General features: G+C 50.1%; 10 protein-coding genes and 1 non-coding gene across 20 annotated transcripts in view; 3 read left to right on the top strand and 8 right to left on the bottom strand.

The window, feature by feature from the left end:
- The window catches only part of LOC107526549 (uncharacterized), a 17,888-nt gene extending 17,227 nt beyond the window's left edge, over positions 1 to 661 (bottom strand). The window contains exon 1 of the mRNA XM_087815198.1: positions 601 to 661. Coding sequence (XP_087671324.1) covers positions 601 to 661 — 61 coding nt within the window. The remainder of the gene's footprint in view (positions 1 to 600) is intronic.
- Positions 662 to 18,184: 17,523 nt separating this feature from the next.
- Positions 18,185 to 22,237, top strand: ACHE (acetylcholinesterase (Yt blood group)). The gene is made up of 4 exons (XM_016217743.2): positions 18,185 to 19,274; positions 19,620 to 20,104; positions 20,853 to 21,022; positions 21,892 to 22,237. The coding sequence occupies exons 1-4, from the start codon at positions 18,207 to 18,209 to the stop codon at positions 22,011 to 22,013; spliced, it is 1,845 nt and encodes a 614-aa protein (XP_016073229.1). The 5' UTR covers positions 18,185 to 18,206; the 3' UTR covers positions 22,014 to 22,237.
- Positions 22,238 to 22,771: 534 nt separating this feature from the next.
- Positions 22,772 to 23,449, top strand: UFSP1 (UFM1 specific peptidase 1). Its single transcript, XM_016217836.2, has one exon. The coding sequence runs from the start codon at positions 22,849 to 22,851 to the stop codon at positions 23,302 to 23,304; it is 456 nt and encodes a 151-aa protein (XP_016073322.1). The 5' UTR covers positions 22,772 to 22,848; the 3' UTR covers positions 23,305 to 23,449.
- A 63-nt stretch (positions 23,450 to 23,512) lies between these two features.
- Positions 23,513 to 36,018, bottom strand: SRRT (serrate, RNA effector molecule). Of its 4 annotated transcripts, none has more exons than XM_087815575.1 (20): positions 35,704 to 36,018; positions 35,305 to 35,464; positions 31,233 to 31,361; positions 30,872 to 31,018; positions 30,422 to 30,610; positions 28,440 to 28,609; positions 28,122 to 28,306; positions 27,809 to 27,907; positions 27,607 to 27,724; positions 27,263 to 27,417; positions 26,389 to 26,450; positions 26,193 to 26,271; positions 25,721 to 25,909; positions 25,272 to 25,445; positions 25,026 to 25,179; positions 24,667 to 24,860; positions 24,296 to 24,452; positions 24,014 to 24,115; positions 23,799 to 23,925; positions 23,513 to 23,706 (listed from the first exon to the last, which is right to left on the bottom strand). In XM_087815575.1, exons 2-20 carry the CDS (start codon positions 35,424 to 35,426, stop codon positions 23,631 to 23,633), a joined length of 2,628 nt encoding a protein of 875 aa, XP_087671701.1. In that variant the 5' UTR covers positions 35,427 to 35,464; positions 35,704 to 36,018; the 3' UTR covers positions 23,513 to 23,630. The 4 variants fall into 4 exon arrangements, with proteins under 4 accessions (XP_087671701.1, XP_087671700.1, XP_087671703.1 ...); XM_087815574.1 differs by having other exon boundaries at positions 35,305 to 35,444; XM_087815577.1 differs by having other exon boundaries at positions 23,513 to 23,650; positions 35,305 to 35,444.
- A 1,234-nt stretch (positions 36,019 to 37,252) lies between these two features.
- TRIP6 (thyroid hormone receptor interactor 6) lies at positions 37,253 to 41,190 on the bottom strand. Of its 3 annotated transcripts, XM_016217794.2 has the most exons (9): positions 40,701 to 41,190; positions 40,294 to 40,421; positions 40,077 to 40,202; positions 39,392 to 39,781; positions 38,967 to 39,060; positions 38,687 to 38,856; positions 38,017 to 38,195; positions 37,633 to 37,753; positions 37,253 to 37,521 (listed from the first exon to the last, which is right to left on the bottom strand). In XM_016217794.2, exons 1-9 carry the CDS (start codon positions 40,807 to 40,809, stop codon positions 37,390 to 37,392), a joined length of 1,449 nt encoding a protein of 482 aa, XP_016073280.1. In that variant the 5' UTR covers positions 40,810 to 41,190; the 3' UTR covers positions 37,253 to 37,389. The 3 variants fall into 3 exon arrangements, with proteins under 3 accessions (XP_016073280.1, XP_087671698.1, XP_087671699.1); XM_087815572.1 differs by lacking the exon at positions 40,701 to 41,190 and having other exon boundaries at positions 40,294 to 40,669; XM_087815573.1 differs by lacking the exons at positions 40,077 to 40,202; positions 40,701 to 41,190 and having other exon boundaries at positions 40,294 to 40,669.
- A 118-nt stretch (positions 41,191 to 41,308) lies between these two features.
- On the bottom strand, positions 41,309 to 56,200 carry SLC12A9 (solute carrier family 12 member 9). Of its 2 annotated transcripts, XM_016217789.2 has the most exons (14): positions 55,998 to 56,200; positions 49,777 to 49,998; positions 49,482 to 49,616; positions 48,890 to 49,021; positions 48,179 to 48,487; positions 47,418 to 47,525; positions 47,177 to 47,288; positions 46,468 to 46,625; positions 46,278 to 46,360; positions 45,992 to 46,116; positions 45,661 to 45,853; positions 45,316 to 45,490; positions 44,961 to 45,107; positions 41,309 to 42,593 (listed from the first exon to the last, which is right to left on the bottom strand). In XM_016217789.2, the coding sequence occupies exons 1-14, from the start codon at positions 56,086 to 56,088 to the stop codon at positions 41,704 to 41,706; spliced, it is 2,880 nt and encodes a 959-aa protein (XP_016073275.1). In that variant the 5' UTR covers positions 56,089 to 56,200; the 3' UTR covers positions 41,309 to 41,703. The 2 variants fall into 2 exon arrangements, with proteins under 2 accessions (XP_016073275.1, XP_087671697.1); XM_087815571.1 differs by lacking the exon at positions 55,998 to 56,200 and having other exon boundaries at positions 49,777 to 50,812.
- On the bottom strand, positions 52,157 to 52,220 carry LOC148093521 (small nucleolar RNA SNORD43). Its single transcript, XR_015714301.1, has one exon. It is a non-coding gene; the product is annotated as a small nucleolar RNA SNORD43 (small nucleolar RNA).
- A 6,900-nt stretch (positions 56,201 to 63,100) lies between the features above and the next one.
- On the top strand, positions 63,101 to 79,776 carry EPHB4 (EPH receptor B4). The gene is made up of 17 exons (XM_016217788.2): positions 63,101 to 63,582; positions 66,309 to 66,379; positions 66,616 to 66,903; positions 67,607 to 68,003; positions 69,353 to 69,508; positions 69,683 to 70,015; positions 70,334 to 70,458; positions 70,836 to 71,001; positions 72,092 to 72,194; positions 72,400 to 72,464; positions 72,577 to 72,690; positions 72,792 to 73,039; positions 75,815 to 76,030; positions 76,333 to 76,482; positions 76,885 to 77,078; positions 77,270 to 77,425; positions 78,680 to 79,776. Exons 1-17 carry the CDS (start codon positions 63,531 to 63,533, stop codon positions 78,807 to 78,809), a joined length of 2,964 nt encoding a protein of 987 aa, XP_016073274.2. The 5' UTR covers positions 63,101 to 63,530; the 3' UTR covers positions 78,810 to 79,776.
- Positions 79,777 to 81,983: 2,207 nt separating this feature from the next.
- Positions 81,984 to 117,488, bottom strand: ZAN (zonadhesin). The gene is given in 48 exon segments (XM_087815197.1): positions 81,984 to 82,018; positions 82,100 to 82,143; positions 82,236 to 82,338; positions 83,110 to 83,250; positions 84,614 to 84,674; positions 84,677 to 84,761; positions 85,039 to 85,094; positions 85,096 to 85,213; positions 85,480 to 85,651; positions 85,857 to 85,986; positions 86,465 to 86,683; positions 86,685 to 86,713; positions 87,088 to 87,229; positions 87,735 to 87,829; positions 91,580 to 91,714; positions 92,884 to 93,194; positions 93,781 to 93,905; positions 94,114 to 94,278; positions 94,356 to 94,603; positions 95,030 to 95,171; positions 95,408 to 95,616; positions 96,623 to 96,799; positions 97,101 to 97,195; positions 97,571 to 97,682; positions 97,966 to 98,146; positions 98,385 to 98,629; positions 98,931 to 99,072; positions 100,212 to 100,414; positions 101,125 to 101,294; positions 101,409 to 101,513; positions 102,275 to 102,418; positions 103,274 to 103,419; positions 103,644 to 103,768; positions 105,830 to 105,946; positions 106,124 to 106,265; positions 108,255 to 108,439; positions 109,382 to 110,110; positions 110,598 to 110,682; positions 110,987 to 111,255; positions 111,815 to 111,943; positions 112,052 to 112,130; positions 112,310 to 112,401; positions 112,713 to 112,877; positions 114,168 to 114,320; positions 115,034 to 115,121; positions 115,298 to 115,569; positions 115,736 to 115,882; positions 117,476 to 117,488. Coding segments are annotated over 48 exon segments (7,275 nt in total).
- Positions 117,489 to 126,207: 8,719 nt separating this feature from the next.
- On the bottom strand, positions 126,208 to 128,049 carry EPO (erythropoietin). 2 transcript variants are annotated; one of them, XM_016217757.2, is made up of 5 exons: positions 128,027 to 128,049; positions 127,341 to 127,479; positions 126,991 to 127,077; positions 126,536 to 126,715; positions 126,208 to 126,366 (listed from the first exon to the last, which is right to left on the bottom strand). In XM_016217757.2, the coding sequence occupies exons 1-5, from the start codon at positions 128,047 to 128,049 to the stop codon at positions 126,208 to 126,210; spliced, it is 588 nt and encodes a 195-aa protein (XP_016073243.2). The 2 variants fall into 2 exon arrangements, with proteins under 2 accessions (XP_016073243.2, XP_016073242.2); XM_016217756.2 differs by having other exon boundaries at positions 127,341 to 127,483; positions 128,037 to 128,049.
- A 9,373-nt stretch (positions 128,050 to 137,422) lies between these two features.
- Positions 137,423 to 137,449, bottom strand: part of POP7 (POP7 ribonuclease P/MRP subunit) — a 10,225-nt gene continuing 10,198 nt past the window's right edge. For all 3 annotated transcript variants that reach the window (XM_016217746.2, XM_016217745.2, XM_087815092.1), the window contains one exon: positions 137,423 to 137,449. This exon is cut by the window's right edge and continues 659 nt beyond it. The gene's annotated coding sequence lies outside the window, so the exon portion shown is untranslated.

Genomic DNA, 137,449 nt, shown 5'->3' with positions numbered 1-137,449 from the left:
GGGAAGGTAATTGCAGAGGAATCGTGGGATTCCTGAGGGGTGGAAGAGAAAAGACTCAGGACACCACACCAGTGGGTCTCGGACCCACCCTTTGAGAACAGAACAGATTTCAGGATCCCTCACCCCAGCCCTGCCAATGACACCTGTGCCCAGAAACATAAGCCCATTGTGGCTGGGAGCGTTGGAGGCAGAGCTGAAGGAGAGGGCATCTGGGGCAAGGGGGGACTTACAAGAGGGTAATAGGGGTAGAAGTAAAGGGAAGGACAGAGTCCAGAGTGAATGAGGGATTGGGCCTGGGGGAGGGGTCAACAGAAGAGGAGAGGATCTCAGAAAACTGAATCAAAGTGGAAAAAGCACTTTTCCAGAAAGAGGTTATTCCCACCTTCCTAATTCAAGTGCAGACCCCCTACAACCTGCAGGTGGAGAGCAGTACCAGCAGGAACCAACCTCCCTCTCTTCCCCCTGCCTTAACTCCCTGCAGGTGAGCTCTGAGGGACCCATCCTCAACCTCCCCTTAGACCTCAGAGCCAACATTCCTGCCCCAGAACATCAGGAAGGTCTCCCCATCCCTCCCCCCCCACACATACCTCACCCCCTTACCTGTGGCCCCCCGGGAGGGCTTGAGCATCCATAGGAGGCTGAGGAGCCCAAGTAGCTGCATTGGTGGGGGCTGGGGGTAGAGCAGGCACCAACTCAGGGAACAGCAGCAGGGAGAAAGCCACAGTGCACACAGCAGCACCCCACTCAAACTGGAAGTCGTGGTTATCTGCCCTGCTGAGCATAGGGACTGAGCATATAGTCTCTTCCCTCACCTTTGCACTGTCCCACCTCACCCCATCTCTTCCTTCACCTTTGCACCACCCCACCTCACCCCACTTCCCTGTTCTCCCTGTATTTGACTTCATTATTGTGGGAGGGGACATGGAGAAGATAAGACAAGCCCAGGAGGTGTCAGACAAGAAGAGCTGCTGGTGGTCCAACACACACGCCCCTCTACCTACTCCTGGCGGGCCCACTCAGGGCAGTTCCTAGGACACTGCCTTTCTCCTCCCCTGCCCCCCACCAAGAACTAGCAAAATTGGATGGAGAAAACATTTGACCAAGACCTTGGACTTGAGGCTGGGGCCAGCTCTCACAGCCTCTCCTTAGTTTCAGTTCCAGCTGGGGAGGGGGGAGGGGGAAGGTGGAACCTCACTCTCCTTCACTCCCTCTGCCACTCCCTCTTCCCTCTCCATCCTGCCATTAACAGGACTCTGGAACTGTGACCCCACAGCCAAAGCAATGGGAGCAATACAGAATCCAACCAGAAGTCACTTTACTATCTGAGGATTCGGGCTTGGGTCCCAGAAAAGGAAATACAGATGGGCAGCAGGAAAAAAAAAAAAAAAAGACTAGTTTTGACCCAGCCAATTAGCAACTATCAGGAAGTTTGATTCAAGTCAGTGTTGAGAAAGGTGTGTAGAATATACACTCTTACCCAGTTGGTGGAAGTATAAGTGGGTTGGGCTGCTTTAAAAAGGCACCGTAATGGCATCTAATAAAATTTTAAATGCATACTCATGGACACAGTATTCTACCATTCCATCTCTATGTTCAAGAAACACTTCAGCCCTAGCCGGTTTTGGTCAGTGGTCAGAGCGTCAGCCTGCGGACTGAAGGGTCCTGGGTTCGAATCCCACTGAATCCAGCCAAGGGCCGATACCTGGGTTGCAGGCTCAACCCCCAGCCCCTGTTGGGGCGTGTGTGGGAGACAACCAATCAATGCGTCTCTCTTACGTAGGTGTTTCTCTCCCTCTCTCTCTTCCTTCCGCTCTCTCTGAAAGCAATGGGAAAAATATCCTCGGGTGAGGATTAAAAACAAAATAAACACTTCAAGGAGGCATTCATGAGGGTGTTTACTGCCGTCAGTTTAGTGCAATTCCAATAGAAATTGGAAACAATGCAGATAACACTCAGTGGGAAGCTGGAATGACTGTGGAATAATCACAACGTGCTGGAATCAAATAGAATGGTACCATCGTGGAAAGACTCTTGGATGTCTTATTCAATGAAACCAGTACACATAGTTTTATTAAAATACACGTATATATTTCCTATAAATACATACACGTGTGTGTGTGTGTGTGTGTGTGTGTGTGTGTGTGTGTGTGTGTGTGTGTGTGTAAGTGCATTCAAAATTTGGAAAGAGGGTCACCTACTCCAATAACAGGGGTAAAGTTAGTTCACAGAAGCATGAAGGAACTAAGGTTGGGAATGGTAGTCAGGGAACTTAGGCTCTATCTGTAGTTTTTACTTTGACAAAGATTCTCTCTTTGAACAAACTCTAACCAGGATCCTCTGAGCCCTCTTCTCAACTAAGCCTCAAACTTAGCCTATAAAGACTTGAACGAACACTAACATAGTTTCTAGCAGCTCAAGGCCCCATCCCTAGGGTGACCCTAGCCCTCCTTAAAGTGCCTGCCTAAGAAAACTTAAGGCTGCCACAATAACTGACTGTTTCAGCCAACAACTGATGGATGATGGGGCCCCTGTCACAGCCTCTAGAGAGAGTAGGAGCCTGAGTTTGATAAACATCACTTAGCAAACCCAGATGAGTTTTTACAAGGACCAATCCCCACTTTCCCTTTTGGTAAATTTTCACTTTCCCAACTCTATGGAGCCCCTGCTTGCCTATGTTCCTATTTCCTCACTCTCCCTTTAAAATGCTCGGTTACCTCTGTGTAAATAGAAGTGGAGTTCAGTTCATGCTGGATTATTTTCCCTATTGCAATGGTATATTACTGATTAAAAAATGTTCTTACCACTTTAACTAGTGTCAGGCTTTATCTTTAACAACTTGGAGGCTATATTATGTGTTTGAGGGTAATTAAAAAATAATTTAGAAGAGGATTCTAAGAAGATGGTGGGGTAAGGCACACAAGGAATTCATTTCCCCACCTCAACAACAATTGTACTGGCAGAATCTGTCTAATGTAACTCTTGGAATTCTAGAGTCTGTTGAAGGCTTGCAACTTCCCGGGGAAGACCTAGATAGTAAATTGCAGTTAATTTTGGTCAATTTCAGCTTTGAGCACAGTAGCAGCTACCCATGCCACACTCGGTCACAGGGCAGGCAGCTGTGCACCTGTTCCTGGAACAGCTTTCCCACAGTTTGTGGGAGCTAGGTAAGCAAAAAGGACCATGTATCTTGGATCTGCTCTCTAATCATTAATTGCTATTTCTGATCATAAAGGTGCAGGAAAAGAGGCAGATAGTCATTGTTGTTGCACCTCTTCCACTTCTTGTAAGCCTCCCCTCTCCCCCCCGGAAGTGACTTCCAGGGGATTTAAAAGGCAGGAGCCCTTTCTTCTCCCCTTTATTTTTTGCTTTTCCTCCTTTTAGGAGTCTGAAATTAAAGACTAGGACATTCAAAAACAACTGCATTCATGGGGAAAAATTAGAAAGTGACTGTGCATGTCCAGGGAAAGGATTAGAAAAAGCTTGGGAAGACTTTAGTTGTATATACCTCATGCTGATCCTTGAAACAGAGGGAGCCTATAATAAATAAATAAATAACACAATAAACAACAATAAAAAAACAGCAAACCCTGGGGCAGGATGAGAATCTGACTTCTAGAGTTACTATACTATGAAATTCAAATGTTCGGTGTTCAACAACAACAAAAAAATCACAAGACATACAAAGAAACAGGAAAGTATGGTCCATTCAAAGAAAAATATATAAATCAACAGAAACTGTCCCTGAAGAAGGAAGATGTAGAGAGTGGAGAAGATGATGCACGAACAAAATGAAAATAGCAATAAATAGAAAACATAAAAAGGATCCAAAAAGAAATTCTGAAGCTGAAAAGTACAATAATTGAAATGAAAAATTCACTAGTGGAATTCAAAAGTAGATTTGAGCAGGGAGAAGAATCAACAAACTTGAAGATATAATAATGGAAATCACTGAGTCTGAAAAACAGAAAAAAGAAAAAGAATGAAGAAAAGTGAAAAAAACTAAGGGACCTGTGGGACATCAAATATCTCATTGTGAGAGCCCCAGGAAAAAAGAGGGGCAGAGAGAATATATGAAGAAATACTGACTGAAAACTTCCCAAATTTGATGAAAGACATAAATATAAACATCCAAGAAGCACAACAAACTCCAAATAAAGTGAACTCAAAGAGACCCAAGACACATTATAATCAAAATTTCAAAAGACAAAGACAGAGTAAAAATCTTGAAAGCAGCAAGAAAGAAGCAAAATGTCACAAGAAATCTTCAATAAGATTACTAGCAGATTTCTCATCAGAAACTTTGGAAGCTAGAAAACAGTAGGCTCTTATATTCAAAGTGCTTAAAATACAAGAACTTTGGTGTCATATCCAATAATTTGCTAAAATTCATATGGAATCTAAAAGGATTCTGAATAGCCAAACCAATCTTGAAAATGAAGAACAAACCTGGGGGACTCACACTTCCTGATTTTAAAACTTACTACAAAGCTACAATAATCTTACGTGGTCAAGACAAAGTGGACAAAGGAATGAAAAGATAAAGCATCTAGAAAAGGTGGAGCCACAGCCAGACAACACCACCACAGATGCAGCCCAGGGGAGGGAGCTGACAGAGAGCCAGGCCATTCTTGGGGTCCTCCACTTTGATTTATTAACACATTTGACCAGTTTGTGAAACATTAAAATACTTGTTTTTGAAAAGTTTATTGTTATTGTTTTTCAGAGGAGTTTCTGTGGGACTAGGGCTATGTGGTCAAGCACCAGGGCTGACAAGATGTTGTAAACAAAGCAGAAAGTTTCAGCTACTGTGCCGAGGACACAGACATGAATGGAACCCTGTTGTAAGGAACACCAGGCTCCTGGGGAGATGGATCCTGGTCAAACTTCAGTCTCCCTGATTCCTTCCCATCCACCTTTTCAATTTCATTTCCCTCTGCTGCCCAAACTTCCTTTTTCTCCAATCAACAGGCCTCTTTGCCTCAGGCTTTCCTACTTCCAAGCTTTTGCCTGAGATAGTTCCTACACCAGGAATGCCCTTTTCATCTCTCTTTCTCCTTCTTTTTGTTATGAAACTCCTACCCATCATTTACCACTTTGCTCCTTTATCTCCTCCCAACAGGAAGCCATGTATGATCAGGAAGTGACCTCACCACTTCTGAAATTTAATGGTGTTTACAACCAATATCTCTCCCATGGTACTTAATTATCATTTTGTGGTGGGTACTATAGTCATTTGAATGCCTACCTATAAGGGGGAGAAGAAGGTTATACCTTTGCACTCTCAGCTGGATCAGTGGCCAGAGGAGCCCCCACCTAGCTAGGGAGGAGATGGTCACGATAAGACTGTTGTAGCCTGGCCAGTGTGACTCAGTAGCTGAGCATTGACCCAGAAACCAAGACATCACTATTCAATTCCTGGTCAGGGCACAGGCCTGGGTTGTGAGCTCAATGCCCAGTAGGGGGCATGCAGGAGGCAGCTGATCAATGATGTTTCTCTCTCATCAAGGTTCCTATCTTTCTATCCTTCTCCCTTCCCCTCTCTCTAAAAGTCAATAAAAACATATACAAAATTTAAAGAAGATAAGACTGTTGTAGTCTTCTTGCTGCTGTCCAAGAAAGACCTACCCCCATGTTGGGGTCCAGCCTTGCCTTTCTATAGGCTGTCCACATATAACCAAGACCCAGAGGTGGCTCCAGAAATAAATATGGTCCCAACCAAAGTTTGAGGTGGACAAAAGGACTGTGGTGAGGGGACAGGGGTAGAGGTGGGAATAGTGGGGGCTGAAAATGCTAAGATTGACCCAATCATTACTTATATCCACTACTGGGCCCCTTCACAGTACCTTACTCCACAGGAGAGGTAACATTACAGTGGGGTTCATGTGAGAACAGTGAGGGGTGCTGGGCTTTCTCCTAGGTCTCACCATCGTCACAGGTAACTGAAGGAAGATGTGAATCCAGGAAAGTACAGGCTGGGAACATCCCCCAAATATCAAGGACTCGGGACAAAGTGTTGAAATAAGGCCAGGATAGTCTCTCCTTTCCACAAGAGTGAGTCAGAGGTGATTGGGAATGTCGGTCAGTGTGCCCACCATCTTCTCCACTGTGTTATGATATGGATTGTGGTTGCAGTTCATTGATGGTGTGAGGAGGTGGGACTCGAGGCGCTGGTACTTGATTTTGAGACAAGTGGAAGTCAGTAGCAGTTGTATGTCAGTCAGGAGATGTCTACGCTGAGTTAATAAACAATCGTAAGGCTCAGTGGCTTATAACAGCAGAAGTATATTTCTCACTTTTAGTACTTACCCATTTCAACATCTGTGCTCAACATCTATGTCATCTTCATTTGAGTACCCAGGATGATGGAGAAGCCTCTATCTAGGACATTACCAGTCTTGTGACAGCAGGAAATGACAGATGGCAAAGCCACAAGCTGGTTGTTTAAGATTCTTTCCAGAGACGACATGCATTCCTTCCACCCACATTTTGTTGTCCAACACAAGTCACACATGGGTTGTACCTGACTTTGACAAGACAGGGATATAAAACCCTTTATCAGAGAGAGACACCACAGCTCTGATACCAAGCCTGATATCAGTGGGGAGAGAAGGTACAATATACTGGAGGGAGGGAAAGTAAATATGTTGAAAGATAATAAAACATACCACAGCTGGGATCCTGGCAGTGGTTATGGTTTATGCTAATCAAGATCCATCAATGACATTGGCAGACAGAATCAAATCCCTGGTGGGTCTTTATGTGCTTGTTAGACAAAGCTAGTGGAGATGGTCCCTCTGATGACAGAATTAGGATGATCAGATGGGGTGCTGGTTGTCTTAATCCCAAACCCAGTGGTCAAAGATATTGGAGAACTACCCACAGTGAAGGACGGAAACCCTTATACTGGAGAAACTAGACACTGCCGCTCTGTTAGAAAAGGGAGGGGGGTGTCCCAGAACTGAAGAGATTTGACAACATGCTCATATAAGTATTGGAAGTGATTACTTACAATGGGAAGGAGATACTTTCAACACTGGGTCCTACATCAATATACAGAGTGATGTGAGAAGCAAGAGATGGTAACAGCTGGTGTCATTTCTGGATACTTTGCAGAAGAAATAAGATAGTAATGTAGAGAATTTTGGTATTAGTGGGAGATATTAGAACATGATCACATCTAAAAATCAAGAAATAAGGTAATCACAGGGAATATATACAGTTCAACTCCATTTATATGATTTTTAAGGAATAATCTAAACAATATTTTGATTAAGATTCCATATATGTGTAGTAATGCCATAAAGAAAATCAAAGTACTTATTAATACAAAATTCAGGATAGCGGTTATCACAAAAGAAGGAGCTGTATGCAATTGATGAGAAGCATCTAGGGGCTCCTTAAGTATGCAATGTTCAATTTCCTAAACTGGGTAGTGGGTACATGGATGTTCTTTTATTAGTATTCTTTAATTGTGTGTGTGTTTTCCACACTTTTTATAAATAATATATTTCTCAAAAAATAGTTTAAGGGAATCGACAGTAACTTACATAACACATTCTAAATAATCCAATACTCAAGCAATTTTTTAAAAAGATTTTGTATTGATTTTTAGAGAGGGAGGAAGAGAGAGAGAGAAACATCAATGTGAGAGCCAAACATCTATTGGCTGCCTCCGGCATGCCCACATTTTCTTTATCCATTCATTCATTGATGGACACTTAGGTTGTTTTCATGCCATGGCTATTGTAAATAATGCTGCAATAAACATGTGAGTGCAGGCATCTTTTCAAGTTAGTGTTTTTGTTTCCTTTGATAAATACCCAGAAGTGGAATTGCTGGATTATATGATAGTTCTGCTTACTTTTTTGAGGGCGCTCCATATTGTTTTCCATAGTGGCTGCATCATTTACATTTCCACCAGTTATTACCATCCTTTTTCGCCATATCCTCGCCAATACTTGTTATCTCTTGTCTTTTTTATAATAGCCATTCTAACAGGTACTAAGTGGTATCTCATGATTTTGATTTGCATTTCCCTAATGATTAGTGATGTTGAGCACCTTTCCATGTACCTGTTGGCCATCTGTATGTCTCTTGTATGTTTATGATATAGAAATGTCAGGGGTAAAATGTTAATCAATTTTTGAAACTTCTGTTTCCATGTGAAGTTTGTTTTGTGTGAAATTTTTTCCAATGACCTAGCTAGCTAGCTAGCTAGCTATCCATCTATCTATCTATCTATCTCAATCTTTCTCCTTTGTTTTATGCATGCATAGGATTCCTAGGAACAATCAAGTACTTAGCTCACACTCTTCAGAAATCCAAAATCACTAAGTAGTATTTTAAGTAGTAGCCAGTTTTGTTTTTAACTTTCTTATTGGCAGTTTCATTTTATCACCAATGCTTTGGTACAGTTTCTATAAATTCATCATAGGCTTTATGATTTAATGCAAAAACTCTAGCTTGAGAAAGGAAATTGGGAGGAGGGAATGAGAGAGAGAGCTTGACAGCTTCTGTTTACAATATGACCTAATATGCTATTGTTTCTGATTCTAATGAGGACTAATACTCTAACAAATTTAAGTGTGGGGTTTATCCTCTTAGGAAGAATGCTCACATGAAGTTAGAAAAGTAAATGCCACCATTAATGGATTTATGGGTTGTTTTTTTTTAACTCAGAGAAAGCTTGTGCAAACATTTCCCACATGGTAATTGATTTCTAAGGATTGCATATAAGGAAGCTCAGGTTAGCTTGAGGATTTTCCTGAAGGTTCAACAAAGTGATAGCAAATTAGGAAACTGAGTCTTATCTTTGCCCTGGCAATTACTTCTCTCTTACCCAGTCTTCTTCTTGGAGTGTGGTGTATAAGGAAGTTTTGTTAACACTAGCCTATCCCATATAGTCAGTACAGGAACAATCTTTCTATAAATACTGAGGGTGCCATTGGCCTGCTACTTACAGTGCCAACAGAACTCTGAACAGTAAACACCTAAATCGTGAATGAAGCTTTGAACCAAAACTAATGAAACTAAAAAAACCATTTGCTGAGTGGCAGAGGCCAAAGCAGCCATTCAGTTTTTACTTCCTATTAGTTTTATAGTCATGTTGCTTCTGAACTCTTGGTTTTGGTATTTTGTTTTCTGGTTGGAAAAGTTACTTCTGTAAAAATATATATTAATAAGTACAAGTTTTCTCAGGGTGTTTGTCTGTTTAAGAAATTAATGCACAATTCATCTTTTGGCGTTGGAGAACCTCAATTTTTGCTGGGTTTGGGTTGTTTGGGGGGGGCGTTGGGGGGGGTGCTGATATCTAGATCAACCTCCAATTTGAACTACACTATTAAATGCTTTTGCCCCCAAACCTCAGAAATGTTTTAGAAAGTAAAACTGGCATTTCCCTGTTGGTGATCTCAAATACTGTGCTTAGGAGTTCGTTTTTAAGATTTTCTTATTGATTTTTAAAGAGAGAGGAAGGGAAAAGGAGAGAGAAACATCGACGTGAGAGCAGAACATCAATCAGCTGCCTCCTGCACACCCCCTACCGCCAAGCCCACAACCCAGTCATGTGCCCTGACCTGGAATCGAACCAGCAACTTTTGGTGCATAGGATGACACCTAACTGAATCACACTATTGCTCTTAGTGAATTTGTTGAAATATACATTTACTCAATAGTAAATTTTAAGATAAAAGATATACTATACACATAGATATCTACAAAAGTTGATTTGTAGTACACAATGTGGGATTACTAAACAATTATTATAGGTAGCATTTGTCTAACATATTTTACACTGGATATTGCTTTTACAATTTAGCTAAACCTATACAAAATATAAGAATAGACAGAAACGCACTGGTGATAGAAAACATTAATTCATCTCTCTCAGCCCATGATAAATCAAATGGGCCAAAAGATTCCAAGATGGCAGCAGATTGAGTGAAAGCCACACTGACACTCTTCCAGAACCAAACTGGAATTACAACTAAAATATAGAAAATCCATCCTGAATAATCAACTGCAACTGAAGACTAACTGGAGAGCACCCTCATAACCCAGGACAAAAAGTAAAGACTGCATAGAGGCTGATAGCAAGTGTGGAGGTGCTGGCTGGGCTCCCATAGGCAGCAGGTGTTGGTATGGAGGGATTCACACTGAGAACTCTGAGCTATGGGGGATTCACACTGAGAACTCTGGGGTCTAAACCCCAACCTGGGCTTCCCAATCCAGAGCACCAGACTGAGAAAGGTACCCACATAACATGTGGCTGTGTAAAGCAGCCAGGTTTCTGTCTGCCAAAGAGACATGGCTGGAAATGCAGACACCCTCTTAAAGAGCCAACGCACAAAGTTTTGTGTGCAGCCACTCACCTTGGGCTCCAGTGGAGGGAGGACAAAGTGAACTGGAGCTGTGTCAGGAGAATCAGGGGCTTCTGGCTTGGGGAATATATCTGAGAGGGCAGCCAGCTGAGCCATACCCCCATACGGCAGAGGACATCTTTCTCGGGCAGAAGTTTACCTTCCAAGCAGTTTTTGCCTGGGAGCAATTCCCCTATCCTGTTGGAAAATCTCTCACTCTGCCCTGTGGAGTTTCTACAGCCTGAATAGCAATCAGCCTCTGGGTGCTTTGAGTCTTTGCATGATTTGCTTCTGGGCCCAGGGCTTGGCAAAGCAGGCCTTTGTGTGAATCTTGGTCCTGTCCAAACACACCCAGCCACAGCAGAGGGAACAACAAGCTGTGTAATGTGTAAAACTTCAAACAGGTTTCTGAAGGCCAGTCACAAACAGCGTCTGACATTGGCCTGCAGCAGAAACATCCAAAAGACTTGGAGTCCTAGAAGATCTACCTAATACATAGAAACAAATCTAAACTGGCAGCCAAAATGGGGAGACAAAAAGAAAAAGAAAAGAAAAAAACAAGGTCCAAATGAAAGAACGAAAGAATTCTCCAGAAGAAGAGCTAAATGAACTAAAGATAAGCAGCCTCTCAGATATAGAATTCAGAATACCACTCATCAGGATGCTCAACAGCATGAGAAAAGATATGGAAACAATGAAGGAAATTAAGAATGACATAGTAGAAATAAATCAAAAAAATTGGAAGGGATAAACAGCAGATTAGAGGAAGCTGAGGATCACATCAGCGAATTAGAAGACAAATTAGAAAAAAAAAAAATCACTCAATCAGAGAACCAAAAGGAAAAAACAATTAAAAAACAGGAGGACAGTTTAAGGGAGCTATGGGACAACATGAAACGTAACAATATTCACATCATAGCAGTGCCAGAAGAGCTTGAAAATAAGCAAGGGTTAGAGAACCTATTTGAAGAAATAATGGCAGAAAACTTCCCTAACCTGGTGAAGAAAAAGTCACACAAATTCAGGAGGCACAGAGAGTCCCAAGCAAGAAGAACCCAAAAAGGCCCACACCCAGACATATCATAATTAAAATGCCAAAAATTCACGACAAAGAGAGAATCTTAAAGGCAGCAAGAGAAAAACAATCTGTTACCTACAAAGGAGCTCCCATAAGGCTGTCAGCTGATTTCTCATGAGGAACGCTACAGGCCAGAAGGAAATGGCATGAAGTATTCAAGGTAATGCAAAACAAGGGTTCTTGAAATCAAGACAACTCTATCCAGCAAGGCTACCATTCAAAATAGATGGTGAAAGAAAGAGCTTTCCAGACCAAAAAAGAAAAAAAGGCTAAAGGCTAAAGGAGTTTAGCCACCAAACCAGCATTGCAAGAAATGTTAAATGGACTGCTGTAATAAGAAGTTGAAATAGAATTAGAAACATAGGCATAAAAAAATAAAATGGCAATAGATAAGTACTTGTCGATAGTAACCTTAAATATAAGTGGATTAAATGTCCCAATCAAAAAACATAGAGTGGCTGAATGGATAAGAAAACAAGACCCAAATACATGCTGTCTACAAGAGACCCACCTCAGAACAAGACTCACACAGTCTGAAAAAAAACTTCTAGAGGACTTTAAGAGAGAGATCCATAGGAATACAGACTAGTAGGGGACTTAACACCTCACTGACTTTACTGGCTAGGTCTTCCAGAAAAAAATCAACAAGGAAACAGTGACTCTAAATGACACACTAGATCAGATGGGTTTAATTGACATTTACAGAACATTTCACCCCAAAGCTGCAGAATATGCATTCTCCTCAAGTGCACATGGGACATTCTCAGAGATAGACTACATGTTAGAACACAAAACAAGTCTCTATAAGTTCAAGAAAATTAAAATCATATCAAGCATCTTCTCAGATATCAGATATTTATACCATGGAATACAATGCAGCTGTAAAAAAGAAAGATCCCTTATCCTTTGAGACAGCATAGTATGACCTGGAGAGTATTGTACTAAGCGAAATAAGCCAGTCAGAGAAAGACAAATATCACATGATCTTACTCATATGTGGAATCTAATGAACAAAATAAACTGATGAACAAAATAGATCCAGAAACATAGAAGCATGGAACAGACTGACAAATCTCAGAGGGAAGGCAAGAGTGGGTGAGATTAACCTAAGAATTTATATGCATATATGCATAATCCAGAGACACAGACAATACTGTGGTGAAGGCCTGAGAGTGGAGGTGCAGGGGGGAGGGGAATCAATGGTGGGAAAAAAGAGACATCTGTAATACTTTCAACAATAAAGATAAATTAAAACATTAAAAATCATATAAATAAATAAATAAATGAAGGACCACTCCCAGGTAAAATCCAGGGGGAAAAGTCATCTAAGTTTATCATGCAGTTGTTTATCAAAAATAGAGGAGTAGCCCAGGCCTGTATGGCTCATGGTTAGATCATCAGCCCACACACCAAAGGGTCTCGGGTTCAATTCCTGGTCAAGGGCACATACCTGGGCTGCAGGTTCAATCCCCGGTCCCAGTCAGGATGCATGCAGGAGGCAACCAATTGATGTGTCTCTCTAACATTGATGTCCCTCTTTCTCTCTCTTTCTCTCTCTCTCTACCCACCCCTCTTCCACTCTCTCTAAGAAAAAAAACAAAAAAAAAACAATGGAAAAAATATCCTGGGGTAAGGATTAACAAAAAAAACAAAAAAAATAGAGGAAGAGAGTCTTAACTTTTCTCTTAGATTTAAGTCAAGTACTATATAGAAGTTGTGTAACATCGGTATGATGATTCAATGTTGCTTTTCTTACTCAGCAATTTTGAAGAAATTGAGTAGTTCCAGTGTGGCTTTTTTCCCCTTTCTTTTCTAAACTGCATTCCTATGCCCACTGTATAAGGCATGCCTCTATGTATTGGCTACAACAGAATTTCAAAAAAGTGTTTCAGACATTTCTTTAAATTATGTACAACCCAAAATGTTGGTGTTTTGTATGGATCACAAGTGCAGCATTCTTTAATTCTTCCTGTTATTTGTCACGATTGTTATTTAAAGAACCAGGCATGTATTGCATGAAAATAAACTCCAAAGTAACTAGACTTCTAAAGTACCTTTCTGTTTACCACCACCACCACCATCACCAACACCACAAAAAAGAGAAAAGATTAAAAAAAAAAACCTGTTTGCCTAATATCTACTTTAGCAGTAATTTTTTACAACTCTCTGACTCAACAAAGTAAATAAAAGTATATTTTATCACTGTTTAAAAAAATAAATATACATTTAAAAACTTTTAAAAACTCTCTGAAGTGGAAACACAATCTGTATGGTCTCCTTCATCCTTACAATACTGGTACAAAATGCAAGCTGAGGACACACCTTGGCCTATGGGCACATCTCCTAGAGCTGCTAGCAATTGTAGAGCCCTGGCCTCCTTCTGCAACACCTACCTCACAGGCACAGGGCCCGCATGCTCTAGAACTCCATGCAGTCTTGCAGATTCACCTGATTGGACATTCAAATGACCCCCCCGAACCCAGGGTCTGGGGAAGCACATGAGGGGCTCCAGCAGTAGTACACCCTGCTCAGATTCCAACCCACCCACTCCTCCATACCCCCCCCCCATATTCCCCCTACTGGGCCTGCCTGCCCTTCTTCCCATCTTCCCAGGCCTGGGAAGTGAGAACTAGGTACTGACATAAATGGCTCCATCCTCTTCCTGCCCCAGGTTCTGGAGCATCTTTGGAAACTCCACTTCTCCTTCCCTCTACTGCTGGCTAATTTTCCATAGTCCCTACACCCACCCCACCCACGAAAGGAATAAAGTTCTGACTGGCTTTAGAACACTCCACAACCTGCCTTGCCCTTACCTCCCATGGATCCCTCACGGGTACTGCCTCACTGACGCCATCCCCAAGCAGGCAGGAACTGCCCTTGTCCTTGCTCTCCACTCCAGCCCCTGCAGACACATCTGGACACCTTTTCTGGCTAAATCCACTTACCACCACCCAGATGAATATAGGATCTGCCTCCCTGGGAGATTCCAGCCCACCATGGGTGTCCTGTCCTTGACTCCAGCAGCAAGTCAGTCTGTGTTCAGCACCGACCTCTCTGAGGCAGTCTCTGCTGGGTCAGCTCCTAGAACATGCCCTATACTTTCATCCTCTAAACTATCTAAGGTATCTAGTTCATGATAACCCTGAGCTATAAGCTGTCCCTCCTTGCCTTCCCTATCTTCACGGTATAGGCCTAGAGACTCCTGATTAGAGAAGTGAGGTGAGGCGCTGGTATGGCACAGCCCTTTTTGGAGTGACAGGAAGGCAAGCACCCATCACTCTCAGGGTCTTTCCAGGCCAAAAATCTCCATAGCCTGAGGCCTGGAGCATGCCTCTGCTCATTCATTCATAGTTGATTTTTATCATTCTAATAATTCATAATTACCACACTGGGAAACCTGCCTCAGATACTTTTCTCCCGCAGCTACACCGACTGTACATTTTTCTGTCCCCTATCACCACCCACAGCCCCAATTACTGGGGACGTGGTCTGACCACTAGGCAGCCCTCAACCAGGACACTGAAGGCCGGATGCAGGGAAGCTCGGTGTCCTTGCAAGGGATTTGGGGTGCCTGAAGAGTGGAGCTCTGAAAGCCAGAAACGGTGGGAAGAGATGAGGAGGGGTTAATATCCGAATCCCACCCCAGTTCCTGAGGCCGGAGTGTCTGCCTTTGGCGCCACCTAGCGACCACCGCCCTCAAACAGAGAGCGGACTACACTCAGCGAGGGTCCGCAGCCCCAGAAAGGCCGGTTCCCGCGGGGCGCCCAAGCGGGCGCCCAGCTTGGAGAACCCGGACCGTGGAGCCCAGGGAAGAGCAAATCTCTGGATTCGGGCAGATCCCACGACATTCGCGAAACCCCTCAGCCGGTGCACCCAGCCCCTCACTGCGGCAGATGCGGGGAGGGTACACAGAGGGATGCTAGGCTGCTGAATGAGCGTGCGCGCACGCGCCCGCACCACGCGGTGCCCCGCACCACCGCGCGCGCGCACGCACGCCTGGACGCTCGACCGCGCTGGCCAGTCATCCGAGCAGCCGGCCTCCGGCTCTCCAGCGGGCGGCCCCTAGAGAGCAGGGCAACTTCGCGCGGCGCAATCATGCGGGCACCGCCTGTCACTTTTCCGCCCTCACCTCGAGTGTGAGACGCCGCGCGGCCGCCCTTTCCCATGGGTGACCCCCTGGAGGGTGGGACTGGGTGGTCGGTTTGGCCTCGGCCCCTCGGAACAGACCGGGGGCACTCGGGCCTGGCCGCTCCCACCTGCCCGCCGCGGCGGCCAATGAGAGCCTGGCCTAGTGATGTCATGTCCCTACCAGACCCTGGTGACGAAAGTCCGAGGTCACCCGTCAGGGAACCAGCGCAACCCACCCGCGGGGGTTCCGGAAGTTTCCACTGCGGCGGCGGAGTGCGGCCTCGCACCGCACCCTTGTGCATGCCACCACTTTGGCCTTCCCTCTAGGGTGTTCCCGAGTCACTTCTCCCCCCCACTCTGTCTCCTTTATGGGGGTCCCCTTCATTTCCACTCGTGATTTCATGTTCACATTTTCATTTCCACAGGTGTGCCCTCGTCCCCAAGAGAGTCCCATGTCACCTTTTCTTCACCAGGGCCTCCTGGTCCTCTGAGGGTGCCCCCTCATGCCATCCCTGCTGTGTCCTGGCCAGGGATACTCATTTATTCGTGCCCCAGCCCCGACCAAGGCTGTCACCATGTCTGACAGTGTCCGTCAGTCTGTGAATGCCTGTCACTGCGTTTGTCTGTGGCTGTCAATGCTTGAGACCGTCGGTCTGCCTGTGTCTGTCTCCGCGGGCTTCTGTTCGTCTGTCACTGTGGGTGTCTGCTTTGCCACTGCGGGTCTTTTGGTCGTGTGTGTCACTGAGTGTCTGTCCGTCTGTCGGCGTCTGTCACTGGCGTCCCTCTGGGCCCCGGGGTCTCGGTCTAGGCTCCAAGGGGGGGAGGAGGCGGCAGCCCCGGGCTGTGGGGAGGGGCGGGGGCGGAGACAGTGGGCGGGGGCGCGGTGCGGGGCCGGAGGGGGTGTGTGCGGGGGGCCGGAGGCGGCGGCTGTCAGAGTCTGCTCAGCCAGCGCCGGGGAACATCGGCCGCCTCCAGCTCCCGACGCGGTCCGGCGCGGCCCGGCTCGGCCGCCTCAGGTGAGTCTCCCGTCCCGCTCGGGACCCTCCCCCGGCCCGCGGCCCCTTCCGCGTCCGGGGCCCAGTGCCTTCCCAGAGGGATCCAGGCCCCTAAAACGGACGCCCACTGCGCCCCCAGGCCTGCCCAGAGACGCTGCCCCCTGGCACCCAACATTCATCCTTAACTCTAAGCTCGCTGCCGAAGACTTAGGGTCGCCCGCACGGGAGCCGGCACCTCGAAGGGCTGGCCGCTGCCTCTGCTCTCGATTTCCCGTGGGGACCCCCGAGCGCCCCTTGCCCCGTTAGTCCTCAAGTCTGAGGCCACTGGAAGACGCCCCCTGCTTAGGGCGGAACCCGGGCTGCGCAGGTTCCTGGAGCCCGGCTCTCATCCCCCACCCCGCCAATCCCGGGACCCCAGCTCCCGTGGGAAGCGCCCATGGGAAGCCCCCTGCCAGGCCCAGGCATCCCCCTCCCTCGGGGACTCCGTCTCTATTTTGAGGGAAGGGGAGGCTCAGCGGAAGCCCCGAGTTATAATTAGCCCCACTCGGGTTTCCTAGATCATCTCACCACCACCACCACCCCAGCTCAGGGCGCCGGGGGCTAGGTGAGGGGTGACCGCTGCGAGACTCGGGGGGGGGGGGGAGTTCCGACCCGGGGAATTTTGATCCCTTGGCTGGAGATGCCGGAACCGCAGCAGCTGCGGCCCCAAAATAGTGCTCCCGCCCCTTGCAGCCGGGGATCTCCGGAGCTCCGAGAACACAGGCGTCCAGGTTCGACCTTCAGACCCCTCCGCAATGCCCGCAAGCCCCCAGACCCCCACCCCAAGTTCCCCACTCCTTTACTCCGGGCGGGGAGCGCCGATATTTTCTTGGTCTCTTCTGCCCCCCGCTGGCGGGAGCGTGCACAGCAGCATTGGACTAATTGGCGACTGTAGTCCTGGGGTTCAAGGCTGGAGAATCCGTTCGCTGAAGCTAGGCGACAGGGGTGCGCAACTGATGGGCACCCAAGGGTACCAGCACGCTGTGCCAGACAGTGGTTGAGGCGGGACAGGGTGGAAGGGACAGGGTGTGGAGTAGGCAGGATTTGGGGTGTCCCAGGACCTGCGTCTCCCACTCCCTGAATGCCCACCCCACCCTCCAGGGCCCCAGCCCTGGCCAACGCAAGCGAGGCTGTGCCTTCACGCCACCGCAAGCGCCCCCATCGGTGCCTCAGGTCATCGAGGGCTCCGCCCCTGTGGGGTGGTCTGTTCGTGGACTGCGGCCTCTGGTGCAGGTGCCCACCCAGCTCGCACTGGGCCCAACCCAGTCCACCCAGCTAGGGGAAGGAGGTGAGGGTGGTGCGTCCTCTGTGGGTCAGGGCAGGATATTGCTTGGCAGGCCTCATCTCTGTTCCTTACATTGTCTGTCTGGATGTATATGTGCCTGATCTCTGTCACCTTTTGCTTCTCACTGTGTGCCTGTGTCCTTGTCTCTGCTTGTCTATCTCCCTCCCTCCATTTCTCTCCTCCTCTTTGCCAACCTGCCCCACCTCCTCTGCAGCTTAGCAATAACCCCTGGGCAAGAGTATTACCTAATCTCCCTCCAGGCAGCCTGAGGCCTTCACCCTGTGTTTCTTTCTCCCAGCAGCCGCCTGCCTGCCTTGGCAGCCATGAGGCCCCCGTGGTGTCCCCTGCACACTCCCTTCCCAGTGTCCCCACTTCTCCTCCTCCTCCTCTTCCTCCTGGGAGGAGGGGCAGAAGCTGAGCACCAGGAGGACCCAGAGCTGCTGGTGATGGTGCGTGGGGGCCGGCTTCGGGGCACCCGCCTAATGGCCCCTGGGGGCCCTGTCTCTGCTTTTCTGGGCATCCCCTTCGCAGAGCCACCCGTGGGCCCCCGTCGCTTTCTGCCACCGGAGCCCAAGCGACCCTGGCCAGGGGTGCTAGATGCTACAGCCTTCCAAAGTGTCTGCTACCAATACGTGGACACCTTGTACCCTGGCTTTGAGGGCACCGAGATGTGGAACCCAAACCGTGAGCTGAGTGAGGACTGCCTCTACCTCAACGTGTGGACACCATACCCTCGGCCTGAGTCCCCCACCCCGGTCCTCATCTGGATCTATGGGGGTGGCTTCTACAGTGGGGCCTCTTCCCTGGACGTGTATGATGGCCGCTTCCTGGCCCAGGCAGAGGGGACTGTGCTAGTATCCATGAACTACCGGGTAGGAGCCTTTGGCTTCCTGGCCCTGCCAGGGAGTCGGGAGGCTCCAGGCAATGTGGGTCTCTTGGATCAGAGGCTGGCCCTGCAGTGGGTGCAGGAGAATGTGGCAGCCTTTGGGGGGGACCCAACGTCAGTGACTCTGTTTGGGGAAAGTGCAGGTGCTGCCTCTGTGGGTATGCACCTGCTGTCCCCACCCAGCCGGGGCCTGTTCCACAGGGCTGTGCTGCAGAGCGGTGCACCCAATGGGCCTTGGGCTACTGTGAGCATGGGAGAGGCCCGCCGCAGGGCCACACTACTAGCACGTCTTGTAGGCTGTCCCCCAGGTGGGGTTGGTAGCAATGACACAGAGTTGGTCACCTGCTTGCGGACACGGCCAGCTCAGGACCTGGTGGACCACGAGTGGCATGTGCTGCCTCAGGAAAGTGTCTTCCGCTTCTCTTTTGTGCCTGTGGTAGACGGAGACTTCCTCAGTGACACCCCAGAGGCCCTCATCAACACTGGAGACTTCCACGGCCTGCAGGTGACTAGTGGCTGGAAGGGGTGGAGCTGGTTCCTCTATGCCTGTTCTCCCACCCACCCTATCCCTGGGGACCCAGGTCTAAGGGCTCCTCAAGACCCACTCCCAAAGGCCCAGGCTTCTCTTCCCTGAGGGCTCAATCCCAGGGTGGCCAGTGGGACAGAGAGGAAAGAAAATGTGGGTATATTTTCTCCTCTCCATCCATTCCCCTATCTCATACTTTCTTCTCCGTGGTTCTGGGTCTGTAACTGTCCATCTCTCTGGCTCTTTTGTCCATCTGTTTCTGTCTGCCTGTGTGTGTGTGTCTGCCCCTACCCCCACCCCCATTCCTTCATCCTGTTCCCCCAGGTGCTGGTGGGTGTGGTGAAGGATGAGGGCTCCTATTTTCTGGTTTACGGGGCCCCAGGCTTCAGCAAAGACAACGAGTCTCTCATCAGCCGAGCCCAGTTCCTGGCCGGGGTGCGGGTCGGGGTCCCCCAGGCGAGTGATCTGGCTGCCGAGGCTGTGGTCCTGCATTACACAGACTGGCTGCACCCTGAGGACCCAGCACGCCTGAGGGAGGCCATGAATGATGTGGTGGGTGACCACAATGTCGTGTGTCCTGTGGCTCAACTGGCTGGGCGACTGGCCGCCCAGGGTGCTCGGGTCTATGCCTACATCTTTGAACACCGAGCATCCACTCTCTCCTGGCCCCTCTGGATGGGGGTGCCCCATGGCTACGAGATCGAGTTCATCTTTGGGCTCCCCCTGGAACCCTCGCTAAACTACACCATCGAGGAGAGAGCCTTTGCCCAGCGACTGATGAAATACTGGGCCAACTTCGCTCGTACAGGGTTAGCAGTGTGGAGGGGAGGATGGCCTGGGGGGGGGGGGGGGCGCAGAGAGAGAGAGAGGAAGACAAGCAGAGACAGGAAGGGCCAGAAAAAGAGGGAAAAGTTCACAAAGGGAGGGAGGAAAAAGAGAATGACAAAGGAGAATGGGAGAGGAAGGAAGGAGGAATGGGGTGGCAGATCCTGAAGAGCCAAGGACACTAATGGAGGGAGGCAAAGAGAAGAGATGGGCAAGGAGAGACAGAGGAGTTACCATAGTAGTTAGGAGTGTGAACTGTAGATCTGGATCAATTAGACCAGTGGTGATTTTATTATCTGTCACACACACACACATACACACACACAGTTCACCTATTGAAGAAGGGGACAATAAATCCAGTGTCACATGGGTATTGTTAAAAGTAAATGTGATGTTTGTAGAGATAGGACTGGGCCTGGTTACATAGTAAGGGCTCAATAAATCATCAATTTTTTAAATGAGAGAAACGAAGGAGAGCAATGGAGCAGGAAAACTGAGGGAAGGGAGAGGAGAGAAAGAGGGCAGAAAGAAGGAGAAGACTCCAGATGATGCCGGATACTGGAGAAGAGAAAGGAGGATTAAAGTAGTAGTGGGTGGGAAGGGATGGTCTCCCCTTGGAGTGGAGAGGGCATGGGGTCTGGAAGCAGCCGGCCCTTCCTCCTCCTCTCCACCTCCATTCCCTAACCCCAGGGCGGGCATGCCTGAGGTTGAACCTTCCCTTTTCTTACACAGGGACCCCAATGACCCCCGGGACCCCAAAGCCCCGCAGTGGCCACCGTACACGGGGGTAGCACAGCAGTATGTGAGCCTCAACCTGCGGCCTCTGGAGGTGCGGCGGGGCCTGCGCGCCCAGGCCTGTGCCTTTTGGAACGGCTTCCTACCCAAATTGCTCAGCGCCACCGGTACGTAGGGACCAGCGGGCAGGGGCTGGGCAGAGGGGGAAGAAATGGGGCGCGGAGAGAGAGTGGGGATTGGAAGCCGGCGGGGTGTAACCCCTCTCTTCTCCCCACCAGCCTCGGAGGCTCCCAGCACCTGCCCAGGCCCCGCCCACGGGGAGGCTGCCCCGAGGCCCAGGCCTGGCCTCCCCCTGCCCCTCCTTCTCCTCTTCCTCCTCCTCTCCCGGCTCCGGCGGCTCTGACCACGGCCTCTTCCCCCTCCGGCCTCAGGGGACCCCTCCTCTGAGTGGTCGGACCTGGGGAAGGGCCCCACTCAGGGATCTCCGACCCAGCGGCCCCTCCGTCCTCAAACCGAGAGACTCAAACTGGACAGGGCGTGGGGAGGGGTGACCTACGACCGGTCTCAGGGACTCACACGCCTTTGTTTAAATGGAAATGAAAAAAGCCAGTTTTCTTTTTTTATAAAATTATTCCTTGGAGCCTGAGCCTGGTGTTGGGGAGAGAGGGAAGACCCTGGGCTAGATATCACCTCCCAGTGGGGCTATAACCGTCAACCATTTCTGTCTCTTCTCTTTCCCTATCAACCCACGGATGCTCCCCCGCTTCTGATCCCTTCGGTCCCCTTGTCTTCCGGTCATTTTCTCCCCCCTCCCTCCTCCCTTCTCCCTTCCGCCATCCTTCTCTGGCCCCGCCTCTAACCTCATCCTACCCGGTCCTTCGTCTTTCTCATATCTACCCGATCCTCTTTCCACCATCCCACGTGGCCTCCTGCTTGCTCCTTGTGTCCTCCTGCACTCACAACCCTCACCCGTTGTCCGTCCCCCGACCTTCCCCACGTCCTCCTCCCACCCACTTGCCCGGCTCCCTGGCCGCAGACACGCTGGACGAGGCGGAGCGCCAGTGGAAGGCCGAGTTCCACCGCTGGAGCTCCTACATGGTGCACTGGAAGAACCAGTTTGACCATTACAGCAAGCAGGATCGCTGCTCAGACCTGTGACCCTGGCGGGACATCCACGATCCGCCACCCTACACGCCCCTCCCGGCCCCCTAGCTGTATATACTATTTATCTAAGGGCTGGGATATTACAGAAGAGCCCTAGACCCACCCCTATTTTCCCCCCGGGGCTCCCGATCCTCAGCATGTCTCGGCTGAGCCCCCTACCCCGCGGTGCCTTCGCCCCTCTGGGCTGCCAATAAACTGTTACAGCCAAAGGCGTGTGCGCGACTGGGAAGAGGGGGTAGGGCTGAATACCCAACCACTGGAGCTGAGGGAATGGAGGGGTGGTCGCTGAAGCCCGCAGACTGGCCCACTCAGAGGTGGGACACAAGGCGCGCGCACCAGCCTCCCCCCCCAAGGAGGAACTCGCGTCTGCGCAGTAAGAAGAGCAAAGAGCTAGGCATTGTGGGAACTCCTCGGGTCGACTTGGTTCTCACCACCACCCGGCATTATCCCCACTGCCTCCTGCAGCCCTGCGAGATCCTTGCTAGAGCCTGGGAGCCCGTCCTGCCCACAGCTAGCCCAAGACCCGGGGGCCAAGAGTAAGTGCTAGAGCCTGAGTTCTCCTTGGAGTTCGCTCCACTCCGCTAGACACATTTGCCCTGCCTCGGCAACCCCACTCCCGCCGACCGCCCTGGAGCCGCTGAAGGACGTACACCTGGGCCTTGCTCCACCCAGCTGCGGCCCAGCTCGCCTGGCCATCCTCTCGGGCCACTATCTCTACTATCATTACGGTTGCGACGGCCTGGACGACCGGGGCTGGGGCTGTGGATACCGCACTCTGCAGACACTGTGCTCATGGCCACACGGACGGCCCGCGGGTGTGCCCGGGTTGATGGACATGCAGGCCGCGCTTGAGGACATGGGTGACAAACCCCCCGGGTTCCGGGGCTCCCGGAGCTGGATCGGCTGTGTAGAGGCCAGCTTCTGCCTCGACCACTTCGGCGGGCCCCAGGGGCGCCTATGCCACGTTCCCCGTGGAGCTGGGCTTCAGGGGGAACTAGAGAGGCTTTACTCCCACTTCGCAGGGGGTGGGGGGCCTGTAATGGTTGGGGGGGATGCAGATGCCCAGTCCAAGGCCTTGCTGGGAGTCTGCCTGGGGCCAGGCACAGAAGCCTATGTCCTGGTACTGGACCCTCATTGCTGGGGTACTCCAAAAAACCCCAGTGAACTACAGGTTGCTGGATGGGTGGGCTGGCGAGAGGTGAGCACCACCTTTGACCCCAACTCCTTCTACAACCTGTGTCTGACCACCTGTAACTCTGAAAAGCATCTGCGGGCCCAGGACTGAGATGAAGTTCCCAGAACTGAGGATTGTCTCTGGCCTGACTCACTCTCAAAGTCTGAGACTTAGAGCTGCCCAATGTCAGGCCCCCAGGAAGTCCCAGTACAGCCTGGGACCTTTGGCATCAATAAAGTGGCAAGGCCCAGCTTAACCACTGCCCCAGCCAATGTTTGGGAGGATTTGGGGAGGTATATAATATATACTCAGTCAGGAGTCACTGCGGAAGTGCTTTTATTGGCAGTAGGGCTGGACGTACAAAAAATTCTCAGAGCTGGATGGGACAAGGCAGTTGCAAGTATAGATGATAACGAGAGTGAGGAAAAGTAGATGGCTCAAAAGAAATCCACGTCATCTGGAGCATCCAGGTCACGGTATTCCACAATGGCCCGTGGGTCTCCACGGGCCATCCTGTGAGATAAGAAAGAGGTAAAATGGGATGAGAGTTGAGGGTCCCAGTTTGAAGAGGGCAAGAAAGCTTGGACATCTTAGCTCATTCTCACCTGTTGCGAGGTTTCCCAGGATAACCTCCCTGGCCTCGGAAGGCATCATAGTTCCCTCGGCCAGCACCATAAGGGGCATGGGGATATGGAGGCCCTCCTGTAGGGACTGCAGGACGGACAGCACCAGCTATGAAAAAGATTAGTGTTGAGTTGAAAACCAATGACCAACAACCCCTCACAACCACCAAGCCCTTTCAAGTCCCTCCTATACTTACCTCCATAGCCCAAAATGGGAGGCCGGGGCTGACCATAAGGCATTAGGCCCTGGGGAGTCTGGTGTGGGTAGGGGAGTCCTGGGGTCAGGCCTGGGGGGAGTACAACACAGACAGGGACATGAATTACTGGGGTGGGGGGTGGAGGGAACAACACAACTGGCTGTTAGGAATATGGCCTGAGGGTAAGGCAGAAACTTCAGGGGACAACAGGATAAAAAACCAGGAGTCCTTGAATAGTCAAGGGAAAGGGAATGTGGCAGACCCTCATGGATCGTATCTTACTCTGGGCAGGGCCAGGTGGCTGAGCTGGCTTGATCTCGGGTAGAGCTGGGCGCTTAGCATCAGTGAGAAAGTTGTTAAAAAATGCCACCTCCTTCTTCACTTCCTCAATTTTCTCTGCATGCTTGTTGAAGATATGTTTGCGTACAAACTCAGGTCCCTGGATGCAGAGAGGAGAGGGTCAGAAATGAGCAAACAGTTCCATAACTCCCCAGACCACAAGATAATCTCACACACACATACCACCCCCACCCGCCACCCCACTCCTGCTGCCCCCAGCCTCATTCCAAAGAGCAGTTTCCTCCCAGGCCTGGAGGCAGATTCCTGGTTCCACCCCCTCCTCCCACCTGCCCCATAACTCTAATATCCCAGACCTTGAATTTCTTGCCACTGAGAGGGCATAGCCACTTATCCTTGCCCAGTTCCTGGGTGTTGGAGGTGACAAATTTTTCCACTTCCTGCTCAGGATCTTTGCGACCCATCTTCTGGGCCTCTTCCTCTGAAAGAGATTCCCGCACACTCAGCAGTGGAGTCAGCTTCTCCTCAAACGTCTTCTGCCACTCTAGTACTGTGGTTTGGGAACAAGGACAGGAGGTTGGAAAAGGAAGCCAGAAGCAAGGAATAAGTGAGGGGGTTAAAGGAAAAGGTGACAGAGCTCTGCTCCAGAGCAGAACTAAAACAAGGGGCAGCTGGAGAGAAAGGGAACTAAAGGGGACACAGGTGGGGAGCTCACCTTCTCCATGACTAATGCGGTTGGGTGGCATGGGTCCCCGAACATGGATAATGCCACAACGGTTGGGCATTTCATCCTCATTGGGGTACTCGCATGTGTTATAATAATCCAGGGAATGTACAATGCGCAAATAGAGGAGAAGTTTGTCCAAAACCTAAGAGAAATGAGAAACCATGAATTCACCACACTTTTGCCCTTTACCACCCCAAGCCAGGCTCTCATCCCACACTCTGCTCTCCCTGGCACCTTGATCAGCTTCTCATCTCGTTCCACATTGATCTCTGCTGGATTTCCTTCCTTAGGAGGCTCCTCAGGGGGGGGACCCCCACTGCTCCCCAGCAGCTCCTCCTCCTCAGCACTCACTTCCTCAATCAGGTAGTCAGTGATATTCTTCAAAATTGGGTTCTGAGAGGGCAGACTCTAGTTGGGAGAACAAAGGCAAGTGAAGCAGAGAAAGCCCCTCAGAGTAGGTGGCCTAGGAGCCTAATTTGAAAGGCAAGGTGAGGCTGAAAGAATTCAAGGCTCACTTGGCCTGTTACTGCTGCCTCAGGATTTGTCTTCACGTTTGTATTTGTTCTACCTCAGCCCACAAATAATCACTAACACCAATCTGTTCTGCTAGAAGACCAGAGGTGCCAACAGCAAATGAGGGGGTATCGGCTGCTTTTGAAAAAGTTCTAAGAAGAGTCACTGACTGTTGGCAGAGGAGGTGTCCCAGGCTCAGAGGCCCAGAGCTGGGTCCTGTCATCCAGGGTATGGATCAGCTTGGCTGCCAGCTTGATGTCATTGCGCACTATCTGCTTGTGTTGGGTAATGCCATTGATGTTGCGGACGCGACGAGTCAGGTCTCTGTTCACACCAGGACTCAGCTCACACTCCCGGAGCTAGAAGGAACAGAAAGCTTACCAACACATGCCCGAGAAGTAGCAACTCAAAAGACTGGCCCTACTGAGAGCACCAGTGATTAGACTGAGTTCCCTGAGGACAGGGATCAGGTGTGTTCACCATAACAGTCCCAGGGCCTAGCCCAGAGGCATCAGTACACAATTAATGTGAGCAGACTGAATAGGTGAAATAGAATGAAAGAAGCAATCAATGAACAAAGCCATCAGAAGTGTGCAGCATAGCCACACTTCTTCCTCAAACAGTCCTGCTCCTAGCACTCACTCGGATATTCTGCAGATTCCAACAGATCTCTTTGATGTTAACACTGCGGTCAAATGTCACCCAGCCACGACGGAAAAACCTAAACAAGAACAAAGATGTCAACTTCATCCTGTGGTGGTGACTGATGTTAGCCATTAACCTTCCCCTGCACGTTTTCTCCAAGGTATCCAGGGTCATACTTCTCTCCATTCCTCACCTCCTCTCAGGCTGGGGCTCCGATAGTGCCACACGCATAAAGCCTGGATATCTTTTACAAAGCTGGAAAAGCAGAGGAAATAGAAACCCCATTTAGTCATTCCAGGATTCACATCTTTCTTCAATTCCCCATTCCCAGAACCCTAGGAAACTGCCTTTGAATCTTTACTTGGACGTGGAAAAACCAACAAAGAGCCCGGCCAGTATGGTTCAGTGGCTGAGTGTCAACCCATGAACCAAGAGGTCAATGGTTTTTAATATTTTTTTTTTTAATATATCTTTATTGATTTCAGAGAGAGGAAGGGAGAGGGAGAGAGAGAGATAGAAACATCAATAATGAGAGAGCCATTAATCGGCTGCCTCCTGCAAGCCCCCGACTTTGGATTGAACCCGCAACCCAGGCATGTGCCCTGACCAGGAATCGAACCCCGATCACCTGGATCCTAGGTCGATGCTCAACTGCTGAGCCACACCCGGCTGGGCGAGGTCAATGGTTTGATTCCTGGTCTGGGCACATGCCCAGCTTGTGGGCTGGATACCTGGTAGGGGGCGTGCAGGAGGCAGCCAATCGAAGTCTCTCTCTCATCAATGTTTCTATCTCCCTACTCTCTCTAAAACAAACAAAATCAAAAAACATTAAAAAAAAAAAGCCAACAGCACTTGAAAGCGAACGGTGCAACCAGGACCAGCCCTCGAAAGGCATGGGCCCATGGGAAGGGAGCCTCCCTATTACAAAAATAGGGATGTATGTCTGAAGCACTGCCAGATTATTTTCTCCCCACCTAGTGCCACCCCCACCCCCCCCACGCCCCATCTGACCAAAGGATGGAGCCTGGATGTTGTCCTTGCCCCCAAATGCCATTTTCCCCACTCACAGAAATGATCTCAGCCCGGGAAATGTTGGGTGCAATGTTGCGCATAAAGAGAGAGCAAGTCTTATGCAGAGGACGGGGTTTACATTCCAGCCCAGGAGCGTCCTTGGGTTTCTCCCTTTCTTCTTCTTTGGGCTTCTCCTTTTCCTTGAGTGCTTCTATGCAGGAAGTGGTGGGAATTGGTGAGTTTTTATTGATTTTTGGAGGAGAGGAGAGAAAAGCTGCCAAACTCCCACCCCACTCCCAGTCTCTCCCAAGAAGCCATCCTCCCATCAATTTCACCAACTTCTCACCTCCCCCACCACTCATAGGAAGAAAACAGACTAGAGGCAGAAAATGAAACCTACCAGCCTCCTCCTTTTCCTCCTCAGCTTGGCCACTCTCTGACTCTGACTCTGACTCAGACACACTGCCTTCGTCAAAGCTGTCATCACCACTGTGCTTCCTATTCCGCTTCTTGCTACTCTGTGGAAACCATGGCAAGAGATGAGGCAGACAACCAGGACCCCGGTACTGACACTTACCCCATGCAAGAGATCCCCTCCCTACCTTTTTGGCTTCTTTCTCAGAGTCTTCTTTCTTCTCTTCCTTGTCCCCATCACCCTCAGATTTCTTAGTTTTGTCATCACTAGAACTGCCATTTTCAGCCTACAGGTAGAAACAGTCACTGGAATATCCATCTCCCATCAGCCTTTATCAGAAGACGCCTCCCACCATCAACAGCTGAGCCCGTAAGTTCACCAACTCCACCCAATACACAGCCCTCTAGTTCAAGCTCCTGTGGACACCACCACCATTGGCATGGCTCTGTTCTCTTCCCTCAGTGCTCACAGGCAGCACCCAGATTCCCCAGCACTCAGACCTGTTTGCCATCTTCTTTCTTGTCTTCCTTCTCATTGGCTTTGCGCTCTCCATCTACCAGGCCTGGTCCAGCCCGGCCTTCCTCTTTCTTGCTGGGCTCCCCAGGCTTTCCTGCCTGTTCCTCCTCCTCCTCCTGCTCCAGGATGCGTAGATCATTCTCTGTACCTCCTTCCATCTTAATCACAGCTACCAACAAAGGGAACGGAAGTCATAATCCAATGGCCCTAGCTTTCAGCCTCTGGTTTTCTGTCAACCTACTTCTATTCCCCAACCAAGACCTTGGTCACCACACACCCACTGCCCCAGCCAATCCACATACCTGCATCCAGCATCTTGACAATGGCATCAGCTTTGTCTATGTCCAAGAGAAGATTATCAAACCATCCACTCTCCATGAGGGACAGAAACACCTTCAGTCGGTTTTGCAGGGCCCCCCGGGCCTCCTGCCGACGCTTCCCCACCTCATCTGGGTGGTACTTAGACCGAAACCTATAAAGGAAGTGGGGAGGGAAGAGACAAAATAGTTACTGGAGGCCAGGGCCAGGAAATGGGGAGGGGCCCAGGAAAATCAGGACTTCTCCCCCATCCTCTCACACCCACAGAAGATCATAAAAGTAGAGAGATTGGGGAGAGGGGTACAATAAAAATAGCGAATATCCCCAAAGAAACCAGAGATTATGCTCTGAGACTTAGGGGACAGCCAGGAACTAAGAGCTCTGGATTTGGGAAGAATAATGACTACAGGGGGGCCAGGGTTGGAGAGACAGATTGACTGCCTTAAATCTCTGGGAAACACTAACTTAAAAAGTATAGTTTCCCAAAGCTTCTGAGAGGGAGGCTAAGGAAATAGTAGGCCCCAAAGAACCTCCCTCTCCTTATAAAACCCAAAACTAGTCATTAAGAGGACTGCTCCCACCAACTCCCTCCATCCCTAGGTACAAGACAGGGAAACCTGAAATTTACCAGATAGGAAAAGCCAAAAAAGGCAGGATACCTTTATTCCCCCCTTGAGAAGATAAGCAGATGGTGAACGGACAGGGAAAGACCAAAGGGAGAAACTGAAGTGCCCTTTTAACCTCAGGTACTGCCCACAGGGAGAGCAAGAAGAGAGGGGTGGAGGGTTAGGGTAGAGCATGAAAACATTTAAAATGAGACGCTGGGGTGAAAAACAGGAAATTAGGACTATGAGAAAAAGGAGAAAGTGTGAGAAAAGTCCCAGATATCAAAAACAAAGGGAAAAACTGAAGACCAGACAGAGAAACTGGGGGGGGGGGGGGGGGGGGGGGGGGGAGTGTTGGGAGAAAGAACAGAGACAGAGAAAAGTACATGAGAGTGAGACAAAGAGAGAAAGAAGAAAGAGGACAGTGAAAGACAACAGAACCACAAGTTGAGCATGAGAGGAAAGAAAAGCCGCAGGCGTCACCTCCAGGATCTTTACCTTGGCCGCTTGGTCAAACAGAGCTCAAGATTTAACTAGCGCGCCCAGGGCCCATGCTGGCAGGTGGGCCACCGGCTGGCTCCTGGCTGGGGTGTCCCGGCCCGGATGCCGCACCCCCGCGGGACTCCGCGGTGGGGGCCCTGACTGACTAACTGCCTGAGCAATCACATTCAGCTAAACTGCTGCATTGTGCACAGCAGTGCCCTGCCTGTCTGCCTGGCCGGGGCAGTGCGGCTCAGCCCAGGGGCTCATGTATGGGCTGGGTATGGTGGGGGTGGAGGTGGGTTTGCTCCGAGCTCCGTCGATGAGCGGGTGTAGTTCCCAGTTCTGGCTCTTTTCAAGGAGGAGGAGCAGAAAGAGGATGAGGAGGAGGAGGAGGAGGAGCAGGAAGGGGGGAAAAGATGGTTGATTAAAATTAAAACATCCACAAAAAGAAAAAAATTAAAATTCTTTTTCTTCAAACGACCCTGAGGTCTTTGCTTTTCTTGTCTGGATTCACTCGTTGCTTTTGGGAGGATGCCACAGCCACACAGGGTCCTGGCGACCAGGGATGACAACGACCCAAATCCATCAAGTGGGAAGCAGTCTGTCTGCTGCCCCAAGGGAATAGGTGGCTCTGGCCAGCTGCCTGGAGGTGTCCCACTGACTGAGGACAGTGGGGAAGGGAGATGGGTAGGGGGCCATGGCAGACACTGAAGTGAGGAGGAGAACCCATCAGCCAATGCTGTTGTAATTCCCATCCCCCACCCCACCAGGAAGTTCTGGATTGGGGAAAATGGGAAAAGGACAGGGCTGCAGGCTCCACTGGCAGGGCCAGGGGAAACATGCCAGGGAAAAGAAAACAGGAAAGTAGGGGCACTCACCACTCCTCATCCTTATGAGCCAGGAAGAAATCCTGCATCTGCTGCCTTCGAAAATCCAGCTTGTAGTCATTATAGCGCTTAACTGCCTCTGTCTCATCCACAGAGTCATCCAAAGACAGGAGAAACTCCTTGAAGGTTTTCATCACCGGTGGTGGCACACCCAAGTCAATCTCTGCAATGCTACCCAGCCTGGGGTTGGGAAGGTTGGGGGAAGATGGTCAGGAAGTTTTGGTTGTCGGGAAAGAGGTAGGAGGCTAGAGGGACTGAGGTAGCCAGCTGCCCCCTTCCTTTGCCCACATGGACCTCACCCCAGGCACCAACTGCTACCACTTACACAGGCAATCCTCTATGTGTCTAACTCACTTTCTGCCACAGTCTTCAGCAACCCCAATCATTCCCCAAACCCAACAACTCCCTTCTCCCAAGAACCCTAGAACCCCAGGTCTTTACCTGGCCTGGATAGGCAGAACATGATGCTGCATGATGTGGACGTCTGGGTGGCCCCAGGGCTGAGGGGGGCCATAAGTTGGGCCCCCACCCCCCCCAGCATAGGGCATCTCATAGCCACTGTGGTATGGGTCAGAGCTGTGCTCATCCCTGAGGGTGGGGGACACAAAAGTCAGACAGAGGAGAGAATCATCTCTCCAGAGCATGAAGGAAGACAGGAGAAAAGAAAAGGAATATAAAATGTGGTCTCTCACCCAAGGGTTTAAGAGGACAAAAAAAGATGGGTTTATAGGAAGTTTGAGAAAAGGAAATTACAAAGTTCTCAGCAGAAGTGAGGAAAACAGAGAAACTGTTGCCATCTCACCAGTCTCGCCTCATGCGCTTCTGTGGGGGGCTGAGCTCATGTCGGGGAGGAGAGAAGCGTTCTCGCCGATTCCGATCATAGTCACGATATTCACCCCGACTGCGGCGCTCCCGGCCACGGTCCCACTCTCTGGAGATAAGAACAAGTAACAGCAAGTAAGACACAGTTGGATATCCCAAGGTCACACTCCTGGACAAGCCCTTCCAATAATGAGATGCCAAACTAAAAGCCTAAAATTATAAAACTACCCTCTAAACAGAAAAAGAGTCTTGCCAACTTCCATCACTTCAGCCATTACCTACAAATTGATGGCTCTCAACTCTCCTTCCTCCAGCCTGGCCTTTTTCCTGAGTGCCAGACCAACATTAATAATCTCCTACTAATCCTGGCCAGTTTGGCTCAGTGTTAGAGCGTCAGCCCACAGACTGAAGGGTTCTGGGTTTTATTCCAGCCAAGAGCACGTTCCTCAACTGCAGGCTCGATCCCCAGCCCTGGCCAGGGCACATGCGGGAGGCAACCAGTCGATGTGTCTCTCTCACATCGACGTTTCTCTTTGTCTCTCTCTCTTCCATACTCTCTAAAAAGTGGAAAAAAATGGAAAAAAAATCCTCAAATGAGGATTAAAAATAATAATAATAATAAACCCCTACTAGATGGCCACTGTCACTTCAAATTCAACATGTCAGAATTCAGCCTATTATTTCCACCACTATGGGACCAAACCTGTTTCCCTCCTGTTTCCCATGCTCAGTATATTAATATATCACCATGTATCCAGTTATCAAGTGTCACCCTCACCACTACTTTGTAATTAGTTAACCCTCTGCCTCAAAGCCTATCAAAGCTGCCCTCTTCCTTGTCATCCCCTGGTCATTTCTCCTCTGAGTGCAGCACTGGTTCTGCTTACCTGCCTCTGGTCTCTCCCCCTTCTCTACAGTCAAAGTGATTTTTCTCAAACACAAATCTGATTATGACATACCCTTGCTTAAATGGCAGTGCACAACACTGTTCAAAACCTTGGTTCCTAGCTGTCATCCCATTCTCTCCACAAGTCACCTGTTGCTCCATCCCCATCACAGCAACAAAAAAAATCCTCTGCTTTAACCCAGTGGTTTTTCAAACTTCTTGGTCTTAGGACCCCGTTACACTCTTAATTATTGACTATTAAAGAGTTTTTGCTTATGTGCGTTATAGCTATCAATACTTACTGTATTCAAAATAAGAACAGAAAAAATTAATACCTATTCAATTTGAAGTTGTATGTTAACATGAATTACAGGTTTCTATTAAAAAATGGCTATTTTCCAAAAAAATATTAGTGAGAAAAGTGGCACTGTTTTTACATTTACAAATCTTTTCAAGGTCTGGCTTAACAGAGACAGCTAGATTCTTGTATTTGCTTCTATATTTAATCTTTTGTGATATGTTGTTTGGTTGCAAAATATGAAGCAGCCCTGGCCAGGTAGCTCAGTTGGCTGGAGCATCATCCCAGACACCAAAAGGCTGTGGGTTCAATTCCCAGTCAGGGCACACACCTAGATTTTGGATTTGACCCCTGGCCGGGGCACGTATGGGAGGCAAACAATTTGTTTCTCTCTCACATCAATGTCTCTCTCCCCCCACCCTACCCCCTCTCTCTAAAAAGCCATTTTGAAAAACAAACATATCCTGGGGCAAGGATTAAAAAGAAAAACATTAAGAAAATCTGGCCTTGCACTGATATGTAGTTGGAAAAGGGAATACTTTAGCCCTAGCCAGCGTGGCTCAGTTGGTTGAGTGTCGTCCCATGCATCAAAGGGTCACTGGTTTGATACCCAGTCAGGACACATGGCCAGATTTTGGGTTCAATCCCCAGCTGGGGTGTATACAGAAGGCAACCAATGGATGTTTTTCTCCCTCTCCCTTCTTCTCTCTAAAAATCAATAAAAACATAATAAAAAAAGAGAAGGGAATATTGTAATAGCCTTTTCAGATAACTGGGAATATTATTTGATACCACCCAAAACTTGGCAAGAGGTAGTTTGCCGCATTAAAATCCATTGTTCCACCCTGCTCTTTAAATGGATCATGACGCATTTTGTTACACAATTTCAAAATATTATATCCAATAGTATCACTACTTATCTCCTCAAAAAGGTCTTTAAGTAGTGGGAAGCTGTCAAGCTCACACTGGTAGATAAAAGGTTTTCAAAACTTCAGTTTTCACTGGAAAGTTCCACTTCCTCACTGTCAACAAAACTGACAATTTTTCTTGAAGTAACAGGTTCTCTTAGTTTGTTTTCAAGAAAATGTCTGCCAAATACCCAAACATGAATAACCACTGTTTGACAATCTTTCATTCAGAATTTTTAAAAAGGCATCCCATAAAAACAATTAAAACAAAACAAAAAAAATCCAAAACTGTTATTCAGCTCACAGTTCAGTCCCACAAATGCTCTTCCTCAAGATAACCACTTTACTTCTACATGCAGAAGTGCTTTATGCATACTTCCCATATGTCATGTGTATTAAAAAGACGTACATTTGCCGGGCCAGCGTGGCTCAGCGGTTGAGCATCAACCTATGATCCAGGAGATTGAGGTCTGATTCCTGGTTGGGGCACATGTCCGAGTTGCGAGCTCTATCCCAGGAACGGGGCATGCACGAAGCAGCCAATCAATGATTCATCATTGATGTTTCTATCTTTCTCTCCCTCTCCCTTCCTCTCTCTGAAATCAATAAATATATATTTTTTTAAATGATAAATAAAAAATAAAAAGATGTATATTCAAGAACCCAATTTAATAAAAGTTTTAGTACTTCATCAAGGACATTAAGTAAAACTGGTTTGGGTTTTTTTGTTTGTTTTTCAATTTGGTAGCACTGCCTTGATTTGTGCTAAGGCACCAGCAGTTTTACCAACTCTTGCTATAGTACCAGCAGTGCAAATGTCAATATAGTATAAACGATAATACTTAGTATTACTGTACTCTAAAAGTAGCTGTAATCTCACATACACCCTAGGGTCTATGGATCACATTTTGAGAAACACTACTCTAAAAAAACTACAATATGTGTTCTTTTCTGCTCCCGTTATATCCACAACTCAAAACTGTTCACACCACTTGTGTCTGGGGTATTCCCACTCATCTTTCCAAGTCTTGCTAAGTATCACTTTCCTGTAGCTCTCCCAAGTACACCACCTCCACCACTACTCCTCTCCCTTAGGAAGATCTGTTCCCTCAGTGCTTACCATCTTCATGACTCTCACACATACTCATTTGTAGCATACACCCTAGGCCATTTTGCCCCCCAGACTGTAAGCTCCTTAAGGGCAATAACCACATCTTATTCATCCTCAGAAATCAGAAAAACACCATTCCTTCTTTCCTAGAAAATACCAAGGAAAACAAGGTGCCAGTCTCCACAGTGAAGAGATACACTGACTTACAGACTAAATGACTTGCTATCACAATGTTTCCAAATCGAGCCATTTCCATCAGCTAACTGATTAGATACTGGTGACACCTCTTGTATTTAAAAAACCTTCCACAGTTCCTCTTAATTTTGATTATTTGAAATCACATCAGGTGTTTCCTAATGGAAACACCCTAACTATAATTAACTCAAGAATATCCCAGAAAGCCAATCACTAGCAAATGAAACCTAATCCCACCACTGTCAAATTCAACTACCACTGTCCAAAGAACTTTCTGATTTTAGGCAAGACAACTACAAGAAATTTAATCATATTCTGCCAGAGAACTGGTCTGACAACCTCTCCACTCAAGTCAATACTATATTACTGTTTTAATCAACCTTTTTGAGGTATAATTTACAAACAGTAAAATGCACACATTGTAAGGACATTTATAAATATTGCTTTTCCATACTCAAACTCTCTTAGCTCTATTGCTTTGATCTTCTGGATATTTCAATAATCTTTGGCTAACAGCAAATAGGTTGAATGAACCATATGAAACGATCAAGTATGAGCGGTTTCATATAGTTTGCCCTAATAAAATTACAATGGAAACGCAATGAGGGTGGACTGCAACATGAGACGGAGGACAAAACACAAAAAGTGTCTTACCGGTCATTCCAATCGTCCCCTCGACGTCTTTCATCTCTTTCCCGCGAACGGTCATAGTCGCTGCGCTCTCTCCTAAACTTGTCCCGGCGTCTTCGATCGTACTCGTCATCACTGTCACCCATGGCGCGATCTGAGGAGGCCTGGAGCCCAGATGAGGGTGCTCAGGGTGTTGAACAACGACAAGAAGAGGAAAGGTTCGCCCCTATTGAGCAGCACACCCGCCTCTCCCCCAAAGGGAAGCCTTCTGCAGTCCCCGCCATCCTAAGCCTTCTTCCCCAACAGGTGGACAGCCCAGACACTCTCGCCCCCAGGGGTCTCCCGCCCATCTCGGTCGGCTCCGGAGAGCAGTCCCTCCCGCGGGCCCCAGCCCCGGCTCTCCAGGCCCCTCCCCTCACCCACCTGGGAGGGGTCGTGGCCGTTAGTCTCGCGCTGGGGCCCGCAGGTTCCTCGGGAGATCTGGGCCCGCCCCTTGCCTCGGGCGCGCGATGAGGACCGCGACGAGGGAAAGAGGGAGACCCGGGGCCCTCAGCTACGGAGCCTAGGAGACGCGAAGAAAGTGAGACAGTCGAGGATGAGCGGCCGGCGCGCGCGACTCGCGCAGCGCCTGCGTCACTCGCGGAACTGCGCCTGGAGCTACAAACTAATATCCGCGCGGCCCTTACTAGAACTAAACCAAAGAGCGAAGGAGCGGGAGCAACGGGGGATGATGGGAAAGAACGGAGACCCGGAAAACTCGCGATCTTTCTGGGACGAGAACTGCGTGACCAAGAGGAACTACGGAGGCTGGACTGGGCCAAGCGAAGCCTGGGGCGGGCGGGCGGGCGGGGCAGTGAGTTGTTTGGGCGTGAAGGAGCGCTTTCTCAGGCCGAGGGCGAAGGTCGCGTTTACCCGGAAGTCACCAGCTCTGGCCGGTCTAGGCGTCGTCCCCACCGCCCGGCTCCGGTACTTAAGGACCTCATCGGGGTAGTTCCCCACTCTCCTCGCGCAGGGCCGGGGCTTGGGGAGTGCGGGCGTTTAGCGTGATAGAGCAACCATTTTAAAGCATTTCCCACCATTTTGTGCTCCCATCGGAGAACTAGTCTTTATTGGTGCCTGGTATGCGCTATCTGCAAAACCCATTGTTCCTGCCCTTTTTTGGCAAAGGTGCCCCTTTTGTAAGAAAAACTCAAATCTCAGTCTCATCCCCAATCAGTACTTTGATGACACAAGATTATAGGTTGAGGTCTCGATTAACAGGCAGTGCCTGGCTTACCCCAGAATAAATGCACCATCACCCCAGGGGTAACATCAAGTCCTTGTTCAGTGAGATGAGTGTAAAGGTTTAATAGGAAATGCTGCCTCCCTGAAGCATACTTCTTGCCTTACTCCCAACACTGGGAGCAGGGGTGTGTTTACAGCAAAAAAGGGTGTATACAGTCATCCCTTGGTGTACTTTGGTATCCGCAGGGGATTGGTCCCTGGGGATACCAAAATCTGCAGATGCTCAAATCCCTTATATTAAATGGCATAATATTTGCATATAACCTATACACATCCTCCTGTATACTTTAAATCATCTCTAGTTTACTTATAAGGCCTAATACAATGTAAATACTATGTAAGTAGTTGTTATACTCTACTGTTTAGGGAATAATGACAAGGAAAAAAAAGTCTACATGTTCAGTACCAGGTGCAACCATGGTAGGCCTAACCACATACTACGCTTCAGCTAAATATAACTTTTTTTCTGAGTAGTTTCTATCCTCAGTTGATTGAACCCAGGGATATAGAAGGCGAATTGTAGTAGAGTTACAAAAAATTAGACCAGGGCTAAGAAGACCCAGATTCTGCCAATTGGGAACCATGCAGTCTGGGTAAGTTACTTCTCAGCTAAAAATGCAGACAGTCGCCACAGTTGTGTTTTGTTGGGCTACTGTGAGAATCAGATGAGACAACAGACTTGAAAGTGTCTTGTAAACACTTGAGAGGTTATTATTTCATGATTGGAGGAAGAGAAGACAGCATTTGGTGACAGAGTTGTAAAGGTGGATATCAGGGAAGGTGGTGAATGGGAAGGGAGAATGCAGCAGGTGCTTCTTGGAAGACTCAGCAATCAGTGGTGACGGTGGCTGAGAGCTCCTGGATGCGCCAGGCACTACAGGCCTTGCACAAGATGTGCCCATCAAGCGGGTAGCAGCCCTGACACTCACCCTCGGAGGAGAGCAGCAGCCCACACTCCTGTTAGGAGAGAAGCAACAGCTTTCCATCAGGCCAAAACCTCTGGTTTCTTCCACAACCCAGCAGCCTAGACCCCAAGAATTCCTTTTCCCCTTGTCCAGGCCCCCTGACCTCGCACTTGTAACAGCCAATGTGAAAACTTCGATCCAGAGCAACGATTCGCACAGTCTCCTCCTGACCTGGCTCAGGCATGATGGCCCCACCACACACTGAACATCGTGGAGCAAATTTCCTGGGATAGAAGAGAACCAAGAGGGTTGTTGAGCCCCAGGGTTGGAGGGGACTAACAAGGGAACCCAGAGAAGGTGGGATGCAGGAGAGAAGAGGACAGGCCAGAGGTATGGTCTTGGATCTTGGGGAAGCGAGTGATGTTAATGAGAACAAGGCATGGCAAGGGTGGGAAACAGGAGAGGCTGGTACTGGGACATGAAGAAGAGAGGAGAAAGATAGGAAAGGCAAATGACCTAAAACAAAGGTGGGGGCATCCAGCCTGACCTGTGGAAGTCCTCAATACAGTGGATCTGGCTGGTGGCATCCACTGTGAAAGGGATGCCATCGAGTCCACGGTGACACACCACACAGGTGAAGCAGCCAGGGTGATAGGCCTTCCCCATAGCCCGAAGAATCCGGTCCAGGATGGGTTGAGAGCATGTGGAGCACTTCTCCAAGGTGGCCTGTTAGGAAGGTGGACAGGAAGGCTACAATCTGGGGAGGACCACGGCAGCCCTACAGGCATCCTGCCAGCTCACCCATCTGTTTACGTAGCCCCCTGCATTTGATTTAGTGAAAGGTGGCCTTGAACAGATCTGAGAGCAAAACTCAGCACTACAGCTTCCTGGGCAAGTTATGTAACTTCTCTGAGTTTCCTTCAATATCTGCCTTATAGTGTGTATTCCGTTTCCTTCAATATCTGCCTTATAGTGTGTGTGGGAATTTAACACACTCCTTTAAGTCTAAAATATATGCCTCACATATGTAAGGGGCTGTTGTCCTTACCCTCCAGCAGCCAATATTTAGCTACCTTATTCCTCCCTTCTTGTATATCAGTTTTAGTCCCCCACCCTTGAACCCTGTTCCTCTTTGGGACATGGACATCTAGTTACCACCTAGGATGAAAGCCCCCTGCCTCTTCTGCTCACTCCAGCCTCCAGCCCCAACCACTCACCACATAACAGCTCTCACAATATGCCCTCCTCTCCACGGCATAGAAATGTTGGCCCCGAAGCTGGGCCCGGCACGTAGAACACACAAAGCAGCCAACGTGAAAGACACGGTCCAGGGCCACAACCCCGGCCCCATCCCCAACAACATCTTCTCCACAGCCCCCACACCGGCCTGGGGACAGGGAAGGAAGGGTCAACCTGCATAGGCCAGGAAACCAGATCCAGTGTCCCTCTGACTCTCCAGTCCCCCACCCTTTCCACCCACCCTTAGACTCAGCTCACCGAAGTACTCCCCACTGGGCGGGTGGCTCATGTCATGCACTAGCTTCTTGGTCAGTCTCTCGAGCTCCTCCTCAGGAGGCTGGCTGAGGGGACCCTGGGAGGTGAGAATCAGGAGTTTGGCACTACCTCTAGCTTTTGATGCTGTCAAAATACCTGAGGGTAACCAAGCAATTCCACCCAGAAAACTCATTGGAGAACATCTCAGCCCAGGGTTCAAGGGCGAAGCTTGAGAAGCCAGCGTGTCACTCCAGTCCCCTCCCTCCTACATTTCCTGACCTACCCCACACCTCTGGGGGGTCGGGGGGGAGGTCCAGAGCTCTGACACCCCAGACCTCTGAGAACCAGGACTTAAAACACCACCACCACCCCACCCAATCAGTGTCCAGCAGTCTGAGAGGAACCCAAATCCCGTTCCCAGGGCTTACCTGGTGCCTGTACCCACTTCCTCTTCCTCCTCCTACAGAGCTGGAGCTCCCAGCAACCTCCTCTTTACTCCCAAGCCCTGGCTCTCGGTGGCTCCTGTAGCCAGCCCCCCAGACTTCACCTCGGCCTGGGAGAGGAAAGTGGGGGCCTGGCAAGGGCCCTGAGGCCTGAGAGGGTCCCCCCCTTGGAGGGCCACAGCCTCTCACTGGCTGTGCCACCTTCACTTGCACAGGAAAGGCAGGGCCAGCAGGAGTGCTGGCTGTAGCATAGGAGGCTGGAGTGGGTCCCCCATAGGGGGATGCTGGGAGCAGTGGGGGAAGAACACCCCCTCCACTGGGCTTCAGGGAGCCTGAGCCAGGGCGGTAGGCAGGGGGCTGAGGGGGCTCATAAACCTGGGGAGAAATGCAGACCAAAAGGAGTGAGCAGGCCCACTATAGGACACACACCAGTGGAAACACCCTCACCCCCACCCCCACCCCCACCCCCACCCCCACCCCATGTGTGTGTTGCCCAGGTAAGGGCTGGTTTTTGACCTTCATCTGGCTGACAACCCATTAAGCTCTTGTGGCCCGGCTCCTGGGCTGATATGTACATCACTTACACAGAGATGGAGGGGAGGTGGGGATGGGCTGGGTGGACAGGGGACAAGGGACAAGGAGCAGAGGAGGAATTGGGGGGGGGGGTCACCTGCCGGTCAGGCCGCAGTGGAGCATGACCACAACCCCCATCCAGCTGAGCCAACATGTTAGTCAGGGAATCTATCTCAGCATCCAGACTTCCTGGGCGCAGCCCCCCTCTGTCTGGTGGGAACCCCTGGGAATGGAGCAAAAGCAGGGGGAATGCAAATCACATGGCCTCCTCTCCTGCCCGGGATGCCATGCACCCCCCAAATCTTGGTTCTTACCTGTGAGCGCTGGGGTGCTCCATGGCACCCCACCCAGGTGGGCCCCCGATCTTCTGATCCCCCGGGAGCCTGGTAACACTGCTCAGATGGGACGGGGCAAAAATTGACTCTGGGGTGGGGCTGAAGGGCTGAGGTGAGGGAAAACAGAGTGAAGGTGGAGATGGGGAAGGAGACGGGGTGACACTGGTGGAGGCTGCCCTCTTGGGTCCCTCTTCGCTCTCCCCGCCACACCCACACCCACATCCACACCTGGGGTCCCAGAATGAGGCAGGAGGCAAGGAGCGCCTCGGAGAGGGCAGGGGCCGCTGATTCCAGCCCAGCCTCGGGGGAGGGACGCAGGAGCCGGCTCCGCGGGACGCAGGAGCCTGCCAGCCGGGGCCTCGGCCGCCGCACTGGGGCTCCCTTACCTGCTACGTGCGCGGGCGGCGGCCCCGGGGCTCCTCTGGGGAGAGCTCGTCCCTGAGAGGCTCTGGCGGGCTCTGGCTGCTTCGGAGGAAGCCAAGTGGGTCCCGACATGGCCTGGAATGGGGGACTCCAGACAGCGGTCAGGGTCCCACGGAGCCCCGGGCCTCTAGCCTTGATCCCTTCTTCCGTTGCACACCGCACACCTCGTTTGGGATTCCAGGAAACTTTTTCTGGCTTTTTTTTTTTTACCCCCCTTCCTCCCCAATTTGGGGGACGGCCACGCCCCCGGTGACGTCAGCGCATTCCTGGGAGAGGGTCACGTGGCACCCTGGGCACTAAACAGGGTTCCTGCCCCCCCAGTTGGCCCCCTGCTGCCCAGGAGGGCTTTCCACGGGAGCCCCAGCCTGGGGGGGCTGTGGGCAGCCTCCATTTCGACGAGTCACCCCCAGACTGCCACCCCAAGCCCTACACGTGGCCTCCTTGCCCCTGGGACACGGCAGGCTCCTCTTTCCCACATCCTCTCCCCCAACCCCCATGCAGATCTCTCCCTCTTCCTGCCCCACCTACCCTCCCTCCCTCCCTCCCGCACCAGCGGTGTTTAGCCAGCCCGTAAGGTTTGGGTCTTTTATTCACTTTTCAGCAGTTAGAAAAATAAAACAGAACAAAACATCAAACCTCAGGGGTCAGTGAGTCTGTCAGGTGAGGGGAGACTGAGGTAGCCTAGGGTCACCAGCAGAGACCTAGCCCCCATCAAGGCACCGGTGAGTGGAAGGAGGGGGCAGAGCTGACTCCCTCCCCTGGCGGGGAGGACAGCTGTCCTGCATTAATTAGTGGGCTAGGGCCCCTCTCCTAGAGGTCTAGAGATGCCCTAGCTCAAGATCCCCTAATACTTCCACCTGGCTCTGTGTCCCATGTGCAGGCCTGGCAGGAGGCAGCCCTTCCCCTCCTCATCTGCTAATCAAGGTGGGCCACCATATCTGGACACTCTACTTTAGGAACTGGGCATCAGAGATCAGTGCAAGTGACAGGGGTGACACCATGAATGAGCAGCGTAGGGCCCAGATCTCGGCTCAGAATCTCTAGCAGCGCCAGGTATTTGGGGTATCGGGCAGGATCAGCAGGTGGCCGTGGCAAGTACAGGAAGGTGAGGGCCGTGGTGGGCCCCTCCTCGCCATCCTCATCCTCAGGCCCACCAGGCCCTCCACCTCTGCCACGCCCCTGCTGGGCCCGAACCAGGGCGTTGGCACTGCAAGCCAGGGCCTCTGCCTCAGAATCTCCCCGCCTACTGTTCACAAAGTCCCCTTCCTCCTCCTCCTCAGGTTCTCCAGCCCCAGCCCCATCACCCCACACCACCTCCTGCACCTCAGCCCGGATTCTCAGCTGGCTCAGGAGTGCCCGGAGACGACCCTCAGCAGCCCCAGGAGCCTCTTGAGGCCCAAGACACAAGAAGATCCGGAGCCGGGCACTGTGCCAAGCAGGCACCATGCCCAAGATGGTTGCCATCTGCAGCAGGAAGAGGCCACAGACGTCCACGTAGCCAGGGCCACCCCGGGGCCGAAGCAGGTTGAGGGGCCAGACATCCACATGATGCAGCTGAGAGGTGCCTCCAGACCCCCGGCTTAGCCGCTCAGGGGGCAGGGCCCCACAGGCCCGTGCCAGAACCACATTCTTGTTCATCTTGAGTGCATCTGCTACTGTGGCCACGTAGTCCTGGGGACTTAGTGCCCGGGGGCTCCCAGGAGCCCGGGGTGGAGGGAACAGGGTACTCAGGGCTGGGGACCCGCTCTCCTGGGTGCCGTCGGCAGGCTCAGAGAAAGCTGGGTCTGTCAGGAAGTGATCCTGGGGTACAGCATCATCGTAGAAACCCAGGACCAACGTGTTGGGCTTCATGCCACCTGGGGCAGAGAGGGGGAGATAGGAAGGAACCAACAGGAATCAGACTCACCAACTGAGTTTACACCACGATATACACATCCACTCATATATACTGATGGCAACATCAAGTGTGACATTTGTTTGTACTGTGTTGGGTTCTGAGGGCATAATGACTTTTAGTTTTCCCAAACACTTTCTCATGCATTTATTTGATTTATCTCCATGACTAATCCCCCCATTTAAATAGGCAAAGTTCACCTTAGGTTTCTTTTAACTAATGAGCACTTTCGGGGTCAGTAAGATGTATTCACTCCAAGCTTCTAGCAACACATTTTTCATGATGGGAGGTGAGAGTCTGACTCCACTGGGCAGCCCAGACCCCTGATTAGTCAAGCTTATGGCCTCAATATCCAGAGAAATAGCCACCGGACCCTGGGGGGGAGGATGAGTACTGGATGCTGGGGCTGCGCAATCTTTTTCCCTAATGATGGCATGTCCAAAGCATGATCCCTGGAAAAGGGACAGCTAACATCTGCATGCTAACCAGGAGCCGTGTCCTGTTGAAAGCACTTTGTGTTTTATTTAATTCACTGATCCTTGAAGCAATGCCATCTCGTAGGGACTCTTTACGTACCACCACCCCCTTTTTTTTTAATCCTCACCAGAGGATATTTTTTCCATTGTTTTTCAGAGAGAGTGGAAGGGGGGGGGAGAGAGAGAGAGAGAGAGAAACATCGATGTGAGAGAGACACATTGATTGGTTGCCCCCACCACAAGCCTCGACCCTAACAGGGACCAGGGATTGAGCCTGCAACCGAGGTACATGCCGTTGGCCAGAACTGAACCCAGGATACTTCAGTCGGCAGGCCGGTGTTTTAACCACTGAGTCAAAACAGCTAGGGCTACTCCCTTTTACAGATAGGGAAACTGAGGCACGGAGCAGTGAAGTCCCCTGCCCAAAGGTTCATGGCTGGTAGATACAGGGGTGGCAGGTAACATAATGCAGCCAGAACCAGAGCCCATTTTCTGAGCCTCTAGGCTGGTGTGTGTACCAACCACAGTGCTCCAACTTCCTGCCAACAGCTCCTGGTTTTTAATTTTTGAACAACCAATGTGGAATCAGATAATTTTCTCCCTTTAGGAGGGCTGACTCCGAGACCTCTTCTAAGATCCTTTCTCTTGAAACAAATGGGCTGCCATGAGAATTTACTATGTAAAGGAAATCTGCCCAGCCGGTGTAGCTCAGTGGTTCTGCATTGACCCATGAATCAGGAGGTCATGGTTCGACTCCCAGTCAGGGCACATGCCTGGGTTTTGAGCTCGATCCCCAGTAGGGGGCATGCAGGAGGCAGCTGATGGATGATTCTCTCTCATCATTGATGTTTCTAACTCTCTGTCCCTCTCCCTTCCTCTCTCTGAAATCAATAAAACCTTTTTTTTTAAATAAAGGAAATCTTTTTCCTTTTATTTGAATCATTTTCTGCAGGATAAATTTCATGAAAGTAGTGGTCTCCTGGCACAGGTTTCCCCATAAAAGAGACCAGGTGCTCAGATGCTCCAGGGGCTCTCATAATGCTTGATAACATCCCAAAACACCTCAGCAGGTATGAACTCCAGCTGATCTTGCCAATTAAACTAGTCACACTCCCTCCTGAGCATTTTCCAGGGTTCTGATTTACACCCAACGGGGCAATGTCCAACACTTGATCTTTAGCCAGATTCTAAGTGGAAAAGGAAGCATGCACTCAGAGTGGGGACAGATGCCAGTCCTGAGATTAAGAAAAATGGAGGCAGCTGGGCATGGATGTGGAGGAAGCTGGGGTGCAAGGCCAGGGGCCTCAGCACAACAACAGCCACAAGCTGGGATTCTTTCACTCCACCCAAAAGCATCAGCCCCACAAACCCTCCGAATCTTTGCGGAGGCTATTTTGTTACACAACTCCCGACTTTTCCATCCCTTTCAAGGCCCAGCTGAGATACCATCTCATTACAAAACCTTTGCTGACCACATAAGTAAACAGTAGTCTTCCTTTCTCTGAACTCCAGTGGTTAGGAAACATCTGTCATAGATTTGATGGGGCAGCCCCAGCTTCAGATAATACTCCCATTGTCCCCAGAAATACAACATGCTCTTCAGAACCTGTGCCCCAATTTTTGGATCAAAAAAATAATGTGTCACCCCATCTCTAGTCCTAAATCATCTCTTCCAAAATCTAATCACATACTGTCTGTTATCTTTGAGTGCCACGCCTTATGTGAACTAGACTGTGGGTTCCTTTTGGAGTTTGCAATCTGTGGTTTACTCTCTTGGGTTGTGGCGGGGAGGTTAGCAGAGACTGAAAAGGGCCACAGAAAGGTCAGAGGGGACCCAGGGAGGAGCACCTCACCAAGGCCTGAGATCCGCAGCAGATGCTGAGCCCCCTGGCGCACAGAAGGTGAGAGGGTGAGGTCCACAAAGGCCTTCACCTGGGCCCGGTCCACAAGGCTCAGCCAAGCTCCATACTGTGGCTGCACAGGGTCCGAGGGCAGGCAGTCTACGAAGAAGGAAGGCAGCAAATGTGGGCCAAACTCAGGTACTTTCTCCTAGAGTCCAAATCCCAGATAGGCTGAAGAGAAAGTTCCAGGCATGGCTGTGTGCTGGTTGGAAGGGTTGTCTGGGAAGAAGCATGAGGCCTCTGGGACACAAAGAATACCAAGAACGTCTGAGACTGAGAAGCAAAGGAGGAGTGGAGGGCAACTCACCAAGGTCTCCCAGAGTGACATGGCCCAGCACATAGAGGCCTCCCTTCTTGAGCTGGTTGGCCAATCGCAGCAGAGGCAGGGCGCCCCGAGGGTTCCCCACCAGGAGCAGCAGCTGGGGTCGCCAGAACTTCACATGATCCTTCCGCACGTCCAGTCGGAGCAGGTATTTACGCACCTGGGGTCAGGGTGAGGTAGTGGGGAGGAAGGGCTCAAGTAAGCAACCCCCACTCAACACCTACCAGACAGGAACCCCAACTCTAGCCAAGGGAAGAGGAAGCCTCTTTGTAGGGTGGGTTTTCCCAGACTGCCTCCTCCCCTCCCCACCTTCCTGTGAGCTCCCCCAACCTGGTGGAAAAGCAAGGCCTGGCTGACATAGCCCCAGCTGCTGGGGCCGCCTCGAGCTGTGAGCAGGGCAGAAAGCAGGCCCATGAGCAGCAGGGAGCCGCCAGCAGCCCCAGGGCTGATGAGAAACATCATGAGCAGGCAGGAGGCTACCCCCAGCAAGCAGGTGTGCCAGGAGAACAGGCTGAAGGTAGGGCTGCAGGTGGACAGAGAGAAGGACACTCAGGGCCAGCCCTGAACACCAGACCACTCCATTCCATTCCCAGACTTACCCCCTTGGTTTGAGTCTTTCCCATTCCTCCCTCTTTTTCAGGGGACACAGGCATTCTCTCACCGGAAGTTGGGGGCCGAAGCCCACTCCAGGCTCAGGCAGGACAGATCCACTGCAGCATAGGCCACCAAGTAGAAGACAGTAACCACAGCAGCCAGTGTGTTTAGCTTCCCGACTAGGAGCACCAACTGGACAAGGACCAAGAGGCTGGAAATTGAGCTACTCCCCACCAAATGCTAATGCATCCTGCCTTTTCATTTAAGTCTCCCAGACCACACCTAAGCTCCTCCAAGCATAACCAGAAGGGGCTTAGGGTGAAGGGAAGGGCAGATTAAAGAGAAAAACTTACCTGTACTAGGCCCCATGAATAGAGCACGGCCCCCCAGGGATTTCCCCCTCTGGATACCACCTTGGCTGGTGCCAAGATCACTCCTGTGCAAACAGAAACACAGCAGACACGTTAGCCAGGGCCAAGCACAGATTGAGACGAACACAGAGGACATGCTCAGAGCTGGGCAAGGAGGCAGGGGACTGCACACCAAAGAGGTCATCCTGGGCCAAGGCGTGGAGGATGCGGGAGGCACCAATAAGGCAGCTCATGGAGGCCGAGAGAGATGTGGCATAGATACCAATCAACACCAGTGGGGGCCATAGGCTAATGGCACGAAAGAACCCATAATCCTCCTGTAGCAGGATCCTACAGGAAGGAAAAGAAGGGGACATGGAAAAGAAACGTGCAACCATGTGGGGTCCTTGCGAGAACAGCAATCACAATATTGTGTGAGGTTAAGAGGTTAAATTCTCAACTGATCCAGCCCCTATCTAAAGGACCACAGTAATAGATCAAGTGTGCCAGAGGGATACACTTGGCATTCACTGGTTATCACTGAGCTGCCCTGGAATTAATCACATGACAGACATTCCCAACAGTATATGCACAAGGAGCCAACTGTTTATAGAAACTGACTAGAAAGCCAGTCCCCACCCTCAAACCAAGTGCTTACTATGGTACTAGGCACATGGCAAATGCTGGATGCGGGTTATCTATTACCACTTAGCCAGCCCTTCCATCGGCAGCAGCAGCTCCATCTCTCTCTCATGGGAGAAACAGTTCCCATTTTTTCTATACCCCAACAACTTGGGTATCTGTCCCCCAGCATGTGCAATCTTAATGATCCAGGTACATCAGCCTTGACCCAACAACCCCCTCACACCCTAAAGGGCCAGGCTCACTCCCTCCCCAGGCACCTGTCACAGGTAAAGCTGGAGAGGAAGAAAAGCAGGATATAGATGAAAAAAGTGTAGGCAACAGCCACAATGGTGCCCAGAGGAATCGCCCGGCTGGGGTCCTTCAGCTCCCCTGGAGGGAGGGGAGTAGAGGGAGAGAGGTCAGTCTTCCACCATCTGCATCCCTGAGCCCTCAGCACCCAGGTAGGGGCACAGGGTGGCAGCCTCACACCCCCGAGAGACAGTAGGCAGGGACTCTCACCAGACATGTTGGCCCCAGCCATGATGCCCGTGCAGCCATTAAAAAGGACAGCAAAGACGCTGGCGAAGGTCATCATGGCCCCCGTGGTGTAGTCCTTTGCGTAGCCAGCTGAGGAGGGATTGTCCCCAGGGAGGAGAGGGTATCAACATCTCTCCTAGTGATCCAGGCGTCTTGGCCCTGCCACCGCTCCTTACATTCCACAAGCCCCCTATTTCCCCCACCAAACTCACCAAGACCCCATCCCTGACCCATCACTGGGCCTGGCTCAGCTCCTCGTCACTTCCTTCTCCTATATACTCTCTCCCTCCCTCCAGGGCTCACCCATGCTCTTTCCTGAGACACAGTCCCTCCAGAGCCTACCTGAATTCCCCAGCCTACCTCAGGCCGCCTCCAGCTCTACCTATTCCTGCCTCCCCAGCCCTGGCTCCTCTTGACTCCTCTGTGATTCTTGTCTTCTTGAATCACATTCAGTCTATTATGCTATTTAATTGTTTCCTGAATATACATCTTATCTCTCCAACTAAACAAGTTCCTCTAAGGCAGTGACTGTCTTGCGGTCAACTCTGGCTCCCGCTAGGCCAAACACACAGAAGCCAACTCACACCCAACAGATCTTAATTAAACTGCTCTGCTCAGAGGTCCAGATCTCCTGTCCCCAATTCTCTCTGACATCTGTTCTCATGCAGAGATTCCAAGGGCCCAGCCCCCACACATGCCTGCCCCTAGCCCTGAGAACCCCAGCACCCATAAGCCCAGCTTACCGCCCAAGTTGGCCTTCAGGGTGCTGCTATTGAAGCCGGTGAAGTGGCCAACCTGGGGTGGCAGGGAGGAGCCATTGGGGCCAGGCCGAGGGGTTAATTGGATGACCCTGGGCCCCACAGCCACAAAGCTGACCAGCACTGAGGCCAGGGAACCAGAGACCAGCAGGAATGTGAGGAAGGAGGCACGGGCATAGAGGCCAGCCCCCAGGGTGCAGACTCCACCCACCAGGCCCAGCAGCAGGGAGCCATAAAGCAAACTCCAGCCATAGCCCTGGGGCAGGACTCGGAGCCCACTGGACCCTGTGGCATCTGCAGAGGAAGGAACAGAGTTAGAAGGTCAAGCCCCTAGGAGGGACCCCAACCATGACACAAAGCAGGAACAGAACCCACCCCCATCCTCAGAAAGGCCATCTTCCCTCTTCCCTTACTAAACTGAACCCCAGCATCCTAGCCCTGCCTAGTGGGTACACCAATCTTACTGTTGATTTTAGGGGTATTAGCCTGGCCTCTGAGACTAGATGGTAAGCTTCTGTGGACCAGGACAGTCTCTTGGACATCAATACATGGCCAAGCATATGGTAAAAGCTTAAAAAGACAAGCTAATGGGGCACTTTGCCCCTCTCCTGGAAAGGGCCTCTCTCCTTCATGATTCCAGCATCCCAGACCCTGCAAACCCATAGAGCTCCCATGATCAGGGTGGGGAGAACAAACCAGCCCCGAAGACATCAAGGACGGCCTCCACCAGCCCCAACAGGGAGACAGCACAGCCACAGACATTAGCCAGGTAGAACATGAGGCCAATGCTGCCTCCAACCTCAGGCCCCAGGGTGCGGCTGATCATGACTAAAAGTGGAAGCAAGAGGTGAGTGTTAAGGGAAAAGGAGTGTGAGGAAGGGCCCTGGCACAAAGCACTCTGTAGCTGACCCTCCAGGTCTGGTCTCCCTGCATGTGTTCCCAGGGGTAATGTGTCCCAGCACAGTCACTCCCAAGCCATGTGGCTTCACACAAGTTCCTGATGCTCTTGAGTTCCAGTTTCCTCCTCTGTAAAATGAACACAATCTAATTGACAAGACTGTTAGGAGAACCAAAATGACAGCTGGAAGATACCTGATGGACTAGAAAGTGGCGCTAACATGTAAAGCTATGTTGGTCACTTTCCCCATATCAGCCTGCCTTCGGAGTATTCATTATAAACTGCCTCCCTCTTGCCCTGCCACCCCCCAGGGGATGGAGGGAGCAGCCCCTTCCTCCTCTCTACAAGATGGAAGAGGCCAGGCCCCAATACATCAATGTTGGAGGATACAGTAGGCTCCACCGCCCCGAACAGCTCCATTGGTGGCAATGGCACAGACAGAGAGCACGGTGAGTGCCAGGATGAAGTAGGCAACCAGGAGCATGGCCAAAGCCTGCAGCAGCCCAGCATGGCCCACCACGAACCCTGGAACAGGAGTGGGAAAGCAGGTCAGAGGGTGGCTCACCCCCCCACCCCCACCCCTCACCCATTGCTCCTCAGTAACCTCCAGCCCTTCCACAACTTCATCCCAGACCCCCTGCTACCCACTGCACCCCCTAGTAAGCCCCTCCCCACATCCACTCACCAATCCTCAGGAAGACAACTATGCTGAACATGGACAGGACCGTGGGCACCACCACACCCAGGAAGGTGGAAAGCTTCCGGGCGGATTCGCCTCCAGGTCCTCCGGCCCCATTGGCAGGGAAGGCAACCCCCTCTTCCCCCAAGAGCCGGTAGGCCAGCAAAGGAGAGTTTTCACTGGCCATGGTTGAGAGCAGGTAGAGGAAGCAGCAATGGATTATGAGACCTGCACAAGAGAGTGTGCTGAATGGAAATCAGCTCCGCTGAGCCCCCCCAAAACACCTCTAAGCAAACACCCAGAAGCCTCACACCCAAAGGGAGAGCTGCAAGGAAACACACATAAGAGTTAGTGGGGGGGCTGAATGGCCCTGGCCACTGCCCCAACAATGGCAGAGTTTGAATATCAAGACCCCTTTCAGCTCCCGAGGGCCACCCCTTTCCCTACATCCCTGAGACTAGGGATGGCAGTGGTTCTTGAAAGGGGAAAATATCCTCTTCCTTCTTAACTAGCAGTAGAAGAGGAAGCAAATCCCCCAAAAGGGAAGTGAGTTATGAGCAGGAAGCCCTCCTCACCCCCTCCTCTGCAGTACTGAGACACTCCCCCCAATACAATCGCCTTACCTACGGGCAATGAGAAACTTCCAAATCATCCCACGACCCACCCTCCGTCAACCCTCTCCTTCATCCCATCTTAAACCAGCTCCTCTTCTTGGCCTCATCAGATGCTTCCCACCGCATGAGGCACCCCCCAAATACACCCTTCGATTATCAAAACAGAAACACAGGCAGGCAACACAAGGTGGATCCTCCTCCTCCAACCGGTTCCTGCCCACTTTCTCCCGGAGGAGGGGGCCGCGATCCCGTTCTCCATGGCCAGGAGCACCCGCACAGCCCCAGTGCGGCAGAGCGCTCACTCACCCACCCGGAGGACGCAGCTGCTCTGGGGTGATCCCCGAGGGGGGTCCGCTACGGGCGGAGGGGGCACGGGTACCGGAAAGGACAGCTGCAGCTACCGGGATGCCAGGCCCGGAGCCTGCCCCCCCACAGCACGCGAGCCCATTGGTCCCGGGTCCGGCCCCGCCCCGTGGGCGCGTCCGGAGAAGCCCCGCCCCTTCCAGGCTCTATTGGCCCGCGCCGCTCCCTCTCCACGTGCGTCCGGGCGCTAGCCGGGTAGCCCCTCAGGCGCGCGTCTCCGGCTGGGTGTAGGCCTGGGCTCCTACAGCTCTCATCACCCTGATGCAAACCAACGCCCGTAGCCCTGGCAGGACCCCACCCGGAGCTCAGAGGCATCCGGAAGAGCCACCAATGACAGGGGCTTGTGGTTAGGACAGCAGGCGGTCTCCAGGTGGGCGGGGCCGCGACACCAGACCTAGGTGCGTCGCCAGGAACGCCGGGCCTTGCTGTTCCACGCCTTCGGGGGTCCTACTCCAGCCTCTCGAATCCCCGAATGTCCGCTGGACCCAGGCCTCACTACACACCCCAGGTGCCCTCCCCTCCCGCCCGATCCAGCCCACCAGTTGCGCTTTTTGCTTCCGCCACCGGAGGGAGCCTTTGGCCGCTCATCCAGACAAGCCCTGAAGGCGCAGGGCACAGCCGATCCTCTTCTCCATCTGCCGCTGGCTTTTGTGCCATGGGGATATGGTGTTCTCCTCTCTAGCAAAAATTAGAGGAATTGTGAACCTCCGGAAGTTAGGACCCCCTTTTCATTCTCTTCAGGTACCAGCAACATCAGCACCACCTCGCAACGTTTCTCATCTGTAAACGGTATTAACTGCAGTCTCCCGCATAAGGTTACTCTGACAGTTAAACGAATAGGCACTTGAGAACAATGCCGAAACGTTCAATATTATCATTTGCATGGAGTGCTACATTAAATATGCATAACCATTCTGTGAAGTAAGTAGGTACTGCTATTATTTCTATTTTTCATTAGGAAATTGAAGCTTAGAGAGCTTCAGTAATAAATTCCTAACTTTCCTTTATGGTTATACTGTCATTTGAGCCTCAGGAAATGAACACCACTTTTCCTCCCCACTGGTCTTTCACTGTAAATTATCTGCAGCATTTACTTAGGAGAGGAAGGGGCTCAAACCAACCAAAATGTGGCTTTGCCAGGGAGAGGTCTCATGAACAGTTAAACTGTGGGATTTCCAGTGGTCATCTCTATTGCCCTCAACACAGAGCGTGGCTCCTGGATCTCTCCAACACCATCCTGCCACAATTTTTGATGATTTCAATATCTACACTGATGAGACTTCCAACACCCTGGCCTGCAGTTACTTAAATTCCACTTCCTCATAGATCTTATTCATCACCTACACAGTGGTAATACTTTGTCCTTTCCAAAAACTGCAGGCCCTCCCTCTTTCTTTTTCTTTTTTTTCCAAATCAGAACATGAAAATCAGCACACAGTCTCTGTCCACCCCTCAATAAGTTCATCATCTGTGGTTTCTGGGAACTCTAGAGGCCTAAGGAGTTGTCCCCAAACACCTCAGACATTTCAGAATGAGAACTCAACAACCAGCCAAAAGTCTCCCCTCCTGCCTACTACTTTGATTTCTGCACCTCCCAGTTTGGCAAGAATTATAGTGCCAACCGTCCCACTCAAAGTGTTCATGGACTCCAATCTCGATTAGCACTAAAACCAGAAATAATCCATGGCTTGAAAATTGTCAGGCCCGGGTCCCCCAGCCAAGCTTTCACCCCAAGGCCTCTCACCAGCCAACTAGTAGGTCCAAGGCCAACCATAGGCCTCGGTGTTTCCCAAAAATAGGCCTGATTTTGGAACCCACTGAATCCCCTGTGCTCCCAGAACAGGCCTCTGCAGGCCCTCCCTCTTTCTGTTCACCTCATCTAGTAGGCCTGTTGAGAAAAAATTAGTTGAATGTTTGTTAAAAGGATAAGAAAGACTTTATTCAGGACTATTGCAATAGGTGTCAAGACTATCGCAATAGGGGAGAAAGGTGGAGTTCAACCCTCAAATACAGTAAAGACAGCTGGGGATTTATACCTAACAAGCAGAATGAGGGGGCCAATAAATAGAAAATTACTAAGAGGAAATACCAAGAATAGGGGGATTCTAGCTAAAAAGATTTAACAGGCCCAACTGGCATGGCTAGGTCGTTGAGCATCGACCTATGATCCAAGAGATCGGGGTTCAATTCCCAGTCAGGGCACATGCCCGGGTTGCAGGCTGGATCCCCAGCAGGGGGTGTGCAGAAGGCAGTCTATCAGTGACCATCTCTCATCATTGATGTTTCTATCTCTCTCTCTCTCCCTCTCCCTTCTTCTCTCTGAAATCAATAAAAACATATATTTTTTTAAAAAGACTTAAGAGGATTCTTGCTGAAGACAGGCCAGGGTAACCAGATATCAGATATCTCTCTAAACTGAATTAGGCAGGCCCAGCAATGATGGGGGCCAAGGTAAAGACCTAGTCCAGAAGAGGGTTCAGAGGAACCAGACTGAAGTTTGGTCAAGGAGAGGGTCTTTGTCATGCCCTGACCCCAGCAATTCTCTACTTCACTGAATCCCCAATCCATTGATTCTGCCCTCTTTCCACTGTCTCCCACTCGTTTCCTTTTTTACCAGCTTAAAGGTCACAGTCAGTGAAAAGCACTCCCTTGCCCCTCTCTCAGTTACACCTCCTGGCAAAACCACAACCCTGGTAAACACAATTTTCTGTCTACCCTGAGCCTGACCAAGCAGCTGAATGTAGCTAGAGAAAACACCCAACCATGGCAGCCATTCTCATTTCAAATTCATGACCATGAACCGTAAGTGGGTCCTTAATGCTGCCCAGCACTCAGATAAGATTTCTCTAGTCTATTTACTCCCCCACACTCCTAAATAACTGTTAAATCTTCACCTCTCTCCTCAACCCTCCAGTGCTTCCCCCACTGTTCTCTCAGCTCACTGCCTTGCTTCCCAAATGAGAAAACAAAAGCCATCAGATGAGACTCTGAGAGCTCCTATCTACCCACTACACTTTCTCCTGTTACTAGGGATGAATTGATCATGCTCCCAGTTATGGTTAACTGGCCACTAGGTCCCATGTCATCATCTTGTTTTCATTCCCATTATACAAATGAAAAGTATACAACTATGCTTTTATTTCTCTTGTCTTAAAAAGAAAAAAAAATAAGATTTTTTGGGATCTATTACCCTCCCCTCATCATCGCTCTATTTCTTTGCTGTTTCTTCCTTATAGCAAAACTTCTTATATGTGTTGTCTATACTAGTCATTTCCAATCCCCTCCTCTGTTTTTCTTAAACCCGCTACACTTAGGCTTTTGCCCCTCAGCAAAAGGCAAACTGCTCAAGTCACCAGTGACTTCCAGTTGGTCAATCCATGGTTCATTGCTCTGCTCATTTTACTAAACTACTGGCATCATTTGACATACTTGGTCACTACCTTCTCCTTCAACACTTTCCTCATATGGCTTCTAGAACATCATACTCTCATAGATTTCCTCCTCCTCTCTCCCTTTTGCTGGTTCTTCCTCATCTTTCCTGTGGTGGTGTGTTTCTTTTTAATTTTTAAATTGATTTTTAGAGAGAGAGGAAGGGAGAGGGAGGGAGGAAGAGAGAGAAACATCAATGTGAAAGCACAATAGCAATCAGCTGCCTCCTGCACACCCCTTACCGGGAATCAAGCCCACAACCCCGGCATGTGTCCTGACCAGGAATCAAACCGGTAACCTTTCAGTGCACAAGATGATGCCCAACCAACTGAGCCACACAGGCCAGGGCTCATCTCTCCTCTTAACTCAGGAGTACCCCTAGGCGTTGTTGGAGGAACAGCCAAGAGGTCACTGTGGACTGGAGGTTCTATTGAGCGCTGAAAGCTCAATTCTCTGACTTCTTTTCACCATTTACACCCATTCTCTTGATGATCTCATTCAATCTCATAGTTTTAAATACTATCTCTATAATAGTGTCCCCATGGGTGTATCCCCAGCCCAGATCTCTACCCTAAATTTCAGACCATATGTCCAACTACAAATTTAACTAAAACTTGGTATGTCTAAAATCCAATGCCTAAACTTACCCCCACAACCTACTCCTCTTGTGATCCTCCCACCTTCCCAGTTGCTTAGGTCAAAAACCTTGGGGTTATGCTTGAATATTCTTTCTCATGCCCAACATCCAACTCATCAGCAATTCCTTTGCCTCTACTTTTAAAATATAGCCAGTATCCAGTATCAAACCACATCTTATCACCCTACTCCAGGCCACCATCATGTCTTACCCGAATTACTGCACTAGCCCCCTAACTGGTTTCCTACTCTCCCCTTGTTCTTAGTCTATTCTCAACAGAGCAGTTTAAGTGATGCTATTAAAACAAATATTAGTCATGACACTTCTCTTTTCAAAACTCTCCAGTGATTTTTCCATTTTCCTCAAAGTAACAGCCAAAGGCCCTTATACATAGGGTAGCCGTACTCACCTCCTGATTCACTGACTACAGTCCTATTACAAGTTTATGCCTGTTGCCTTGTCATATGTATTAACAGCCTTTCCTCTGCTGAGACGTGATCCAGAGTCGTCTCTATATTGTATGGCCAACCTCCCCTTGAAGCCCTGCCCAATCTACATCCTTTCCCAACCTCTGCTCATCTGCTCCTGCCCGGCAATGGTCTCTGGACTGTTACCTAGAACGTGCTGTGGTTCACAGGGCACGAGCCTCCTCTGTCTTCTGGACTCAAATGATATCTTTAGTGAAATCTTCTCCGCCAACCCCATTTAAAATTGAGCCACATTTTTCTTTCTATCCCCTTTCCTACTTTTTTTCCCCTTAGAGCCCTTAACACCATCTAATGTCATCTATTTGTTTCTCTTGTTCATTGACTGCCTCCTCCCAATATAAAGTTAAACTCCACAAAATAAGAAATTCTGTTTTCTTCGCTGCTGTCGCTCCATACTTCCACCAGTCCTGGCGCTCGGGCGGCCCTTAACACCCGGGTTGACCGACCGCAGGAACCCCGAGGACCCGGGCTTGCTCCTCACGTGAGCGCAGCGGCCCCGCCCCACCGTCCGGGAAGGGAAGATGGCGGCGCCCGGAGCGGCCTCAGAGAGGACGACCAACGAGAGGGCGCCGCCGCGCTAGAGCGCGCACGCCGCCGCCCAGTCTGCGGTAGCGTCCCGGGAAGCGCGAATTCTGGGGCTACGTGCGGGTCCTCCTCCCCACCATTTTTAAGGAGGGGAAGGAAAAGCTAAATTACTTCTCAGAGGCTGCTCGGTCAAACCTGCCTGGCGCCTTCCCACCGATTGGGATTCCCGGGATCCGAGGCATGTAGGATGAAGCTGTGGCATTTCTCCCCTCGCCTTGGCTCCTGGCTCATATTTGGTGACTTCGGAGTCTCTGTCCAGCCGCTAGTTCTAAGGATCCCCTAGCACACACCCAGTCCGCCTGTCCGGGACTAGGACATCCAAAGTGCCCACCCCCGGAGTGCCCCCCTCCGAACTCAAGCCCCAAATGCGAGCTCCTGGTGATCCACCCTCCCTGCCCCAGCCGAGAGCTCCCCTGGGTTAAGCCTAGTTAGTCCGGACCCCCCTCCCTCAGGCCCCTGGGACTGATGAGCCCTTGGCCACCGCCCCTACAATTTCCTGCAGACCCAGCAAACAAAAGGCTCGGGAAGAGAGGCGAGGCTGAGCGGGGCGCCCTTCCTGAAGGAACAGCTGATGGAGCAAACTCGGCCCGGAGGGAGCGGAGGGGAGGAATGAAATCTAGGGTTCCTGCAGAGCCGCAGTGGGGGCCAGACTCTAGATCTCGGGGAGGCAGGGAGTCCAGGGAAGTAGATGTGAAGGGCCCAGGCATGTCACCTGAGTTTGCTGGGCTCTACTAGATGCATCTAGTAGATGGTGGGAGTGATGTCAACCTTAGGGAATGGAGGGGGTGAGGGAACGCGGGGTTCAGGTGAGCTCTCAGGCCTGGCCGAGGCTGGAACGGTGGGGGCTGGGAGAAGCCCGAAGCCCAGCGTCATCTCCTCTGGGGCCCAGCCTACGGGCCCCTGGCCTGACCTGCTACCCTCTGTGCTGCCCCACCCAAGCGTGATTTCCTGCTCCTCCCCAGGCACAGAGCAGGCCCTTGCCAAGCTCCATGAACCAGCCCAGGAGCTTCTGTCCCTTCAGGACCCTGGTAGCCTATCTCCCAGCCACAAATAATCCTTAAATTCCCTCCTAGAGCCAATGCCCCTGCCCCATTCCTGTCAAGGACACAATGGTAAGGGAAGGGCTGCATCCAGTGGGTGGAGGGATGTTGGCATGGAGGGGGGCTTGGCCTCATATCCTGTCAGGCTGCCAAGGGAAGAGAGGAAACAAAAGACTTCCCCCTGCTGGGACAATAAGCCTCCCACAACCTCTCCCCCTTTCTACGCCCCCCCCCCCCCACCTCTCCCTTTTAGCTCTGGCCTCCAGCCTCTTTGCCTCCCTTCTTATCATCTCATTGCCCTCTGGTAGCCTTGGCCTCTGCTGTGAGCTCAGCTCTTCCTTTCCCTCCTTCCTATCAGGCCTCTCTGATGCTCACTCCTAGTCGTAGCGGTTTCAGTCCTCTGCTGTGCCATCAGTGCTAAGGGTCCATTTTTCTATCCCCAGTGCCAAGATTAGAGACTGGATAGGCAAGGCTCTGGTGAATGTTAGAGGGGAAATCACACCCCTTTACTGCTAGTGGAAAGTAGAAGCTCTGCAAGAGAAAGGCTTCAAGTCAGAGGGAGGGAAGTGCCCTCTACCTGGCCTGGGTGAGAGAAGAAAAAGGAAAGAGCCTTGGAAGTGGGACTGTAAGGCTGTCCTGGGTGCAGTGGAAGAGCACCCCAGAGGAGTCAGGCTGACCTGCTGACTACTGGTGAGTGCACTGCACAGGTCGCTTAACCTTTTGAGCCTGTCTCATCTTTAATTTTTTTTTAATCCTCATCCGAGGATATGCTTTTATTGATTCTTTAGGGAGAGAGGAAGGGAGAGTGAGAGAAACATCGATGGTTGCCTCCTGCATGCACCCCAACCAGGGATCAAACCTGCAACCCAGGTATGTGCCCTGTCCCAGAATCAAACCCGCAACCATTTTGTTATACAGGATGACACTCCAACCAACTTTGTCACCTGGCCAGGGTGCCTGTCTCATCTTTAAAGTAGATGTCATAATAACACCCATCCTGCCTGTCTAACAAGGTTCTTATGATGATTTAAATATGATGTTTGCTGTTTTAAAAAGGTGAAGTAGTAAGGTTTTCCTCAGTCTTCCCAATCTATAGTCTCCTTCACACTCCCATTCCCACTCCCTGCCGCCTACATTACCACATATGCCAAAAACTCCCTAACCTGCATCTCCAGCCAAAAAGCTATCTCTGAACTCCTAAATAGTACACAACTATCTCAAACTCAACATGCCCAGCATCTTCCTCCCCGTGGTCTGGTTCACTAGCTCCTACCAAGCGTCCTAAATCTGAAACTTGAATCATGCTTGATTTCGGTCTCCCTCATCCCCATAGCCAGGTTGTAAATCCTGCCTACTCTAGCTTTTTGATATCTCTTAAGTTCTCTCCAAAGATACACACACACACACATACACTCCTATGTCGATTCAAGCCCTCACTCATTTGGAGAAATGCATTTGGTTTTTCTGCCTTCAGTCTTGATCCCTTTCAATCCAGTCTCCAAAGTTGTCTTTCTAGACAAATCCACCAATGTTTCTTTGCCTGAAACACTTCATTGGCTCCCAAAGTATTCAGTACAAGTATGCACTCCTGAAAGATCCTGTAATGACTAAGGCTGGCCCTTGCTCACCTCTCCCAGCTCATCCATTGTCACTGTCCTCACACTTTACACCCCAGCATTGTGAACCCTTAGCAGTTTGGGGACAATCTCACCATGTTCATGCTTTTGTATCTGGCTCCTCCTGCCTCTAAAGCAACCTATCCTGCCAATCTCCTCTATGACTCATTTAAGCAGCAGCATCTTCTCCAGAAAGCTCACCTTGACTCTGCAGGCTGGATTAGGTGTGCTTTCTTCCTGATCTCATAGGACCCTCTGTATGCCACAATTTATGCTCAACACATTTCCTATGTTAGAGGTTTCATGGCTATTTCTATCTCTGAGCTGTCAAGTCCTGGCAGGCAAAGGATGACTTTGTGTCCCCAGTTCTGGCCCATAGTAAAATGCTCAATAAATAATTTCTGAGTAGCCCTGGTCAGTGTGGCTATGTTGGTGGAGCGCTTTCCCTTACAACAAAAGGTTGCGGGTTTGATTCGAGGTCAGGGCACATACCCAGGTTTTGGGTTCCATCCCTGGCTGGGGCACATATAGTAGGGGCACATACAGGAGGCAACCGATCAGTTTCTCTCTCACATTGATGTTTCTGTATCTCTCTCCCTTCCTCTCTCTCTAAAATCAATAAAAAACACACCTTCAGGTGAGGGTTAAAAAAAATAATAATTGCTGAGTGAATTAAAGTATGACTAGTTGATAAAGAATAAATAGTTAGCAAATATTTACTGAGCATTTACTATGGGCCAGACAATATATATTGAGTATATGTTGTGCCTACTTTCATGAAATTTAACGCCACATAAAAGTAAATATACAATCACTTATAAATTAATAAAAGCTTTTACGTGTGTGACTAATACAACTTTGTATATGATGATTTCAGGAAGATTTGTGCTAATCAGATGAGGCCTGGATTCAGGTTTTGTCAGGCCTGAAGTTTATATAATTTGGGGAACCCCTATTAAGAAAACAAAATTATGAATATAAAATTAGGTATAAAAGTTAATGTTTATTTAGATTGAGAAATCACAACCGGTTGCAAATGTTAAGGTGACAAGTACCATAAATATTACAAAGCTAGATAAAAGCTCATTTATGACTAAAGATGTTAACCACTTGTCATTCATTGCAAATGAAATACCATGTGTTTTGCTATCATTTTACTGTGGTGTTTTATGTTTTGGTTGTACAGAAGTTGTAATCACATACTGTTTTTTAAAAAGCTAGATAAACAACCTGGCCGGGTATCTCAGTTGGTTAGAGCATCATCCTGATATGCCAAAGTTGTGGGTTTGATCCCCAGTCATTGCACATACAAGAATCAACCAATGAATGCATAAATAAATGGAACAACAAATCAAGGTTTCTCTTTCTAAAATCAATAAATAAAAATTTTTTAAAATTAAAAGATAAATAAGTAACATATATTTGTAGTAAATAACTACTCAGTACACCTTTATAATACTTTCACATCCTGCCCTGGCCAGTGTGGCTCAGTTGGTTGGGTGTTGTCCTATGCACTGAAAGGTTGCTGGTTCGATTCCTGATCAGGGCACATGCTCAGGTTTCGGGCTCGATCGTTGGTAGGGGGTGTGCAGGAGGCAGCAGATTGATGCCCCCCCCCACTTCTTTAAAAATGAATAAAAATATCCTTAAAAAAACATTAAAAAATAATAATACGCTCATGTCCTACCTTTTTCTTACAGGTGTACTCTTTGAGCACCTCTCCATATGATGATGATTTTGTATTATTATTTTCTGTTCTCTCTATATCTCAGTCTTCCCTCTAGTATAAACAACTTAATTTTTTCCTTTCATTATTGAATTTATAAATATCTCTTTTGGCTTTTGAGTTTATAAGCATCTCTTTGACTCATTATTGGTAAGGTCAAAACCTCTATCAAATTCCTTTCCTACAAGAGCTATGAGATTCCAGACCATTTCAAAACATTCACATGCTGTGATTCACCTTAAAAACTGTTTAAATTGTTGGCACTCATTAACCAGGGCTTTGGGGAGGAGCGAGGCAGGTGAGGTGTAAACTTCTGAGCTTTCAGGTAAATTTAACTCTAGACTTGACAGGGTTACATGGGCCTCAGGACGGGGGCTGTGTTATGGAAAGAGGAATGACAATTTCTATAATTTATGGTGGAAGGAGATGAGCTGTTTGTTTAGTATGTGTAGGAAAAGTCCTAACTCCAAGACTGCCGCAAACAACTGTAATGGTGTGGATAGCAAAAAGAAAGCCCTGCCAGCTATTGAGGGGTGGAGTGGGGGGTAGGTGTGCTCCACTGCTATGGCTATAAGTGACAGCAGTATATTGAGCATGGGCAGGGGATGGGGTGACAGCCTAATATTTGGGGTGGGAAGATAGTGAAGTGCCCTAAGTGCTCCAATAGTGAAGAAAGGAGAGTCTGAGATTTGTTTGGGCCCATTCAGGTAGAAACATGGATGCTCACCTGTGTAATGTAATTTAGTGGATACTGAAATAGCTTGCCTAGGAAGTGGTCTTGGGTGGTCAGAGGGTGGAGGAAATGACCTCACACCTACAGGATAGACCAAGGGTGATTCCTGAGCACTGGAGTGAAAATCTCAGCTATCCTCTCCATGGAAAGGGGAAGTAATCTCTGCCAGATTATAAGATCTTTGAGGCCAGGAGCCATGTTTTACAAATCTTGCAAACTAGCACAGTGATCACCTGTCACATAGCAGATGCTCAATAAAAGTTAAATTTTATTCATTCTTTTATTGGTATATACTAGGTACTAAGAACTGAATTACATGCTGGAGGGTGGGAGCTGAGGACCCAATGATACAGGATCTACTGAGTATTTTCTTACCTAAGTTGCTCTCTTCTCTCTAGCTGAGGGAGGTCTGGTTCTCAGGGGTCAGAAATACAGGGTTCAAGTCTGTGGTGAGCTATTATACTATTTCACCCCTCTGTCTCTCCAGCCCCTCCCTCACTCCACCTTGCCTCATTTCTCTGTGTATCTTGGTCTCTACCATTTAGGCCATGCGCACACACCCCCCCCCCATCACGAAGAATCATGATTCATCCATAATGATGCACCACCCCCACCATCAAAGGATAAATTCAAGCAGAGCCCAGACATAACTTTTGGAGGAGAGTGGGGGCAGGGAGGAGTGTAACTTGGAGAAGCTGAATAAGAGAAGGGAGACTGGACTTAGATCAGGGAGGAAGAAGGGTGGTATTCCCAGTCCAGACCAGGTCTGCCTGGCTCCAGCCAAGCCGGCTGTTTCCTGCCCTCTGTGACCCCCCACCCCGGAGCAGGTCCTAGGCAGGGCAACGAGGAAGGGCAGGGGTGTGGGGAGCACCACTTGTGGCAGGAAGATAAGTGAGCTGGGACAAGAGGTCACTAGAGGCCTGGCTGTCCTCTCTGGGGGGTTAAAGGCACTTGGCAGCCCCCCAGGCATCAGTGACTCCTCCTTCCCTCTCTCTTGGCTCCTCAGCTCTTCCAGACTCTGTCCCCCATAAATACTTTCTGAGTCTAAGCCCTTTCCTTCCATTTCTTCCACTGGAGGACTCCTGCAGCTCCCTCCATCCACCCCATGACTCACACTAGGTGCCCTGATGTAGAAGGGGGTTGATAGGAGGTTCACTGCTTTCCTTGACCCTCCCCTCTAAGTGATGGTATGGGGGGGGGGTGGCAATGAGAGGAAGAGCCCTCCCAGCCATCCTAGGGCCCCCAGGAGCCAGACAGGAAACAGCCTCAGGAAAGACAGCAGCAACCCAGGCCCCGGCCCCAGAGTCGGGGCTGCGGATGGCGCGGAGTCCTCCCAAACGCGACAGTGAGAATGAGAACGGTGATTGGGGAATCCATCCGGACCCCTCACTCTCCCTTGCTTCCTAGACTTTTCTATCTTCCTTCCCATCTCAACCCCGTTGCCTTACTTCCTCCCTGCACTTTTCAGCGCTAGGTTGAGCGCACAGTAAGTCCCCAATACTTAATGTTTGTTGAATGACTGTGTGAACGTTCACTTCAGGGTTATCTAAGCTGAGATCACTGCCTTGGGGCCCACAGGGCCACCCTCCATTCTCAAAAGCTTCCCCCAAACGCCGTCCCTTGCGCCAACTAAGGGGTAGCAGGCTAATCCAGCAGAATCCGCAGTCCGCAAGAAAATAATGCGCACCTCTGGGGAGCCCTCCGCGCTGCTGGGTGTGCTTCTCTCGCTCCCTGGTCCGCCGGGCTCAGGCCTGCCCCAGGGGTCCCTGGGCCCCGGGCTGGATACGCGTGATCCCGGGCAGAGCGCACAGACCCTGTGCACTTCTGGGCGGTCCCCGGGCTCCGCGCCTGCCGCCCCTCCCCCTTCTCCAAACTTTCTCCCAACTTCCCGACCTGCTCTACTCGGCACCCCGCTCCGCTTCCCTCATGAATTATTCAGCAGCGCGCGATCCAATCAGCACCCCCGGGCCCCCAGGCCGAGCTCGGGCTGGGGGCGGCCCCCCTAGCCTCCCGCGTGCCCCTCCCTTCTCCGCCTGGAGCCGCCCGGCCCAGTCCCAGCCCCCGCCAGCCCAGCCCCGGCCGCCCGGCCCTGTTCCGCAGTCTCCCTCCCTCCCGCCCGGACCCCTCTCCGGCTTCCACCCTCCCCGCCGGCGCGGAGCGCACTCGGCCGGGCGGTGGGAGCAGCGCCACTCCAGGGAGGGGGCTAGAGAGCCAGAAACAGGCCCACCCCCAGCCAGCTGGGGTGGAACCCCGAGGCTCCGGAGGGACCCCGACTTCAGCCACGTCTCTCTCTGTGCCCGCCCAGCGCGTCCCTGCAAGGACTCCCCAGCCAGCCCGCGCGGCGGGAACTCGGGGCCACACCTGGGCGCCGCCGCCCGGTGCCCGGCGCGCCCGCATGGGCCTGCGCTGAGGCTCCGACCGAGAGTCCCACGCGGGAGGTCGGCGTCTACCCGCTCAGGAGGGGTTCAGAACTGGGGGGGCTAGAGCCCCCCAAACTCAGATCGGATCCAACCGGAGTGAGGCGGCGCCATGGAGCTCCGCGCTCTGCTCTGCTGGGCTTCGCTCGCAGCCGCTTTAGAAGGTGAGTTTCCTTAGGGGCATCCCTTGACTCCTGGGGCCCCCAAAGTTGGGCCTCGGAGTGGAGGGGCCGACCTCTCTCTACCCCTACCGGGGCACCTCAACCCCGAACTCTTCGGACCAATAGTACTAGACCGGGCGGGGGGCGGGGAGGAGGCGGCCCAGCGGGGAGTGGAGTTTTCTTTTGTTTGGAAAAGAGATGGAGTCCGGCTCCGTCCCGGGACGTCCCCCTGCCCCGGCTCCCCAGTCTCTCACTCCCTACTTCAGACGCCTTTGGCGGCCTTTCCTTTTCTCCCTACTCCCAATCCTCAAAACTCTCTTCAAAGTTTCTGACCCTCTTCCCACCTAGGCAAAAAAGGGGAAAGGTTTATGGAGAAACAACTGCAGACGAGGCAGAATTTTGCACTAGGCCATAAACCGCCCCCACCCCTCATCCTTAGCATTCACACCTTGATCCTACAGTTCCACATGCCTCTGTCAGGATGACCACCTTCTGCACTCACAGTCCTAACAAGCCTCCCAAAGCCACTGTCCCTGCCACAGAGAGGCGCCTTTCCTGGTTTCCCCAGGCTGTACCCCAGTCCTCTAAATGCTCTCTAGACTCCAGCCCTGCCCAAGTCCTAGACAAGCTGGCTTTCCTCCAACCCTACAGGCCATCAGAAACTGACCTGTGCAGCCCCTCTGTAGCCCCGACTCAGCCTAATGACCGCCTACCTCCTCATCTCTCTAAATTTCTAATTCTTCTATATCCTCCCCCCCAAGTGTTCCTCATCCATGAGTCTCTCCCCTCCCCTCCCCTCCTAAAGGGGGAACCAAGAGCCCTATAAACCCTCCTCCTACAGCCCTAATCTCCTTTCAATGAGCTGCCTCCTCCCCTCCTCCCCTTCACTGCCTGGAATCAAAGGGGTCTCCGGGGAGGGGACTTTGGGGGGCTGCTGAGGAGGAGGAATCAAAGGCAGTTAGAAACCCCTCTCCTCCAGGCTGGGTAGTGCTGCTCTGGGCTGGGGATCAAAGGCTGGGTGTGGGAAGACTGGCCCGGCTCAGAAAAAGAAAGGGTAAGACTGGGAGAGATAGGAAATCAGAGCGGAGAGAAAACCCACCAGGATGAAGTGGGGTGAGAGGGAAAGAAAGATGCAAAGAGGAAGAGGGAATCACTTCTAATTGCTGTTACAAAATGCTTTCTAGGCCCCAGGCCCATGCTGAGGGCTTTATTTTTTCATGGTTCCCACAGCCTAGAGGGTGGGAGGGATTGTTGTCCCATTTTACAGATGAAGAGCCTAAGACTTAGAGGAGTTAACTTATTTATCCAAGGCTGGGTACCCCAGTGAAGGTGAAAAGTGGGAGACAGGAAACAGGAGAGAGATCAAAAGAGAAATGTAGATGGACAGAGAGCTGGAGAGAGAGCTGAGAGGCAAGAGAAGTGACAGATCAAAGAGAGCTCAGGGGGAGGCAAGACCAAGATAGAGTAAGAGAAAGTGAGCCACTCAGAGCACAGGGGACAGCCCTGAAACAGAGACAGTGTGTAAATTGGAGACAGGAAAACACTATCCAGGCTGGAACAATGGAGGGTGGAGACGGCAGCCTCTATCCACCCCTTTCCCAGAACCCTGGCATCCTGTCCCCAGCCTGCTGGACGGTCTCCCACCACCCATGGGGGCCAGGGCCTTACCTGGGACTGGCCGGTCTGCCTGATCCCTTGCCCTAGGTGGATATCACTTGGTCCCTGGGAGGAGGCTGCCCCACCCACCTGCCCTCCCTTCTCTCCAGCACCCCTCATGCTGGGAGGTGGGGACCTGGCCCCAGGTGTGCTGCTGGTTCCCCTGGGGACCCCCCCACATTGCCCTGGCCTCCAAGGGGATTCCCTTACGCTCCCTCCACCCTCTACTGCCAGGGCCTGTGCAGTTTTCCCTAATCCCCTCCTTCCGCCAGGGCCCCGCCCCTCCCCGGTATCCCTCCCCCAGGCCTAGCTGAGCCAGGTGTGTTCACACTCTCCCCCCCAAACACACACCCCTAAAGACTCCTCCCCTTTTCCTCCCCATAACCAAATCCAGATGCTAGGCCGCTGGCGGCAGGGGCTAGGGCGGGAACCCAAGCATCCCAGCCTCCAGCGCTTCCCCCTGACACGGGCGAGCTGGGATTGCGGGGTGGGGGGTGGGGGGGCCGGGGGAGGAGGGAGTCGGGATCCTGGCTGGGCCTCAGGAGCTGAGCACCACCTTCCTGGATCTGAAGGACGAGTGCTGGGTCCCAAAAGGAGTGGGAACATGGAAGAGGAGTAGAGTTGGGGGCAGGGAGGTAGCAACTTGGGAGTTGGGGAATTGACTGGAGGCACTGGCAGCCCTGTAAGGAGATGTGTCCCGGTGCCAGCAGCCCTTTGCCCACTACAGGGTCAGGGCCAGGTCAGGGCTCTAGTTTAATCCTTTCTGAGCTGTTTGCCCTTCTCCCCTTCCAGAGTTTGCACCTTCCCCTATGCTCCAGGGTACAGCCATTCAGGGAGGCCTAGATCTGTGAGTCCTAAGGGGGCAACAAGCCTACCAACTGTTAGGGATGGGTTTGGCATTCAGAAAAAGAGGCGAGAAATGGGAGGGCAGGGCTCACTCCCCTCATCTCTTGTCTCAGTCTGACTGACTTCCAGCTTGGAGCTAAGAGGACTCCCCTCTAACTCCGTTCCTAGGCTTCTGGTCTTCCCAATGTCTCCTCTAAGCACTGACTGGCTCTGTCTGTCTGTCTTAGAGACCCTGCTGAACACAAAATTGGAAACTGCCGATCTGAAGTGGGTGACGTTTCCTCAGGTGGAGGGACAGGTAAGAGCAGGGCCCAGGAGCTGGGGTTCAGAAGGGAAACTGAGGAACAAATAGCACCAGTGCCGACCTGCTTCCCATGCCACTGCCCTCCAGATCACAGCAACAGGAACCAGTGTCTTCTGAGCTCTTGCTCTCAGAGATCCCCTCCCCTAACCACTTCTGCTTGATGACAAATACCCTCCCACTGACCTTTAAGCCATTCAGCAGCCCTCATGCTGACCTCCTTCTGCCCACAGTGGGAGGAGGTGAGCGGCCTGGATGAAGAGCAGCATAGCGTTAGGACCTATGAGGTGTGTGACATGCAGCGAGCCCCAGGACTGGCCCACTGGTTGCGCACGGGTTGGGTCCCCCGGCGAGGTGCTGTCCATGTGTATGCCACACTACGATTCACCATGCTCGAGTGCTTGTCCCTGCCCCGAGCTGGGCGCTCCTGCAAAGAGACATTTACAGTCTTCTACTTTGAGAGCGATGCCGACACAGCCACAGCCCTCACACCAGCCTGGATGGAGAACCCTTACATCAAGGTACCCAGGGCACAGCCACGGGCCAGGGAGGCCAAGTGGTCTAGGGGCAATGGAGGCAAAATTCCAAGGCCCTTGGTTGGGGCATTGGAAGCAGGAGCCTCAGGTCTGGGGAGGGAAGAAGGCCGTCTGCTCAGTGGAACAGCAACATGTAGTTGGGCTGCTGGCTGGCCCCCCGGGGAGATCCTCTCAGTCACTCTACTCCACTGTACTTAGGCCACCCCACAGTTCCCCCTTTATTTTCCTACCCCTTACCCTGGAATGCCTTCTCTCTGCCTCTTCTTCCCACCTACTATGCCTTCTAAGTTCCAGCACCTTGAGATACCTTTTCTGAGGTGCCCCGCTCTGGGGTCCCACCTGTCATAGCACTCATCATATTTTATAACATATCTGTGTTTCCTTCATTTCTGTTTCCTCTGCACTGAGTTCAGGACCTGACATAGAGTAGGTGTTGATAAATTTTTGTAGAATGAGTGAATGAAAGGAAAGGGGGGTGCAGGACAGAGCCTGGACACCTCGTAGGAGCTCAGCAAGTATTCATGGACCATGTTGGGACCTGCAGGACAGTGTGGGTTGAGAGGTGGGGAGAAGGTTCTGGAACAGGAACTAAGGAGGTTGGGGAAAGGGTAAGCAAGGAAGAAGACAGTCCACCTGGTCCTTGGGGGGTAGAGGACAGCAGCAGTTGAGTCTTTTCTCGGACCGGCAGGTAGACACAGTGGCTGCTGAGCATCTGACCCGGAAGCGCCCTGGGGCTGAGGCAACCGGTAAAGTGAACATCAAGACGCTGCGTCTGGGCCCACTCACCAAAGCCGGCTTCTACCTGGCTTTCCAGGACCAGGGCGCCTGCATGGCCTTGCTGTCGTTGCACCTCTTCTACAAGAAGTGTGCCCAGCTGACCGTGAACCTCACCCGCTTCCCGGAGACGGTGCCTCGTGAGCTTGTGGTGCCAGTGGCAGGGAGTTGTGTGGCTAATGCTGTCCCTGGCCCTGGCCCCAGTCCCAGCCTCTACTGCCGGGAGGATGGCCAGTGGGCTGAGCAGCCAGTCACTGGCTGCAGCTGTGCTCCAGGGTTTGAGGCCGCCGAGGGGAATACCAGGTGCCGAGGTGAGGGCTGGCATGTGCCCAAAACAGTGTTGCAAATCCATTCGGGGAAAGTCATGTACCTGGTCTTGGATCCACTTCTTAAATTTCCATTTTGAACATTCTTTGCTCTCCTGGGCACTCAGTTCCTGGAGGGCCTCTTTTCCTCCCCTGCCCTCCCCCATCCATCCCCAGCATAGTTCTGAGCCCTTCCTCACTTCCACACTCTTCCTCCTATGTTCACTCCTTTTCGGACATGGGAGGCTATCCAGGGATGCAGAACTGTACTCAGTGGGGGCACCTTGTTGGGCTCAGAGGACAAAGGTGTGATGGTTTCTACTCTTGTTCATTACGGTTCCTGACTATTTTCACAGCCCATTATGACAGATGATGCAAGAATGTCAAATGCTATCTTTGCTCCTCACCACCTTAGTATTATGGTCGCTCTTAGATTGGCCACCATATCTCGCTAACAAAGAAGTACACACACACACATAGCTATGTCACAAACTTTTCTTCATATTTTGATCATTGTATTTCAACTTACTTGGTTTACTTTATAATCCAGCGTGTTTTGTGGCATTCAGTTAAAATTATTGTTCTGAGCAGTGGTCTTTGGGTTTTACCAGACTACCATGGGGCTAAGGGGTGTGGATATTAGGGTTAATCCCCAATCTGAAGGAGGTTTCCTCTTAGAGGTGAGGTTTCTGAGCTCCTCCTGCCCTGCTTCTCCCTGTGCATTTCATGCAGTCTTAAGAGTAGCTGCATGGCCCTAGCTGGTTTGGCTCAGTGATTAGAGCGTCAGCCTTTGGACTGAAGGGTCCCGAGTTCGATTCCTGCCAAGGGCACGTACCTTGGTTGCAGGATCGATCTCAGCCCTGGTCAGGGCAGGTGCAGGAGGCAGCCAATTGATGCATCTTTCTCACACTGATGTTTCTCTCTCTCTCTCCCTCTCCCCCTCTCCCCCTTCTGCTCTCTCTGAAACACAATGGAAAAAATATCCTCAAGTGAGGATTGAAAATTAAGTTAAATAAGTTTAAAAAAAAAAGAGTAGCTTCATGACCCTGGCCAGTGTGGTTCAGTGGTTGGAACGTCAGCCTACATACCAAAGGGTTGTGGGTTTGATTCCTGGTCAAGGGCATGTACCTGGGTTGCAGGTTTGATCTCTGGCCCCCATCCGGGTGCGTGTGGGGGGCAACCAATCAATGTGTCTTTCACATCGATGTTTTTCTTTCTCTCTCTCTCCCTCCCTCCCTTTCACTCTCTCTAAAAATCAATGGAAAAAATATCCTCGGGTGAGAATTAGACAAAAGAGAAAGAGAGCAGCTGCATGTTTTTGTTGCATATTTTGTTGAATGCTTTTCTTCTCTCAGCCTGTGCCCAGGGCACCTTCAAGCCTCTGTCTGGGGAGGGGTCCTGCCAGCCATGTCCAGCCAACAGCCACTCCAACACCATGGGCTCACCCATCTGCCAGTGCCGCATAGGCTACTTTCGGGCCCGCACAGACCCCCGTGGTGCGCCCTGTACCAGTAAGTGACCAGTGACCCCTGGTGGACCCTCATCCCAGTCCCCACCTTCCCAGGCTTTCCTCTTCTTGACCCTTGCTTGCTGGTGCCCAGCCAAGTCCGTGTGGCTTCCTGTCTGTCCCTCTGCCCACCCCTCACATTTGCTCAGCCTCTACCTGATTCCCTGGTTTTCTACAGCCCCTCCGTCGGCTCCAAGAAGCGTGGTTTCACGCCTAAACGGTTCCTCCCTACGCCTGGAGTGGAGTGCTCCCCTTGAGTCAGGCGGCCGGGAGGACCTCACCTATGCACTTCGTTGCCGGGAGTGCCGTCCTGGGGGGTCCTGCACACCCTGCGGAGGAGATCTGACCTTCGACCCTGGCCCCCGAGACCTGGTGGAGCCCTGGGTTGCAATTCGAGGGCTGCGTCCTGACTTCACCTATACCTTCGAGGTCACTGCCTTGAATGGCGTATCTTCGTCAGCCACCGGGCCCGTCCCATTTGAGGCTGTGAATGTCACCACTGACCGTGAGGGTGAGACTGGGGACTGAGGGCAGCCCATGGTCAGATGGGAGAGATGTTGGTGGGAGAGGCCAAGGAGGTGTGCAGGGAAAAAGGCAGAGGCTGTGGAGTGGGGTCTCCAGGAAGAATGGAGGGTCAGGGCTATGGGGGAAAGAGGCAGAAAGAGAGTGAAAAAGATGCAAAAGCAGGCTGGAGAGTTGAGGATGGAAGTCAGAAGGAATTCTTGAAACATTTGGAGGACCAAGACAAGTGTAGCCCTCAGAAAAGTTGGGAAAGGTAAGGGACAGACCTGCCATAGGGAAGAGCCCCAACATGTCCTGTCTCTCACAGTACCACCTCCAGTGTCTGACATCCGGGTGACTCGGTCCTCGCCTAGCAGCTTGAGCCTGGCATGGGCTGTTCCCCGGGCACCCAGTGGAGCAGTGTTGGACTATGAGGTCAAGTACCACGAGAAGGTGAGACCCGGCACTGTCCCTGGGGTTGGGGTGGTGGGCAGTGAGATGTTCTCCAGGAGTGGAGCGCCTAAATTGTAGACGCTTGACTTCCAGCTCTGTGAGACTTTGGACCAGCCCTTTGGTCTCTCTGAGCTCAGTATCTTCATCTGTAAAATAGTTGTCATAACAGTACCAACTCTGCAGAATTGCTGCAAGGATTAAGTAAGACAATGAATGCAAAACGCTCAGCATAGTACACATAAGTGAGCACAAAGGCCTCACCCGCTATGTAACAGGACCAAAATGTTCGTTGTGGGGGCAAAGGGTAAGGGGAGGTGGAAAGAGCAGGGGGAACTGGGGGCCTCTACTTAAGGCCAAACTCTCTTCCTTCCGAACAGGGTGCAGAGGGCCCCAGCAGTGTTCGGTTCCTGAAGACATCGGAAAACCGGGCAGAGCTGCAGGGGCTGAAGCGGGGAGCCAGCTACCTAGTCCAGGTGCGGGCACGCTCTGAGGCTGGCTATGGACCCTTCGGCCAGGAGCACCATAGCCAGACCCAGCTGGATGGTGAGCCTGGGAATAGGCATGGGCTGGAGTGCTGCTCCTGAAGGACCCCTAAAGTCACACTTCCATGCTCCTCTTTTTCTCAACTGAGAGGCATTATGGCCCGGTGAGAGCATAGGGTGCAGAAACCCAAACCAACAACTGGGTGTGAAGACCTGCTCTGCAACCTGCCGCCAGCTGTGTGACCTTTAGCAAAAACTTGACCTCTGAGCCCCACCCACCTCTCTGATCCAAAAAAATGGAAATATAAGGCCTCTCTCACAGGACTCCAGAGAATAAATAGGATGACACCTGTTAGTTATAATATGTTTGCCCAGTGGTTTTCTAAGCCTTTTAATTTTTTTAACAGTTTTATTGAGATATGAGTCATATACCATACACTTCACCCATTTACACTGTATAACTTGTTGGCTTTTAGTATATGCATAGTGTTGTGCAACCATCACAATTAATTTTAGCATTTCAGTACCCCCAAAAAGAGGCCCTATACCCCTTCCATCACCTCCTAGCCCCAGGCAAATACTAATCTACTTTCTGTCTCTATGGATTTGCCTGTTCTGGACATTTCATACAAATGGAATCATACAATATGTGCTCTTTTGTGACTGGCTTTCTTCACTTAGCATAATGTTTTTAAGATTCATCCATATTCTAGCTTATATCAGTGCTTCATTTCCTTTATGGCTGAAAAATATTTCACTATGTGGCTGTGACACATTTTATTTATCCATTCATCCACTGATGGACATTTGAGTTTTTCCCACTTTGGGACTATAAACCCTTTCATTTTTATTTAGCCTTTGGAACCTTTCGTTCAAATGGGACTTTTTGTGGTCACCAGCATTTATAACAGAACAAGATCAAACCCGATCTGGCAGTCATAAGGCTGGTAAACTTCCTCCCTTGCCCCGAGGGGCTCTGGAGGGGCCCATGGCCCATGGAAAACAGTTTGAAAATCACCATGCTTCCCTCACCCTGCCTCTCCACCCTCCCCAACCTGTCACACTGTTCTCAGGGGAACCCCAGCTCTTGCAGCTGGTGTAGGGCCCTCAGGAGCCATCAGGTTGTCCTGATCATTTTTTTTCTCCCCCAGAGAATGAGGGCTGGCGGGAGCAGCTGGCCCTGATTGCGGGCACTGCAGTCGTGGGCATGGTGTTGGTCCTGGTGGTCATTGTCATTGCAGTTCTCTGCCTCAGGTGAGTGCTCTGGGCACCTGGAAGCCCCTGTGAAACCTGTATAGGTGGCCACCTGCCCTCTTACTCCAGGACAAGACTCCTTTATGCCTCAAGAGCCCATTTCCACTTGGAATCTTTTTTGATCCCTGCTCCTCTCTTCCCATTCCATCCCTCTGGGAACATAGATATGTGACTCAGTTTACCTTTTCTTTCCCATTGGCTATAGGAAGCAGAGCAGTGGGAGAGAAGCTGAATACGCAGACAAACACGGACAGTATCTCATTGGGCACGGTAGGTAGGCCTGTTCTGAAGGAAACAGGGCTGAGGCAAGGCTGTCAGCCAAGAATTAGGGCATCTGAGTGCAGAAAGTTACTTGGCTAATGGTCACTGTGTGATTCCTCAGGTACTAAGGTCTATATTGATCCCTTCACTTACGAAGACCCTAATGAAGCTGTGAGGGAATTTGCAAAAGAGATCGATGTCTCCTATGTCAAGATTGAAGAGGTGATTGGTGCAGGTGAGAGGAAAGATGCCTGGATGCCCAGGAGGGGAATGGGTTGGGGAGGGAAGGCAGGGCCAGACTAGGGGGAGAGCTAATCCTTGGCATCCTTCCTAAAGGCGAGTTTGGGGAAGTGTGCCGGGGGCGGCTCAAGGCCCCAGGGAAGAAGGAGAGCTGTGTGGCCATTAAGACCCTGAAGGGTGGTTATACAGAGCGGCAGCGGCGGGAGTTCCTGAGCGAGGCCTCCATCATGGGCCAGTTCGAGCACCCCAACATCATCCGTCTAGAGGGCGTGGTCACCAACAGCGTGCCGGTCATGATCCTTACTGAGTTCATGGAGAATGGTGCTCTGGACTCCTTCCTGCGGGTGAGCTCTCCTGCCCCCAGCCTCCCAAGTCCACCTGTGCTCCCCCAAAGCAGCCAAGGAGCTCAGAACCCAGAGCAGATGGTAGTTCCACATCACTCCCCTCTTGCCCTTCATTCTCCCTTCAGGAAAGGTTGAGTTCCTGGGACTAGCCCTTCCTTAGGCCGTGGGTGGAACTGGCCTCTTTGTGGGGCAGCTGACCCTAGGCTATAAAGGGTCATCGTTCATCCTTTTGACAAATATTTCCTGAGCACCTACTTGTGCACCAGCTACCGTCCTAGGCCCTGGGAATAAAGCCATGAATATCTCTGCTCTTGGGGAGCTGGCAGTGTAATGGGAAGACTGAAAAGTAACAAGTAAACAAGCTTTTATAAAAAGTAAGCAAGTAGCTTCAGATGTGAGAACAATTAAACAAGGTCATGGAAAAGTGGCTAGAGATGAGTTTTGTCACTTTAACAGGTTTGACTGAATTTTATTACTTTGTCAATTTTACATTGCTTTTTTTCCCCCCCTGTTGATTTTTTAGAGGGTGGAAGGGGGTGGAGAGGAGAGAGAGGAGAGCGAGAGAAACATCATTGTGAGAGACACACATCCATTGGTTGCCTCCTGCACCCACCGCAACCCCAGCCAGGAATCAAACCTGCGACCCTTCCAAGCTCAGGCCGATGCTCTAACCACCGAGCCATGCTGGCCAGGGCTACATTGCTTTTTTTTTAATCAAAACAATTTCCAACATAGCAAAATAACATTACATTTAGCCCTGGCCAGTGTGGCTCAGTTGGTTAAAGCATTGTCCTGTACACCCAAAGGTGGCAGGTTGGATATTCTGGTCAGGGCACATGTACAGGTTGCGGGTTCGATCCCCGGGTGGGGCATCCAATCGATGTTTCTCTCTTACATTGATGTTTCTCTCTCTCTCTCTCTGGCCCTCTTCCTTCCTCTTTCTCTAAAATCATTAAAAATATCCTCGGGTGAGGATAAAAAAACAAACAATAACATTGTATTTAATAAAATTACAATTCCCTGGTATCTTCTAATACCCAGTCGATATCCACATTTCCCCAGTTGTCCCCAAAATGTCCCTTACTGCTGGTTTATCCAAACCAACATCCAGGTCAGGATCAAGCATTATACTTAGTGGCTACTGTTTTTGAGCTTCTTCTAAAGCCAGGGCAATCCCTTGTCATGACCCTGACATGCTAAAGAGCTGGACTGCTTGTCCCCTTGAATGTCTCACTTTGTAGATTTATCAGATTCTTCCCTGTGGAGTCATTTAACTTTCCCTATATTTCCTGTAAGAGAAGTTAAGTCTAATATTTTGATACATTCAGAATTAAATGTTGGTGACCAGCTTTCATTAGGGGTGCTGTGAACTTCACATGGCACCCCATCAGGAGACACGGGCCACCTGGCTCCCACCATGAGTGATGCTGAGGTTGACCTGAAGTAATGTGATGATAGCCTGACCCTCTCTTGTGGAGACAGGAGTCTGTTCCATTGGTACCTGACAGAGATCCACTGTAGGAAGGGATAGGGGGTCTATTGTAGAAGAGATGACATTTGGGTCGATGGAAGGAGCCAGCCTTGAGAACGTGGGGGAAGAATTGTGCTGGGGGTAGAGAGTAGAGACCAGAGTGGGCAGGAACTCAACAAGAAGCAGAAAGGTAGGTGAGGCTGAGTCTGGGGAGCAGAGGAACCATGGTGGATCTTGATGTAGGTGGTGGCCCTGCCACATGGGCCTTGTGGCCTTGGCCAGGAATTTGGATTTGATTAGAAGTGTAAGGGGAAGCTTTTGCAGGGGTTTCAGTAGGAGATCCTTTTGGTGGGTGCTGGGGAGCAGGAGTGGAAGGAAGCTAGGAACCAGTGAGGAGACTTTCATTCAGGCCGTGAGGATTGCAGTGGAGTGCAGAGAAGAGGCTGGATTTGGGTTATGTTTTGGAAGCAAGACCAGCAGAATTTGCTGATGGATTGTAAGTGGGGAGAGAGGAAGGAATCATGGAAGCTCCAAGGTCTATACTTTGAGCGCCTGGCAAGTGGTGTTTCCACAAACAGATTTGAGGCTTGGGGTGGGTTCAGGCTTGGAGAATTGATCTGGAATTCTGCTTTGGACTCTGTGTCCCTGGCCCTGCGGGGCTGCCAAGGGCCCCCTGCATGCTAGCTGAAACCAGAAGATGGGATTGGTTAACTAGTCCTGATTGCTTGATTTACCTGGTGAGAACAAAACTAAGGGTCAAGGTCAGGGTTTAGACCTTGGTTTTGGCACTGTGGTTGCTGATGGTACACCGATTCCTCACTATTCTCTTGCATACTATACACAGTCCAAGAAGGCTGAGCTAGATTTTGGCTGAATCAGCACAGATGTGTCTCCACCTGTAGACAGGTGGCTCACAGCATACTCTTGTCAGAACTCAGTTGCCATTAAATAAAAAGAACATATTAGATCAAAAACATTTGTTAAGTATGTCCTGGGTATAAAGCACTGTACTAGGTTAAAAGGAAGGAAAATTTAAAATCTCTCCTTACAGTCCAATTAAGAGAGTGAATGCATATATTTAAAACAGGAACAATTATAAGCATTGTGTTATGATAGTGTAGTAAGAGCTCAGAGAACTTGAGATAAGAGAAAGGAAGAGAGCTTACCTGGGAAGTCTGTGGGTCTGCTGTACAGGGGAACCTGAGATGGGTCTGGAAGTGCCAAATATGGTTTAGAATGTGGAAGGAAGGGGGAGTGGAGAGTGAGCTGTCCTAACCATGCCCCTCTCCTTGTCCGCTCTCTAGCTGAATGACGGACAGTTCACTGTCATCCAGCTGGTGGGTATGTTACGAGGCATTGCCTCGGGCATGCGCTACCTTGCTGAGATGAGCTATGTTCACCGTGACCTGGCTGCCCGAAACATCCTGGTCAACAGCAACCTTGTCTGCAAGGTTTCCGACTTTGGCCTTTCCCGATTCCTGGAGGAAAACTCTTCTGACCCCACCTACACGAGCTCTCTGGTGAGGCTGAGGGACTGACATAGGAACTAGGTTCTTAGGGCCAGGTGGGCAGGGAAGATTGAAAAGGTGGGAGGCTAGGGGGCTGATGGCTCTGATCTAGGGACAAGATGGAGGAGCAGACCATAGGGTGGGGGTGGGGGTCAGCTTAGGGAACCCAGCTTCCGGTTGTCTAGGAAAAGAATGGAGTTGGGGAGCTGGGTGTTTGGGTCTCAGAAAGAAAGGAGTTCTGAGCTAGGGGGAAGCTCAGACTGGGAGCAGAGTGCCTGGGTCCCTCAGCTCATCTTTGCTTTTCTCTTCTTAAGGGAGGAAAGATTCCCATCCGATGGACAGCTCCTGAGGCCATTGCCTTCCGGAAGTTCACATCTGCCAGTGATGCCTGGAGCTATGGGATTGTGATGTGGGAGGTCATGTCTTTTGGGGAACGGCCCTACTGGGATATGAGCAATCAGGATGTAAGTGTCCCATGGTCCTACCATGTTTTCTTGGAATATTCTCACCTGGGATATGGGTGGGGGTGGGGTTCCCAGAGAACTCATCACTGCTGGGCCCTTGATGAGAGTAGCACAAAGAAGAGTTGATCTTTGTACCTGAGAGTTTGATATAGCATGTTTGGTCACAGAAGGACACAGGGATGGAGGGCATGGTTGGGAGCTTACACATCTGGATCATAGCCAAGAGCACCTAGGGCTTTGAGTCATAGCCAGCCTCGAACCCAGCCAGAAGGACCCCTGGATTTGCCATTCTGGAGGGCTGTTGCACCCATCCAAGCATCTGCTAAGTCGCCATTTCCTTGAGGTCCTTTGGCATCCTCATTCTCCCCAGACATCCTCACCCAGTGCTTCTGTCAATTCCAGGTGATCAATGCCATTGAACAGGACTACCGGCTCCCCCCTCCTCCAGACTGCCCCACCTCCCTACACCAGCTCATGCTGGACTGTTGGCAGAAGGACCGGAATGCACGGCCGCGCTTCCCCCAGGTGGTCAGTGCCCTCGACAAGATGATTCGGAACCCCGCCAGCCTCAAAATCGTGGCCAGGGAGAATGGCGGGTGAGGAGTCCTGAGAATGGGCCCTTCTTGCTGCACTCTGCCACCCTTCCCCCCTAAGACCTCCAAAAAAGTATGTGTCCCTTTGTCGGTATGTGGGATTGTCCCGGTCTGCCTCTCCAAGGATAAGCTTAATGTGACCACCCTGACACAGCCGTGGTACTCAATGCATCCTCCCCATCCTTGCCTTCCAGGGCCTCACACCCGCTCCTAGATCAGCGGCAGCCTCACTACTCAGCTTTTGGCTCTGTGGGTGAGTGGCTCCGAGCCATCAAAATGGGACGATACGAAGAAAGTTTTGCAGCTGCTGGGTTTGGCTCCTTCGAGCTGGTCAGCCAGATTTCCGCTGAGTAAGTCATGGTAGGAGCTGGAGGTGAGGGTTAGAGCCAAGCCAGAGGAGCACCTGCGGACCAGAATCCAGCCCACTGGTTCATCAGGGGCCTTTGGGGTCAACTCCTGGTGCCAACTTTTCTAGAGCTCCCTCAAAGCATTAACAGCTGCTGGGGCTGAAATCCCAGGGAATCTTCTAAGCCAGCTGTGCCTGCCTCGCCCTCTTGCACCATTTCAGCCCTTGGTCATCTGCTTCCTGCCTGGCAATCTGTATCTATCTTTGTGCATCTATCTACATTCCAGACCTTGCTCTCACATTAACAACGTGTCAACTTTGGATGTTTTCCCACCCATAAAAGGAGAAGATTGGACTAGGTTTTAGGGAACCTTTCCAGCTTTAATGTTAAATGGTTTTATGATTGTGCTTCCCAAATACTATTTTTCCCTTAGTTGGCTTCTCTTTGGTACTTCTCCTTTCTGCCTTCCCATTTCTCTCACAAGGACTTTTCTGGCCCTAGATTTGAATAACAGAAATAGAAGGAATAGAAATCTGGAACCAAAGGGTGCTTGGAGGCCCTCGCCCTGGTGGGGCAGGTCACAGGCCAGTCTGACCCATTGGGCCTGGGTGCTGTCTTCACAAACTTGTTCCAACCTCTCCTTGATACAGGTTCTTACTCTCCGCTTCCCACCTCTTGTTTTCTCCCTTATCTTAGTCTCCAGGCCTCGGGATGGAGTGGGGGAGGCAGTTTGTTTTCCCCCTTCCTCTTCACCCTGCCCTTCCTCTCGGGCCTTTTTCCTTCTGACTTCCCCTTTCACCTCTAAATCAATCTGTGCATCGCCTTCCCCCATCCTCATTTTGTGGGCCTTCCTTTCTCTCTCTCTCTCTCTCTCTCTCTCTCTCTCTCTCTCTCTCTCTCTCTCTCTCGTTTCTTTCCTTCTCTGATTCTCTGCCTTAATCCTGTTGGAGCTTCCATCCAGGCCCCTGCCCCCCCACCCCTACCTCCCTCCTTTCCACTCACCCACCCCACCCCCCACCCCAGGTCCCTGGGCCTGCGGGATGCCTAAACTTCGTCCCCTACTGGGGCTGCGAAGAACTGTGCCCTGGCTCCTAAATCCCCCGGAAACTGCTGGGCACCTATTGACCTGTGCCCCTTCCCCTGCTGGCCTTTTTGATTGGCTGGCAATCCAGAAGTGGTGACCAAGTTTCTGAAGCTAAGCTAGGAAAGCCGCCCCAGCAGCCCTATGGCCTCACCTAGCTCTCTGTTCTTCCCCAGGGACCTGCTCCGAATAGGAGTCACTCTGGCGGGACACCAGAAGAAAATCCTGGCCAGTGTCCAGCACATGAAGTCCCAGGCCAAACCTGCAGCCCCAGGCGGGTTGGGAGCACCATCCCCCCAGTACTGACCTGCGCCTCATCACCTGGCCCCACAGCTCTGGAGCAGCAGGAATTCCCATGCTGGGGACACCACTCCCCCTTTTTTGGGGGCAGAATCAGGTGGGGACCCAAGAGGTCCCCATCTCTACGTCCCATTGGATTGCACTTTGAACCTATGCAGGTGGGGAGATGGCAATTTGGAGAGACAGGATTTGGGGATTCTGCCATATGGGAATGTAGAAGTAACATGCTCCCCAGGTGGGGAATCCCACACCAAAGGTGTGGGAGCCCTTCTTTCAGGATTGGGTGTGACCAGAGAGAAAGGAAGTGTCCATAATCTGCCAACTCCCAGAGGTGGCTGGGTGCAATCCCACAACCTCCCTTTGATCCCCAATTAGGGACCCGGGTGCACCTCCTCACCTTGAAGGGTTGCAGACCCTGGAGACCAAAGAGAAGAGGGTGACAAGCCTTTAAGCTCAGGAGTGGAGCACCATGGTGGGAGGCGGGAAGGGGTGTCATGGCCCAGTGACAAAATCATTGGACTTGGATGTCCCAACCTTGCTGCTGTCTCCCCTGAACTCAGTTTTCCCTTGTAAATACCCTTCCCCATCAGCTGCCTTCATATTGAAGGTTTTTTTGAGTTTTAATTTTTGTTTTTGGTCTTATTTTTTTCTTCTCTCTTTTTTTTTCTGTTTTTATTTCTGTTTTGTTTTTTACTGTCTTTGTCATAACTTTTTGTGTTGGAGGGGACCTGTTTCGTTATCACCTCCTTTGCCCAAGTTGAAACAGTGACCCATCATTGTGTCTATTTCCAGAAGAGCACAACCCCTAGACATTTCTTTTCCCCGCCAAATACCCTCAAGCTGTGTCCATGAGGGGGTTTGGGGGGGGCAAGGTGGTAGTGGAAACCAGAGACAGACACCAGTGCTTGGAGGGGTTCTTAAATTATATTTAAAACAATTTTTTTGTATAAATAAAAGAAAATGGGAAGTGTCACAGCTCTGGGGGTGATTGGGAGTAGGGGATGGAATAGACTTCTGAGGAAAGCAGAGTGGGTGTGGAGGGGTGGGAGGTCTGGAAACAGGGCTGTGGGGGGCTGGGTGCTTAGTTCCCAGCCCCAGGGTGTGTTTGAGGTGGTGAGGTGGGGGCAGTGGGAGGTGAGTCATTGGCAGCTGCTTCTAACAGCTCCAGATGGCTCTGCCAAGAGCCTGGGGCACCTCCGGGGTGGGGCTGCCCCCTCCTCCCTAGCCCCAGAAGGGTGCTTGTTTGAGGCAAAGAGGAGGCCTTGGGCTCACAGCCCTGCTCTACAGTCCCCTGAAGTGGGTGGGGGCGAGGCATCCACTGGGATGGGGGTCCAGTCAGATGGAGACAGATGTGGACCAGATGCTGACAGCTGGGGTTGGTTTAAAGGCATGGAGGAAAAGTGTGTGCACTGGCTGTGGGGGAGGTGCAGAGAGCTGGGGTGGAGGATGCAGGCCCCCGCGTGTGTACACAGACAGATGCGGGCTCGGTCGGTCGGAGGACAATTCCCCCTTTCAAGACGCTGCCCAGGCAGGTTCTCCCAGCCTCTGGGGAAGGGGAGGGGGAAACTCCTGAGTGTCTTCCCCCCACTTCTCCCTTCCAAACAGAAGGATGAAGATGGGGTCAATCCCCATTGTTTTTCTCTGCCACGTTCTGTTTCTTTCCTCCCAGTCTGCCTGCCCTCAGGGACACCAGCAGGGGCAGGCCTCCACTGAGGCAGCTTTGTTATTTCTGCATCTCAGTTGCCTCCTGTTGTGGTGTTGGGGTCGGTGCAGCGTCCAGCATCCTAAATCGTAGCTTTTACCTCTCCCAGCCCAGGGAGCCTCTGGCAGTGATCCCATCTCAATACTTTGGAATCCTCTGTTCCCTCATCTGATGAGATCGCACCCATATTATACCTCCAAGAGAGGGAGGGACTCAGTCTTGCCAAAGATGGAGGGGGTCTGGGTCCAGAAGGAGGAGGTCTGTCTGGAAGAGGCTGGCCCAGGCCACCCCCTTCCCCTGACAACCAGACACTTGGCTAGGGAAGGTGACTTTAGCAGGCCAGGGGAGGAATAGGTCAAGGGATCAGGGCACAGGTGAAGAACAGAGGCAAAGGGTTAAAGACTGGGTAAAGGTCTGTACAGGTGTACAGCAGGAAGCCCCATGTCGCCCAGATTAAAGCATGGACAGCCAAGTTCCAGAATTCCTGAGACTGCCTATCACACCTAGCTTGACTGTGAGCTGCTCCCCTCAGCTAAGGGGCAGGATGGCCTGGCCATGGGCACCCCTCCCTCCCCAGAGCCCTATCTCAGCCCAAGTTAGGTCTTGCTTCCTTAAAAGAAGGTGGCTGCAGGGCAAGTGATCTCAGGAGGAGCACAGAATAAGAATACCTTTCTAGAACCCAGTGTCCTATCTGCTTTGGTGTCCCCAAACCCAAGTCTCCTGTCCCTTGTGATCCTACATCCTGACTGTCCTCACCCCAGTTGGAAGCTTTCTTTTCCTTCTTTGAGTCCAAGCAGAATGTCCCAACTACTCCCCCAAACAAGGACCTGCCTGGTGGGAGGCACCAGGCAGGGGGTCGGGTCAAAATGTTTGCCCTTTGACCTCAGGCTGAAGTGGGGGGTGATGGTGCTACTCCTACTAGGATGGAACTCAAGACTCAGCAAGAGGCCCCAGACCCCACCCTCAGTTGCCATAGTAGCTCTTGGGCCCTTTGGGAAAATGGCTGTGTGCAGAAGGTAGGGTCCCCTTAGAGGGGCACAGTCCTGTTCACCCTTTGGAAAAAACCACATTTCCCATTCTTAGGCTCTGCCCAGCAAGTCATCCCTTCATTAGGAATGTCAGACTCTTTAGGACCACTTTTCACTCCCCTAGTGGGAAGCGCAGAGGTCAAGTCCTCTGAGAAGCAGAATTCTTAGGGGGAAAACAGGACAAATGCGAAATTTTCTCCTGTATTCCAGAAGCCAGAGGGCTGACGGCCCACCTTGATATGGCTTTGAATAAGAAATAGGCCTCCCCTCCTCACACCTACCCCCTCGGGACATTTTGTGGGGCACTGAGCCCTATGCCCCACACACCTGCCTGCCTTCTATTTCTCCTCTCAAAGACCCATCTCAGACCCTCTTCCATCATGATTATATGGAAATTTATATCTCAAAATCAAACAATTTTATTTTAACTTTTTTGAGGACAACTCAAAACTAAGTGACTTTGAAGGCAGGCTCTGGAACAAAATCTGAGGGGAAAGGGAGGAAACTATTAGAAGCTGACTCAACTCCTGGTGGCCAAGGTTCTGGGTTGTGGGGCTGGTTCTCACCTGTGTCTGCCAGCCTGTCTCTGTTCTGGCTCAGCATTTTCTCCCTGAGGGGGGAGGGGGCAACAGAGAGGGTCAGTGCCCACTCCCCATGTTCACTCACCCCTCAGCTGCCCTCACCCCCTCTCGCAGAACTCACCTCTTCCTCCTCCTCTTCTTAGAAGCACATTCTCTGATCCCTGCCAGCACTATGACCACCACAAGCACCAGCATTCTCAACTGGATGGCAACAAAGTTGGACACTTCTGGAATGGGATAGGAAGGGGTGGAGGAAAAGACACTTCCTTTTGGTCTTCGGTTGCTACCCTGAAGGGCCTGCATACCCCTAAATCCCTAGTTGTGGCTGGTTCTTCCTCTACGGGGCTGTTGCTCCATTTCCAAGGGTTTTAGTGCCCCCCCCAACCCTTTCTGTTTCTGGGCTCACAGCTCCCATAACCCTTTTGGAGGGATGTTCATCCAGTTAGTCCCTGGAGTCCAGGGCATCAGTTCCACCAGTACTTCTCAAAGAGGAATCCTAGAATCACTTCCATCAGTCACCTGGGAGCTTGTTAAATATGCAGATTTCTGGGGTGAGTCTGCAAATGAATGTGTTAAACAAGCTACCTCTCCTAGCCCTGCCCCCCTCCCATTCTTAGGTAAGATAAAGTTAGCAAGTCACTGGCCCAGAGGCTAAAGGTCTTGGAGAGGCCTAGAGTGATACAAGAAGAGAAATAAGAGTGGGGGTGAGGCATATAGATCTCAGGAGAGAGCTAGAGTCCAGAGAGATTCCAGAAAATGTGCGTAGGAGATGGGCACAAGGACTCAGATTCTTTGAGAATCCTGTCTTGTTAATCTCTAGGGATAATATTATATATTATTATATTTTCTATAATATAGATTACAGTAATATTTTATTACCTATCTGTTATATGTCTATCATACCTATTAGATGCAAACATTATATACATGGAATAGCGGCAGTTGCTGGTGGGGAAGGGACCATGAGGATACAGGGCCTGAGATTAAGTTCTTACCTGGCTTTTCAGGGAATGGTACATCCCGAAGCTCCATACAGAAGTCTCCCCCATAACCAAGTTCACACTCACAGGTGAAGTGGGTGACCTGCTCCTGACAGTGCCCGTCGTTCTGACAGGGGTTCCGCAGACATAGGCTTTCTACAAGGATAAAGGGGGCTGTGTGTGGGTGGGGGCGTTCTTGGATGGCACCCACAGTCAGAGAGAGGCCTGGGAGCAGGGACCCCAGGGAGGAAAACAGCAACTTCCATTCCTGGCTCTGCACTCACTAGCTCTGGGCTCTAGGGAAATTGTTCATTTCTGAACTCCATTTTTTTTTAAACCTATAAATGGGGAGATTATGCTTGCTACCAAGTGCTGAGTAAGGGCCAAAACAGATCATGGGAAGCTGATGCTAAGTTCTTGGCAGATAGCAGACGCTCAGGACACATCAGGTTCTTAACTTTTGCCCCTCCTGACAGATGAAGGGGCTAAGCCAGAAGGAGCGGAATTAAATGGCACAAACTTTCTGGCATGGATGAGGAGAAGTCCCGGGCATAGGACTGGGAAGGACAGTCCTCAGTCCAAGGATGCTCGAGGTATGGAGGCAGCTTAAAGCCAAGGGGCTATCTGAGTTCACGTCAGAAACAGCCGTGAATGAAGTTCCCCAGGGTGCAGATTTCCCCCGCGCTGCAGCTGAAGGGTTCACACAGCTGGACCTCGGAGCTGGCACAGGTGCAGTGCTGAGTGCAATCCTCAGTCACAAAACTGTCACCTAGCTGGAGAAGGAAGAAGGGCTGGAAGGAAAAGGTCCTGTTTTCCTCCCTCCGCACCTCCACTCCCCAGGGCCTCCCAGACCCCACGACCTGGTAGCAGATGCCATTGTTGGTCCAATCACAAGGGGCCAGGGAAAGGCTCTAGGTGCCACTGTAGATGTAGCCTGGGAGGCTGGCACAGCCTTCCACATGGGAGCCCTCACGGTCCCTGGGGGCCGCCAGGCTGGCACAAGAGGCAAGGCAGGGTGTCATACAGCTCTGATAGATGGTATTGGCTGGGCATGCCAAGGCTGAAGGGACAGAATCACAGTCAGAGAGTGGCCGGCTGGGGCTGGCCCCATAGGTGTGGGGAACCTGGGGCTGGAGAGGGAACAAGTTCTCCAAAGACTGAGCATTTTTCCAACTCTGCCACGAAGGTATAGGTAAGGAACACAGCTCATTATAGGCAGGGAAGCTAGAGAGTGGGCCCCGGCTCTGAGTGCCTCTTTGTGACATTAAAGCACATTAGGAACTGGAGGAGAGAAGATGGGCATTGGTGAGGAGATTGGTGACAGGGTGGGGATGAGGCTTCCTTGGCAGAGCCAGAGAGGGCTTAGGTTGGGAGGACGCTGACATGGTGAGAGTTGAGGGATGCAGAACCCAGAGGGGAAGCCCCAGGTGGGGGCAATGTGGTGGCACAGAGCTGAACAGAAGCAGAAATGACTGAGGGTGGTCAGGGGCCAGCTTTGGGGGAAGGTCAGTGCATCAACCGCAGTGAGTGTGGTCCCACCAGCTGGTCAGGGTGGTGGCTGCTTCCTGGCATAGCCACTGAAAACCTGGCAGCCACTGAAAACCTCGCAGCGCAGCTCCTCCTGCTCTTTGGGGTTCTAGGCGACACACAGATCAGACACACAGTGCCTAGGGGAACAGCAGGAACAGTTGAAGGCTGTCAGGTGGAGGAGGAGGCAAGGGCACCCAGTCCTGCAGAATAAGCCTGGAAGCGCCTGCAGAAAGATATCAGGCCGTGTGTGTGTGTGTGTGTGTGTGTGTGTGTGTGTGTGTGTGTGTGTGTAGAAGGGGTTGAATCAAAAGGAATGGAGGCCACAGAGAGAGAAGTGAACCAAACAGGGAAAATCAGAGATAAGCAACAGGACCCAGGGAAAGGCAATTCCCACTGTCCCAGGTCCTCACTCACTCCTGGAAGGGCTCTGGGGCCACAGTCTGGTGACAGGCAGCAAAGGGGCCCTGGCAGATCTACCAGCACCCTACGTGCCTGAGTGCTATTGATGAGCTCCAGCTGTTCCAGGCTGCATTCTGACACATAGAAGCCCAACTTCTCTTCTCCCTCCTCCTCCTCCTCTTGGATGGACCTGGGGCAGAGGCCTATGAAGGCTGGTGAGTTTAGGAAGAACTGAGAGGGAGTGTAAGGGATGGGCACAAGCACAGACCCTGATCCAGAAGGCAGGTGCCCCCCACAAGATTAGGAGAAACAGGCAAGTGTGTCTGAACACTCTCCTGTGGGTTTCCTCCTCTGCTGAGGATATGGGGGTGAGCAGCATGTGTACAGATATTGGGCTGTCTGTTTCTCATGCCTTTGGACCCTGGGCCTCCCTACCCCAAGCCCCAGCCCTCTCACCTTGAGAAGCGGGGGAGGCCTCCATTGATCTTCACCTCCCAACTGTTGCCAAAATTGTTGAGGTTCTGAGTGAGGGGACCATTGGGCAGCATAAATTCATTCTTCTGGTTCTTGTCAAAGTTCCCACACAGGCCACACACAAGCCCATAGTACGAGTCGGGCAGGGAGATCACTGCAGGAGGAAGGGGGCATCCAGAGAAAGACCCCTCACCTCTTTGCTTTCCCACCCCCCCTGGGGCCTCCACTGGAATTCAGGGCCCCAATCCCAGGCAGAAGTCCTCTCACCATGCTAGGTTTGTCTAAGATATTGTCCTCCCTCCTTCCCTCACCGATCCCAGAAACATTCCTTCTGCTTTCCTGTTCCTAGCCTCAAGTACCTGCATTGTTCCTTTCATCAAAGCTGACAACCAACTCAAAGTCAGTGGTCAGATACAACCAATGGTCCTGAATGGTAACCTGCAGCTGTTTGTTGGAGTTGTAGGGGATGGCCATCTTCTCGTCATTGACCTGGAAAAGGGAGACAGGAGCCACGGGAGTCCTGAGTCAACCTGCTTGTCTGCCACTATGGCCCTGCCTCTCTTGGCACATCTCAATGCCTCTGTGTCATCATTTGATGGATGAGATACCCCAGTAGGCTTTGCTATCTGCATGGCAAAGGCCTCCCAGAGGTCTGGTGCTTTTGCAGCCCCAGACCCTTCCTTGCAAAAACTTTGGCAGAGTGGATGCCCCTGCTACGTCCTCAGCCAGCTCCATCTTCACACTGCAGGTGCTCTCCTCCTCGCTTGTCCCCTCTCTTTCTCCAGACTTTTGCTTAATCTCATGTCTCTCTCCATGACGTGAGTGTGACACAAACTCACTTCTATAACCAGGTAACCGCCATCAAGAACTTCCCAGGGAACATGGAGTCCTGGCTTCACCTGCTCCGGGTGGCCTCCCATGGCCCAGGCTGCCTCCCCAGAAGCTCCCGATCTGGTCTGGCTCTTACCACAAGCTGAAGTTCAGCCTGGAGCTGGACTGTATAGCTGTAGACCATCACAATGACTTCATGCAGGAAGATCTGGCTGAGGGGTATATACATTTTGTTGCGTCCCTCCACAACCAGAGGCACCACACCACCGGGGAGCATGTCCACGGTCTTGGTCAGAATGTAGGTCATGCGGCCCTGGAAGTGGTAGCTAAGACCATCAAATGTGCGGTAATAGGGGGTCTCTGAAAATTGAGCATTGTTTCAACTCTGCCAAGAAAGGCCAATGTTGAGAAGGTACCCTGCCCAAATATAACAGACCTCAGAATCCCTCACCGGCCTGATATTTCCTGTCACCCTCCTTCTTAGCCCTGAGCTCCCTTGATAACTGAGCTGAAACTTCCCTTCCACCAGTCCCATTAAAAACTGGAGAGGATCTTCCTGTCCAGTTCCCTTTTTTTTGCCCTTAAAGGAGTGAACCCCATAGAGGGTCATGACTTGCAGGTGGCCACAGAGCTGGAGAGACTCAGGATGAGAACCCAGGCCCACCCTATGCCTGAACTTGGCCCTTCCTCTCTCAAGAGCTTCACAGCCTCAGCCCCTCTGGCCCGGCCTCTATTCACCTCCCCATATGCCTCTCTTACTGTGGGGGACGCATCTGCTGTCGCTGCTAAAGTTGGGCTGGCAGTGAGAGCCAGAGGGGAAGATGAAGGACTGGCAATGAATGGTTTCTGCTCTGCAAGTACAGCTCTGGGTACAGTCACTGGAAAGCCAGGTTTTCCCTGTCTGTGAGAGCCACAGGAAGAGCAAGGGAATGAGGAGGGAAGGGCCAGTTCTCCTTCCTCTCACCCCTTCAGCCCAAGCTGGCAGTCTAAATGGCTTAATTGGCACAGGCCAGAGGCAGTTATGGAGCCATCCACACACCTATGTCTTTGTACCTAGAAGCATTGTGCTTGGAGTCTTACATATGTTGTTCAGGAGTTAACTCCTGGATCCATCTTACAGATGAGGAAACTGAGGTAACACAGTCCCCTGAGCAGCACCATTAAGATTCAAACCAAGGCCATGCTCCACTAATACACTGTGTTATATTCCAGGTTTTGGGTTCCTCAGATTCAAACCCAAATCACACACACCCAGCCCAGGCCTGGCTGGAGACCACCTTGACCTGTCACCCCAGGCAGGGCCAGCCAGACAGACATGTGCACCCCAGGCTGATAGAGGCTGAGGAAAGGAGAAAGAATCAGCTCCAAGGTGTGTTGTTCCCACCCCAGTTTCCTTCCCCACTCACTGGGAGGGAGCGGCCCTGGGCATCCCTGCAAGTGCACTAAGTCCTGGGCACACACTGTTGCTCATTGAGCACATAGCCAAACTGACAAATGCAGCCTTCCTCACAGGTGGAGGAGAACTTTCATGCCCTCACAATAGCCTTCCAGGTCCCAGCAGGAAGGTGAGCAGGAGGAAACACAGGTTGTGTAGGTGCTGTGGGTGGGGCATTCCAGAGCTGAGGGGAAAAAGGGAGAGGAGTAAAGACTTAGTAATCATGGGCTATGTGCCAGAGTCCCAGGAAACAAAGGAAAAATAATAGTTCACCCAGTTCAGCATGGGAGACAAAGGTCAGCCAATAGCCTCTGCACGGCTTTGATGTGTATGGTCAGTAAGTGTGTGACAGGCATGTGTGTGCAAGGTATAACAGGAGCAGAGAGCAGGAGGCTACTCACTCTGTTGGAGGAATTAAATAAAGCCCTTTAGGCAAAAGTAGTTGTGAACAAATGGAAGTGTTCAAGGATAGGAAGAGTCTGCAATATAAAAATGTCCATTTTTCTTAAGTTAATTTATACATTTAATATGATCCTAATAAAATACACTAAAAAGGTTTTGTTGAAAGCTTGGAAAAGCAGACTTTGGTGCGCATCTTAGTCCTGTCCAAACACACCCAGCCCCAGTAGAGGAAACACAGGGTGTGAAGTGCAGAAGGCTTCAAACAAGGTACTCAAGGCCAGTCACAAACAGTGTCTGATGTTGGCCTGCACTAGAGATCACCCAAAAGACTGGGAATCCTGGCAGATCTACCTAATACATAGAAACATATCCAAACAGGCAGCCAAAGTGAGGAGACAAAAAAAAAAAACAAGGCCTAAATGAAAGAACAAAAAATTCTCCAGAAGAAGAGCTAAATGAAATGGAGATAAGCAATTTATCAGTTATAGAGTTCAGAGTACTGATTGTAAGGGTGCTCAACAGCATGAGAAAAGAAATGGAAACTATGAAGGAAATTAAGAATGACATAGTAGAAATAATAAAATAAAATAAAAGCTTTGGAAGGAATAAACAGCAGATTAGAGGAAGCTAAGGATTGGATCAGCAAATTAGAAGACAGAGTTAAAAAAAACTCAATCAGAGAACCAAAAAGAAAAGCCAATTAAAAAACAGGAGGACAGTTTAAAGGAGCTGTGGGACAACATGAAACATACCAATATTCACATAATAGGACTACCAGAAGATATAGAAATAAGCAAGGGTTAGAGAAACTGTTTGAAGAAATAATAGCAGAAAACTTCCCTAACCTGGTCAAGAAAAAGTCACACAAGTTCAGGAGGCACAGAGAGTTCCAAGCAAGAAGAACCCAAAGAGGCCCAGGCCCAGACACATCATAATTAAAATGCCAAAAATTCAAGACAAAGAGAGAATCTTAAAGGCAGCAAGAGAAAAGCAATCTGTTACCTACAACAGAGCTCCCACAAGGCTGTCAGCTGATTTCTCATCAGGAACTCTACAGGCCAGAAGAGAATGGCATGAAGTATTCAAGATCATGCAAAACAAGGATCTAAAACCAAGACAACTCTATCCAGCAGGGCTATCATTCCAAATAGATAATGAAATAAAGAGGTTTCCAGGCAAAAAAAAAAAAAAAAGGCTAAAGGAGTTTATCACCATCAAACTAACATTGCAAGAAATGTTAAAGGGATTCCTGTAATAAGAAGTTGAAATAGAATGATAAACATAGGCATAAAGAAATAAAATGGCAATAGATAAGTACCTATCAATTATAACCTTAAATATAAATGGATTAAATGCTCCAATCAAAGGACTTAGGGTAGCTGAATGGATAAAAAAACAAGACCCAAATAAATATATGCTGTCTACAAGAGACCCACCTCAGAACAAAAGACTCACACAGACTGGAAAAATATGACTTTACTAGATAGATCTTCCAGACAAAAATCAACAAGGAAACAGTGATTCTAAGTGATACACAAGATCAGATGGATTTAATTGACATTTACAGAACATTTCGCCCCAAAGCTGCAAAATATACATTCTCCTCATGTGCACATGGGACATTATCAAAGATAGACCACATGTTAGGACACAAAACAAGTCTCTACAAGTTCAAGAAGACTGAAATCATATCAAGCATCTTCTCAGACATTTACACCATGGAATACTATACATCTGTAACAAAACAAAGGGCCCCTTATCATTTGAGACAGCATGATGGGACCTGGAGAGTATTATGCTAAGCAAAATAAGCTAGCCAGAGAAAAATAAGTATCACATGATCTTACTCATATGTGGAATCTACTGAACAAAATAAATCAATGACCAAAATAGATCCAGAGACATAGAAGCATGGAACAGATTGACGAAATTCAGAGGGAAGGCAGGGGTGGGTGGGTGGGGAGAGATTAACCTAATAATTTATATACATATATGCATAACCCATGGACACACACAATAGTGTGGTGAAGGCCTGGGGGGAGGGGTGCATTTGGGGGGAAAAAGGGGACATTTGTAATACTTTCAGCAATAAAGATAAATTTAAAACAAACAAACAAAAAGATTTGTTATGTTTTCTACTCGGGCAAGATGATATTAAAATTGAGATATAAACAAATCAGAAGGCCCAGGAAAACTTTTTAAAAAAAAGAAAAAAAAGAACAGTGGGTAGTGACTGTCCCTATCAGAAATTATAACACTTTTTTAAAAAATATATCTTTATTGGTTTCAGAGAAGGGAGAGAGAGAGAGAGAGAGAGAGAGAGAGAGAGAGAGAAACATCAATGATGAGAGAGTTGTCATTGATCAGCTGCCTCCTGCACGCCACCGACTGGGGATCGAGCCTGCAACCCAGGCATGTGCTCTGACCAGGAATCGAACTGCGATCTCCTGGATCCTTGGTTGACTCTCAACCGCTGAGGCACGCTTGGCTGGGCTGGAAATTATAACACATTTTAACCTCTCAATGATCACAACATTGTTACAAGTAAGTAAAAAGAGATGGGACAATGAAAGAGGACAGAAAACCCATATAAAAGCCCAAATACATATGGGAATTTAGTATAGGATAAATTATGGCATTTCAGTCAGTGGGAAAAGAGAGGCTGGTTATTTAATTGTGCTGGAAAAAAATAAAACCAAAGTTGATTTATATCTCTTACTGCACACCATAATAAATTTCTGTGGATCAAATATTTGTCTAAAATACCATAAAACCATAAAAATACTTGAGCAAAGTATGGGCAAATTCTTCTTTTAACTTCAGAGGGGGAAGGCATTTGTAACTATGGATCAAAATGCAGAAGCCTTAAAACAGAGACTAACATATTCGACCTCATAAACTATATATAAATTTTTTCTGCATAGCAAGAAAAGAGTCAAAGATAAAAAAGCTGGAAAATTTTTTGTAGCACTAGTGAAGAGCTATTCTGTGTAATAGCTAAAAGAACTTCTATAAAATAGTTCGAAAAGACCAACAACCCAGTGGAAAACTGGTGAATGAGTATGAAGACATAGTTCACAGAAAGGGAAATTCAAATGGCTCCTAAATATATAAAAGAATGCAGTGTCTCAATAGGAAAAATGTAAATTACAACTTTTTTCATCTATCAGATTGGCAAAAATTCAAAAGCGTGATAATGCTTTGTGTTGATGAGGATGTGGGGAAATGGACGTTGCTGGTGGGAATGTAAATTCCTCAACCCCTATGGAAAGTCAGTTGGCAACCTCTCTCAAAAGTACAAATGCACAGGGTCCTTGACCCAACAATTCCACTTCTAGGATTTATCCTACAAATACATGTGACACACACATAGAAAATGGTAAGTGCATAAGGTTCTCGGCTGCAGCATGTAACGGGGCTGACAGATGCAGCCCTCCTCGCAGGTGGAGGGAACTTTGGTGTCCTTGCACTGGCCTTCCAGGTCCCAACAGGAAGGTGAGCAGAAGGGAATGCAGGTTGTGTGGGTGCTGTGGGTGGGGCATTCCCGAGCTGGGGAAGAGGGGATGGGGTTAAAGACTTAGTGATCCTTGGCTGTGCGCCAGGGCCCAAAGGAAGGAAGGGAGAAAAATGGCACTCTCCCAGTTCAGCTTGGGAGACAAAAGATTGGGAACAACTAGTAAGTCCATCAATAGGAGAGTGTTAAATAAATTATGATAAATGAATTATAATAATGGAATACTACTCAGCTACAAAACAAAGTGAGATGTGGCTATCTGACATGGAGGAGAATATCTGATATGGTAGGATCTCCAAGTTAGATTAAGTGAAAGACAATGAAATGCAAAATACTGTGTCTCAAATGCTAAATGTAAGAAAATAAGGAAAGTAAACTTGTATTTTTTGTATGTGCATAAATAAAAGACCTTTGTAAAAATACTGAGATGCTGATAAGAGCAGGCCAGGAACTAGACCCATGGGGTAAGGGTGGGAGGGAGACTTCATTGGGACCCTTTTAATACTTTTAAAGTTTTGAGCCATATGAATGCATCACATACTAAAAACACTGTAATCACTCTTTTAAATTTTAAAAGGTTCAGGAATTATATAGTGGTGATGGTTGCAGAACCTTGTGAAGATCCTAAAAGCCAGTGGTATACACTTTAAAAGCCAGCCTTATACGCTTTAAAGGAATGAATATTGTGGTATGTGATTAATCTCTTTTTTCAAATTCTAAAGAGAAGCATGCCTAGAAGTCTGCCAGGAGGGGAGAACTTTCCAGTGTATAAAGGAGCAGTGTGTATAAAATCAGGGAGGGGTGTGGAAAAGCAAGGCCTGTGTGGAGAATGGGGTCATTTGGTGCAGGTGATGGCAGGTGCTCAGGAAAGGGGTGAGCAAGGAGAGGCTGGGGCAGTGTGCAGGATATCGTACATCTCAGACAGGAGCTTGGACTTAATCTTGCAAGTAACAGCCACGCAGGGGAGTAAAAGGCTCGCCTATCCTTTGGAGAGACAGTGTTAGTGAAGTAGATGAGGAGCAGCCCATGCTGTCCCGGTGGGAAGGGCATGGTCTAAGGGGTTATTGTAAACAGTGCTCCTCAGAGACAGTGAGGTAAGAAATAGGTCAGAAATAATTGGAAAGGAGAACAGGGTAGCTTTAAGGGATCCACAGGCAGAAACAGGGTTTGGGAACTATTTGGGGTAACCATAGGAGACACTCACGGCAGAAACTGCTGTTTCTCCAGATTGGGGGCTCGAGACCCTGGGCCTGGCAGGCGGTCCCAAAGGCTTCCAGGGACTCGCAGAGGACATGGTTTAGGCCTCTAAACTCACAAAGGTTGTGCATACAATCCAGCAGAAAGGGCGTAATGTCTACGTGGGTGGCACACTTAGTCCAAGCTGGGGCCTCAAAGGCCAGTTGGCATTGCTCCAGGGCTCTCACTAGGTGAGCTGGCTTGCAGTTTGCAGTCTGAGTCTCCTGATATTCTGTGATGGTCTTCATCTGCTTATGTATTTTGTGATCTTGTTGGCAACTGGGAAGGGAAAGGGGTCATCATAGGGACAGCCACTGCCCCACTTATAAAAATTATTTGGTGCACCGAAAAGACATCTCGGCTTCACTGGGAAGCTGTTTGTTTGTGTGTTTTGTTTTGTTTGTGTGTTTTAAATATAACTATTGATTTCAGAGAGAAGAAGGGAGAGGAAGAGAGGGAGAGAGAAACATCAATGATGAGAGAGTCAATGATTGGCTGCCTCCTGCACACCCCCTACTGGGGATCGAGCCCACAACCTGAGCATGTGCCCTGACTAGAAATCAAACCCTGATCTCCTGGATCATAGGCTGATGTTCAACAACTGAGCCACACCAGCCAGGCAGGGAAGCTGGTTTGAGTTCTGGCCACCTTCCATGCAGCCTCGGTTCCCTCCCATGTTTTGAAGCCAAGAATAGAAGACTTGTATGTTTCCCCAAATAGGTTCCCAAAACCCAGGAACCATTCCCAGTCGAGTTACACACATAAAGGAAGTGCTCTGATCATGTGGCACTCCCAGGTGTGCCACCTGATCTAGAATCCCAATTCATGTTCCTATGAAAAGGCAGAAGGATATGGGAACAATTACTTTGGGTGGGCCTCTTTATCTTGCCAACTCTCCACAAACTCAATGTCATTCTGGGCTAGCTCATCACTCGGCATCATCAGTTCATCCTCCTCCTCACCATTGAAGTTTCCGCAAATGCCACAGACCTGGGTGGGCAGAGGGAGTCTCAGCATGCAGGGGCGGAGGCGGGAAAGCACTTCTCATTGGCACCCCCTTTTCCATTCTAAAGAGAAAGGAGCACTCAGCATCCCTCTCGTGTTCTGGGGAGTGACCTCTTGGGTGTAAGGTCCCACCTCTTTAGGGGTGGGGGTGGGGGCTGACTCCTCTAAGAGAAGAGCCAGGTGTTTTCCTCACCTTTTCATAATAGGCTCTAGGAATTTCAACCTCTAAGAACCCACTGCCATCAAACTCGACTTTCAACCCAATGTAAAAGTGGAGTACGGTGTAGATGCCACTAGCAAAGATGCTGACACCCCGGATCTTGTTTCTCGAGGGAAGGGTGACATGTTTGCCATTGATCTACAGAGACGAGCAGGGCACATGAGTAGGAAGAAGGACCAGAGAGACCCCTCCCCAGCCCGTGCCGCCCAGCTCACCAGCACACGGTGGTTCTTTTGCAGGGTGACCACAGAATCAAAGATGCTAATGTTGACCTGGTGGAGGTAGAAAGGAGGGAATCGGCCTTTCCTCTTCTCATTCTTGACACTAATCTTGAAGAAAGGCAGGTCCATGGTGAAGTGGCATGTTTTCACCAGGACATAACTACAGGCTCTCCTGATGGCATGATAACTACCATCAAAGCTCACATAGTAGGAGCTGTCTGAGATCCGGCACACTCCCATACCTGCAGGAGAGAGCGGTGGCTGAGGAGTGCCCAGCCTCAACCAAGAACAGGCATTCTCCTCACCTTCAGGGCAAGGATGTGAAGGCAAGGGCGCCTCCAAAGGAAAGGAAGACAAAGTAAAGAAAAGAAACAAGGGCTAGACTGGTATGAGGCTTAGGAATAGAACGGGTATTATTCTGCCAGAGAGAGACTTTTAATGTCTCATTTATCTAAGTTCACATCCGCCGTGGGACAACCATGAGTGACTGCAAAGAGCCCTTCCCGAGAGACAGTGCAATGGTCATCTTTCCCCACCAGAAGCTGTTCGGCATAGAGGGGCCGCTAACTGGAGTGCTACAGATGACAGTGAGGAGAGTATACGGAGACACTGGGAAGAGCTCATCTTGGTTGCTGTGGGGTCCTCCTGCATTCTCAGTGGCCTCATACCTCCAGTCCGGCAGCGTATCAGCCCTTTCAAGGGTGCGCACTTTTCACTAGGCTTGCAGGAGGTTTGGTGGCAGGAGATGTTGTGGGTGGAGCAGGAGCAGAGCCTGGAGCAGGTATTGTCTGTGTACCAGCTCTCCCCAACCTGTGGGGCGTGGGCATGCAATAGAAACTTGGAAGCTGGAGACAGACTGGGTCCTGATGACCTGGAACTCCCCATGAGGCTTGCTTCACTCAGTGATTACCTCCCTCACTACCCTCTCTCAGCCTTTTGGCTCTGGGCTTACTCCTCAGCTCCCAGTACTGGCCTGCCTTACTCCTTCTGCCCCAAACTTGTAGAACTTGGGAGGGCAGGGCACCCTTTGTGGCCTGGCCTCTCACCGGATAGTAGGAGCCCTTTGGGTCAGTGCAGCCACATTTGCTGAAGGGCACGCAGGAAGTTCCACTCAGGACATGGCCTTTTTGGCACTCGCAGCCCTCAGCACAGGGCAATGCTGCTGGGCAGTCTGGTGGGGTGTTCAGGGTGAGGCAGGTGGCTGGGCAAGGGTTGGCACAGGGGCTGTAGCTGCTGCCAGATGGGCACTTCAGAGCTAAGAAGAAACTAGTGTTAGTGAGGGCTGAGTGATTTCCAGCTCCCTGACCTTGGGGCATCAAGAATTCCTGGGAATGTTTATCAGATGAACAGATAAACAAAAAGGGGTCAATCCAGACAATGGAGTAGGATTCAGCCTTAAAAAGAAGGAAATTCTGACACATACTACAACATGGATGAACCTTGAGTACATTATGCTAAGTGAAACAAGCCAGTCATAAAAAGACAAATACATGAGGTCCCTAGAGTAGTCAAATTCATAGAGACGAAGAAGAGAATAGTGAGTGCCTGGGGTTAGGATGGGGGGAATGAGAAGTTAGTATTTAAGGGGGACAGAGCCCTGCCAGGGGTGGCTCAGCGGTTGAGCATCAACCTAGGATCCAGGTGACTGGGGTTCGATTCCCGGTCAGGGCATATGCCCAGGTTGTGGGCTGCAACCAATCAATGACTCTCATCATTGATGTTTCCATCTCTCTCTCTCCATCTCCTTTCCTCTCTCTGAAATCAATAAAGATATATTAAAAATAAAATATTTAAAGGGGACAGAGTTTCAGTTTGGGAAGATGAAAAACATTCTGGAGATGGATGGTGGTGATGATTGCACAGCAATGTGAATGTATTAGTGCTATAGAACTGGACACTTAAAAATCTTTAAAATGGGAAATTTTACATTATGCATATTTTACGACGATTAAAAAAAAAAAAAGAATTCCTGGGAAAGACAGGAAGAAAGGGAACAGAGCTAGCCTAGGTAAGAGGGGAAAGATGGAATAACCAAATGAGGGCAGAACTTTTTGGTAAGGTGAGAATCAGATGGAGGAGGATGCAGTAGAGGATGAAGGTTGGGCTTGGAGAGACTGGAAAGTAGAGAACAGAGGAGGTTCCCTGTAGGGACTGAGAACCAGGCTGTGAAGGGAACAGAATTTAGGGAAAGGAGGAGAGGACAAGGTTCAGGGGGGAGGGGGTGTCCTCCAGGCTGCAGGAGTGCTGGTCAGGTCACTCACGGCAGAAGGTGCTGTTCCGCCAGGCAGGGGGATGGCCGGCCTGGGCACACAGGGATGCATAGGCCTGCAGGGAGCGGCACAGGGTCAGGGCATCACCCTTGGTCCCACATTGGCCATGCACGCAACTGGCGAAGCTGGAATGTGGGGGTACCACGCTGTGACACTGGGAGAAGGGTCCTGGAGGATGAAACCACAGGTGAGAGAGAAGAGCAGAAGCCTGGGAGGGGAGCAGAACCAGGCAGCTGCTTGGGGCAAATTTGACATCTATTTCCAACAAAGCCTGTATTTACTGAGAACCTACTTCCCGAGATGCAAAAAAAGGCTTATCCTTCAGGCTCCCAAGAAGAGGTACACTGCCTCTGTATTTCCACCTGCTTTCCTCCTGACATCCTGTCCATTTCATGTCTCACTCTTCCTCCCCCCGACCAGTCTTCCCCCTCTTTCTCCTGCCCTGGGGCCAGCAGGGAATGAGGCTTACCCAGAGGGTTGATTAAGATATTACAGTTCTTATTCCAGGTGTCTGCCACTTGATTCTCCTGGCATCTGGGAGGTTTGGCACCCCCGAAGAAGCAGCTAAACAAAAAGAATGGGAAAGGATAGGAATTTAAGGTTGGAGGAAACGTCCCAAAAACTGAAACAAAAGTGGAGAGAAAATGAGGGATGTGAATAGAACAGGAGAAGAGAACAAAGTGCTGCCCTCAAGTAGGAAGGTCAGAAGATACAGCAGGAAGGAAGGTTGGCTCTCAGTATAGAACCAAAAGGTTCTCCAAAGAGACAGGTCAATAAGCACAGGAGAAGTCAGCAGGCAGGGACACGGGAGGTCCAAACAACCTTTCATCAAACCCAGTCTGGGAGAGATTGGGGACACAGAGGACACCTGCGGCTGCCTACTGAGGCTCTTCCCCAAGTCCATCTCCCCATGCCTGGCACCCCCTATTCCCAGCTCACCTAGCTTCAGAGTATTCATTTGACTTCCAGGCAACCCCTAGTTCAATGGAGCTGCCTGCAGGCTTTCCATCTGGTTTCAGATTGTCATCTGAGCTGTTGTTGTTGTAGTTTCCTGGAGGAGGGAGCAGTTAACAGAGGCCACAGAAGTGCTCTGCAAACAGATCCAGCCCCAGGACCACCACTTTCCTTCCCCCAAGAGGCTCCTTCATTCTGCACTCCACAGGCCAAGGTTAACTTTTTCTTCACCTTGAGTTTCCCTTAACACTCATCCTCACACCCAAAGCCCTCCACCCATGAAGCCGTGGATAAGCATTTAGAACACCTAATTAAGTGTGTGTATAGGCAAGGAAGAGCCTGTTGTCCTTGCTTTGCCTGCAGGTGCCCAGGGAACTCACCGCACATCCCGCAGAGACTGCCAGAATAGGTGGACGGCACGGTCACTTTGACCAGGTGGTTCCCATCATAGCGAACTTGAAGCCCAAAATCCGTGTAGAGGAGAATAAAAGAGCCACTGGGCCTAATGCTTACCCGACCTTGTTCAGGCCACACAGGCAGGGTCACCCGGTGACCGTTCAGCTACAAAAGCGGGGAGGACATGGTAGAGAAAGGCATTTGAAACAAGGATAACAAGAGGACCACGACAGAAGCTGGAGTGGGGCAGAGGGTGTGTCTCAGGAACTGGGGCTAGGGCTGCTGTGGAAATCCCAGGGGCTCTGGAGGCCAGCCAGGCAGGTCTGCAGGCAAGGAGGGGCAGAGTAGAGGTTCTGAGGAGGCTGGTGGTGTGAGGCCCCGGGAGGTAGGCAGAGGCACGTACCACAACCTTGTGGCCTTTGATCAGCGAGATTCGGAGTTTGAAGACCTGTATGTGGACAGCTGTCACATGGGAGACCTCCAAGTTCCCACCTTGGAACTCATTGGTGGAGCTCACAACAAAGTTGTTGAACCAGCTCAGAAAGCAAGTCTGGGTGAGGGTGTAGCTGCAGGTGCCCGTGAAGTGGTGCACTGCTCCGTCGAATGTCAGGTAGTGGGGATCACCTGAGACAATGCAGGTGGCAGATTCTGGGAGAGAGGAGATGGAGTTCAGAGGTTCACTAACCCTGAGGTTTCATCCTGGTGAGTCCACATTGGAGTAGTCACCATAACTCATCGGGTGGTGAGCTCGGCTTGGAGAGGTCAAGAACAGGGATTGCCCCAACCTCACTCTCTGGGTCCTTGGAGACACTGCTCCAGTTCTAGGCAACTGCCTTCCAGCCCCTGCATATGCTCCAGCTCTCTGGGGAGCCTGCTTTAGGGCAAGGTCATGCCCTTGCTTGAGGCTGCATGGGCAGCCCCACTGCTCACCTTCCACCTGACTGCTCACCCTTGGCATGGCAGCCATAGATGCCATCCTGAAGACTACAGATCTCCAGAGGTCGGCACTCCCAGAGAGTACAGCGAATTTTGTTGTTGCCCTCACAGATACAGAGCTGTCTGCAGTCTGGCGCAAACCACTGCTGCCCTATCTGGAGGAAGAAAGGAAGGAAGAAAAAGAGGTTATTCCTGAGTCTGACTATTAGCCCACTGCTATTCAGACTATTGGCTGCTCACTGGGGAGGCATTCCTGTCTTAGGATTAGTTGTAAAATCTGGCATTCACTCACTAATCCAATCATTCCATCATCTGTTTGTCCCTTCACTATTTCAACAGATATTTATGTCTGCATGGTGCCAGGCATTAGGAATTCAGAAATGAACTGGATGGACGATGTCCCTGCCCTAAGAGAACTCATGAGCCAGTGGGGGCAGTAAATAAGTAAATTGATAGATCACATCATGTGCTCCAAGACAATATTCACCCAAAGAAGACAAACAGGGCACCCAGTGAGAGTTTCCTGCCATCAATGCAGACAAGAATTTAGAAGGGTGCTTTCTGACTTTGCCTATCAAGAAGGCTTCAAGGAGGAGGCAGTATTTCAACAGGGCCTCAAAGAAGGTGAAGAATTCCAACAGACATGGTGGCTGGGTGGCTGAAGGCAGAGCAGGGTAAAAGGGGCTGAAAAGAAGGTAAAATTGAGAAGAAAGCAAAGCATAGACAGAGAGCTTTCAGTAGACCTAGAACGAGGGACAAGGGGAGGAGATCCAAGAGGATCTCAGGTGGTAGATGGCTTTGACAGACATCAGTGTCATTTCCAGGACTTGGTTGAAAGGCCAAGAAGGAAGAGAGAAGGTACACAGATGAGGGTCTGGCTCCAAACGCTGCCTCTGAGAAAACTATGAAGATAGGGGCCCAGGAGGGAGCCGAAGTCCTTCAGCAGAGAAAGGGGCCTTGGTAAGAGAGAAGGTGGTATTTGGAAAGAGTACAGAGAAGACCCAGATGCCATTAAATGACTCAGGGACATAGAAGCAGGGAAGATAGGGGAGAGAAGGAGGGGTCTCAGGCTCTGCCAGGGAGTGTAAGCAATAACCGTTATGATTCCATCCCTGTCTGCTTGAAAAGTACTAGAGCTGAAGAAAGAAAAAAGGAAATGAGATCTAAGCCAGAATTTCCCTAATCCCAGCCCTTGCAGGCCCTGCCACACCCCCTTCTCTCTTGCTGCAGACTTCAGATCCCGGAGGAGGGCTTTCTGGCTGCATGGCTAGGAGGCCCAGCCCCAGCGGCTCACCATGATGTATCTGCCCGTGGAGTCAAGGCACCCACACTGGGATTGGGGGACGCACTGGAGACCACTGAGGATGAAGCCGGGGTTGCACTCACAGCCCTCCACGCATCGGCCTTTGCATGACATGCCAAAGAACTTGGAATGGCAGGTGTTGGGGCACGGCTTGGCACATATGGTGTATTTGCTGTTGGGTGGGCAGTCCAGAGCTGGTGGAGGGAGAAGCACAGGTGGAAAGGGCATGAAGTAGGCTGAGGACAAGAGAAAGAAGGTCCATAGGCAGTTCAGAGTCCAGAGTTCAGAAGGCCCACAGCTGGAGGCTTCTGTCCATGTTGAGAAGAAAAGAGGAACTGGGAGAAGCATGACTGAGGAGCTCAGCTTCCACCTTAAGCCTGGAGGAGAGGCCTGCAGGGAGCTACCAAGAGGCAGGTCTGTGGGAGCAGACTGATCCAAGAACCTCAACAGTGCTGCTATGTAGACATGCCCAAGGTAAATGGTCAAGGTGGAAGGAGAGCTGGGGGACCACCAATGTGGCCTTGATTAAGGGCACAGCCCCACCCTTAAAGCAGGTTCCCTAGAGAGCTGGGCCATAACCAGTAGCTGTGGGGCAGTTATGGGGCAACCTCCCAGCCACAAGTGTGAAGTTTATGTGTGCATCAGGCAACCCGGGCAGGTGTACACCCATAGGCATTGCTCTGCGTAGCCTCAGGCAGCTGAGAAGGCTTTCTGAGTTTACAAGTGACTGATTTTCTCAGTGGATATTTCTGACTGCAAATTTCCCTGTCCACATGTGGAAGTGAAGGGGTTCAACCAGGTGCCCCTAAGCCTGTGCTAATATTCTTAGATGCCGGCCCTCTGTTCCCATATGTGTCTGAAGGAAGCATCCCCCCACCCACCCCCGCTTCTTGGCACAACTCACAGCAGAACTGGGGTCCTCTCCAGGGCTTCACCTTGTAGCCAGCCTCCTGGCAGGCCTCAGTCAAGGCTGCCATATGGGTACACAGCATCTGCTGCAGCCCCTGGTAGTTACACATGTCAAACATGCAGTTGTTGAAGAAGAAAGAGGTCATAAGGTGAGGCAGACACGCCCTGTGGAGAGAGGCTAGGTTGGAGGGACTGAGGGGGCAGAGAGGGCAGAGCTTCCTGCCTTGGAGGACCCCAGGTGCCAAGCCCCACTCCACACCCATCCTGCCCCCTTCATACTCAAAGACTCCATGGGAGACTATGATCCGTCCACAGAACTCTGGCCCCGATAGAGTGTTCCGCAAGGTTGAGTTGCAAGATGGGGGATTTGCCTTGTTCTGGCACCTAGAAGAGACCCACCCCAAATGCCCTAAGGGCCAAGGCTTGCCTCCATTTGGCCCCTACCCCAGCAGTCTCCTGGCTCCCAGCAACCCCTAGTAGAGAACACTTGAACACCAAGCCCTAAAGGAGATAGGAAAACCTTGGCTTGACAAGCAAGACGGGTTTGCTCACAATTGCCTGAGGACCATTGATGGATGGTAAGGCTGAGCATGTTGGTAATGAGTTCGTGGACTTGGCTGGAACAGAAGTGGGGGTGTGCAGAAGGAGAGAGAAGAGAAAAGGGGTGATGCCAATAAGGGTGTTTGGTTCTAAAAGGGGCAAAGGAGGAGGAGGGTAGTGGCAGAAATGGAGACATCCTCACTCACTGCTTGACCATATCTTCTGCTGTCTGCCATCTGTTGCCCAGTCTCCCCTCATCTGGTGTTTGCTTGCCATCAAACATCCGGTTACTGTTTTTACTTGTGCTACTGTCGCTGTTTTCATAGTTGCCACAGAAAGCACAAAATTTGCTAGAGTAGCTGCTGTTGGAGGGCAGGGTGAGAAGGAAGCATTAATGGAAAGAAAGGGCCTTAGTCCCCTGAGGGACCACAGCGGAGGGGGATGAGTGGGTGTGTTGGTAGAATTCATGGACTTGGTTGGGACGTAAGTGGGGGGGAGTGCAGAAGAGAGAGGAAATAAAAGGTGATGCCAGTCAGGGTGCTTGGTTCTGAAAAGGGACAAAGGAGCAAGAGGGCGGTGACAGAGATGGAGACATCCTCACTCACTCCTCGTGTACATCCTCTGCTGTCTGCCAGCTGTTGCCCAGATGCCCCTCATGTCGTGCCGGCCTGCCATCAGGCATCTGGTTGTCATTGCTGCTGTCACCATCATAGTTGCCACAGAGACCACAGAGCTTGCCATAGTAGGTGCTGCAGGGGGCAGAGTGAGGAGATGTTAATGGAAAGAAGGGGCCTTAGTTATCTGAGGAGAGTGGATGAGCGTCATCACAGCAGAGTGGATGAATGATGCAGGCAGAGAAGTAAGAGCTGCAGACTCCGATCAGGGGTTCCATGCCAGGTGTCAAGCACACAAGGACCTCACGGCCCTCACCCCCAAGCTATCTTTACAGTCTCCCCTCCCTTCTTTCTTTTGCTTACATCTCATCTTCCAGCCATAACAAACCTTTTTCCCCCCATTGATTCCAGAGAGAGGAAGGGAAAGGGGGAGAGAGAGAGAGAGAAACATCAATGTGAGAGAGAAATATTGATCCGTTGCCTCCTGCATGCACACACCCCGACCAGGTATCTAACACCCAACTTGGGTATGTGCCCTGATTGGGAACTGAACCTGCAACCCTTTGGTACATGGGACACCACTCGAACAAACTGGACCGCACTGGCCAGGGCCATAATAAACGTTTTGCTGGCCCTAAGACGTTTCAGTTTTTTCTTGCATTTGCTGTTCACTAGTTCTATAAAGTCTTTCTTTCCCTTGTGAGCCACTCTTTCTTGAAGACTGGGATCAAGTGATCACTCTTCTGAAAGCTCCCACAGCCCATTAGTGACTCCTTCTAGCACATTCTCAAAACATTGTGAGCATACCCTGCTATTATCCAATGCCCTGAAACCATTTCCTCCTGTCTCCTCATCCAAAGGGAGGCCTGCCTGTTGAGCTAGGTGCTTCCTACCTACACTAAGAATTAGTGCCTGGAATGGAAGGGGAAGAGGGATGCAGGGTCCTTGGAGAGGGAGGGGCAGAGTGGGGAGAAGTGGCAGCTGCCTCACCTGGGCACAATTATAAACAGCTGCTGGTCACCATCCCATCTCACCCGCAAACCAAACGCAGTCTGCAGCTCCACAAATCGCCCACTTGGAGCCAGGAAGATGCCTTCAGAAGGTATGGTTGGGAGGGTGACTTGATGACCCTCGACCTGGAAAGTGAGGCCGAGAAAAGAGACAGAGAGACAGATCCGAGGGTCAGGAAGACCCCCAGAATGCTCCCACATTCACCTCCCACAGCAATCCTAAGGACATCTTCACTTGAGTGCCCTGGAGCCCGACCCTGAGAGGGTCTGGGGGCTGCAAGAACCGGCCAGGACAAGGCTGCAGCGGCCCGAAGGTGGCCCCAGCAGAGGCGAACAAAAGCCGGACTCACCAGCGTGCGCCTGCCACTGAGCAGGGTGATGGTGGTCTCAGGCAGCGTCACGTAGACTTTGCTCAGGCAAGATGTGCCTTGCTGTCCTCGCTCCTCATTCTTCACTGCCACCCTGAAGAAGGGCTCTGGTTGGGGAGAGGAGGGAAGCGTGCCCAGGAACTCATTCAACAAGAATTTCTGAGCACCCACCGGGAGAGGCACCCATATCTGGCACTGCGGGGGTAAGGGACCGCAGAGGCGCTGGCTCTGCAGTTCAAGAGGGAAGCCCAGATCCATATGAGGATGGGGCGTGACTGTCTGCCTCTTCCAGAACAGTCTGTCACTGTGTGCCGCCAATCCATCTCCCCTCAGTGGACTGGAAGCTGTGCCACTTCTCTCATCCTTATAGTGCCACTCTGCCCGGTGAGCCTCTCAATAAAAGCTGGCCAAGGAGCCCAGCCGGGCGTGGCTCAGCGGTTGAGCGTCCACCTAGGGATCGGCGTTCGATTCCCGGTCAGGACACATGCCCAGGTTGCAGGTTGCGGGCTGCAGCCGATCAATGACTCTCTCATCATTGATGTTTCTATCTCTCCCTCTCCCTTTCTCTCTGAAATCAATAAAGATATATTTAACAAAAGAAAAAAGAAACTATTAAAAAAAAAAAAAAAAAAAAGCTGGCCAAGGAAGCAACTGATAAAGTGTCTTGGCCAAATCAAGGTTCAGTCAGCCAGAAAGAAATGTGGGGGTGGCTGCAGGGCCACAGTGAACAGTGTCTCCACACAAATTGAAATAAATCTTCAGCTTTTTATATGTTACAATTAACACATGCTATTTAATTTAGTTACTGGAAGGACACAAGAGAGATAAATTCAAGAATGGCATTGTGTTATTAACCAATGTCACTTCAATAAAGTCAATAAAAAGAAATTGCCAGAAAAAAAAAGAATGGCATTGTACATGCTAGGGTTGGAGACTGAAGTATAAGCACCATTGGTTTTGTCTGAGTGCAAACCCTAATATCTTTATATATATATATATATATATATCTTTATTGATTTCAGAGAGAGGAAAGGAGAGGGAGAGAGAGAGATAGAAACATCAATGATGAGAGGGTCATTGACCGAGCCTGCAACCAGGCATGTGCCCTGACCGGGAATCGAACCCCAATCTCCAGGATCCTAGGTCGACGTTCAACCGCTGAGCCACGCCTGGCCAGGCCAGCAAAGCCTACTATCTTTTCTTGCTCTTTTTATAATAAAAGACTCTATATCTCTTAAGAGGTATTTGTTGAAAATTATGATTATACTTTATATTTCAACATTAGGTTTTGAAATTTTAAAGCCGTCTTTGATTTGTTGTATAAGCACTTTAATCAAATGCATGCAACTTCCCAAACTGAGGAAGGTCCTTTGACGTGAATGTGCAGAATTTTTATCATCTTATGTGCCTGGTGAACCTAAAATGCTTGAGTTTTAATTTTTTTTTTTGTATATGTGCTGCCAAAGTGAATACTAATTTTTCATTTTGAAATAATTTCAGACTTACAGGAATGTTGCAAAAATAGTACAAAGCGTTCCAGGACAGCCTTCACCCAGATTTTGCAAATGTTAACATTTTACCCTATTTGCTTGGTCACTTTCTCTCAATCATTCCCTCACTGCTCTGCCTACTTATTATTTATCTATCATCTATCTATCTATCTATCTATCTATCTATCTATCTATCTATCTATCTATCTATCTATCATCTATCTATCTATCTATCATCTATCTATCTATCTATCTATCTATCTATCTATCATCTATCTATCATCTATCTATCTATCTATCTATCTATCTATCTATCTATCTATCTATCTATCATCTATCTATCTATCTATCATCTATCTATATCATCTTTATCATCTATCTATCTATCTACCTATCTATCTATCATCTTTATCATCTATCTATCTATCTATCTATCTATCTATCTATCTATCTATCTATCTATCATCTATCTATCATCTATCCTCCGACACACCCTAGGTAAAAAAGAGAGAGAAAAGTGTCTACGGTGCATTTTCCCCAGTAGCCTGGTCTTGAGAAAGACCTGCTTCGAGGTAGACATGTCAACCCTTACTTTTCTTGCCCTTCCCATTTGTCCCCATACCCAACTGTTCTGTCAGACCCCCTGCCCAGGCCATAGGGGCATCTCCAGGACTCTACCTGTCGAGTTGCCACAGGATTGGGCCAAGATGTAGGTACATTTGCCCATGAAGCTAAAGTGCCTCCCATCAAAGGTGAGATAATAAGGATCTCCATAGACAGAGCATGTAGCAGTGCCTGCAGAGGGAAGAAAGGGGACCGTGGGAAGCAGGTTCACCATGCTAGGTCCCAGAGCCACTTTACCCACCCAGTGGCACACCTCAGCTTCTCTCATCAAGTGAAGGATTAGAACCCTGATGTCACACCCACTCTGAAAGGCTGGCAGGTGGGGACAGAATAAGGGGAGGGTCTCACCATAGGGGTGACATCCATATTCTCCGTTCTTCAGCCGGCATGCTGTGTGTCTCCCGCACTGAGAGCTCTGGCACTCCATCCCACTGCCAGGCCAGCAGTAACAATGTTTTGTGCAATTGGGGCTGACCCACACTGCTCCAGCCTGGAAGCAAGGGATCAGGGGTCACAACACTATATAGCTCTTGGGTAGATCCTGTCATTCCATGCCACAGCCCCCTTGTCCTCCACCGCACCTGCCCTAACCTTGCTCATACTTTGCTCTTCCCACACCCTACTAGATATTCCTGCCAACCACAGGACATTTGCACATGCTGTTCTCTCACTCTGGAATGCTCTTCCTTCTCCCTCTTTCAAAATCATTCTTAGGCACCAGCAGGTTCAGTTCAAGGGACACTACTTTCTCAGGAAGACTTTCCAGACCTCCTCAACTAGTCCTCCTCATAGCTCTGGGTATCTTTCCTTCCCAGGACTTACCACAATTGCACTTTTATATTTATTTTGAGGCTTATTTGATTATAAACCCCCTGTGGGGGACCATGTCTATCTTTATCCACTACCTTAGCCCCAACACATAGCACAGTTCCTGGCAGAGAGCTCTCATTCAATAAATACTTGCTGAATGAGACTGACCCAAGATCCAATATGTCCCAAAGAGTCCAACAGTATTAGAAGAGCAAGGACCATGCCCTATTCATGGTGACCTCAATGCCAGGAGGGTTCAAAGTACTCAATAAACCTTAATTGAAAAAAATTCATTGAATGCATAAGTGAATATATAATAAGTTAATACATGTCTCCCAGGGCAGGGAAGAGATGCTTGATGCTGACAGCTGTAACAGATCTTTCTACCCAGGCTGCAGCTGAAGCTAATCCTAACAGTGACACAGGGACTGGTGAAGGGAGGTGGGGTAGGGAGGAAGTAGACCCCTAAGAGACAAGTAGGAACTCTGACAACCCAAAGGAAGAACACCTGAAGCTGTGAAGAGGCACTGCACACTAATAAATAGCTGAAAAGCACTGTTAATTACTAGACTGCATGTGATAGTTATCAGAAACTGCTAATAATAATAATTAACACTTATTAAGTAATTAGTCTGTGTCAGGATCTAATTTCTTCTCACAACCATCTTATGAAATAGAAAATCTTATTGTGCATATTTTATAGATATGAAAACAGATTTTAGGAGGTAAAGAACCTTGCCCAAGGTCACCCAGCAAAGTGCTAGAGCCAGGATTCAAGCTCAGATTAGCCACATCAGCCACGTGTCCACTGAGCTCTTGAAATGTGGCTGGTCTAAATCAGATATGCTGTAGCGTAAAATATACACTGGGTTTTGTAAACTATTAGTATGAAAAAAAGGAATGTAAACAATCATTAACAACTATTGATTACATGTTGAAATGAGAAGATTTGGGATTGAGCAGATATTGGTATTAGTTTAACCTGTTTCCTTTTATTTTTTAAAATGTGTCTATTAGGAAATGTAAAATGATGTATGGCTTGAATGTTATCCATTTTGGACAGTGCTGGCCCAGAGCCTGTTCCCTTTCAGCGCCTCTGCTCTTGACAAATGTCCCCCCAGGGGGTCATCAATGAGGGGAGACAAGAACAGTAACTCCTCTTTTTTGACCTATCTTATCGGGATTTGCAAATTACTTTGGAAGATTCTGGAATACCATATTTTGCCCTGAACATGCCAAAAGCTCGACTCAATGTCCAGGGCTCTCTGTATATACAGGGACCTCGGACTTTCCTCAGGTTTGAGATGAGGGCCCTGCATTACTGGTTGGTCTAGTCTCTAATGCATCAAGGCTGCCGGTATGGAACAGAGAAGTACAGAAATATCAAGACTGTTAGGAGCACTTAGCACAGGACCACGGGATAATGGAATTGTCTGCATAGCCTAGCATCATGTCTGGTCAAAGTGGGTGCTTAACAAACAGACAAGACAATCAAAACCACAACCTGAATGAATGACTCCACCATTCTGTAAGCACTGCTTGAGAGCTGACCCTTTGGGACTGTGTCGTGGATCCAAATTCATCTCACCAGGGAAGGAGATGGAACCAGAACCCCAGGTGTTCCTCTTGCAATCTCCCTCAGGGGGCCTGGGCATCCCAGTGGTCTTACCTTATAGTAATTATTGTTGTAGAAACAGTAACAGGAAGAGGCATTAACACATTTGGAGTCACTAAACAAAAAGCCAGAATTGCAGACACAGCCGGGCTTGCAGACGAGCTCGCAGTTGGGCTTGGGGTTCCGGCAGGATGCCAGGCAGGCGCACGGTTCATAGTGGGCATTTGGGGGGCAGTTTTCTAAAGGGAAAACAGCCTCCATCAAGCCTCCACTCTACGGCGTCCCTCAGGGAGACTTCCTGTCTCTCGGCTACCCCCACACTCAAGTTCTTCTCTAAGAAGTAGGTCTATATTATTCAGCCATAAAAAGGAATGGAGTCCTGATACAAACTACAACATGGATGAACCTTGAAAACATTATGCTCAGTGAAAGAAGCCAGTTACATATTATATGATTCCATTTGTATGTAATGTCTAGAACAGGTAAGTCCATAGAGATAGAAAGTAGATTAGTGGTTGCCAGGGATTGGGGGGTTGAGGGAAATGGGGAGTGACTGCTAATGGGCATGGAGTTTCTTTTGAGAGTGATGAAAATATTCTGGAATTAGAGAGTGATGATGTTTGCACAATCTTGTGAATATACTAAAACCACTGAATTGTACACTTTAAAAGGATGAGTATTATGGTATGTGAATTGTATCTCAATTGAAAAATAAGAAGAGCCCAGCCAGGTATGGCTCAGAGGTTGAGCATCAACCTAGGATCCAGGGATCGAGGTTCGATTCCCAGTTAGGACACATGCCCGGGTTGTGGGCTCAGCCCCAGTCGGGGGCGTGCAGGAGGCAGCTGATCAATGACTCTCTCATCACTGATGTTTCTCTCTCTCTCTCTCTCTCTCTTTCCCTCTCCCTTCCTCTCTCTAAAATCTATAAAGATATTTTTTAAAAATACTACATTAAAAAATAAGAAGAAATCCTGGTGCTTGGTTCCAAATACCCCCACCCACCTGTGCCCTGCTGTCCCTCTCGCTCAGGGCAGTCGGTCCTCATTGTTCCCTCTAAGTTCACCATGTCTGGACCATCCTCCTCTACGGCTGCAGTTTCCTACCAGAAGCATCCCTTTCCCTACCCCTCTCCTAGTCATTGCTTCTTACTTTCAGCTCTTTATCCAATGATCACATACCTGGAATAGGTCTAGGGGTTGCAGTGGTGGCCTGGGTCACAGTGGTTGTGGAGGTAGTTGTAGTAGTAACAGGCATCTCCAAGACTGTAGGTCCAGTGGGTTCAAGTGTGGTAGGAGTTGTGGGCCTTTGAGTGGGGACAGTGGGTGTTTCAGTGGGGACTCTGAGTTTTTCAGTGGAGGCTCTGGGCTTTTTAGTGGGGACTCTGGGCTTTTCAGTGGAGACAGTGGTTTTTTTAGTGAGGACTCTGAGTTTTTCAGGGGGGACTCTGGGTTTTCCAATGGGGACTCTGAGTTTTTCAGTGGGGACTCTGGGTTTTTTAGTGGGGACAGTGGTTTTTTCAGTGGGGACAGTGGTTTTTTTAGTGGGGACTCTGGGTTTTTCAGTGGGGACAGTGGTTTTTTCAGTGGGGACTCTGAGTTTTTTAGTGGGGACTCTGAGTTTTTCAGTGGGGACTCTGGGTTTTTCAGTGGAGACTGTGGTTTTTTCAGTGGAGACTCTGGGTTTTTCAGCGGAGGCAGTGGTTTTTTCAGTGGGGACTCTGAGTTTTTTAGTGGAGACTCTGAGTTTTTCAATGTGGACTTTGGGTTTTTCAGTGGAGATAGTGGGTTTTTTAGTAGGTACTCTGGGTTTTTCAGTGGGGACAGTGGTTTTTTTAGTAGGGAGAGGGGTCTCAGAAGGGCCAGCAGGGGGAACTGGATATTTGGAAGGAAGCTTTGTTAGCACAGGTCCTGCAAAGAAAAGAAAAAAATCCCTGGAGTTTAGTGAAAACCATAGCACTAGCCTCCTCACTCACATCTAATTGGAGTGGGTGGGATCGAAGGGGTGACCCATTCATACTCCTCCTCCTACTCCCAGCCCCACCTTCACGCACTTAGTAAACACTCAACAACCACTGCTCCTAATATATGTCAGATATTGTGCCAGATATAGAAAACACAAAATGAATGGGGTAGTGGTCCTCCCATCAAGATCACTGATCCTTGGGTAAGGTGTTTTGGATCCCACCACAGAAACTCTTGGTTTCAAAGTCACATCACTCAAGTAAGCAACCTGACGAAAGCCAGGAAGGTAGAGGTGGGCAGAATGCAGAAAACAAAGCTGTCTGAAAACTCGGTCACAGAGCAGACTTCTTTTTAACCAGTACATACAGAGAAGCCCAAGAGATGGTCATCCCAGAGCATGGTCCCATTTCTGAGATTTTGGGTTTTGTCTTACCTTGACAGGCCCCAGGGTTAATCAAGATGAAACCCACAGCAACAATAAAGGCAGTGCTGGTACCCCTGATGGCCTCAAGTATCAGCTAAAGGTAACGAGGGAGAATGAAGGAAAAGAAATGAAAGTGAAACCCTGGCACCTCAGTGACTCTGCCAGGCACAGAGTCTATCCTCTGCCATAAGGTCACTTTGTTCCAGCCTCAGTTGTCCAGTGCCACCCTTGCCCCATTTCTGGAGCCAGAGAGCCTTCTCGGGAACACCGCATTCACCTCTACTCTGCTCTCCTTCCAGTGTCCCATCTTAGCCCTGGTTATGCTCCTGGATACCAGGCATGGTGTCCCCCTTACCATATCTCATGCACTTACAGGGCCCACTCTCTCCGTCTCTCACCTGCATGGACTGTTGATGTCCTGAAGGGACAGTGATGGAGGCATTCAGCCAGTCAGGGCTCTGAGACCCAACGCGTTGCCAGAGAGAAGTTGGGGAGCTGCCTGCAGGACTCGCAAACAGGAGCTTCAGCTTAGTGCCTTCTCCGAGGCCATACATGTGGTAGGTAAATTTCACACAGATCGTACTTGGGGCACAGAAGCTCCGGCTCACCAGCCTGAAAGCCTGGCCTGCCTCTGAGAGATTGTCAGCCTCAAGGTAGATATAGTTACCTTCTGGGCAAAGATGAGAATAGGCAAGATGAGAAACCTCCATGGGAGAAGTCTAGAGCTGCTTTCTTTAGCAACACCTTGCTTTCCAAATAGAAATTTGATGCAAATGCCCAAACCCCTCATATTGCAGTGGGGGGTGTGTGTGTGTGTGTGTGTGTGTGTGTGTGTGTGTGTGTGTGTGTGTGTGTGTGTGTTGTGTGAGCGCACATGCATATGCTCATTTTGGACTTTTCCAACTGAAGAAGCAACTCAGATCCCTTTGTTGGCTTCACCAATAAATATCCTAACTGAAAATGGGACAGTGGATTTTGAAACCCTGGGCTCAATGAATTGAGATGCCTGGATTTTCTGGGGGTTTCAGTGACCCCACAGCCATGAGAATCCCTAATTCACTCTATCTCTGTCATCTCCACAGTTCTGGCCCAATGGCACTTCCCAATAAACACCTGCTGGCTGATCTTCACCACCTATAACATCTTCTATTAGTCACACCAGCTAGCCCCCTAGCTAGGAGAAGGTTAAGTAATTTGTTGGCTTGAGGGGTCCTCAGTCTCCTCACCTTTGCTAAGAGGCCCTTGGACGGGCATATTTTTACTACTCCGGATCCAGTGTCCGCCATTCCCTGAAGTCTGGACCCAGTCACAGAAAGGATGGGCATCATCTTTAAAGTCACACTGAGGAAAGCTCTCTAGGGTATCAAAATGGGAAATTTGAGAACATTTGGCCATCTCTCTATTCCTCCCCCATCCCACTCTTGATTCTGAGAGATCTGGGCCTCCCAGGGCCCTGGTCTCACCCCCACAGGGAGCAATACTGATTGCATCCACTGCCACGGCTGGTTCTGGGGTCTTTCCAAACACGCCCACCAAGGTGAACTGAAGAGAGAGGGAGAGGGGGCTTGGTGTGAGGAAACAGCCCAAATGCAAAACACCCCATCTGATTTTATTCTATTCTGGGACCCAGGCACCTCGCTCCCAGTACCCAGATGCTCACTCCATTTCAACATTGGGGGTGCCTACCATGGGTAAGGAAACCTGACCTCTTGCCTCTGTACCTGAATCGGTCCCTGGCCTGTGTAACTGACAGAAACAGGCTGCCAGTTGGGTCCAGGTTGTCCTGAGAAAAGAGTGTGTTTCCGGATGCTGCCTGCAATGGAAGTAATCCAAGGAAGTGAGATTAAAGGGACTGGAAAATGACTTCAAACTTATACTCAGAAGGATGAGTAGCGAAGGGAATACTTGGAGTGTATTCCCCTCCACGAAATGCAAGCAGCTCCTTCTCTTTCACCTCCCAGCACTTTATTTTTCCAGAACCCAGTGCCCTTTCAGCTCCCCAATTCCACTCTGGAATAATCTTGCACATAGCCCAGATTTCTCTAGACCCATATGTCCACATCAACCCAACCCTGGGAGATGAGCCTCAGGTCAGCATAAGCCCCATGACTTCACCACTCTCACCCAAGACAGAAGCATAGATGGTGAGGGCTGCCCCGGGAGACTGGCCATGGAGGGTGTAGTGGAAAGACAGACTCAGACAGCCTGACGACTGGCTCGGGGGACTCAGGAGAACAGCTTTCTCCCTTGGTTTTGCGTTGTGGGGGTCCAGAAGCATGTAGAAGCCACCTAAGAAGAAAAAGGTCAGTAAGGTGGGCTGGCTGAAATTAGGGGAGTATGGGACAGGGATAGAGCCCTGCGAGGGAGGGGGTCTGGCCCTGGGGAGCCCCAAGAGCTGCCTAGGATCAGCTAGTGCTGAAGTGGGCTGACACCTGTCTCACAACTAGCTGAGGCCTTAGATCCTTCCAGAAGTACTTGGTGGGTCTGGGTAAGGATGTGAGTGTCGCCCTATGAAAAACGGCATCCTCTCAGAAGCAGCAGACAGAACCTTGTCCTTTGGGTTCTGACTTTTTAGGTCCCCCAGAGTTATATCCTATCCCTTTTCTTGACCCGTGGGACAGCTGATTCACACACACTGATGAGAGAGGCCTGTCTGACACAGATGAACAGCCATTTCCCCTCCAAATGGCCTCCCTGCATTCCCTTCAGTGGATTTTCAACACAAAAGCCAGATGATCCTTTTAGACCTAAGTCAGATCAAGTCACTCCTCTGCTCCAAATCTTCATGTAGAATAAAAGCCTCAGTCCTGACAATGGCCTTCAAGACTCCACGTGGCCTGTTCTTCCTAGGACCCGCCTGAGCTCATCCTCTCCATCCCAACCACATGGCTCCTTGCTGTACCTCAACAGCCCCTACCTCCCACCCCCACCAGCCCACTGCTACCGCAGGGCTTTGCACAGCTGGACCCCCTGGTTAGAGTGTTCTCACCTTCGAAATTTTCATGCCTCATTTCCTTACCTCCTTCAAGTTTGTGCTCGTATGTGACCTGAATGAGACCTACTCTGACAACTCTATTTAAAACATACAGCCCACCCTACCCCTGCACTCCCAATCCCCTTATTTTGTTCAACTTTTCATTTTTCTGACAGTGCTGCTCACCTTATAACTGTATAACTCTGCTTCTTTATTGTTTCAGGAACCGTTCCCCCTTGGCCCCCTACTGCTCCTTGTCTGTTTTGTAAGCTGATGTATCTTAAGTGCCTAGGACAGTACCAAGCACATTGTAGGTGCTCAATAAATATTTTTTGGGTGAATGAAGGATGAAAGGTGCCAGGGAAGGGAGGTGAGGAGCAGGCTGTGCTCAGTCTACCAGGTGAGGTGGCCGTGGGGGGCGCTGGCTGGGAGTGTGGAGTTTGCTTTCTGCCTGGCAATTCGAGGTGATAGAGGTTTGGGATTGCTGGGATTCCCAGCCCTTCCCAAGGTGAGTAATTGTAGAGTTGTCAGCCAAACACCATCAAGTCCTACGAGGTCACTGGAAGCCCAGGAAGTGAGAAAACAGTAATGTGGCCATTACTTACTACCAGGGCTGGAGTAGTCATCCTTAGGCCCCACATTCATCACCCTTGATGACCCTTTCTTCTGGACCCACTTGGCCCCAGAGGTTGTGGGGATCAAGCTCCAGCCACAGAGGTTATTTGGAGTGTCGAAGCTGCACATTTGCATCATGCATACTGGGGGGAATGAAAGGGGGGAGGATTAGCTTTTTCTAAGAAGAGGCAGTTCTGAAAAGTATGGCTCCATCTGGAGTCAGAATTCTGGGTCCCAATCTGGGCCCTATGAGCCATGGAGGGCTTTCAAACCAGCTACAGTTTCGTTCCCTAGCGACTGTGTTCCTGGGACAGATTACTTAACCTGCCCAACCCTCAGTTTCGTCATCTATAAACTGGGAATAACAGCATCTGCATGTTGCAAACTGGATTATGTGTGGGGAACACTTAGCCCAGTGCCTATGCTAAGTGTTAGTTTCTTGTACCCAGCTTCTAGAATTTTCCTTCCTTTGAATTTTCTCCCCTCAAATATCTAACATCAGCTTAGAGGGCTAATTCTAGATGGATTTAGGGTAGCATCCAGGATGACCAAACAGTCAGGTATGCCCAGGACTGTGGTGTTCCCTGAGGTGTAAGACTGTCAATGCTAAAATAGGGACAGCCCAGGGAAAACTGCAATGGTTGGTCACTCCAAGACAGCTATCACCACAACTCTATGCTGCAAGAGAACCTCTCTTTACACGGCTGCTCAGGAGTCAAAGGCACAGGGAATGAAGGTAGAGAGAAGCGAGTAGGCTAAGCTTCAAAAGAAACCAGGGTCATGGTCCCAGAGCTACTCCTGCCACCCTAGGCAGATAGCGGGGTGGGGAGAAAGAGGAGGAGAGACTGGGGCTCACCCTTATTGCAGGAGCCATGATGGACAGAGACATTATCCAGAGAGATGTCCAGGTAAGCGGGGCTGGTCCTCACTCCTTCAAATATCAGCTGTGGGAGGGAGGAGGGATCACCCACCCTGCGAGCCCCTTTGCCTCAGGCTCCCAGTTTCCTGCCTGAATTCATATGGCCCAGCCACATCTCCTCATTGCCCCAGTCCCTTCTGGGTCCCCCACCCCTGGCACCAAGATTTCCAATGGGGCCCTGGGCTCTGCCCTTGGCCTCACCTGGCTGGGCAGGGCATACCCGCTGGGCACAGTGACAGCAGTGGGCATCCAGGAGGGGCTCTGAACGTTAATGTGTTTCCAGAGCAGGTTAGAGTGCTTGTACTTGGTGCCTGTGACCAGCAGCAGTTTGAGCTGGGCACCCCACGATAGCCCGAACATGCAGTAGGCGAAGCGCACACACAGAGGGCCTTGATCCCATATGGGGGAGCTCCGCAAGCGGGCCACCCCGCTCTGGTGGAAGGTGTTGAAGTCCAGGTGCAGGTAGTGGCCCTCTGGGGAGGCAAAGCCCAAGACAGTGAGGCCCTGCCATCCCCCGGGGCTGCCCCAAACCCTTTCCCAGAGCCTAGGCGCCCACTCCCAGCTGCCTCCCTGCTCCCTCCACCCAGATCTGCCTATGCTCACCTCCCAGCTGCCTCCCTAAACTTTAGGTTTCCTCACCTCCATTGGGGTAATCCCCAGTGGGCTCAGTGCTGCCCATGTGGGAGGGCCCACTGGATCGAATCCAGTCCCCATCATCTGTGGATTCTTGAGTCCAGTCACAGAAGGGTTTGGAGTTGTCCTCAAAATCACACTGGGTGATAATTGCTGGGAAGAAAAGGCCATTGTGAGGCCAAGAGAGGGGCACAGGTGTTAGCAAGATTGCTAAGCTTGGAGAAGGCGGCCACTAAGATTAGGGTCCAGAGCAGAGATTTTGGGAAAGAGAATCTGAGAAGCAAGTCATATCTTAGGAGAAATTCAGGGTGGGGGTGGGGTAAGGTGGACAGAATGTCTAAGTCTGAAGTCACAAACTGAGGTCCAGGGGTCTGGATTCAGGGGGGCAGACAGGCTTTATCTGGGCAGATACACTTTGTTTTTGTTGGGCAGATACACTTTGTTTTTGTTGTTGTTAATTTGAATGTGAATCTTTTATGCAGGGCTTGTGCCCCTCCACAGTTCCCTCCACCCTCAGTCATCTAAGGGCTGCCCTTTACACATACACGTAATTGCCTTGCCAGGAGGGCATGTGGGTGGCCACCCTAGGAGGGAGAGAAAGTCTGAGCAGTCCTGGTTTGCAACTCACAGTTGTTCTTAGAGTTGTGGGTGGTTGGCTCCTGGTCTAGAGGGTACTCTTTCCTTGAAGTTGATTTGGAGAAAAAACAAAATGTAATACTTGTCAACATCAAGAATTATAAGTCTCACCCAGCTGGGTGTGGCTCAGCAGTTGAGCGTCGACCTGGGATCCAGGCGATCGGGGTTCGATTCCCAGTCAGGGCACATGCCCAGGTTGTGGGCTTGATCAATGACTCTCATCATTGATGTTTCTATCTCTCTCTCTGCCTCTCCTTTCCTCTCTCTGAAATCAATAAAGATATATTTTTTAAAAAAAGAAAAAAAGGAATTATAAGTCTCAATGACTGTGAGCTCCCTTAAGTTCTCATTTCTGTCTGAACAAGTGTCTCCCTGAGAGGTCCTTATATCCTCACCAGTACCCCCTCTCTGTCTATGCCCTGGATGTCCGGTGTGGTTGAGTCTCAGGTGAGGAGGAAGCAGTTTATACCTGGGGAATCTCCTTCCTTTAGGTTGGGCCTTTTTAAAAAAATATATCTTTATTGATTTCAGAGAGAGGAAGGGAGACAGAGAGAGAGAGAAACATCAATGATAAGAGAGTCACTGATCAGCTGCCTCCTGCACGCTCCAGGGCATGTGCCCTGAGCAGGAATCAAATTGTGATCTCCTGGTTCATAGGCTGATGCCCAACCGCTGAGCTACACCAGCGGGGCAGATTTTCTTGTCCTACAGTCCAGATTTCCCCCACAAAGCAGGGACTATATGGGTCTCGTTTTGCTAGGTGTGTGGTGGGGTGATATTGCCTCAGCTACATGCAACTGAACAAACATAGGACTAACAAAGGGACTGCCCCTCCTCATCTTCCAAATTCCTCAGAGAAGTCCCTGCCCCTCCTCAGGCCACATAGAACAGCCCGTGGTTTTAGTTGTTCAAGTTCTACTTCTTCAAATCCCCCCAAACCAGCTCCAGGACACTGAGCCATCCATCATTTCTCGCCTTTTACTTAAAGTCTCCCCTGTGTGCTGGGTCTGCTCTAGGCTTTGTCCATTTTCTGAGGCTTGACCTCTCTCTCCTCCTCTGCCATCCTCAGACCTGTCTCCCCAGCTCTACACCTCCTCCCTCTTTCCTCACATTTCAGCTCCATCCTTCTCCCCCCTGAGCTTTGCACCCCTCAGTTCCTGGTTCTGAGACTGTGGGGCTCCCCTCGTTTCTGTTCATTGTCTTTCCATCCCGCGAGGCTCCCACCTTCCTCCCCAGGACTGTGCCCTTCATCACTAGCCCGCCTGCCCCTCCAACTTTACCCCGAACTATTCCTAGGAGCCACCCCCAGTCACCCCCTGAGCCCAGCTTACCAGACAGAGACGGCAACTTGGCCCCAGCTGCAGGCAGCCCCCATCATTAGCACCAGAGTCCAGACCGACGAAGCCATGCGGGACCTCGAGGTAAGCTCTCAGGGGACAGGGAAGGCAGAGTAAGGAGCCCAGGCTACTTTAGACATCCCTGACCCTCTGTGCTGGGCATCCTTCCGAGGATGCCAGGAAAACTGGACAGAGAACTGGAAATAAAAACTATGAGGGCTGAAATTTAAAATCCAATAGAAGAGTTATAAATCAAAATTAAGAGAAATAAAATGAGAGATAGAGAGAAGGAAAGCCAGAGAGAAAGAAAAGAAAGACTTGGAGAATCAGTCTAGGAAGTCTAACATCCAACCAAGAGTTCAAAAAAGAGAAAACACAGAAATTACTTCAAAAAAACTACATAAGATTTCCCAGAATTAAAACATGAGTCTCTTGATTAAAAAGAGTCTGGTATGACGAATGCAAAGAGACCCATGAAAGGCATGTCATAAAACTTTAGGATATCAGGGGCGAAGGGAAAATCCCAAACACTTTCAGACAGAGAAAAGCAGGTCACATACTAAGTATCAGGGATCAACACGGCGCTGGACTTTTCAATAGCAACCGTGGGTTCTGAGGGGCAGCGGACCATTGTCTGCAGAATTCTAACAGAAAATGATTTCACACCTAAAATTCCATAGCTGGCAACAGTGGCAGAGGCAACGGGAAGGTCAAGTAAAGTGAGGACTGAAATGTTTATTGGCAAAGAACTGGAAAGGGCAAGTCATGGAAGAAATACAACCAGCCAGTAAACATTGGAAAGGATTCTCTACTTCACTAGTAATAAGCGAAATGCTGAGCAAATTAAACTCCCATATTGACAACAATTTAAAAGATTGAGAGTGTTGAGCCCTGGCCAGTGTGGCTCAGTTGGTTGAGGGTCGTCCCATGCATCAAAAGGTCACGGGTTTGATTCCCGGTCAGGGCAATACCCAAGTTTAGGGTTCGATTCCCGGTCAGGGTGCTGGTTGGGGCGTATGGGAGGCAACCAGTCCAACCAATCGATGTTTCTCTTTCACATCAATGTTTCTTTCTCTCCCTCTCCCTCTCCCTCTCCCTTCCCCTCTCTCTAGAAATCAACAAAATTTATTTTTTTAAAAAGGTTGATAGCATTGAGTATTGGTCAGTATGCAGGTAGATACATTCATATACATTGTTCATAAGACTGTATGTTGGTGAAAACTTCTTAGAAGCTAATTTGACAATGACTATTAAACTTCCAAATGTGGATATCTTTGACCCAGCATTACCTTTCCAATAATCTTCCCACAGAAATACATGCTTATTTGCACAAAGATGTACATTCCTTAAGTATGTTGACTGCAGCATTGTTTACAATAGGAAAATAATTGCTATTACCCAAATGTTTACCAGTAGATATGCGGTCAGATCATATTCAAAGAATACTTATATCAAAGAATATTATGCAGATATTAAAAAGAACAGTGTTCCTAAAAAATACAGAATTACCATATGGTTCAGCAATTCCACTTCTAGGTATATAGAATTGAAAAAAATTGAAAAGAATTGAAAGCAGGGACTTGAACAGATGCTTGTACACCCATGTCCATAGCAGCACTATTCACAGTAGCCAAAAGGTGGAAGCAAGCAAGTGTCTATACGGATGAATGGATAAATAAAATGTGGTATATACAGTGGAATATTGCTCAGCCTTAAAAGGGAAGAAAACTTTTACACAGCTAAAATATTGAGGACATTATGCTAAGCAAAATAAGTCTGTCACAGGCCGGCCGGGCGTGGCTCAGCGATTGAGTGTTGACTAGGATCCAGGCGATCGGGGTTCGATTCCCGCTCAGGGCACATGCCCGGGTTGCGGGCTCTATCAATGACTCTCTCATCATTGATGTTTCTCTCTCTCTCTCTCTCTCTCTCTCTCTTTCCTTTCCTCTCTCTGAAATCAATAAAGATATATTTAAAAATAATAATAATAAGTCTGTCACAGAAGACCAAATACTGTATAATTTTGCCCATACGAGGTACCTAGCATCAGCAAATTCATAGACACAGAGACTAGAATGGTGGTTGCCGGGGCTGGGGGGAGGGCAGAATGGGAAGTTAGTGATTAATAGGTGTAAAGTTTCAGTTTTACAAGATGACAGTTCTGGAGATGGGTGGTGGCGATGAGTTGCACAGACCCTGTGAATGTACTTAGTACATCTGAACTGTACCCTTAAAAATGGTTAAGACAATAAATATTTTGTGTATTTTACCACAATGTTAAGAAATAATTTTTAAAGAGTACTACTTGATAATAAGGTGCTATTAGAGTTTATTCATGACTTAAAAATTTTAAAAAAGAATGGAGAATGGTGGCATATCCATAGAGTCCAATGGTGGAAAGAGATATATTAAACAAAAAGAGGTGAGACAGAAAAATTATGTAGTGTGGTCCCATTTATGTAAAATCCCAGAACCAAGGTATGTGTTGATGTACATATTCAGGTCGAGGTGTAGAGATGGAACTAGCAGGACACACACCGCAAGCTGCTCACAGTGGTGACCCCTTGGAAGGGGTGCGCAAGGTTTGCATGTCTTCTGCATATTTACGAATCCAGGCGTTCCTGCCTACAGACTTGGTTTGTTATAGACACCTTAGTGAATGTCATTTGAGAGGCCTGGTTGAGGGGAAACCAAACTAGAGGGTTTGAGGAGGGAGTGGAAGTTGAAGAAAGGGATCCCAACAAGGAGGCAGGGACAATGTTTAAAGCTGTTTGGCCGTCTAAAGGAGACTTGGAGATTAGGTGCAAAAACTGGGACAAAGTAGGATCTTTTCAAGATAAGATTAATTTTAGCCTGTGTAAATGCACACGGGAAAGGTGCAACAGTGAGGCAGATGAGAAAAGGGCTTCTGAGAAGGTGGGTGGGAAAAGTCTAGAACACAGACAACAGGAGGGACAAGCAGGTCTGCGAAGGGGGTGGGGAGGGGACAGTGCAGATGCATGTTCAGTGGCTTCGGTTTTGTCTATGAAGTAGGAGACGAGTGGAGAAGAATTCAGTCACAGAAAGGACACAGCAGTCCCCTTCTCAGAGGAGCTTCATGCAAGTCCTGCCCACAGCCAGCTCACCCCCACCTTCCTGCTTGGGCTACTGACAGCCCTCTCTCCTTCGGCCCCACCTCTTCCCACCTTTTGCCACACTTTACAGCGGTGTCAATTCTTCACTACAACCAGATCAGTGCCTGGCAGGGAGGCTGTGGAAGGAGTCTTTCACCCAGATCACTGATGATAGGAAGGGAAGGGGGCTGGTTAGGGAAGGCTTCTGCAGAAGGTGACACCTGAGGGGCTTTCTAAATGACAGAGATGGTAACTAGGCACAGAAGTTGGGAAGGTACATTCCAGGGAGAAGAAAATTTCCAAGCTTAGAGGGAGCAGGACACTCTTAGAGAATGGCTGGTGGGGAGGGGGGGTAATACTGGAAGAAGGCAAGAACCCTGTCTAGGAGACCTCAAATACTGAATACTGTAGCTTTGAGGAGCCACCGAAAGTTTTTAAGCAATGGGAGGGAGTGACTATCAAGTCATTTGCATTTTCAAAGGGCTGTTGGAGGGAAAGGGGGAGAATGTTGCATCAAAGTGTGGCTGCCCAGAGCCAGGAAGATAGGCAAGGGGGTTGTGGAGGGTGAGAGGTGCAGTACAGATGGATGTTGAAGTAAATGGAGCTGGAGACAGCAGCTCTTGCACCTAACCTAACTGAACTTCATGTCCTATTCATAGCAAAGATATTGTCCTCATTTTCTGTGTGGAAACTAAGCTTGGGAGAGACGAAGTCAATTGCCCAGCATAAGAGCACGGCACTGACAGTCCCCACACTGTGTCCTGCCCAGTCCCACAGTTCTGTGAGGATCCCCTGGGGGCTGTTGGGGGCATCCAAATCAGGGTTCCACCCTAGCCAGAGCAGCTATGCTTTTATCAGTTTCATAAATGGCAATTCTACGTAAGATTGCTGTTGAAAGGGCGGTTTTTGGCTCTTAAAAACCCAGTTGACCCTCATTGCACATACAGAGCTGTAGCTAGGCTAGAGGGCTGGCCCATAGTGAGCTGAGCTATTGTGAGTCCAGATTTCCTATAGCCCATCACACCCACGTGTCCCTAGAAACCCTCAGTGTCATTCCCTTTACCTTGGCAGCCCCCAACCCCCACTATCAATTCTGTGCCCAGGGTGCCTGACAAATGACAGTGATGCCTAAGCAGGCCATTCTCCTGGACTATCAGGGAGGGGCCAGTACAGTTGAGCACCAGGCTTCCAAGAGGGAAGTCCTAAAGCCCCTTTTACAGTTTTTGGGACTCCTCTGCCCAAATGAGCACCAACAGGACCCATGCAGGGGTTAGACCCAGGGAGAGAGAGATCTTCTGCCCCTTTACATCAAAGCTGGGGATATAAAGCATGCCCATCCCAAACCCTGGTCTACCCTTCCTCCAGATCAAGTTAGCAGAGCAACCAATAGAGGGACAAAGCCAGGAAAGGGTTAACCCAGGGAAGAGCAGCAGCCAATTGATCCACAGCCTCTCCTGGTTGGGCAATAAGTCCTCTGAGGTCTGCTTTTCCTGACCTCCCTTTGGCGCCACTGCCTCAGAGCTGGACTGTCACAGCTTCCAACCTGCCTGAGGTGGGGGTTGGGAGTTCAAGGCAGGACTGGAAAGGATGGATGGTGGCGGTGGGAGGGAACCACTGGGTTCTGCATTTTGGTGAGTCAGGCAAGACCCCAGAGAGTTTGTCACCTGATAAAACTGGCAGCTGCAGGAATAGATGTGAGAGACCCTGGGATGTAGAAAAACCCTGGAAATTACTTCAGAGAACTGGAGTCAGTCCTGGCATCACTGTGTGCCCTTGGGCACTTTGATCACCTTCTCTGAGCCTCAGTTTCCTCACTGTAAGATGGAGAGACTAGCATAATCCGAGTTTTTTAAGATCAAAATTTGTGTGTGTCACAGTTTTTTTAATAATCAACTTTTAAAAATCAAGAAGGGAGTTTATAGACATTTGGGCCTGCCTCACATAAGTACTGCTATCTATTTTTCTATTCCCAATAATCTTTCATAATGTCACAGTTTTATGATGAAATTTTAGAGGAATTAGCCTTGACCAGCTAGAAATAATATAGTTACCTTTCAGTTTAGATTCTAATGTCTAAGAGGCCTGCCCCATCTAGCTAACTCAGCTCCAGCAATAGTCTCCTGCTATAATGGACTGAGACTCGTGGACTGAGAGTAATTTCAGAAAAATCCTAGGCAGCCTGTGAGCCAAGGTCAGGCAGGTGCATTTGGTCAGCCTGATGCTCAGCTCAAGCCCAGGGAGAGGATTCAGGCCAGTAGTACCCAAGGCCAAGAAGCTGCTGTCAAGGTGGGAGCTGGGGCTGCAGGAGGTGACTGAGTTGGCCCCTAGTGCTGGGAGACTGGGTGATGAGGAGAGCAGTAGGCATTTTCTGCCTATCCAGGGAGGAAGCACGAGCCCGAGGCAGGGAATGGAGTGGGGAAGAGTTGATAGTGGGAGATGAAAGTGCCTAATGCTCTTTCCTCCCCTCTATACACTCCCTCTACTCTCTCCTCTGCCCCAGTGATGTGTGCTTCCAGTAAAAGAGGGACCCAGAGTCAGAGAGCCTGGCTTATGATCCTGGCCCTTCCTCTCAGGATCATAAATTCTCTGGACTTCAGTTTCTTCCTCTGCAAAGTGGAGGCCCTCTACAGTCCCTGCCTGAGGTAAGAGAGCAAATGAGAGATGCCCAGTAAATCGCAAAGCACTCTACAAACAGAAGGCATCTCCATTAAACAATTATGTAACCTGCAGACTCAGAATGGCTTGCACTGGCTCCTGTCCCACCAGGAAATCATAAGAACTGGTTCCATCACTTACCTGGCAGAACTGAGTTTTAGTTTCCCATCTGACAAATGAGGGTGGTACCAATTGTCCTCCTATTTCATGGAGTTGTGGTGTGAATCACAGAAGATCATGTAGGCCCCAGAGTTTAATGTATTGTTAATAATCATAATAATAGTAACAGTACAGAAGACAGTTCACACTCTGGCCTGCACTTGAAGAACCTCAGGAATCTGGCAATGCCTTCCTTGCGTATCTGTGTCTCTGGCCCTCGCCAGGTTCTTAACATCTTGGGCCTCTGGGTACTCCACATCTCAGCACCCAAGTTACATACCAAGCTGACTATGGTTAAATTAATGAGCTCCTGTCTTTTCTCTCCTGGGAACTGCCAGCTCTTGGAAGACACTGGGCTGTGAGTAGCACAGACTGTCATTTCACTAGCATTTAGTGCAAAGGAGAGCTTGCAGTTGGCACTCCATAAATGTGGAATGAATGGATGATGTTTTAATGTCCTTAACATACTCACTCGCCCATTACACCTGGTCCAGATCATATAAGTTCAGGTACCATTAACTACTTTTTTTGTTTAATTGAAAGCAATAAGAAGTCTGAAGAGAAGTCAAAGGTCAGTGGCCCTGAATTCTGGGGACAAAAGAGCAAGGGGATGTGTAGGCAGCAAATCAGGCTGAAAACAGGGTGAACAAAGCTTTGGAGTTTGAGTCCTAAATCTCGAGTTCAGCCCTAGCTGTCATTTATTAGCTGGATTCCTTGGGCTTCAGAATAAATCTCTTAGCTTTACTTCCATCAGCAAGAAAGAGAGATTCCTCCATTACTGATTCACAGCAGTGGGGCAAGAACCAGATGCCACATGTGGAAACCACAATACAAAATTTTATTGAAATGTGTGAGGTCAGAACTCAAAGGGTTCTATTGCTTGCAGATTTCTCTAGCATTTCCTAATAGGGCCTGAAGAGGGCACCATAGGCCAGGGTTTGGGTTGGCCAGGGTGAAAATTAGCCTTGGGTCCACCCTTTCTCTGCCTCTTCCCACCACAGCTTTACCCCTCTCTCTGCATATAGTTGTTGGCAAATACCCTACAACCCCCACAACCTGCCCATAAATTGCAAAACCTTCTTCCTTTTGCATATTTTCAGGGGCACAGCTTGACTTCTCTAAGTTTTGCCACATAAGCAGAAAGACTGATCACCATGTGTACCATAATGGCCAGGATTAGAGTCCAGATACAGTTTGTGACATCCTTTGCTGTCTGCACAGATCTCTCTTGGGCACTGCTTTGCCCCTGGCAGCATTATTTCTGGGAAGGAATTTGAAGTTGGTTGTCGGAGTAAAGGGTCAGATAAGAAATACAAATCAGGAGTGAAGGCTGAGTTCGTTTGTTCTGTATCCTCCATCCCAGGAGAGCAGGGAGCAGATAGGGATTATGTGGAAGGACTAAGCAGAAGAGGAGAGGGGAGAGAGCCGGGGGAATTCCTGTTGCCTTGGCTTTAGGCAAGTTACTTTACTTCATCTATACAATGGAAATGACAGTGGTATCTTTCTCATAGGGCTGTGTGAGGAATAAAATGAGGTGACAGAAGTGAGCTACCTAGAGAAGCACTGGGCACTGAGTGTCTGGGAAAGTGGCTCCTTCTGCACTGCTGTCTACTGTCCCTTCTGCAGGTCTCGGAGCAGAACATTGACGGTGACCATCCCCGTGCAAGGAAAGCGGTGAGCAGGATATAAAGGGGGTTGGTGCACTAGGTGGCAAAGACTGATGCTGGGAATGTGGCATTAGCAGAAGGGGCCACAGAGAAGAGGCAGAAAGAATAAGCACTGGTAGCTGCCTACTGAGGAATAGCCTTGAATGGAGCTACCTTATTGACCAGTGTGGGCAGAGCTTGTGGCCTTACGCCCAGTGGGTCAAGAGGTCAGACAGGCCATGCAAGGCAGCACGTAGGACCCGACCCCCTCTACCTCTGGTTTCCCAGGCCTGCTGCCTGCTGCCATGATGGGGGCAGAGCCGGGAAAGTAGGGAGGCTCCCAGGAAAACAGAAAAGCCAAGAGCCATGTTATAGTTTTAGTTCTTGCCAGTGAGATTGAAAAACACACAAAACTTGGACTCCATGAGAGCCAGGGACCAGCCCCCATCCCATTTTCATGGCTCCCACCACCTTCATTGTCCAGGAGGATCTTGCTGTCATGGAGTCCCCATGAGACCTAGAGAATTCATGGCTTGCCACCTAAATTCTCCAGTCCATCCTATCCCTGCTTGGTAGGTGCCAAAAGAGGTATTTGCCCTCCAGTTTGTCCTGGCATCACAGTTCTACAGGGCACGGAGATGAGTGCGGTGTCTCTCCAGCATGTAACCATTCCAAATTCAAGGAGACCAGCTGCTGAATTTTTCCTGCTTCAGGGCCTGAGACTGGCCCTGTGACATCCTTAGATCTGGGCTGAGCTCTGGGCAGTTCCTCTGGCCCCTAAGATGTCACCGCTGGCCCTGGAGTGTCCGTGGGACAGGCTGATGCTGAGCTGATAGCCCCTTGATGGGGGTTGGGAGTGGTGGTGTGGAAGGCGTGGCATGGACAATAGTGGTGAGTGAGGTGGTGGATGTGCCCAGGGTGGGAGCATCTGGTCACCTGTCCCCTCTCCTGCAGGCCTCCCCTGTGTACAGCTTCAGCTTTCCCCGCAGGAAATTGGAGTAGATTCGGAAAAGTTTGCACAACGTATCAACAGTGAATGTTCGGAGTGGAGCAGCAGAGGCTGTTGCACCTGGAAGGGAGATGGCTTCCTTCTGTCAAGAAGAGAACAAAAAAATTACTGCAGTGCCAGGGACCCTGGAGGGGAATTCAGGACAAAATTGCAGGGGATGTGAGGAAAGCCTCAGTATTCCTTAACAGGGCCCTTCTCCCATTTTACAGAAAGGGCAAATGGAGTGTGAGGGAGGGTCTATTCTTACACACCTGGGTTCCCAGAGCCCGAAGCAGGGAGGTGAGGCTGCGCAGGCCACTGATGGCTTTGTCCACATGCAGCTGCAGGGTCTCAGGTGGCTGGGAGGAGTTGGCCAACAGGGCCTGGCCCCGCAGGATGGCTTCTGAGAGCAGAGCCAGGCCCTGCCAGACTTCCAAGGCCTGCTGCTCAACCTAAAGGGAGCAGAGATTTGGCATCAGCTGGCCCAAGCCTGCCCCTTCCCCCTCCCTCTCAGCAGCCCCAAGCAGCACAAAGCTGAGCAAACAAATACCAGACATGCAATAAGGTTTGTGGAATGAATGAATGAATGAACAAATGAACGAATGAACATATTCCATTCAGTCTTCATTTTTGCTGCTCCATTTCTTCTCTATCTCTATCGTTTTCCTTCCCACCCTACCAGGTTTCCAAACTGAGACTCCCCAAGAAGAGGTAAAAATGAACTCACCCCCATTCTCCTCCAGGCATAGAAGTTAACCTTGGTGTCTGGGACCGTGAGGTTCTCACCGAAGCTGCAGCCTTCAGCACAGCCCATCTGAAAGCACAGCCCCAGGGAGTCAAGGCCCCCAAGGGCTCCCAGCCCAGCCCACAGGCCACAGGCCCTCCGGCTTTGCCCCTTACCTAGCTTCCAGGTGTGTGTAAGGGGCTACCAGTTTTATTATTTTTACTGGGGGCTCTGGCCCCCCACCTCCAGCCCTGAACCAAGTGCCAGAAATGATTCCAGGCTCCTGGATCTTGGAGGAGACCTCTGAGCCCCTGAGCGTAATTCTGTGGAATGACCTGGGGAGGGAACCTCACCGTGACATTTTCAGCCTCCCGGGCCTCCAGGATGTACCTCTCCAGGACTCGGCTGTCACAGATGAGGCGTGTGGGGGCGCCCAAGACTGGGAGGCCCAGAGGAAGCAGCAGCAAGGACAGCAGGAGGAGCAGGGTAGGACTTTCTAGAAAAGAGAGCCAGGCTTGGTGTGAGGCAGGGAGGGGAGCAGAAGGGCTGGTTTGGAGGTGCAGGTTCACACCTCCCGCTCTGCGCCTGGGCTAGTGCTCCCAACCCCAACCTTCCAAGCGCTCAGGTTCTGCCTCCTTTGCGTTCATTCAGTCCAGCTGCGGACGGCACCCCCCACCCCCACCCCCAGCTACCGGCTCCACTTGTCGGCGCCAAACTTCAGTCCGGCTGAGACAGTGGCTCCCCCTCTCGCAGATCCCCGTGGTTGCTCCAGGACCCAGGTATCAACTTCCTCCCCACCCGCACAGCAGCCCTTCTTTTTCCCCGAACCCCCAAACCTCGTCCCCGTCTCCAGATCACATTCTGCCTTTCCCGGGTACTCCCCAAGCCCAGCCGACACGTGGAGGCTGCCCCACCCCCTTTGCCCTTCCGGGGTCCCTCGGCAAGTCGCTGGTCCTTGAACCTAGCCACCTCTGGGCCAACAGTCGTGGCGGTAAATCCCTTCTCAAACAGGGGCCGGGGCGGGAGCTCCCCTGCGGGCGAGCACTCACCGCGCACCCCCATCTCCGCGCCCGCCGGGCCGCTCAGCGACCAGGGGCTCGCCCGGCGCCCGTGCCTCGAGCCCTCATCCCGGGAAACTCGGTGGGGCTGGGCCACCCCAAGGCGGGAGGAGGGGGCCCACAGTCCAGGGTCTGCCGAGCCGGGGGTCGAGCTGAGCAAGCGCAGGGCCAGCGTCCGGAGGACCTGTGGCGAGGCGACCGGCCGGCGTGAGCCCGGGGACTGCGGCTGCGGCCGGGGGTCGGGGCTGTTATCAGCCCGTGTGCGTGCGTGTGTGGGGGTGGGGGGAGGCTGTGTGCGTGAGGGGTCGCCGCGGCGGGGGCCATGAGGTCAGAGCAGGGGGCAGGACGCCTGGGTCGCGGGTTCGCCGGGGCGGGAGCCGAGGCGCGGCAGGCGCGGGCGCAGGAACAGCCTCCTGCCCGCCTGACCCGGGTTCCGGGCGGTGCCGCGGGCGCGCACCAGCGCGATGGGCAGGACGCCTGCGCCTGGAGGGGAAGGGCCCCTCTGGGAAAAGCTGGGCACCCCCACGCTTCCCTGGGGGGCATCCAGGTCTTGGGCCGGCGCTCAGAGCTGGAAGTGCCCGGGTCTCTGCGAGGACACTGGATCTGGAAGGTGCTGGCAGGGACAAGTCGGTTGCCTTTCTTCTCACAGCCCCTGCGCTTGTTCTAGAACCAGTGTTGTTCGTGTTGAGGAATTTGATGGGGGCGCGCGGAGCAAGAAATGTGGGGGTCTTCTTCGCCCTCCTCACTTTCTAGGACCCTGAAAACCCAGAAATTGAACTTTTAGGGCACAAAGCACAGGGTATGCTGTGCAGGACATACCTGCACTTAGACGTCATTCCTTTGACTGTGATACAGGTTAGCCTGTGTGGCAGAATTCTTAGGAACTCTGAAACAGAGCTACCCCCAGAGTGATGGCAGTTCGGATTTGCAGCTAATCCTTTGTGGCTCCTACCAAGCCCTGAGGCAGGAGAGCAATCTTCCTAAAGCAGAGCAGACCAAGCCTGGCTGGGTCTCAAACCTTAGAAAATGGCCTCAGTTCAAGTCTCAGTGTCCTCACTTGTCAAGTGGGTTTGATGAAAGTACCAGTCCCACCTTGTGCAGGTTTCATAAGACAGCAAAGTCCTACAAATACAGGTAGTTATATATATTCTTTCACTCCCTACCTGGTCCCATGATATTAGAGATAGTTTATTCATGTGTTCAGTGCCTTCTTTGTGTAAGACACTTGACTACACACTTTGCAAGACAAAAAGATGTGTTGAGACCTAGCTCCTGTCTTCTAGATGGAATTAGTAGCTTACCGTAGAGATAAGAGGTGTACACAGGTCAGTGTGTGAGGACTGGAGTGCACAAAGCTGAGCTGTAAGAGTTTGGAAGAGGGAGAGCTTCTATAGCTGGGGAAGTCGAGGAAGCTTTGATGGGGAGTTGACAGTGAGCTCAGCCTTGAAGGGCAGGTGGGGTTTCAATGGGAAGAGATGTGAGGTGGGTGTGGGAGGCCAATTCAGCAAAGTGAAAGGAGGGTCAGGCGGAAAGGAGAAGTGATGATCAGGCCAGAGTGCTGGTTAGGGAGGGGTAAGGTTCTAAGATGGGCCTTGAATGCCACTCTAAGGAATTTGGCTTTTGTTTGAAAAGAGTGGGAAATGTTCATTCATTCATTCAAGAAATATTTGTTTCACCCTAAGCCAAAGTGGTTAGAGTGTCAGTCTGCGGACTGAAGTGTCCCGGGTTTGATTCCAGCCAAGGGCCTGTACCTCATTGCAGGCTCCATCCCTGGCCCTAGTCAGGGCAAGTGCGGGAGTTAACCAATCCATGTGTTTCTCTCTCTCTTCCACTCTCTCTGAAAAGCAATGGAAAAAATATCCTCAGGTAAGGATTAAAAAAAAAAAAGAAATATTTGTTTCATTCAAAAAATGAATATTCAGCCCTGGCTGGGTGGCTCAGTTGGTTGGAGTGTCTTCCCATACACAAAAAGGTTGCGGGTTCAATTCCAAGTCAGGGCACATATTTAGGTTTCAGGCTTGATCCCCAGTCGAGCATGTATGGGAGGCAAACGATCGACGTTTCTCTCTCAGATATTTCTCTCTGTCTTTCTCGCTCTCTCCCATCCTCTCTCTCTAAAAAAATCAATGGAGACATGTCCTCAGGGGAGGATTAAAAAAAAAAAAAAAAAAGAGCCCGGCCGGGTGTGGCTCAGTGGTTAAGCATCGACCTAGGATCCAGGCGATCAGGGTTCGATTCCCGGTCAGGGCACATGCCCTGGTTGCCGGCTGCAGCCGATCAATGACTCTCTCATCATTGATGTTTCTATCTCTCTCTCTCCCTCTCCTTTCCTCTCTCTGAAATCAATAAAGATATATTTAAAAAAAAGAAAGAAAGAAAGAAATGAATACTTATTCATTCAAGAAATATATATAAAAATACCTACTCTTGGCCAGGACTTGGGGATAGAGCAGTGAATGAAACAGACAAGAGTCCCTGCCCTGGTGGAACTGACATTTTAGTAGAGAAGCAGACAACAAGCACAAATATGAATAAAAGAGGGTCTCCAACAGCAATAAAGACAAAGAACAGGCACAGAAGGGGGACTGGGTGTGTTAGAAGACGTTGAAATTTTAGATCAGGCAGGCAGGGATGCATGCTGAGAAGGTGACATGAATGAAGACCTGAATGAAGTGAGGGAGGGAGCCATAAAGGAGAGGAGAACATGATCAAAGAGGGGTTCAGGAAGATGAGTGGAGGGGCGGCATGTTTCTGGCAAAAGTAATGAGGACCTCTCCCACCCTGCTGTCCTGCCCTCAGCTCACCTCAAGCCTACTTTGGGAGCCCTCCTCGAACCTGGTGTACTGGATGTCGGTCTGCACGCCCCACTATGCCCTCTGGTCCGTTTCCCTCTCAGCACCAGGCAGACTCCCAGCCCCTCTTGGACCTCAGAACCTGGTTCTGCTCCCTTCCCAGATCCCAGCTGTGAGAAAAGCACATGCACACTCACGTCCACACACGTCCGCACATGTGTTCTCTCCCGAACCCCCCAACCCCCAGGCTCTGTTCTCCCAGTCCTCAACTCCTGACTCCTGCGTCACTGCCCTGACCTGACCATGAAGAGGGGGCCAGGGACAGATGGGGGCGGTGAGCGTAGACACAGCCCGAGGAGAGGGAGGAGAGGAAGAGCCTCTTGGGCTGTGGGACCTGCTCCTCCCTCCCCTCTGACAGCAACTTGTCAGAGACCCCCACCTTCAAGAAAGGAAGGGAGATGGGTCATGAGCACAGCCTGTGGGTGCTGGGGCCTGCTGGACAGGGGTGGTGCTGGTTCATCCTCTGTGGCTTTTGAAGAGGCTATGATTGCAGCTCGGGAGAGAGGGTAGAGGAGAGGATCTTGGTCCACCCCACACCCAGTCTCTAAACTGTGTAATCCTGCTGGGAGGACAGAGGCTGGTTTGGAGGACAACTTCAACCCAGGTGCTCTTGGATACTGCCCAGCAGGGTCCACCTATCTGTCCTCATCAGGGGACCCTGAGGAGTAGGAAGAAAACAGGAAGCTACCTGGGCTCTCCCTCCAATGCCCACCATCCCCTGTCAGTGCTCCCTCCACCTTCCTGCTTCTATTGCTCTGGCATGGTCCTGACTCAGTCCCAGGCCCACTGCACAGAGTCTTTTCACTGACCCCTCCAGTTAATCCCCAACCCTGCCACTAAACTAATTTTCCTATTGAATAGCCTCATTTGAGTATTCAAGTCACTCCCCTGAGCAGGAGCCTGCAATGGCTTCCAGTTGCCTCAGAACTAAGACCCTCTGTGTTCCGCCATCCACCTACCTCTCCAGCCTATTCTCCCACTTTGCTCATCACATGAGCACAGTTAGATGGTGTTCAGCTTCCTGCCCTTTGCTCACCCTGTGCTTTCCACATGATCACCTTCCCACACTCTCTCCCCTGTTCTTCAAAGACCAAACCCAAGCATTACTTCCTCTACAAAACCTTCCCTGATTCCCCAGCAGGAAATTGTCTCTTTCCTCTGTGCCGAAATCCTTACACATCTTAGGTCTCTCACAGGCAGGGCCACCATGTGCAACTGTCAAGGTTGAGCACTGCACAACTCCAGGGGGTGCCATTCGTAGAGACTCTGATGAGAATGGTACTCTCTGGAGTCATGCAGCAAAAGTGCCCTGTTAGTCAGAGAAGAGAGCAAAGGGAAAGTGTCTGACAGGTCTTGTTCACCTTGGTACTCACGAGGCACTTAAAATGTTTCCCATTTATGGCTATCACTTATATATGGCTTGCATTATGTGGTCCCTCCACTCCAGATACCTCAGCCAGGGATTGACCTAGAGGGGGTAAGTAAACCATCCATCCCCGGAGCCATGCCTAGACAACCTAGCTCTGGGGTCTTGGGGGCTTATGAAGCCTCCCTCCACTTCCTGTGCAGGCAGCCACTGAGGCAGGGTCTGGAAAGGGACGGTTGTGACCAGAGGATGGCGGGGGCGGAGGCAGGCTCTGTTCCATGAAGTTTTCCTGGCAGCCAATTCAGATTGAAAATCCAAGAAGAAGCAAATTTACAGCCCCCCTGAGTTGTCCCAGACCCCAGGCAGCACGAAGCCCCAGCTGCCTGGAGTTGGGGATAAGGAGGGGGGCCTCTGGGCCTCTCCTACCCTGCTTTCCAAGCAGTTGCTTCTTGGCTTGACTCAAGAGTTCAGCTAGTGGCCCAGAAGACCTTCTGTGCTGGGAAGTGAGGTGGCCGAGGACCTTGGAGGATGGGGTGGGGGAGGGCTTCCTGGCCCTTGGGGAACTGGAAAGGGAGCAAGAATGCTGGAGAAGGGATCCCTGCTGGAGAAAGAAAGTCCTGTGCAAAGATCAATTTGGAGAAATTGATGTAAGGGCTGCTTTCTTGGCCAAAAGTAGCCAGGAAAACCAAATCCAGGTTTCTGTTCTCGGCAAGCAGCACTGTGACCTAGCGACCCAAAGGGGTTGTTCAGTAAACAAGGTAGCCCGGGTTGGTGGCCTGAGCTCCACCACTTACTAGCTAGCACTTGACTTGTGACTTTATCTCTGAACCTTGTTTCTATAGAACGGGGATGGTGAAAATCATAGTAATCACTTCCCATGGCTATGAAGGGATTATGTAATACCTGGCATAGGGTGATCAATAATGCTGTTATTCCTACACTCTGCTTTATTATCCCTGCTATTTGTTCTCACTTAGGAGGCCTGGAGAACAAGCCCCCAGCATATTCTTCCACCTTCTTCCAGCACCTTCCACTGTTCCCTCTGGGGAGCTGGGCACACTGACTATACTTGGGAGAAACTTGCCCCTGAACACAACTGAGCGAAATGGTGTCACTGTGGGAGTTAGAGGTGGGTTAAGACACAGATATCACGACAAGTCTCAAACTTAGTTTATTCAAAGCCTGGGGCCAACCAGGAATTTCTTGTGCCATCAATGTGGGTCCCCAAAGAAGCTCGAAGCCCTTGGACTGAATGAGGCCTTTGGGTCCACCCTAGGCAAGCATTATGGGGCCACCTTCCTTAGTTGTCTCTTGAATCCCCCAAACACTTGAGTCCTTGAAGTAGGGCACCCAGAGCACCACTACCTCCACGTGGAGCTCCAGAACCACTTCCTCCAGTTAGGTTTCTGTGAAAAGTGTCAGCCCACATCCTAGGACTCTAGATCACAAGTATCACTGAATATTCCTAAGCCCCTTCCCACATCACACATCCCGTATCAGAAGACAGAGCTGCTAAACTGGCCAGGGTAACTTTCCTATCCAAGCAAAAATAAAATTAGTCCTAAATGAAACAAAACACTATTGGCAATATCATTGGGAGTAATGTTTTTCTCCTATGTAAGGCCTTTGCAGGTGTACAACTGTGAATACAAAAGTTTCATTTTGTTAACTTGGGGCTCAAGGATGAAGGATTTTGCATGAACTCTACTGGGTGATCCTATAGGCTCTTCCTACTTGGAGGAATATAGGCCAAGATCTACTAGAGGGAAGTTCATAGCAGCCTTAGACATACACTTAAACATCCAAATTTAGCAAATATTTTCCCAAATTGTCCATGGTTCACTGAGAACTGGTAAATTACAAGAACCTACTGTTTGACCCCACAGGTATCCTTAATCTGTATATAAGTGAGCCCTTCTGTTCATGTCTTATTTCATGAACCAGCAAATAAGTTTAGTACTTTCAGGAAAGTGTATTTTTCTTGCAGCAGACAATATTCACGGCCCAGCCAGCATGGCTCAGCAGTTGAACATCAACCTATGATCCAAGAAATCGGGGTTCGATTGCCAGTCAGGGCACATGCCTGGGTTGTGGGCTCAATCCCCCGTGGAAGGCATGCAGGAGGCAGTTGATCAATCTCTCTTATCATTGATTCTGTGATGAGAGAGTTTCTCTCTCTCTCTCCCTCTCCCTTAGTCTCTCTGAAATCAACAGATATATTAAAAAAAAAAAAAAATTCATGGACTTGGAAGGGGCCTAGGAGGGCTCGTGAAGGTGAAAGTCCACCCTCTCTGCTTGCATATTTCCAATGACAAGACATTTGATGTTTTCCAAGGGAGCAGAGGCTTGTTATAAAGTAGAGAGCAACCTGTTTTCCTGTGCATCCACCCATCCATCCATCTATCAGTCAGATATTTATTCCTTACTGGACTGGGCAATGAAATCACTTCTTGAGGTTATCTCGTCAGTTTGATGACTAACTCCCTGATCACCCCACCTAGAGAACAGAGCAAAAGAACAGGCTTTGTAAAAAATTAACATTTTCTTACTACAAAAACAATTTGGCACTGGCCAGGTAGTTCAATTGGTTAGTGTCATACCAATATGTTAAGGTTGTGGGTTCAGTCTCCAATCAGGGCACATGCAAGAATCAACCAATAAATGCACAAAGTGAAACAACAAATTGATGTTTCTCTTTCTCTCCCTTCCTCTCTAAAATCAATTTAAAAAGAGAGTGAATACTATAAATTAATATATATGGTCATTGAAAAACTAGAAAACATGGTTAAACCAAAAAACATAAATTACAAAGCATCCATAATGCCATTAGGAAAATGAAGTCTTAAGTGGTTATTTTCAGACTTCTTTCTTGGTGGGATAACCTTAGCCTCACTCCAAATCTCTGTGCAGTTGGACATCTCTTCCCTAAAGAACTACATTAGACAAATACTTCTAGTCTAACTTCTCCATAGGTTCAAAAGGGTATGTGGGCCCTGGCCACTGTTGCTCAGTGGTTAGAGCATCAGCCGGCACACTGAGGGGTCGCAGGTTCAATTCCCACTCAAGGGCATGTACCTGGGTTGCTGGTTTGTTTCCTGGCCCTGGTTGGAGCGCATGCGGGAGGCAACGAATTGATGTCTCTCTCACATCAATGTTTCTTTCTCTCTCTCCCCCTGCCCCCCCCCCCAAATCTATGGAAAAAATTATCCTTGGGTGAGGATTAACAACAAAAAAGAGTATGTAGAACATACCATTCCTCTCCCAACTCCTCACCACCACCAGGACCTCGCTGGGACATACTGTGGGGACTCTCCTGGGAGAATCATCAGCACATCCAAATCAGTTCATGTGTCCTCAGGGCCTTCCACCCTACCAGGCAAACCACAGTTAAAAGCCTGACAGAACTAATAACCCAGCTACCTGCCCCCACACCCTCCAATGTCTAAGGGCTGTTTCTATAAACCTGCCACTGAGGGAAGCCGCACTGGCAAGCAGTGAGAGAACATGGAATAGAAATAGGCTTGAAGACATAGCTGCCAAAACAAACCAAATGCAAAAGGGCTGCCTGCCACCTCAGCTGGGCCCAGGCCAGGAGCGCAGACACAAGAACACATACGTGCAGGGAGACACATAGTTCCATCCAGCTCCCTGCTAGATCCTCTGCTCCTGGGGGGCTCCAGGGCAAGGGAGCCTTGCAATCAAGAATGATAGGCGAGTGGGGGGGTAGGGGGTATGATAGGAATATCTCCCATCTTGTCTCCCCAGCATCGTGCTTTCTAGCCACTGACTCTCCAGCACCAGAACATGTCCTACCTATTCATGAATGCCCTTTGTGCATACCAATCCCTCTATCAGATATGCCCTCTCCTTTCTTTTTTGGCCTGGCAAGCTCCTATTCATCCTTCAAAACCCAGGTGAAAGGTGAAACCATCTTGGATCCTACCAGGAAGTTAGCATTTCCTTCTCCATATTTCCATATCATGGCTACTCTTACTCTTTCATTCATAAAAACTGTGTATCCACCTTCCCAATTAAATGATGAACTCCTTGAAGACCGAGGCCATTTTATACTCACCTTTGTATCCCCAGGGCCCAACCCAGGCCTTGGCTCACAGTAGGTACTCAGCACCTGTTTAGTTGTTTGAATGAAGCACTGGTCCTTCTATAAGGAGTCCACTTTCCTGAGTTACTGGCAGTCACTCACCCAGCATCAAAGTCCCTCATCAATAGGAATACTCAAGCCAGAAGGGATTTCAATAAATGAGAAGCCTGATTTTCAAAACCCAAACCAAATTACCTTCAAGCAAACTAGAGCAAAATTCTGTTACTAACCTTTAAATCAGAGATTTGCAAACGTGTGATCTTGACCACACTAAAACAATTTACATACCTAGTACACGTGTATATTTAAACACACCAATAACTGAAAAAGTGGCAACAAAACTGCCATTCAAGTTGCACTTTCTTCTACTTACTTTTGAAGTCTACGATCCAGTAAGTTGACTTCAAGAGCCACAAATGGATCACCAACCATTTAATAAACACTGCTTCAGATGACTCTAGTTTGATAAACATGAGAAATCAGATCTTTCTAAAAATACCTAAACAAAGAGTATTTATTATCTGTGTGCCAGTAATTCAAGGGGGAGGCTTTCTTTTCCCACTAGAGCAGCCCAGCCAAAAAGGTATGAAGGGGCTCTGGACTATAGTTGCTTAGGACAATTTGGGCCCTGCAGGATCAAGAAGTGAATAAAGCCACGTGTCAGTCCCTACCACAGAGCTTGATACAAAGGAGTCCCCAGTCTTTGCTTCCTTCATTTTTAAACCCTCACCTTTCCTGTGCCTAGGAACTTCTACCAGAGCCTGATGCTTCTGAGGACACAACTATCCCAGGTGCATTCAGCGGGAAAGAGTGTACATCTTATCCATTCGGCCTGCCTCTGAGAGAATGAGAAATTTTAAAGCAAACATTGGGTTGTCAGGCTTCTGCATTGTACTCAAGTTTATGTTACACTATCCATAGTTCAATGTATACTCTCTGTAAAGGCACCTCAGGTTTCCCTCCTACACCTAAATAATTGTCAAGTTTCCTACTCTCCTTTTTAGGTACACACAGACTTCACAAAGGGGAAAGGCAGTGGCAGTGGGGTGGATGCATATTAACATGACTCAATACTTTTTATTGC

This window comes from Miniopterus natalensis, chromosome 3 (genome assembly GCF_054644295.1).
Source record: "Miniopterus natalensis isolate mMinNat1 chromosome 3, mMinNat1.hap1, whole genome shotgun sequence".
In the NCBI taxonomy this organism is placed as follows: domain Eukaryota; kingdom Metazoa; phylum Chordata; class Mammalia; order Chiroptera; family Miniopteridae; genus Miniopterus; species Miniopterus natalensis.
The sequence above is the reverse complement of the archived record's forward strand: the minus strand, read 5'-3'. Positions and strand labels throughout refer to the sequence as shown.

Bases quoted from the DNA above. Each gene is read 5' to 3' on its own strand.
- ACHE (XM_016217743.2), top strand. From the start codon at position 18,207: ATGAGGCCCCCGTGGTGTCCCCTGCACACTCCCTTCCCAGTGTCCCCA. The intron at 19,275-19,619 runs GTGACTAGTGGC...CTGTTCCCCCAG, and splicing joins GAGACTTCCACGGCCTGCAG to GTGCTGGTGGGTGTGGTGAA. The intron at 21,023-21,891 runs GTACGTAGGGAC...CCCTGGCCGCAG, and splicing joins CAAATTGCTCAGCGCCACCG to ACACGCTGGACGAGGCGGAG.
- UFSP1 (XM_016217836.2), top strand. From the start codon at position 22,849: ATGGACATGCAGGCCGCGCTTGAGGACATGGGTGACAAACCCCCCGGG.
- SRRT (XM_087815575.1), bottom strand. From the start codon at position 35,426: ATGGGTGACAGTGATGACGAGTACGATCGAAGACGCCGGGACAAGTTT. The intron at 31,362-35,304 runs GTAAGACACTTT...TCTTATCTCCAG, and splicing joins GGGGACGATTGGAATGACCG to AGAGTGGGACCGTGGCCGGG. The intron at 28,610-30,421 runs GTGAGTGCCCCT...CTTCCTTTATAG, and splicing joins GCTCATAAGGATGAGGAGTG to GTTTCGGTCTAAGTACCACC.
- TRIP6 (XM_087815572.1), bottom strand. From the start codon at position 40,536: ATGTGGGTGTGGGTGTGGCGGGGAGAGCGAAGAGGGACCCAAGAGGGC. The intron at 39,061-39,391 runs GTAAGCCCTGGG...CTCACCTCCCAG, and splicing joins GAAGTGGGTACAGGCACCAG to GGTCCCCTCAGCCAGCCTCC. The intron at 37,522-37,632 runs GTCAGGGGGCCT...CTCTCCTAACAG, and splicing joins TTGGCTGTTACAAGTGCGAG to GAGTGTGGGCTGCTGCTCTC.
- SLC12A9 (XM_016217789.2), bottom strand. From the start codon at position 56,088: ATGCCACAGCTTCATCCTACATGCCTCGGATCCCGGGAATCCCAATCG. The intron at 47,526-48,178 runs GTAAGCTGGGCT...ATCCCTCCTCAG, and splicing joins CCTGAAGGCCAACTTGGGCG to CTGGCTACGCAAAGGACTAC. The intron at 45,491-45,660 runs GTTGGGGGAGCT...CCCTGACCCCAG, and splicing joins AGGCCTTGCTTTTCCACCAG to GTGCGTAAATACCTGCTCCG.
- EPHB4 (XM_016217788.2), top strand. From the start codon at position 63,531: ATGGAGCTCCGCGCTCTGCTCTGCTGGGCTTCGCTCGCAGCCGCTTTA. The intron at 66,380-66,615 runs GTAAGAGCAGGG...TTCTGCCCACAG, and splicing joins TTCCTCAGGTGGAGGGACAG to TGGGAGGAGGTGAGCGGCCT. The intron at 72,691-72,791 runs GTGAGAGGAAAG...TCCTTCCTAAAG, and splicing joins TGAAGAGGTGATTGGTGCAG to GCGAGTTTGGGGAAGTGTGC.
- EPO (XM_016217757.2), bottom strand. From the start codon at position 128,049: ATGGGGGTGCGCGGTGAGTGCTC. The intron at 127,078-127,340 runs GTGAGGTTCCCT...CTGTGCTTTCAG, and splicing joins GGGAGGCTGAAAATGTCACG to ATGGGCTGTGCTGAAGGCTG. The intron at 126,716-126,990 runs GTGAGTTCATTT...TGCTCCCTTTAG, and splicing joins ATGCCTGGAGGAGAATGGGG to GTTGAGCAGCAGGCCTTGGA.